Source organism: Rhamphochromis longiceps, linkage group LG11 (genome assembly GCF_057381845.1).
Source record: "Rhamphochromis longiceps isolate RC_006_pf linkage group LG11, R_longiceps_female_GT1.1, whole genome shotgun sequence".
Lineage (NCBI taxonomy): Eukaryota > Metazoa > Chordata > Actinopteri > Cichliformes > Cichlidae > Rhamphochromis > Rhamphochromis longiceps.
Window position 1 is genome coordinate 25,110,001 of NC_140567.1, and position 119,792 is coordinate 25,229,792.

At 40.3% G+C, this 119,792-nt stretch overlaps 11 protein-coding genes and 1 long non-coding RNA gene across 14 annotated transcripts in view; 9 read left to right on the forward strand and 3 right to left on the reverse strand.

Moving 5' to 3' along the window:
* Positions 1-8,423, forward strand: part of ncapd2 (non-SMC condensin I complex, subunit D2) — a 23,451-nt gene extending 15,028 nt beyond the window's left edge. The window contains exons 23-32 of the mRNA XM_085423228.1: positions 268-379; positions 510-633; positions 885-1,040; positions 3,969-4,146; positions 4,226-4,320; positions 4,934-5,014; positions 5,587-5,770; positions 6,343-6,511; positions 6,607-6,723; positions 8,113-8,423. Coding sequence (XP_085279354.1) covers positions 268-379; positions 510-633; positions 885-1,040; positions 3,969-4,146; positions 4,226-4,320; positions 4,934-5,014; positions 5,587-5,770; positions 6,343-6,511; positions 6,607-6,723; positions 8,113-8,195 — 1,299 coding nt within the window. The 3' untranslated portion in view covers positions 8,196-8,423. The remainder of the gene's footprint in view (positions 1-267; positions 380-509; positions 634-884; positions 1,041-3,968; positions 4,147-4,225; positions 4,321-4,933; positions 5,015-5,586; positions 5,771-6,342; positions 6,512-6,606; positions 6,724-8,112) is intronic.
* Positions 8,424-9,877: 1,454 nt separating this feature from the next.
* LOC146659270 (uncharacterized) lies at positions 9,878-10,696 on the reverse strand. The gene is made up of 3 exons (XR_014913789.1): positions 10,560-10,696; positions 10,356-10,458; positions 9,878-9,986 (listed from the first exon to the last, which is right to left on the reverse strand). It is a non-coding gene; the product is annotated as an uncharacterized LOC146659270 (long non-coding RNA).
* nppcl (natriuretic peptide C-like) lies at positions 9,915-14,395 on the forward strand. 2 transcript variants are annotated; one of them, XM_085423271.1, is made up of 3 exons: positions 9,915-10,035; positions 10,587-10,759; positions 10,995-14,395. In XM_085423271.1, exons 2-3 carry the CDS (start codon positions 10,661-10,663, stop codon positions 11,289-11,291), a joined length of 396 nt encoding a protein of 131 aa, XP_085279397.1. In that variant the 5' UTR covers positions 9,915-10,035; positions 10,587-10,660; the 3' UTR covers positions 11,292-14,395. The 2 variants fall into 2 exon arrangements, with proteins under 2 accessions (XP_085279397.1, XP_085279396.1); XM_085423270.1 differs by lacking the exon at positions 9,915-10,035 and having other exon boundaries at positions 10,536-10,759.
* A 1,538-nt stretch (positions 14,396-15,933) lies between these two features.
* On the forward strand, positions 15,934-20,141 carry gapdh (glyceraldehyde-3-phosphate dehydrogenase). Its single transcript, XM_085423260.1, has 12 exons — positions 15,934-16,050; positions 16,491-16,536; positions 17,640-17,739; positions 18,030-18,136; positions 18,221-18,311; positions 18,411-18,526; positions 18,741-18,822; positions 18,923-19,074; positions 19,178-19,256; positions 19,415-19,498; positions 19,586-19,683; positions 19,765-20,141. The coding sequence occupies exons 2-12, from the start codon at positions 16,514-16,516 to the stop codon at positions 19,832-19,834; spliced, it is 1,002 nt and encodes a 333-aa protein (XP_085279386.1). The 5' UTR covers positions 15,934-16,050; positions 16,491-16,513; the 3' UTR covers positions 19,835-20,141.
* A 1,998-nt stretch (positions 20,142-22,139) lies between these two features.
* On the forward strand, positions 22,140-38,203 carry iffo1b (intermediate filament family orphan 1b). Its single transcript, XM_085423238.1, has 9 exons — positions 22,140-23,638; positions 27,657-27,717; positions 29,053-29,148; positions 29,972-30,112; positions 30,213-30,397; positions 30,498-30,624; positions 32,941-33,033; positions 34,149-34,279; positions 34,853-38,203. The coding sequence occupies exons 1-9, from the start codon at positions 22,665-22,667 to the stop codon at positions 34,950-34,952; spliced, it is 1,908 nt and encodes a 635-aa protein (XP_085279364.1). The 5' UTR covers positions 22,140-22,664; the 3' UTR covers positions 34,953-38,203.
* A 12,920-nt stretch (positions 38,204-51,123) lies between these two features.
* LOC146659274 (uncharacterized) lies at positions 51,124-63,013 on the forward strand. Its single transcript, XM_085423259.1, has 11 exons — positions 51,124-51,225; positions 51,378-51,488; positions 51,634-51,685; positions 51,991-52,101; positions 52,265-52,408; positions 54,826-54,925; positions 55,106-55,140; positions 61,755-61,871; positions 62,120-62,142; positions 62,232-62,337; positions 62,548-63,013. Exons 2-11 carry the CDS (start codon positions 51,420-51,422, stop codon positions 62,817-62,819), a joined length of 1,029 nt encoding a protein of 342 aa, XP_085279385.1. The 5' UTR covers positions 51,124-51,225; positions 51,378-51,419; the 3' UTR covers positions 62,820-63,013.
* A 304-nt stretch (positions 63,014-63,317) lies between these two features.
* Positions 63,318-70,068, reverse strand: LOC146659275 (uncharacterized). The gene is made up of 7 exons (XM_085423266.1): positions 69,927-70,068; positions 69,710-69,835; positions 67,579-67,716; positions 66,087-66,221; positions 63,980-64,030; positions 63,792-63,896; positions 63,318-63,678 (listed from the first exon to the last, which is right to left on the reverse strand). Exons 1-7 carry the CDS (start codon positions 70,066-70,068, stop codon positions 63,575-63,577), a joined length of 801 nt encoding a protein of 266 aa, XP_085279392.1. The 3' UTR covers positions 63,318-63,574.
* Positions 70,069-74,786: 4,718 nt separating this feature from the next.
* tnfrsf1a (tumor necrosis factor receptor superfamily, member 1a) lies at positions 74,787-81,127 on the forward strand. Of its 2 annotated transcripts, none has more exons than XM_085423249.1 (10): positions 74,787-75,295; positions 76,426-76,627; positions 76,722-76,836; positions 76,945-77,070; positions 77,190-77,345; positions 77,439-77,517; positions 78,242-78,285; positions 78,501-78,688; positions 78,779-78,893; positions 79,000-81,127. In XM_085423249.1, exons 2-10 carry the CDS (start codon positions 76,559-76,561, stop codon positions 79,287-79,289), a joined length of 1,182 nt encoding a protein of 393 aa, XP_085279375.1. In that variant the 5' UTR covers positions 74,787-75,295; positions 76,426-76,558; the 3' UTR covers positions 79,290-81,127. The 2 variants fall into 2 exon arrangements, with proteins under 2 accessions (XP_085279375.1, XP_085279374.1); XM_085423248.1 differs by having other exon boundaries at positions 74,864-75,295; positions 78,776-78,893.
* Positions 81,128-81,653: 526 nt separating this feature from the next.
* plekhg6 (pleckstrin homology and RhoGEF domain containing G6) lies at positions 81,654-99,643 on the forward strand. The gene is made up of 15 exons (XM_085423229.1): positions 81,654-81,773; positions 86,213-86,417; positions 86,949-87,077; positions 87,375-87,512; positions 87,922-88,017; positions 88,125-88,175; positions 88,455-88,604; positions 90,544-90,654; positions 92,609-92,758; positions 92,882-93,016; positions 93,547-93,666; positions 93,778-93,910; positions 94,007-94,122; positions 95,569-97,037; positions 99,008-99,643. Exons 1-15 carry the CDS (start codon positions 81,754-81,756, stop codon positions 99,183-99,185), a joined length of 3,201 nt encoding a protein of 1,066 aa, XP_085279355.1. The 5' UTR covers positions 81,654-81,753; the 3' UTR covers positions 99,186-99,643.
* A 197-nt stretch (positions 99,644-99,840) lies between these two features.
* On the reverse strand, positions 99,841-102,200 carry lag3 (lymphocyte activating 3). The gene is made up of 8 exons (XM_085424185.1): positions 102,179-102,200; positions 101,960-102,089; positions 101,568-101,776; positions 101,129-101,383; positions 100,729-101,037; positions 100,394-100,642; positions 100,163-100,284; positions 99,841-100,043 (listed from the first exon to the last, which is right to left on the reverse strand). Exons 1-8 carry the CDS (start codon positions 102,198-102,200, stop codon positions 99,948-99,950), a joined length of 1,392 nt encoding a protein of 463 aa, XP_085280311.1. The 3' UTR covers positions 99,841-99,947.
* A 4,768-nt stretch (positions 102,201-106,968) lies between these two features.
* mrpl51 (mitochondrial ribosomal protein L51) lies at positions 106,969-112,202 on the forward strand. The gene is made up of 4 exons (XM_085423273.1): positions 106,969-107,145; positions 107,334-107,436; positions 111,307-111,414; positions 111,814-112,202. The coding sequence occupies exons 2-4, from the start codon at positions 107,346-107,348 to the stop codon at positions 112,008-112,010; spliced, it is 396 nt and encodes a 131-aa protein (XP_085279399.1). The 5' UTR covers positions 106,969-107,145; positions 107,334-107,345; the 3' UTR covers positions 112,011-112,202.
* A 1,576-nt stretch (positions 112,203-113,778) lies between these two features.
* Positions 113,779-118,784, forward strand: LOC146659280 (synaptobrevin-like). Its single transcript, XM_085423274.1, has 5 exons — positions 113,779-114,528; positions 115,547-115,694; positions 115,891-116,049; positions 116,459-116,510; positions 116,879-118,784. Coding segments are annotated over exons 1-5 (378 nt in total). The 5' UTR covers positions 113,779-114,526; the 3' UTR covers positions 116,896-118,784.
* The last annotated feature ends 1,008 nt before the right edge of the window (positions 118,785-119,792 follow it).

Sequence of the window (119,792 nt, forward strand, 5' to 3'; positions counted from 1 at the left end):
TAATAATGTGGGTAGAGATCATTTTTGTGAGAATCATATGAGGTGTGAAACACCCCATTTTATATGATCATGCACAGAACATGAAGCAGGAAAATTTGGTTCAGCAAGTTGAAAACCACAGTCATGATGCCCATGAGTTTGTCAAGCTAGCTAAGGCAAAGAAAGTCTGGTGGACTTCCTCTGTAGGACACCCCTCTGTAGTGGCTGCATTTTATATTATTCTGCATAAACCGTAATCTATTTTAATATGTAATGATTTCCTAACAGCAAACAGCCAATGAGAGCACTATGGAGGAGGAGCTTGGGTTGATTGGTGCCTCTGCTGAAGATACCGAGGCTGAACTCATCAGAAACATCTGTGAGACAGAATTACTGGCTGGTAAAGAACCCAACCTTTTTTCTTTTGTTTGTCTGCAGTCACACTAAACAACATTAACCCCTCAATTCATACTACAGTCTTTTTATAAATACCACACAAATACCCCACCTCCCTCCCCTCTGCTCTCTAGAGGAGAACCTGCTGAGTGCATTCCTTCCCCTGCTGGTGAGAGTCTGCGGCTCCCCAGGACGTTATTCCCACCCGCAGCTCACCACTGCTGCCTGTCTGGCACTCTCTCAGTACATGATGATTAGGTAAACACATTTCACTTTTCACTACATTTATGTAGTGGTAATACTGTTTGGTGATTAATTAGGTTTTTATGCTGACGGTTGAAGAAATGCTGTAATTCTGTGTTGAGGGGAATTTTTTTTTTTTTTTAAAGATTTAAAGAAAGATTTATTACTTCTTAGTGGCCCAAGCAGTTAGCAACTTTATTGCTAACTTAAACATTGAGACTTTAAATGCATTTCTTTCTTCTTTTTTTCCTGTATTTCTTAAAAAGCCCATCAGTGTGTGAAGAAAACATCCGTCTCATGTTTACTGTTCTGGAGCGCTCTACTCTCCCTGTGGTTAGGGCTAATGCCATAATAGCCCTGGGGGACCTCACTGTCCGTTTCCCAAATATTTTGGAGCCCTGGACACAAAATCTCTATGCCAGGTATGTAATTACATGTTCAGCTTGATCATCCCAGTAATGTGAAACAAATTTGTCACAGTAGCAGCTCATTCTTATCGCTCCCCCCATACTAATAAACTCTCTTCCAGTTAGGACTACATTATCATAATATCCGTAGATTTGTTTCCCACCCAAGATTATAAGTGGCAGCCTACGCTTGATGGCTCAGCTGAGTGGGAGTACTGTAAATGACGTTTCATCATTTCATGGCATACAACACCCCCCTCCACCCCTTATTTCCTTTGCTTGTAGTCTCGAGCCATCTTCATCCAGATCCCACCAACACGACATCTCGGTGTGCGGCGATTCTCAGCCACTGAAGTGTTGCCACTGTCACAATGCTCCACTGAGCCACATGATGGGAAAAGTTTACTCTTTCCATCACGACTTTTTAATGGTCGGGGGGAACAAACTTTCAGATGATCTATGTTAGCAAACTCTCATGTGTGCCTTGTATTCTGACCCTTACGGTTGCCATAGGAACCAAAAATTGCCTTGTGGCTTATATAAAACCCACCCCCACTCGTGAACTGGGATGGAACCTCGGACCACCTCTGACAACGGCCCCTTTAGACAAGGAACAGCTTAATTACTAGTATGTCATGGTTTGTGGCTGGAGCCAGTGAGTAGTGTGTTGTAATTATACAGAGTGGCTGTGTGAGCAGAAGGGAATAATTTTGAGAAAAGTCAAATGTTCTTCAACTTGTAGGTATGCTTTCATTTTAAAAAAGCATTGGCAGTCTATTTCTCCTGCACAAAGTTGCACTGTTGTTTTTTTTCTGTAGCCAACTTAGAAGCTGAAGTTCCTCTGTTTGATGAAGTGGGGTTTTAATTGTAATGCCTGATAATGCTCACATTTAGGTGGTTTGGACATGTAAAACATTCTGTTCTTTTTATAATGCGTCATTGCCCTCCTAGTGTTTTGTACCTGATAAGCATTTCATAGTATTCCCTAATTGTCTGCCTCACACCAACACCTCCACTGTTCTCGAGGCTGCTGCCCTGCTGGCGCCTCCTGATAAGCGCATTAAGAATTAATTACCCTGTTCATTGCTGTTGTAAGCCTCTGCATTGGCATGTGGAAGTACCATGCACATGTTTCTGATCGTCTGCCAGGAGTGCTGCTCTCTGCCATAAATGAGAAATGGCTAATGAGTTTCTTTTGCGCTGTGGTTTTGGGTGAGAGTAAATCTAAATTGGTTTCAGAGTGGTATCAGATTGCCATGCCACAGCCTGTCCAGTCCCATTATATTAAACTTTACTGAAACCAATGTTGTTTGGTTTCAGTAAAGTTATGGCTAATTATAAGTTGGTATGACAGGAGAGATGACAAATTCAAAGGTGGCCATACATTTTCGCCTCTGTCTATGTTTCTGCAAAACAAGCAATGTGGCTACACACAGTTACTCAGTGACTTGCCATTACTTTTTCATTCACATTGTCAGAAGATGAATCCAGCCTTTTTCTCCTCTAGCACCTCCAACAGATTCTTCAGTTAACCAGTACAGTATCTCAATGCCAACTTTTTGAAATTTGTCATTTTGTACACACATTCATTCTCCCCAGATGTTAGACAGTTTATGCTGAACAAATTGTCCATCATCATGCTGAAAATGATATTGTGTCCTATTGACATTAGCGGTGGTGGTAAAATTAATTCAGGTGTAGTGTTTTTCAACTCTGAACAATTCATGTGTCTATTCCTATACTTCGGAAGTCATTAGACCTAAAATCCTGGAATAAATGTAGTAAATTTAAACATGCCAGATTTTTTTTTTTTAGGCACTCTATCATCTACTAGAGCATAGGTGTCAAACTCTGGCCCGTGGGCCAAATTTGGCCCACAGCCTAATTACATTTGGCCCGTGAAGCCATGCCAAATTACTATTAGAGCTGGCCTACTGGTATTATACAGCTAATATATATATATTGTTTAGTATTAAGCTTTGCTTGTTCCATATTCAGTTTTTCAGCAAAACGTGTTTTAGTCCATAAGAAAAGATTCATTCTTATATCTGGAGGAATAAATATATTTCAATAAATATTAATGTTAGCCAGCGACTTTGTTCCAGTTTTGAATTTTGGCCCACTGTGTATTTGAGTTTGACACCCCTATACTAGAGTGTCTAAAACCTGGTCAGAAAGTAAAATGGTTACAGCACAATAATCTGACATAGTTAGTATCAACGGGAGCACTTGCTATAGTCTTACCCTTTGACCAGTGTTTTAAGTTGTATAGTTTTCTATCGTCCATGCTTTAGTCCTTAGTTTCTTTTGTTTTACATGCAATAGTCAAAATTTGAAGCAGTAGGTAACTGTGCTTCTAATCCTGCCACAAGGTACGAGACCCAGAAACACCACTCTGGGGTCCTTAGGGATGTCACAACCTGTTGTGTCCTCTAAAATTAAAAGAACATTATCCCAGAACAGTTTGACTGATTTTTCTGTTTCTTAACCTATTGCCAGTGTTGAAACCTGAGAGTTCCCTCAGCGCTAACTGTATTGTGTTAACTGCTAGTGATCAAAGGTGGCATATTTAATTATGATGGAAAGGTATCTTGGTTTCCTTACCTGCTAAATATCAGAATGATTTTTGTTTGTGTGTACGCCAGCATGTTGTTTGTGTTTAAGAGGACAACTATGGCAAAATGCAGCTTTGAAAATAAGCTATCATGGTTTGTAGAGTGCAACTTTTTTCAAAAGGGGATTACCAAAGAGTGGGCTGTAGGAAATAATTTACAGTAAATATCCACATCAGAAAATGAAATTTAAAAGATATCATTGAATTGGGCTTTGAAAATACACATTTCTCCCATTAATGGAAAATCGACGATCATTAGAAGATCAGATGATGCGTAACGAAGGAAATACTATGTATAATTATCATTATTTTTTTCCTTTATCTTTCAGGCTGAGTGATGAGGTTCCTTCAGTAAGGCAGACAGCTGTGACTGTTCTCACTCAGCTGGTGCTTAAGGATGTCCTCAAGGTCAAAGGTCAAGTCAGCGAAGTGGCTGTATTGCTAATTGACCCTGACTCGCACATTAACAGCCTGGCCCTGAACTTTTTCAATGAGCTTGCTACAAAGGTAGACCACATCCAGAAGGCTTGATGGAATCTGAGTGACGGGGAGTGTTTTTAACCATTTTCTTTGTGTTACCCATCAGGACAATGCGATATACAACCTGCTCCCAGACATCATCAGCCGCCTGTCCGACCCAGAGAGAGGCATGAGCTCAGAGGACTTCAACACTATTATGAAGTGAGATGCACAGCTGTGTACCATGTCGTGTTTTCGTTTTCTTACTGCATCAACTGTGAAGCAGACCACAGACTTGGGGCAAATGATGCAAATGACGCCTTGTTTAACCCCCAAGCAATCAAGCTATTTTGGCAACTGAAATGACTACTGTCATTAAGACCCCATTATCTTACACACAAGAATACTTACTACACTGTTCCTTAGTCTGGTTCCATCTATGACAAATATTCTGCAAATGTTCTAATGTAATTAATTAGGTTGTTTTTTTATTTTTATTTTTATATTTTTAATGACTGGATAAGAAACAAAAACACAAGTTGTGCAAACAATATTAATTTATTTAGCTAGTTTTTAAGCAAAATATTTAGTTTTCTGATATATCTGAAAAGTCAGAACAAGATGTAATACCTATATACCTTTTGGAAGAAGAGGTAGTTTAGCAAAGTCAAACACTTTTACAATATTAAAAATAAAACTTCAGTGGGACCTACAGTATAAATATACAGTATACACCACTCTCACTTGACTTTAAGAATTTTTTTTAGGAGAAATTCAACAACTGAATGTTCTTTCTTTTTTTAATAAATGTTATATTGTGTGTGTTTGTTTGCAGACAGCTGTTCTCCTACATCACTAAAGAAAGGCAGACCGAGTCTCTAGTAGAGAAACTGTGTCAGCGCTTTAGAACTGCAAAGTGAGTTCTCTTCCTCCATTTATTTCCCATCCTCACTTCTAACCTGGATCCTTTGTTTTGTTTTGTTTTTTCTTTACCATTTCCTTTATACTTTCTCGTTTGTCCTGCTTTATTTAATCGTGTGTGAAGCGGGGGTGGATGTGTGGGTAATTAGTGGGCGTTTTCACTGAGAGCGTTTGACAATTAATGCAAATTCACAGTTCACTTCACCTGTCACCTACACCGACATCTTCTTATTCACAGATTTTGTCATGGAAACTGTCTTCCTGTATAGTTGGGGACTGTAGACAGAACAATTGGCCTGGCCATGCTTGAGCTTCTGACTCATACTCCGTCCATTATCAAAGCTCAAATGAAGGGCATTTTATATTATACGTTGGCAAAATGAATTTGGATATAAGAAGGTTCTGGGAAAATGAGATTTGGTCTAAATGTCAGGGCAATGCAATGTTCATGAGGAATGAGCTTCTTTTTTTTTTTTTTTATTGAGTTTTAGAATTTCTGTGCACTTTGTTTTCTTAAGTCAGGTTTCCCCACAATTTCTCATCTTCAGATTTTCTTTCTCTCATCAGGACAGAGCGTCAGTGGTGTGACTTGGCCGTGTCTCTGTCTCTGCTCTCCATGTGTGAGCGCGGTTTCAAGAGGCTGCAGGAATGCTGGGAGTGTTACAGTGACAAGCTGACTGAACCGGGCGTCTACCAGCCTCTGCTCTCCATCACCGCCAAGCTCCGTCGTGGGGCTAAACCACAGTTTAAGGTATATTATTCCCTGTTTAAGTCAGTTCTGCAGTGACCACGCAGTCATGTGTAGCTCAGGTGGTAGAGCAGGCCAGCTACTAACCGGAGGGTTGGTGGTTCGATCCCAGTCTGCATGCCAAATATCCTTGGGCAAGATACTAACCCCATGTTGCTCTCCGATGCATCCATCAGATGTGAATGTTAGATAGGCACTAACAGCTTAGAAAAAGTGCTTCTGTGAATAGGTGTGATTGGGTGAATGAATTAGTTGTATAATGCGCTTTGAGTGCTCAGAGTAGAAAAGCGCTATATAAGAACCAGTCCATTTACCATTTTACCAGTCCACTGCACCTGTCTATGCACCCTTTGGACCAACTTCACAGAGCTATGACGGGAATGCTTATTAGCCATCTGTGTGATCCACACAGACGTGAGACTTAAAGTTGAACGGTGGATACTTTGTCTATTATCAAAAGCTTCTATTGTCTGTAAATGTCTGGAGAAGACTGGTGTGCTGAACGTTTAAGTGGTCAGTGAAAGATAAAATGCCAGTTCATTCCATCCCATGCTAATGTTAACTTTGTTTTCCAGGCTCAGGTAGATGAGTTTGAACAGCGTCTGACTGCAGTTCACACACGGGGGCTGGAGAATGTGGAAAGCCCAGAGATGGATGAGGAAAACCAGAAAGCAGGAGTGTCTGCTGAGAAGACAGTCACGCGAACACCTGCGCCCACCAGAGGCCGGCTGAAGTCAAAGGAAGGTCAGGAGTCAGCCTGCTTTGAAGAACCTTGTTGCAGAAATAGTCTGTTTCTCATTTTAGTTACACGATAAATTTTATGTTTATTTTTATTGCAGGTCAAGGAAAGCCTCCAGTTTCAAGATGTGATGACAGTTTTGTCACGCCTCGCAAATCTCGCAAGTCTAAGAAGCCTGCAATCACCTTCAGCAGTGATGAGGAGGAGGATGAAGAGGGTGAGTGAAGCCACTTCATTAAGTCACTATTACACTTAATTTGCAAACAGTTTTAATGGGTTTTGTAAGAAATTACTTTTTGCAGCGGGTCAGTTGCTTGGAATCAAAAATTATTATCCTTAAAGGGGACGTGTTGAGCTTTCCCCTCCTCTTAATTGTTTTTTTTTTTTTTTTTTTTTCAATCTTGTGTGTTGGATACTCACCTTATGTTTGCAAGGAGCAGCAAATAACAAAGTTAACTTACGCATCCTATTAAATAAGCTAAAACGCCTTATTTAAAAGGATGATGTGAGGGGCTCGGTAGAAGACCAATAAGGATAGTTTTGACCTGCGTCATGCAAAGCTACTCTCCCTCTCCAAGAATCAGAATCTGGAGCACACTCAGCCCCCTTTTAATATACATCTGCTGATTTATTTTGTCATCTAAATACATATTTTTAAGGCAATTCATTTTTTTTTCCTTATTAAATCCATTGAATTGTAACATGTCAGATAATAGCAAATAACAGTTGTCTGTTATTTAAGCAGAAACTTTGTCATCCAGTTCGCTGGATTTTAGTCAAGTGTTTAGTATGCTCTGTTTGTCACTGCAGTGTATTCAATTTGTCTCATTAACTTGTAAAACATGATTTATAGTACTGCATTGAATCTATGCGTTTGTCCTCTGGTGTGTCTGCTCTGCTCCGAGCTGCTTCATGTTGAATTAGAAGCTAATAAACAAAGATTTAATAGCTGATTGATAAAGTTATGTACAGAGAAAAAAGCACCAGTCAGACCTATGGCAGGTGTTGTGGTTAGGTGAGGTGTGTGTTGCTACAATGTGCAGTGGGATAAGCTGCACTGTAGAGTTGACATAGTGCTATAAATCAAGTGTTACAAATCAATAACATTCTTTGGATCAATACACCAGAGTTCAGAGTGCTTAGACCACTAGACTGAGATTGTGGAGCAGCAGCTGAGACGATTTAAGACCGTTGGACCTCCTTCGGTCTAAAAAGTGAGATGTGCATTGTTGCAGCACTAATCCAAGATCTGTGGATATCTTTGAAGGATTAAATTTTTTTTAAAAATTACACGACATGAAAAACTAACCACCATTTCCAGAGAACTGTTATCATCTCCAGTTATCTTATGCTTTCCGTGATTAATTAGACAAAGTGTTTCAGGTAAGATTATTTTTTAAGCCTTTGATTAGACTTGAGTTACTGAAACACTTCTGAGTTACAAAAATATATTTTAAAATAATTAGACTTGAATCTATTCCTGAATATTTCTTGTGCGGGTTTTTCAGCTGTTCTTATAGTGCATGGCTGTTCCCAGACATCGTCATTACTCGTCCCACTTCATTATGTTTCAATTTCCTTTTTTCTTTTTTTCCACCTCCATCAGATGCTGTGATGGCAGAGAGCGAGACCCCTAAAGTGACAACGCCCATCGCACGCACGTCCCGACGAGCTCGCCTCAGAAACTAACTTTGATTGTTCTCGTTTTGTTTTTTAAATCTTATTTCTGTGTATCTTTGGAAATACTTTTATCTGTAATGATATTTTATACTTGTTGGTTTTTATTTTATTTTTATTCTTTTAATATTGGTACTTGGCACCAATCTAAACTAGGCATGATAATGTGTAAAGACACAAAATCAAGTAGGCTTTTAATAAACCTGGTTCTGTTTTTCATTAAAAAAGAGAGAAAGAAACCTCCCTGTCTCAGTTTTATTCCTCTGCTCAAATGTGTGAAGGCTTGCGAGTCCGCTGGGTTATGTCGAGTAAATTTATGGCATCATTACAAACAGCTTTGAATGTCTGCTTGTATCATGTTTGGACAGCGGTGTTTAATGGGCTGCCACAGCTTGCCCAGACAGTATTACTACCCCACATGGTTCCCTACTTCACCTTCCTCAGCTCTCTTTTCCTTTCATATGTTGTTTTCAACAATTTCAGGTTTCAGTCTTTCTCTGATGACCACATTCCTCGCCAGTAAGCGTGTTTTGTTTTTTAGTTACAATTGCATTTTATTTTTTTCTCTTGTTCTGTCTGACACATTTGCTGTTGCCTAGTTGGCCGCCTCTGTTCTCCTGTAATCAATCTCTTTTGTAGGTCTCCCTCTGCTCTCTGCCTGGTGCTTTTCTCCATCCCTTTCTCTTCCTCCTACTCTCCCCTGCCTACTTTTCTTCCAGCGCTCCTCTCTCCACTGACATCACACACAGTAGTTTAACCCCCCTCCCCTCCTCCTCCCCCCTGCCTCATCACTAATCTCTCCTTTTCGCCTACTCCCTCTCCCACACATTGTCCTCCGAAAACATGAGAGGGGTGCGTTTTTCTGTATGTGCGATTTGATACGTTATGTAAAGACACTTACCAGCCGCAGGATGATAACAATGTGATTGCAAAAGCGGCTCAGTTTTTATCAGAGGACAAATTATGGTTTAAATGTATTCAGTGGGTGCTAAGTGTGCAAATAGAAGTAAATGTTTAGTTTTTAAACTTTAGTTGGTACTGTGCACAGATGAATTTCTTGTTTGTGAAAGATTAAGACTGAAACATCTGATCTGATCTCTGAGGGGGTTTATTTACTTGAAATAATCACAGGCTGCTGACCTTTAAGGTCAATGCATTGGATCGCGCAGCTCCTGATGGTGTTGTAATTTGTCGGCAGGGGGTCCGACAGCAGATGGCACTGACAGACTGTAACTAACCCAACAGAGAGGGGAGGTCAGTGCATGCTGGGAAAGACCACGGAGACAAAGGAAAGAGAGGGTGGCTAATATGCACAAAGAGTGTTGTCACCACATGGGAAAGGTATAATTCAGATTAAGTCGTGACTGAAATATGCAAAGCTTTATAGCCACTGGTCACTTTTGACAAGGCATCAGCTGAATGCAGCCCTCTGACCTCAGCTTAGGCTGAGGCCAGTTGGTTAACATGGTCCAAACTACACAGTCACCTTGGCAATGACAATGACTCTACAAGGCTATGACATCACTCCAAAGAAAAAATGAGGAGGAAGATGGTGTGGGGGTGGTGGTGCTTGGGGGCGGAGGGTGTCTCTGGCTCTACAAAACCTCTGCAGCATCCCAGCTGATGCCCCAGCATTCAGCCACTGCCAAAGGGACAGACGCAAGAGGAAGAAAATCATCCCTCCAATTCCATCAGTGAGCGAAGGCGAAGAATAGGAGGAGCCAGTTGAGTGAGATAGTGATGCTCCCAGCAGGTGCCAACAAGTGAGAGGTAGCTGAGCGACCGAAGGAGATGGAGAAGAGTCTGTAATAACAGAAGACACCAAGAGCTTTGAGAAAGAACCAAACAACAGGTGAGCGCTCTTAAATTTCCTCTTTCATAGTTGTGTTAGAATTAGCATATCCTAAAGAATGTAAAATAAAATCTTGCATTACATAAAAGAAAATCGCTACACAGTAACTCCAGACAGTGTTTTTTGATATCTGTAAAAATATAGAGAGAATTAACATTTTAGAAGCTCTTTATTCATAATTCTAATATTTCAATTTATTTATTTTTATTAATTTATTTTTAAAATTTAAGATGCTGCAAAAATGAAATGTTTTTCTTTCAAATAACAATTAAAAATGTCAATTTTATTTTCTAAGATTCATGAATTTGAGTTCTTTTGACCTCGATTTACTACCAGTTGCCTTCAGTTAGATGCCCCGTGCATACATTATATTTGCTGTGCATATTTTCCTTGCGTCACTTGTTACTGCGCAGCAATGTTTATCTGTGAACACACAATAAAAGATGTGTTTTAGACACTAAATTGTCAAATAAACAATCTGTGGAGTATTAGTGGAGATTCAGTATTTATATCAAAATATTTACATTGAATAATGAAAATTTTTTTTCCAGGATTTCATCAGTGTTTGAATCTTCTGAGCCGGTGTGATTGCAGTTATTCCTGCTCCTCATCCTCATCTGCTGCCATGCTGTGCCCTGTGCTGCTTTGTGCCGCTCTGCTCCTCCTGACTCCCCTGGAGATCACAGAGGCTCGTGCTTTGCATCCTTCTCCTGATGCTGTGCAGGTACAGGAGGAGATTGGAGTGGATGTGGAGGGCTGGATTTAAAAAAAAAAAAAAAAAATAGATTGAGGAGAATTCAGAGTGAATCAAGGAGAGTCCACAAAGGATGGGAGGCAGAACAGGAAAGAATAAGCAGAGAGAGAGTAATGAAATGTATCACTGATTGAATTATTGTCCCTTGTATACTCCCCGACAATTAAATTTCATCATCTTCTCCTTCTTTTTTTCCACTGTGCAGTTTGTGGAGCAATTTCTGGAACGCTACAATGACCTTCTGACCCTTGACGACCTGGAGAACATGCTCAACAGCCAAGCAGAGGAGCAGTCCACCCTCTCCTCCGGGTCCAAAGCTGCTGAATACCCCAAATGGGCTGATGCACAAACTCAGCCCGAGACCCCCTGGCTCCGTCTGCTGAAGGGCACCCTGGCCAACCAAAAGCGAGCAGAACCGGACCGGTCACGGAGGGGGTGGAATCGGGGATGCTTTGGCCTGAAATTGGATCGGATCGGGTCTATGAGTGGACTGGGCTGTTAGTGGAGACAGAGGAGGAAACTAAAGACTGCTTACATCCTTCTTAGATTATTAGGAAACACACATGCATAGGCATTCACCTGCAGAGAAGGATGTTTACATGCGTGTAGTATGGTGTAAACTTACAGTGCTGCTAATGTGGTTTCATCCAGTGTAGATCAGATGCTTCACAGTTTATTCCATATCTAAATGTTAACCTGAATATTAGAACATGTGTGCTGTGTTTACATCAAATGATCACCATCAATTTCCGGGCTTATTTTTCAAGTAATTTAGCATTTTCCGTACTTCTAGCTTTGTCTGCAACTCTGTAAACGTTTAGACCTTTTGTGGACAGGTGATTTTGTTTAAAAGCAGCCGTAATAGATGTGGATAGTCAAAAAATGATGGCATCAGAAATTTCTGCAATTTATTTTTGTTTACTTATGATTTGCATGAATAAATGGATTTGACATTTGTGGCGTTCTGGGGTTTTTTTTGTTGTTTTTTTTAACTTCAACCCCGCATAAAATCCAGTTCCTTCCTTGCATTAAAAAGCCCACATGGTTCATTCTGTATTCACACACGTCATCTCAATTTGTCCTTCAAAACAGAGCATCAAATTCTCATGACAGATATAATAACTCTTCTAAATTATTTTTTCTCATGACTGTTGGAGGAAGTTCATTTCTTCCCTCGTCGTTCTGGCAAAAGCGGTCAACATTTGAAGATCGGCTGCAGCGTCCAAAACTGTTTTTTTATTCTGGCATTACAACAAAGTTCCCAGGGAAGAAAAACAAATGCTAATTTTTTTCCCTATAAGCTTAAATAGAATTTGATTTAACATGCTTACAGAATTAGATGGCGTGAATGCATAAAATAATCTGTGTAGTAACAGAGTTGTAAAAATCGACATATTTTAGGGACTAACATACAGTAAGGATGTTCATTGTTAAGTATATCAAATCTAACAGTCGACACTATGACGTAATTTGCTGGTAATGCACAAACTTGTGAGGAGCTCATGTAGTACGCATTAAAAACATGTTAGGTTTTCACTGTGTCCTAAAATTCAAGATCCTTCAAACCAGCTGCAGATTTAGAGAAACTTGAAAATGTTTTATAATGACAAATCACTGCTTACTAACATCTGAAAATCATCAGAGCCTAAACAGCTGACTGAAAATTAATGGCCAGCATTTCTCTGGTTCCACCTGTTTTCTGTTTTTCACACATTGAGGGACTACAAATGTTTGAATCTTCAAAAGTCAATTTGAAGATGTTGATCAAGGCTCTCAAAAACTGAGAGAAATTGTTATGACCTTTTTATATTTTTTCACAATTTCCTAACATTTAAATAAATGTACATCTCTAAAAACATATTCTTCCTGCCACAGCCTTTCACTTACCCAGAAAACCTACAAGTGATTCTAATGGGTATATTTTCTTCTTTTGGCTGCCGTTCATCTGCCTCCATCGCACCCTATCCCACAGCATCCTCCTCTCTCACACCAACCTTCTGTCATCCCTAAACCACCTCTGAGGTCTCCCTCTTTTCCTCCTGCCTGGCAGCCCCCTCCTGAACATCCTTTGTCCAATACATCCACTGTCCCTCCTCTGCACATGTCCGAACCGTCTCAGCCTTGCTTCTCTAACTTTGTCTCCAAACTGCTCGACCTGAGCTGTCCCTCTGAAGCATTCATTTCTAATCCTGTTCATCTCCGTCACTCCCAACAAAAAAATCTCCATTACTATAAATGATTCTATTGATTATAATAAAGTAAAACACACCAGCTATGACTTTGGTGAATTAAGCATGAAGTGACACGGCGGTGTGGTGGTTAACACTGGGTCTGGGGCCTTTTTGTGTGGCGTTTGCATGTCCTTCTTGTGGCTGCATGGGTTCTCTGGGTACTCTGGCTTCCTCCCACAGTTTAAAAGACATGCATTTTAGGTTAACTGGTAACTCAAAATTGTGGGTGTGAATGTCTGTATCTCGTCATTAGCCCTGAGATAGACCGGAACTCTGTCCAAGGCGTACCACCTTTTGACCTATGACAACTGGATAAGCTCCGAGCCCCATTGTTTTTAAGAAACTGGATGTATGGGTGGATGATTTTTTCATAACATGGTGTTTTGCCAAAGATTTTCATTCAGGGAGGATGCCTGGAGAAAGCTTTAGTTGACTTATACTCACGTTTGAGGCCATTGTCTTACTGGAAATTCCAATAATTAACAGGCGTTAAAATTACTCCCTGAGAGAATGTCTCTTCTTGTAACTCGCCTGATATATAAAGCATAAACTATGGCAGCAACACAGATTTACCACTCCCAACAGCAGCAAAGCACCCGGACAACAGGGCAGAGCCATGTCTGTGCTTGACTGTTAGGATCGTGTTGTTCTAATTATAAATGGCTTTTATTCTACTGCAGGAATGCTCCTGATTTATGAGTACAAACTGGTCCCATAAGTCTCCTCACTTCAGAACCCTGCTAGCATACCCCAAACTCTAACCTTTGCTAAAAAAAAAGTTACATTTTTGTTGTATGTTCACTGTTCATCAGCCTTATACGTGGAATCTTACAGTCTGTATGGATACGTAAGTCTTGGCTGAATCCTCTTGTAGAAATTTGGTTTCTTTTTAGGGTTTAACGAAATAATTTTAAGACTGTCCCTTTTCTTTTTCATCTGAGCTTGACCTGGTGGCTGCTTGAACCACAACACAAGATGGCAGTATGAATTTCCTCTTGTTCATCTGCTCGTTGCCACACACAGCTGCTCTTTGGACTTTGCACTGTGCTTTAAGGAGACAAATTGTACAAACGTAGCTGAAGGCCTCTCCTCCCTGCAGACGTGCCTGCATGCTGATCACTGATGTGCAGTTGATACAGTTTGTTTCCCGCTGCTGATAAAATAAACTTGAACAAAAAAAGAGCCTGTTTACAGTAGATATTCTAGTTTAAAGTTCCTGTTCAAACACATTTCTCAGTTCTAGCTGAGTAATAACTCACATTTCTCTTAAGTAAAACAGTCCTTTCCACACTTGTTTTACTCCGTGGCTGTGTGGCTGCTGCCTGTCTACAGTGGGTCGAGTTATATATATATATATATATATATACATATATATCTATATATATATATATATATATATATATCTATATATATATATATATATATATATATATATATATATATATATATCTATATATATATTTTTATATATATATCATCTGTTGTAATATGAAAAGAACATGTGATCTGAGTGAGGCAGCATTTACAGTACAGACATGGCCCAAGTGTTGACTAGGCAGCTTGTGTCTAATCTTAGCTTGACCTTTACTTCCCCTCTTTGACCTTAAGCTGCAAAGCAGAGGCCAAGACTGGCATGCATGCACTCGGGGTGGTGGTAGTTCAGCTATGCCTGAACTGTTGGACAGAAGTCATAAAACAAACCATCACTGTCCAGCTGTGGTGCAGAACGACACGTCTGCAGGTCTGCTGCGGACCCTGTGGGCAGCTGAGTTGGAAAATAAAAGTTACTAAGTATTACAATTTTATTCAGTTAGACCTGCAAAGTGTTGCAAGTTCAAATGCTTCTCTGGTGACAAGATGCCATGCCAGGTTTGGATTCACTATCAGGAGTGCTGGCTGCTAAGGCCCAGTATAGTGGCAGGGGGTATTAGTGAGAGATTGGGACTGACTGGCCTTATGGTTTAAAGCAGGGGTGCCCAATCCCGGTCCTCGAGAGCTACCGTCCTGCAGCTTTTAGATGCATCCCTACTCCAACACAGCTGAATCAAATGGTTTGATTACCTCTTCAGCATGCCATCGTGTTTGGCAAAGGCCTGATAACAAGCCATTCATTTGATTCAGCTGTGTTGGAGTAGGGATGCATCTAAAAGCTGCAGGATAGTAGCTCTCGAGGACTGGGATTGGGCAGCCCTGGTTTAAAGTGACACCCTCATTATTTGGATTTATTTTTAATATATCTTGACCTCCTTTCTTTTCTGTGTCGACACTGTTGCCATAAAAAGACAAAAACGTACTTAAAAAAAACAGATAACAACAGTGAAAACAGTTAAGCACCGACAAAATAACCTGCCTCCCAATGACGCGTTTCAGCGGTTACCAAATAACCTGATAAAGCCAAAATTCAGCTGAGTAAATCTACCCCTGTGCACATGCGCGCTGTGATCATGTGCTCACGTTAGGTAACCAAAGTTCAACTTTTGACTTCTGCTGAAGGGATGGAGCAGCAGCAAAAGAAGAGTAGCAACAGAGCAAAGGGTCATGGTCTTTGGACAGTAAATGTCACAGCCATGAAGGAGAGATTTGATCCCTCGTTTGCTCCCTCTGTGTGTCTGTATTTACTGAGAAGGTCAGAGAGAGACCCCTCTCTTTTTTCAGTCCACTATCTGAGGACTCTAATATGTTGGTATCTATATCTGGTGCTTTTAAAAGTGGAAACACAAAGCAGGCCTGATGGCACAGGCTGCTGGAATAATGAAAAATGAGTTAAACATTTCCCAGATTCAGGCCTTTAATGCGCAGCAGAGCTTAGATCATAAGACCAGAGCTTTTTAAAAGTAAAGTTGCAGCGGCCACTCTGCATGTCTCTGTGCATCTGACGACCTTGACATTCAGAGGGGGCGGGGCGAGGAGTGGTCACCATTGATGGGGGCGTGGCTTCACACCTCGGTCAATCATAAAACACGCAGCTTAACTTTGCTCTTACCCACTCACATCCGGAGTCCCAAGACAGGCAGAGCCCCTTCACAAACGGTAAATACCTTCAAATAATTTATTGGCTTCAGGCTGCATGACTCAACGCGCTGATTTAGATCACCTGGAAAAATCTGCACGAGCTTAATTGTGCCCAATTTTAAAGCACACGTGGTCATAAAGTCAAAAGAAACTCACTTTACATCATCATTACCTTTGAAGTTTAGCAGGACAAGAGATTTTAACATGTTTATTAAGTCATTTATGCTTTTAGTTTTGCAAAGTCTGAAGTTTTTTCCTCGATGCAGATTAGCTTTGAGTTTTACTTGGACTGTGATCACAGATAGCTTATCAGTAGAATACTTTTCACATGTTGTTCTTGAAGTTGTCTTCACTTATCTTAACCTGCAGTCCAAGCAGCTATCATCAACTTAATGCTAATAAAGTACCTCATAAATTTCGCAATGCTACCTTTTCCCCCCTCTCATTTTTCCTTCCAGAGGACTAGACCAACCCAGGCAAAATGGTGAAAGTCGGTATCAATGGGTAAGAATGATCATACCCTTCACTTCCTCTAAATCTTTCTAATTAAACCAAATGAGCAACGCACACTGAGGTTCAGCTTTGGACTTTTCTTTGCGACTCCCACCACCACATCCCTCTCATCAGTGGGGAATTATTACCACGCCGCTGTCTTGGCTCAGGTTTCCACGCTTGTTAAAGTTTGTTTTACGAACTCCTGTATTAAAGAATGCAGGTATTATGCAAGATGCTATCCAAGTGTATGGAATAATGTGTGATTATTTAAACGAGGGCCCAGTCCAGTACACTGCAAGTCTGCAGTTCAGTGCACTTTAAGGATTAATGCATAACATTTCACATTATTCAGTATTGGGGAGCAGCTACATAAAACTTGTCTCAGGCTGGTCTTCTGTCCTGTCACTTTACTGGAGGGTCTATTTTTAAAATTAGCCTTCAAAAAGGGTTTTTTTTTCCCTTCTACAGCCTGCTGTGTTATTTAAATGGTGACAGCCGGCTGTTCTCATGTTCTTGTTGATCTTAAATAGCCAGTGCCTTTGACCTCGGGGTCATCAGCGAGTGAAAGGCGACCTATGTAACCTAAATGTCAATGAGCGCACGTGTTCTGACGCGGATCTACGCATTTGTTTTCAATAAATTGTCATCCACCCGCCTGTCTTCCTGGTCTCTTAGGACAGAGTGTATCTATGCGCCCGGAGTTTTGGACCTGTGGTTAAAAAGTAACCCTGCTGTTGTTCAAACAGTGCACTGCGTAACCAGGATTACCACATTGGAGGTTAATTTCGACTTTAGCCTCTCAGAGAGAAAAGCACACACACCCCTCAGCCCCTCCTCTTGAACCCTGGCCTTTCTACTGTGGTGTCAGGTCTTCTGGGGAGATCTCGCCCCACACAAAAGAAAAATCTAAACTGTTACAGGGAAGCCTCTGACTAAATATCAAACTCTGCTCTGATTTATTATTATTATTTTTAAATCTATTTTCGTATTTATCATCTTAACAAGTGCCTTCATTTCACCGAAACTCAAAGACGTGACTGTAGTCAGTTTAATGTGGTGTGATGTCTCCACCTACTGGCCAGAATGAGAAACGCCTCTTGTTCATTTTTCAGATTCGGCCGCATCGGTCGTCTGGTGACCCGTGCTGGTTTCCACTCCAAGAAGGTGGAGATTGTCGCTATCAATGACCCCTTCATCGACCTGGAGTACATGGTCAGTCAAGGAGGAAATGAAAGGAATATAAGGCGTTAGCTCGAACTCACCACAAGCTTTGTATGACTGAATGTTAGAATAACATAATTCTAGTAAAATTATTTGTCAAATACTTGTTGGATTTTTTTTCCTTCCATTTCCAGTAAGTATGAATTTGATCATTTTAGCAAACTGGGTAAATTAAATATAAAATGAGGGCTTTTGGAGCCAGGAACACACACTTCATTTATTCTCCCCCCCCACAGTTTTTGTGAAGCCTGTCTAAAAAGTTCTCCTTATCCCCTCTCTAGGTCTACATGTTCAAGTATGACTCCACCCACGGCCGCTACAAAGGCGAGGTGAAGGTTGAGGGAGACAAGCTGGTCATCGATGGACACAAAATCACAGTTTTCCACGAGTAAGTTGAGTTCGCCTGTCATATTTGTATAAGCTATTAATTTGTGTAATGGTTTCAGGGATAACCCCTATTTTCTTTCCTCAGGAGGGACCCCGCCAATATTAAATGGGGTGAGGCTGGTGCAGAGTATGTGGTGGAGTCCACTGGTGTGTTTACCACAATTGAGAAGGCCTCTGTAAGTGCTAAATCATGTAAAATGTGAATGCAGAAAAAGGTAGTATGCTATATGTGATGTGCAAAAAGAAAACTGAATGATTTCAATGCGATCCTGCAGACTCACTTGAAGGGTGGTGCCAAGAGAGTCATCATCTCTGCACCCAGCGCTGACGCTCCCATGTTTGTCATGGGTGTCAACCACGAGAAGTATGACAAGTCCCTCAAAGTTGTCAGGTAGGAATCTTTTTGGTATATTTGGAGATGAATGAGTTTTTGCTGCCAAAATCACAGATTTAGGAATATATTTTGAACACAATGAATAACAACTACACATCTGTTCTAATGAAAGCTGTGACAGTCTTTACTGATCTTGCATTTATAATTAATTTCATTCATTTAAAACATTTAATTTTAAAATTAAAACTTGACTGATGTTCTTTCTCCGTAGCAATGCTTCCTGCACAACCAACTGCCTGGCACCTCTGGCCAAGGTCATCAATGACAACTTTGGCATCATTGAGGGCCTGATGGTAGGAATTCATACACAGCACTTAAGCAGTTTTGAAGATATTATGTTTAAGCTACATTTTTAATTGTCCTCCTATTTTTATTTTTCTGTTTGTCTATTAGAGCACAGTTCACGCCATCACTGCCACCCAGAAGACTGTGGATGGTCCCTCTGGCAAGCTGTGGAGGGATGGCCGTGGCGCCAGCCAGAACATCATCCCCGCTTCTACTGGTGCTGCTAAAGCTGTCGGCAAAGTCATCCCTGAGCTCAATGGGTGAGTGCAAATAAAACACTACTCTAATGTACAATTTAAAACAATATTTTGCTTTGTAATGCTCCAGTACTCAAGTGAAACATTTTATTTATTTTTCCCCCAGCAAGCTGACTGGCATGGCCTTCCGTGTGCCCACCCCCAACGTGTCAGTGGTTGACCTGACAGTCCGTCTGGAGAAACCAGTGAGTATCACACGTGCAATTTACAAAATATTGATCTAAAAATTTCCTTTTTAAAATGGGTGGATGACTTTGATTTTAAATTCAGATTTACACATGTGGTTCACCGCTTGTGTTTTTTTTTCTTTAAAAATGCAAATATAACTGCTTTGCTTTTTCAGGCCAAATACGATGACATCAAGAAGGTTGTGAAGGCTGCCGCTGATGGACCCATGAAGGGCATTCTGGGATACACAGAGCACCAGGTACGCCCTAAACTTTGTCACTTCATGGCTACATTTTGTCTGTGGATCTCGTTGCTGATGTGCCACACTCTTCTCCCCGTCCTAAAGGTCGTGTCCACAGACTTCAACGGCGACTGCCATTCATCCATCTTTGATGCCGGCGCTGGCATCGCCCTCAACGACCACTTTGTCAAGCTGGTCACATGGTACGCCTTCAACACTGGTTACTTTCAATGTCTTTCTATTTATTGCCAGTGTTTCCTGCTAACCTCTCCCCTCTTCACCAGGTATGACAATGAGTTTGGATACAGCAACCGTGTCTGCGACCTGATGGCCCACATGGCTAGCAAGGAGTAAACTTGGCTGTCGCTGAACTGTCGCATAGCCCACATTCTTCTTAGTCCTGAGTTACAAATGTACAAAAAGGCATTGTATTCTCTGTGACTCTGGTTTCATCATGTAGCCATCCCCCATAATACGCCTGAGGAAAGGTCCCACATAGAGCAAAAGATTTAAATTAGAGACCAATGCTTTTCCTTTTTTTCTTCTCTATTTTTCAAATTCCCTGCTCTGTTCTTGGGTTTGGAGTAAAGGTGTGACTGTATTTGCTTGTCTGTAGTACTGAAGTACTGCAGTGGTGGAATAAAGTCCTTCGTTTGTGAGATTCAGTCTCCTGTTCCTCCTTTATATCTGAACAGAAATGTATGAAGGCTGATCTGGAGGAGTAGATTAGTTATTTACTGAAAGGAAAATGAGCTTAAGTGCTGTTCCTGATGAATTTCTGACAAGACATTAACATTTAAGTATATAAAGGTGAATTTGGTTTCATAATAACAGAATCTTTAGTTTTAAACAAAGTTTTGTTTTGTTTTTTTTTTTTTGTTTTTTGTCCATTACTGAAATCAAACTCTGGAACACAGAGGAGCTGCTGCGCAGCCCTGAGAGGATATCTGATGGGTTAAAAAACTGTGCAAAATGTTTGAAATAAAAGATGAGGCCAATGTTAGGACTGGTACTTAATGTACCTCAAATGGTGAGATCAGTGAATATGATGGGACACACAAACGGGTGCAGAAGTGGAGAGGATCACCAAAAATCCTCTAGGAGTTGAGGTGAGATCTGGTGACTGTGGAGGTCATAGTGTAACCTTATTCTTTTACACTTGCTAAAGCATCTGTATTCTGAAGAGAAACATGTGCACCATCACTACTCCTTGAATTAATTTTGTTTCAGTATGACAAAATGACTTGAAAGCACTCATATGAAGTGTGGATTGATTTATTTAAATAATTAAATAGTAGTTCTGCTGGAAGTCTGGCTCCTCTGGTGCCATCCTGGAGGATGGTAAGGCCTCAGAAAGCAGCTGCTGTGATGCCTTTTGGATTCACATGGAGGTGCTGACAATCCAGGATAAATCATTGAGGATGTGGACACCCAGACTCCACCTGTGCATCTCTGACATAGACCTGATCCTATTACAGTGGCATTAATAGCTCTGGATTGCCTTTTTTTTTTTTTTTTTTTTTCAAACCTCTTGTTTGTCAGTCTTTCACAAAACTGAGGAATGTGAGGAGAACCCGAGCCAAACAATGCACAATATAGCTATACTAACACATCATTCAGCTAAGATTATGAAGCTCTTTCCTGAAATCTGTCTCAGCAGGTCGGTGACACCTTCTCCTAACCTCAAACTAAACCCATCTATGATGGGGAACAAAATTCACAATTCTCTCGTTTTTAAAACCAAAGTTTGTCTACAGATCACAACTCAGTATGTCAGGAGAAATCACACTGTACTTTCTGTATGTAATAATAAAGTGTTTGATTGTGAACTGCAAATTTATTTTAATAAAAGCGATGGACAAGTGGTACGAAAATACAATGCAAAGTTAGCCCTGCCTGACCCTGTCTGCTCTCATGCACAAATATCTGAAAACCTCTGTGTTGCCCTCTGATTTGGATGACTTTAAAATTTATACTTTAAGATGTTAGAGTTACAGTGTGATACATGATGTTAAAGGATCTTTTAAGTTGTTCTGTTGCCATAAATTCTCAGTCTCACTGGTTGTCTGGAAGAAGCACCATGTAACTGATCCACCGAACTCCGGTTTCTGTTGTAAAAAAAAAAATTTAAAAAAAAATTTATTTAAAAATACAAAGCTTTTATATTTTTCCCCCTTCCCTGGTGTCTCCCCTGAAGCATAAAGCACCCCTGCATGTCAGTAAGTTTGTGTCTTTTGTCTCCTTTGCACCTCCCACCTGTCCTAAAGGGCCATCCTCCCCTCAGGGATGCCTGAGCTATTATTATTAACCCCTTATTAACCCCACAGTGCTCCACTCAGGTGATTTAGCTTTATGGTCACATTGAAAGATAGTGGGTTACACAGAGGAGGTGTTTTTATTTATTTTTTGCTACTATAGTGTGATAAGTAACATAAACACCAGTAATTTTAGGCATGTAACTGGCGAATTGGATAGCAGTCTTCTTGTTTAACTCTCCATCAGATTTAATAAGAATAAACAAACATGCTGAATTACTCTAAAAAAAATAAATAAATAAAAAACTGGACTAATTCTAACTTAAATTTAAATGACCGCAAAACAGTGAAAGCGTGATTTCCAGGTCTGACGTCACGGTTCAGTCCAGTTTCACTAAATCCTCTAATGTTTTTTGTTTGGAGCTGTGGCTAATGATTTCAAATGTGAACAAGAAAGCAAACAGTTAATAAAGGCTCCTCTATTCGCGTATTTACGGCAGACGGATCTTCCAATCCCGCAGTGCTCTCTCCTGCCTGCGGTCACAGCTTGTTGCCAGAACTTCAGTAACGCGGAGACGCCGGATTTCTTTCTTATTCATTCATGCTCTGCGGCTTTTTCTTCATTTATTTTACATTTATTATTGCAAAGCATCACGCTGAGGCGCACGTCCGGTGTTCTGTAGTCTTCTTCCAAATCCATCTGTCCTGATTTAGGCTGTTTTTTTTTTCTGTGGATCGTCAGAGAGCACTGATCCATCAGCCGACGTTAAGACCTTTGGGCTTTAAGGATAAGATTCTTATTTATAAACAGTTATATAACCAAGTGAACGGGGCCATAGGCGTTTTACGCACACGCCGTTCCTGGATGTCAGATATTATCTATATTATAACAATATTCTGTTGTAGCAAGCCAGTTCCTGTCCGTGTTCATGCCAGATCTGCAGCGATTCAGTTTTCCATACCATAGCATGAATCCTTTGTTGGGGGCCAACGCGCATCTCCAACAGCATCCGCAGCAGAACCAGGCGCCCGGACACCCGGACTCTCCCTCAGGTCTCCTTCCCGACGCTGTTTTCGGTGCACCGGACCCGGATTCCCTTCTGCTGGGTGAGCAGCCCGGCTCGGGGCCTGACTTCACCGCACCCTCTCAGTCTTCACCTTATCTCCATCACAGCAGCCACTATCAGCACCGCCCTGTGCCGCATCCCCCTGCTGCGATGGCTCTCAGAAACGACCTGGGCTCCAACATCAGCGTCCTCAAAACTCTCAACCTGCGCTTCAGATGCTTTTTGGCTAAAGTGCACGAATTAGAGCGCAGAAATAAGATTCTGGAGAAGCAGCTCCAGCAGGCGCTGGACGCCAACAAGGGCTGCAAAGGTGGATGCTGTGAGAACCAAGCGCACACCCAGGAGGTAAGCGTGCAGACGGGATTTGTCGGAACGATACAGCTTAGGCCCGGCTCCCTGCCCTTCCACAACACCAACAACTCGGCCAGGAGGCCTACGACACTGTTCACAACGCCTCTCGCGCCTGCCCTGCCACCTGCAGCCTCTGAAAACTCGAGTGCAACACAAACAAATGCCGCTTGCAACCCAGCCATCACCATCAGCCTATCCTCCCCCCGTGTGGACTCCCCGGGATCTGGCTCTAAAACGGGAACTAACAACAGCACAGGTCCGGGAGCCTCCACCAACCCTCCTCCACGGTTCCTTCCGGGCACAATCTGGTCTTACAACCACACCCGCAAGTTCGGCCCCGGTGCTGAGCGTCTGACCAGCCCAGGAGTATCCTGGGTGCACCCGGATGGAGTTGGTGTCCAGATTGACACCATCACCCCCGAGATAAGAGCCCTGTACAATGTCCTGGCTAAAGTGAAGAGGGAGAGAGATGAGTATAAACGCAGGTAAATGGACCAAACCTTTTATTGCAGTTCCTTCAGGGCTATTTAAAAAATAAATAAATCTTGTGATTGCTCTGTAGCTTTATTGAGTGTATGTAATGCTCTACTTTGGAGAAGTGAGCAGAACAGCTGCAGACCAGCTGTCTCCTGCTACACCACAGAGTCAGCACAAAAACTCTACATCGATCACTTCAAGCCTGGAACTGCATTCATCACATGACTAACCACAGAGGCAGGTGCTGCTGCTACAAATACACTAAAAAATATTAACACCTCAGGGGACAAACATGAAGTAGAATCGAGGTCAAAGCTTAGTGGTCGTCCTCTGTGCAGCCAAACATTTAGCTCAGTTTGTACACGTTTTATGGGTCAGATGCCAACATCAGTATCAGCTTTTAGAGTTACATATTAGCAAATATTATTTAAATAATACACATAAACACCCATTCTTTTATGTTTAAAGAGAAGATAATGTCTCATTGTTTATTATCTTTCCAAGAATGTGTTGTTGTAGATGTCCTTACACAAGTGCTGCAGACATTTATCTGAGTGTTTTTAAACTGTGGAGTCTGAGCTGGACAAACTGTGCGATGACACCATTTTCTAAAGAAAAAAAATGGCCCCATCTTTGTTTTTTTTGTCACATTATGTTCTGCAAGAAAATATTAGCAGGTTAGTATATTATTTGGATTTTATTAACATGTGGTCACTCATATGGAGAGCCATCATGTTTTATGCTGAAAGGCAGTAATGATTTTATCTAGAGAGAAGTTCAGAGAGGAAATGTGAAAATAGAATTCAGGATTGTATTTTTGGATATTATGTCGAGACTTATTACTTACAGCCTCATTTACCAACATTTAAGTGAACTAATTATTTATGGGAGATTTGGCTATGAGCCCCATTTCAAGTAAGAACCAATCTTTTATGTTGAACATTTACTGGTTGTAGCTTATCAACAATCAACTAAATATCTGAGGGTTTTGATGCAGAACAACAAGCATCAACTCTTATTCTGTGAAAGTGAGATGGATGAGTAGAAGAGGATTAACCGTTGCTGAGAATATGAGATCGTGTAATCCACAGTTGCTGCTGTGAGCTCATGCGACTTTATCTGATGACATCACCAGTTCAAATATGGATGCTTTGATCTCCATTTTAGAAAGACAGCTGTCTGTGTATGTGGCTAATCACTTAATCGCTAATATGGAACAATGTGATTGGTCTTTTCTCCAGAAAGCTTAGCAATAACATCTAAAACTGCATAAATCCTGTTGTAAATTTGAAGTTTGTCCGACAGCTTTGGTGGATTGTGTATTATTTGTAATTATTTGTTAACTCCAAAAAGGTCCTTTGCGCATTCATCATTAAATTCCCTCAGATTATATCCAATTGAGCAGCCATGCATTCTTCACAGCGGAGATCCTGAGCACAGTATAGTGGGCTCTTTGTGTATGAAGCACATTGACGACTTTAACAATCCAGAGAGTGTGAGACAGATGAGACGCTTGCTTTCTCTGTCTGTAGAGACACTAGTGTGCGTCATTTCCCAGCCTGCTGTCCAGACATATATACATTTTATTTGTGAATTGAGGGGTTTCACACACTTTGTCCCTCTCAAAGTCTTTTCCTCCCCTAATGAGTTGTTTTGAGGGGTCTCTGCAGCCCCCTTCAGTCAGGACAAATGAGGACGTCACAAAATGTTTCTTCATGCGAAACTTATTCTCTCAGATTCAGGCTATTACATAGCTTTTAAAATATTAATACCATTTTATAATGTAATGCTTGTTATCTTATTTTTTATTATATCTGTTTACCTTTACTGCAACCTAAAGCAGCTTGTGGTGTATTTTAATTTTCAGACTTACCCTCCTCTAGCTCTCTGCACTGTTCTTTTATTTTTTTCAAGGACAACTGTCTCTCCCCCCGTTAACCTCCTTCTGTCACTGCCAAAAAACCCCTCTCTCTGCCAACCACACGCTCTAGCTCATATTTTCTTTCTCTTTTAAAACCGACACAGTCGCACCTTTTCTTCCTTTCTCACACTCTCTTCCTTCCACTGCGCACCATCGTCCTCTCTACACTCCATACTGTATCTGCAATGCAGCATGCACTGCAAGATGTAACTGGTGGAGGGGGGCTTGGCTTGCAGAAGGAAGTGCCTCTCAGTTTTCTGTGCGCGCTCTCCTTACTGATCTAACAAGCACCTGCTATGACAACAACAACCCCTGTTTCATGACTCAGTTTATTTCAGATTTAGTATTCCCTGTAGGGATTCTTGTACTGCAGCATTCTGCATTTTAAACAGCTTTTTTATAAGAGGCTGCAGACTGCAGTGAGTGAAATTCCCCTTGTGGTATGAAATCACAGAAATTGTGATCACATACGCAGTAGTCTCTGCTCAGGCTTTTAAATGTGTTAAAGATCAGATTCACAGGCACAATGGTCTGAGATGCATCAGCGAGTTGGCCTGTGAGGGATCGGTGATTCACTCAGTCGAACACCTTTTTTATTATCTTTAATATAACTGCAGTAAACTGATTTTAGTGTGAGACTCAAACACTTATACTGAAATCTAGTTGTACTTTTTTGTGCAGATAAATGACAGCCTATCTACTTAATTTGAGCGCTCCAAGTCTCATTCACACAGTACTTTTATCTGTGCCTAAGCATTTTTATCAAATATTTACACCCACACTAACTTGGGGTTCAGTATCTTACCCAAGGATACTTCAAGACATGGACAGGAAGAGCTGAGGATCAATTTACTGACCTTCCTGGACCATGTCCACCTTTAAATCGGGGCGATCGTGGCTCAAGAGTTAGGAGTTCGCCTTGTAATCGGAAGGTTGCCGGTTCGAGCCCCGGCTTGGACAGTCTCGGTCGTTGTGTCCTTGGGCAAGACACTTCACCCGTTGCCTACTGGTGGTGGTCAGAGGGCCCGGTGGCGCCAGTGTCCGGCAGCCTCGCCTCTGTCAGTGCGCCCCAGGGTGGCTGCGGCTACAATGTAGCATGCCATCACCAGTGTGTGAATGGGTGAATGACTGGATATGTAAAGCGCTTTGGGGTCCTTAGGGACTAGTAAAGCGCTATATAAATACAGGCCATTTACCATTTAAAGAAAAAAAGATGTAATGTAAATTTTGATGATTTAGAAATTAAAAATTTGTTTATGGGACGGATTCCAGTGGAGATAGAAAATATTTTCAGGTTGTCTGTATCAGGACAACCATCCCATTCACTTATTATAAAATAACAATATTTCATACAGTAATTAAATTGGTGAAATTGATGAAGGGTCAAAGGTCAGCTTCACTGTAACAATGTAATACTCTGCAAAAACACTTTTCTGGCCATTAATCAACACCAAAACCAAGACGGTGACCATGTTTCACATTTAGTTTGAAACAAATTGGAGACTCCAAACAAACTGGAGACGCTAATACAGCTTTACTTACTTTTACTACATGTCTGGTCACACATATGCTAGTTATTTTAGGCATTTTGCCTGGAAACTGGGAAGACTGAGCAAAGGGCCTCAGGTCAGAGCTGAAGTCAGGCAACTGCATTTAACCCTGCAGCATGTGGTTGCCTTCTCAGCCTTTTATCTACACCAGCGCCTGTTAAAGTGTTACAGCACAGATTTAATTCCACTTTTAGGTAGGCGGTGCTCAGCAGTGAGTGCAGAGTAAATTGCTGCTGCTAAGCAACTTGTTATCCATCTCCTGTCGAAAGTGTGTTTTGTTTGGTTGATCCTTGATTGCTGAATTACTTGATGTAATGAATCATCAAGAATGTGATTGTTGCAGTTAGAGGTGCATTTTAAATGGACTTTTAGCCCCTTTAGCCTTTCAACTACCTGAATTATTGATTCACAGGAGCATTGTCTGCTTTTATAAATGTCAAGAGCTGATGAAGACCTAATTTATGTTTTGTTCTTTGTCTCTGATCTCTGTATCCGAGAAGACATGAACTAGAAGATTATTAATGTCTTTCTTAAACTTATCTCTGTGTCTCCTAGATGGGAAGAGGAATACACTATGAGGATGGATCTGCAACAGAAGATTGCAGACTTACAGGAGGTAACATTATGTACCCTTTTTTTTGTCTGTTCTTGTATTTCTCAAGATGGGGGAACATAAATCTGTTTATATAGTCCCACTGTGGGGACTGAAAGTCTCGATATTATAAATGATTATATGTTATTATGAAGGCAGAGGTTAGATTTTGGCAAGTACCCGCAATAGTTGCTGTCAGGCAGTCCTCAGAAAACTGATGTGAGTTCTCTGAAGTGACAGAATTAACAAACATTCACACACACACACGTCTTTAATACATATCCGTTCGCTTTAAATTTTTAATTCTATGCTGCATGACACGCTTTAGCTAAGGCTGCGCTGGCGTCTTTACAATAATGTTAAAGGTTAAATAGTTTCATGAAAGTGAGAGAAGTAGGGCGGATTAGTTTGGTTAAATATAGATTGTGCTGCAGCTGTTTGTTGATCTTGCCAAGCACATACCTCTTTCTCTGTGCTGGCAATGATTATTAGCTTCTTTAGCTGCTATCAATGAGTCATCCAATGCTAGTGCACTCTCTTTTAATTGATTAGCTTTTTTCCTGAAACCCCTTAACCATCCACTGCTAACAGTGCCAAAATGGATTTAAGGACATGAAAGTTGTATTTATATCTGCCTGTCGCCAACCATCAAATTGCAATTACTGTATTTCTTGCACTTGTGTCCTTATAAACACATTTCCCCACAATGAAACCATTCATTATGGCATAATTTAGTTTATATATAGCCAAAGTGAAATGCTGAAAAATTAAATGAATACTCAGTATGCTGTCTAACAGTTCTGGCTTGATTAGCATTAGTGTTTGATTGAAGTCTGCTTTTAGTCTACATGTAGACACATGTGATGAAGAGTAGCCGTGACATTCATCTTTTTTTGTGCAGTAACAGTTAAGAGCGAGAATATGAATACCACTGAGATGACAGATAAAGCCCCCAAAACGAATGCCTCCTACCCCCCAAATGTTGACTTCATGGCAAAGGTCTCATTCTAAGCCCAGTGGTTTCCTGTATATGTGTTTTTGAGCATGTGCCCCATTGCGAGGAATCTTTACCTGACCCAATTTGACAGGAAATACCACCGCACTTTAAGCCCACAAAAGGGTAAAAAAAATGCTTCTCGAGTATTGTAACTGCAGCACGTGTGAATAAATCAGCGGGGAGACTTTGAGGGTTACCATGATGTCAGACTCATTTAGAGCTTCCCAGAAGTGATTATGCATTTAGGATTTGAATGTGCTCTTTGCAGATAAAATCTTTTTGCACAATGTGACCCAAAAACTACAGTAAAGAGAGTTGTGGTTAAGTGCATTTGCTCATTATGACTTCTTTTGCGTGTGCAGGACCTGCAGGAGAGCGAAGGCTGCCAGGACGAGCTGGTTCGCAGGGTCCAGCATCTGAATACGGAGCTGGTTGTCTTCAAAGGGCTCCTGAGCAATGTAAGCTCATACATTCATATAATAATCACAAACAGTTTTAGCTCTTTACAGTAATCAGATGTCCCTCTGCATTCACTTGGTAGTTTGTCCTTATAAGCTGCTTTCACACTGAAGCCCTGAACTTTTTTTTAGACATCACCTGGATAAACGTGGCTGTGAGAACGCAAACATCCAACCCAACTCTTTAACCTGCCAACTCCATAGTGTAAAGTCTGCTGTCCAAATGCAACAATTTGTGCTGACGTGAGAGTACTGCAGGTTATAGTCCAGTGAATTCATAGCTAGCGAGTAGTCGTCATGGTTTCTGCATCCCGCACACTCTGCAGTACCTCCACGTAAACCAATCAGGAGATTTCCCGAGGAAGGATTCTCCAAGTCCATGTGTGAAACAGCTTGCTTTAGTTACAGCAGCGGTGCCCAACCTTGTAATTCTGTAACTTTATTAACAGCGTCCTACTGAAATGCGCCAACAACATTGAGAGTAACATCCTCTTCTCTGCCCCTTAATGCTCTCCGGTCGTTATGGTAATGCATAAATATTTCTTTCAAAATAAGACACACAACTACAACGCGGGAAAAGACCCAGGGAAACCGAGTTAACGATAAAAAACCCCCGAAAACCATAAATTTCACAACTGAGCCTCAACTCTCATGGTCTGGTACCAAACGACTGAGGATTGGTGACCCCTGAGTTTTCAGGGGTCTTATTTTCTATCTTTAGGGTGCTGTATAAGAAAATGGTGCTACTATTATGTCATAATCAGTCTTATTGGTACAGTTTTCCAGTGATGCTGAACAGTTCCCATATCCATCCTCTCTGTAGAATTTGTCAGATTTGGACAGCAAAATCCAGGAGAAAGCGATGAAGGTGGACATGGACATCTGCCGCAGGATCGACATCACTGCTCGCTTGTGCGATGTGGCCCAGCAGAGGAACTGTGAAGACGTCATCCAAATGTATCAGGTAAAACTGTTTAATCTCATCATCTCTGGTTCTTTTTTTATCTGCTTTTAGCAAGTGTCTACTTGTTAGTCTGATCCTCTAATCCCAAACTTTTCTGCAGGTTCCTAATAACCAACCATCGCTAAACTGCCGCCGTAAACAAACCCCTCTGTCCTTTAATGGGAGTGAGTGTGACGAGCCCGTCAGCACCTCCGAAAGTGACGGAGCAGTGGTTAAAGATGAGGAGCACTGTGGATCTGCTGCTAATCAGATCAATGAGGAGATGCAGAGGATGCTAAACCAGCTGTGAGTGGTCTGCAGATGTAATTACTGTAATCTGAGTCGTCTTTTCAGGCCATGTGCATTTGTATGTGTGCATTGATACTTTTTTTAAAAAAAATTTCAGGCGTGAATGTGAGTTTGAGGATGACTGTGACAGTCTAGCGTGGGAGGAGACTGAAGAGACGCTGCTGCTTTGGGAGGATTTCCCAGGATGCACTTTGCCTCCAGATCCCACCCACCCACCGGGAGAGGTAGGCAGCAGTCACACAAGTTTAAGACTGAGAGAACTCTCTGTGAAGATTTAAAGCTCAAAGTTGTTAGAAATATAGCTGTGGCTACCAGAGAGGAGCTAATTTATGAACATATAGAGGCTTCAAAAAAGCTGAAAAATTGAAAGATTTACCTTTAGCCATCGTTGTGGCATATTAAAAATACTAATTGCAAGGAATTATGACTGTCAGAAGTTACCCCATCATCACTGTTTTCTGCAAAACATTCACACAGCATAAACAAGCCTGTGTTTTACTGAAATCGACAGATATCTGTGGTCACCAGTTATAGACCTCACTTAGTAAGCTGACACATGCAGTCATGTGAGAAAGCACTTTTTCACAAGGCTCTATTCATTTCTGTGAAAAACTAAGTACACTGCCGCAGTGTTCCCAGAAGCTCAGAGCAAATTCACCCCAAGTGCTGACTGTGCAGTGCTCTGGCAGATTGCAACTACTTTTCAGACTCGACAGGCCACATTTAGCATATTAAATGTTCAAGTTCATGACAGTACCATTAAAAAAAGACTCAACAAGTATGGCTTGTTTGTAAGGGTTACCAGGAGAAAGCCTATTCTCTTTAACCATTGTAGCACAGCTTGGTTTTGCAAAGTTGAATCAGAACAAACCACAAGACTTCTGGAACAGTGGGGTGGGGGGTGACATGAACTTGTTTTGCAGCTATAGGAGCTGGGCACCTTGCAGTTACTGAGTCGACCATAAGCTCCTCTGCATACCAACGTATTCTAGAGTCAAATCTGGCCATCTGTCTGACAGCTGAAGCTTGGCCCAAACTGGGTCATCCAGCAGGACATGTACAGCAGCAAATCTGTAAAATCAAAGTCTAAAGGTGGCGCAATCAAAGTCCAGACCTCAACCAGACTCAGGTCTGGGATGTTAGACACTTGTGCATAAACAAGTGCCCTCAAACCTCAATAAACTGAAGCAACACTTTGAAGAAGAGTGGGCTAAAATTCCCCCAAAGGGACATGAGAGACAGAATGTCATATAGAAAACAATTACTTAAGGTTATTTGTGCTAAAGGTGGTCATCCAGTCTGCTCATTCACACGAGGTACTTTGTTTTTCACAGGGCTGTGCAGTTCTTTCTTTTTGTTTTTCACGTGACCGTAAATGTCGATCTTTCTGAAAGACGGAACAATTTTCATTACTATATGTTGGCATCTCATCATCCTTTCAGGTTTCAGTGAAATTGAGTTTCTGAATTGTCGTGCACCTGCAAAAGGTGCAGGGAAAACAAAAAAAAATGAAACACAGATAACATCACAAGACAACCCACTCACCCCACCTGCATTTCAGTCCGCCTGTGTAGCACCCGTGTACTGCAGGTGCCGACTAATTAACACGATTGGCAGCACCTGGGCCCAGTGTGCTCTACAAACGCCCTCAGAGCTCAGCTGCCAGCGTGGCTTTCCTCTCCAGAGACACTTCTGAGATTTTGGTTGTATCTTGGTTTGTTGCATGGCACGAGACAACATTGCATATGCCGTTTCCTCACTCACGCACTCTCTCACACTGCTGGCAATACTGAATACACATCCCATGGCTAGTTTAAGTTCTTTCTTTGGTTCTTTAGTTTAAAAATAAACTGTTTCTTTAATTGGCACATGTGTGCTTCTCTATTTTTGTCATTGTCGCAAAAACAGAGAGCATGGCTAATTACTAAATTCTCTCAGCTATGTCTCAGATGTTCATCCTGAGTGAATGCAGTTATAAAGAGACATCTGACATCTATTGTTACTTTAAAAAAAACGTTTCAGAATTTCAGCTTAAACACTGTTTAAGTCACTGCATAAAGGAGTTTTATAAAGTAGAAGAAGCGCACTGTAATTTCTAAGTGCACATGGTTTGATATTATTGCTTCAGATTTCAAAGAAGCTTTTGTTTGTGTGGTTATAAGTGGACTTTATCCAGAACAGTAGGCAGAGTGGAGTCCTTCAAAGCTCAGTCTGCTGCCCTTCGGTGCTCTGCTGTTGCCGGGCCAATTCAGGCAACAAAACAACACTCGCACAAATCCAGCCTGTATTTAGCGTACATGGTGTTTGTTTCCAAGAAATGCATGTAGGTATTTGTTTTCATTTACCAGCTGTGTGCGCTTTGAAAAGTCTGCTCTTTCTCCCGTGGGAAATAAGTCAGTGAAATGTGAGCTGATGGGAGCACTGCAACAGCTGTGCTTTGATGTTTCTATGTCTGCGGTGATGTCTGATGATGCACACGTTAAACTGATTATAACTACCTTTCATCGCATGTAAATTTCCATGTCCGTGTTTGTCTTCAGCAGGAGGACTGTCTGGAAAAGGTGATTAATGACACCGAATGTCTTTTCAAATCTCGAGAGAAGGAATACCAAGAGACCATTGACCAAATTGAGGTCAGACGCTTGCTCTGTACTTTTATATGTTAAATAACTTCCTTCATCCTACATGCTGGCAGTTTGTTCTTTCATTTTTGCTGCATGCATTATGTCTCCTGCACTGTTTTTTGTGTCTTGCATTCACAAGACAATATGATGTCTAAATAATGACATTAAGTGAAATACTATTACTATGCTTTGTTTTAAAGGGGCAGTAGCCTGCCTTGCTGAATTTAATCTTTAAAGTACTTTAAAGGCCTTTCTTTACATCTTTCATACATTTTAGATGAGTTTATGTAAGCCTGAGCAGTTTGGCTGCACATAGTCAGGGGGTTGTTCAAGAAAGCAGGTTTAACAAACTCTGAGTCTAACTCTAAACTTTGACAGATAGTTTCTCAGACATTGACTAAGCCTACTTCCAGGCTAGAAAAGAAAAATTAAATGAAGGGCTTCAGTGAAAACAGGTTGTAGTCGAGGACTAACTAAGCTCTGTCCTTGTCTTATAAACCAGCCATGGGTTTGTTTACTGTGAGAGAGGAAACGCTGGTCAGAGTATGTTTAGACTGAGCTTAAATGTGACTTACTATGTAATAAAGCTGTGATCCTTCCAATTTTTTACATTTGATTATTAAATTCCAGCTATAACTTGACAGAAACCACATCCGTCAAACTTTGCCTTTTTGACTATCGCACCGAAATCAGCGACTAAACCAAACAAGCTATCCACAAGGCTCTAAACACCATCAGTAACTTTAAGGAGTTGAGTGTGTGAAAATATTTAAACATGAATTGGTGCCAGAACACATTCAGAATGTCTGCAGTCTGAGTTTGAAAACTCACTTTAAACTGCAGGCTACAACTTCAGTTCAGTTGTAGCCTGAAGATTTTCACAATAACTAGTGACTGATTTTTGAATGAGCGATTATACAAGTGCTCATGTTAAACAAAAGAAATAGCAAACGTTCACGTAACGGGAGTCTGTTTGCAAAGGCATGCACTTATTTTTTCACATTTGTTTTGATATTCTCTGCATGGGTGAGGAAGTGAGACCGAGACTCTGTTAGATTGCTGTTGATTGCATGCGTATGTATTCTTGGAGTGATTTAGTCTAACTCTCAGTTTTCTGACTGTAGCTGGAATTGGCCACAGCTAAGAGCGACATGAACCGACACCTGCACGAGTACATGGAGATGTGCTCGATGAAGAGAGGCCTGGATGTTCAGATGGAGACCTGCAGGAGACTCATCACACAGAGCGAAGACAGGTACACACGCACATAAACACACACTTGATGTTGATTTTATTGATCTATTTAGCTTCCTTTAAAAAAAAACTATTCGAGCAGTTTCAGTGTATACAGCATATCTAATTTATATTGTATTTAAAATAAACATTTATTAAATGGGTTATAAAACATTACAGTATAGGTGTATTCAGCTTTAATTATGTGTATCTAGTAAAGTTATTATTATAATCCCCTTTTGTCAAAATGCATTATATTATTTCAACTTTCTTTATTTTGATTTGTTACCTGTTTATACACCTGATACACATGATAGACATGGTTATTACTTAGTTATGACTACACTATTTACTATATGTTTATTTAGCTTTAAATATAAATAAGCTTTATGCTTAACTGGCTGGACTTTATTACCTGAAAATCTATGCCAACTGTCTCCATTTACCTAAAAGCCGTAATATTTATCCATCTGAAAATATCGCACTTTATATCAAAACCTTTAATGAAAATTATAGCGAACCACCGAACCCACAGGTAGAGCGAGTTTAGTTTCTACTGGAAAAAATGATGCATTTCTCTTTCTGCCCCTCTCAGTCCGTCTGCTGTGCCTCCACCCGCTGAGGAGAGTGAAGCGAGAGAAAACGACAAGCCGTCGGTATCTCCACCTTCTTCCTCGAGCAATGGGAGAACATGACACATGCTCACTCCAGCGTTAACAGCGGCTGTGGTCACACGATCTCAAGTGCATCCATGACCACACCGATACAATGGGCGCTGACTACGTGACTACGGCAACACCATGTTTACGTACTTGTTTGACGAGTCATTTCTTTTTCTGGACACTTTGGAAAGTGAGATGGAACTGACTGAGCGAGGAAGTCTGTCATTGTGCTTCATTTTGTGACGATTCAGTAGGTTGAAGGACCTAGGGTCAGCTGACTGTAAGTGTGGTTACAGGAAGACATAGCATGACTTATTCATTCTACACAAACGGACACGAGCTAAAACAAGGATAATGTAAGCGTCATAAACTCCTCTCTGATCTGCTTTTATGGTCACTGAAGCTCTAAAAGTTAAAGTCACATTTACAGGAATATTTCCAGGAAACAATGAAGCTTCAGTCTTAAAATAATATAACACAGAATTTTTGAATTTGAATCTTTATCCACACATGTAGGTTTAATAAAAAGCCGCGAGAGAGCATTTTAGTGGCTTGCAGCTGCATTAACTGTTCACCATATCTCTTGTATAAACGATAATAGAATCACAGGCAAAGCAAACCTGAGGCAATAAATGAAAAGTTAAAGATACAGAAGAAAATCAGAAAAACGCAAACATTATGTGCATTTTTACTGGAGCAACAGAGTTGAGTCTTTGACTACCAACAGGCCTCCTTCCAATAAAGTGAGGTGTTTTCTGGATAACAAGGGAAATGTATGTAAAAACCTTAAAACTTCAAGTCATTTCAAAGTGATTTGAAAAAATAACTAAAATCCTGAGAAGTTGCTCTTCAGATCTGTGGTGTTTTGTGTTCCTAAGCCTTAAATCAGATGATATAAGAGTTGCTTTCTATTCTTCTCCTGAAGCCCTTGATCAAATATAACAGGAGTTAATTGGGAAAGTTGAATGTCACTCCTCTCACTCGGATGCCTCCAGTTCAGAAAGTGTACATGTGTTCGCTTTGAGGACCACATTGTTTGTGGGCCTCAAAATGGCAGTAATATGTTGGCTATAAGTTAAACTGTGGGCCTCCTGGCAGATTTTTCATCAGGATTTTTATGACAAATTCTTAAATATTTTGAAAAAACGTAAACATTTGTAGTAGTCGTCTGACCACTGAGCTGGTCGATTTGGTGCAAGAAGACTGTTTCTATAATGATGTGGGAGAAGATATGCATTGACAAAGAACAATTATACAGAATTTAGTCAAGGATAACATGGCAAAAGCAAACAGTCCAAACAATGAAATCAAGATTTTGGCCTCCGTAACCTGCGAGCTACATCTGTGACACAGCAGAGGCTGATTTGTTCCTTGATTCATTTGGCCACATTCGTTTACCCTAAATCTGTAAATAAACGGTCGAATTAGCTTATATTTCCTGTGCAGGTGCAGAAACTTTTAACAATAATACAACATAGTCACCGTAGTAAGTCGCATGTCTATATCATCATCGTTTTGGTGTCAGCCTTAAGCAGACCAAACCACCCTGCTGTTCACAGAGAGTTCACACATTGATCATCTTGACGATGTTGGAGCTCCAATCATTTCATATGAGTCACATCTGAAATCCCACAAACACCGTAGTCTGCTTTGAACTTTGTAGTTTTCGGGAAAGGTGAGGGAGCAATGACCACAGTGTTGGGAGGTTGTTTTTTAGTTTTGAACGTAACCGTAGTCTCTGTCTGTTGCACTTCAAAGACCAACTAAAGTACTGGATGATAGAGTCACTCAAGGGTCATGTAAGTGTTGTTAATAATCTTTATTTTTTTAGCAGTAATGCTTATTATTATAGATTACTCAAAGATACAGCCTTCACTCTAAAGCTGCATGGTTGAGCAGAATCACTTTGAGGATAGTGGAAAAACAAAAAGGCTGTCATGTAATAATGTAAGTTAGTCACCGAGTGCCAAAATAATATTTAGATTGTGAATCAACAGGAAATTGCTTAAAAAAAGACTAAACATAGCTGCTGAAGCTATTTCACCAAGGTGCTTGATGTATAGAAGTGAACCTACGTTTTGCACATAGAAAAGAAGAGCAAAGCAAAACTGTACCATAAGAAACAATCAGTAGTCTAACCTGAAAAACAAAATATGCTGACCTGCTGAAAATGGATGATTTGTTCTATTTAGTTTTCCTTTCCTTATGAAAAAAAATGTCGTTGGTGAACGCATCACATACCTCATTTTTACTTTAGTTATGTCTATTGGCATATTTAACCTACATGTTCCTTCGTAGGAAAACACATACAGCGCACAGCTGTCAGGTGGACGCCCCCTCCATCACAACTCTATTATCAGACACTGTTTTAAATGGTGTTGTTTCTTCTGTGTAGATGAACCAGGTGAAATAACTTGTTTCAGCAGTAGGGTGCAGTTTAGCTCATGCATGTGTTGCAGTTGTAATCAGCTGAGCGCCATTCTGAAAAGATCAGGCGTCGGGTGCATTGTTAAAGGCATAAAACACCGTCTCTCTTTGTACCGTTACACTTTAACGCACTGAGTGAATTTATGTGTATGCATGTGCCAGTGTGTATGTTTATGGGCCTTCTGTCTGACCAGCGAGTGTTTTTAAGAAGACTCTTACCGGGGTAGATGCACAACATTAAGAAGGATCAAACTGTAAAATCTCATATTGTCTCAAGCAGTTCAACGCCAACAAAATGACTTTTGTGTTTTCATGGTGACCACGTGAAAAATTCAGAATCTGATGATCATCTAGGTTTTCTTTCCCAGTTACGCTGTTTCTTTATGAGTGTATGCCAAGTAAAGTCAGTGTAAAAATATCTCAGTTCAGGAAGATGAACGGAAATGCAAATGCTTTTGTGAAATGATGGCTTTGATATTATATGCATAACAGAAATATAGCTTTGAATATATATTCGTGTTTAAAGAACAGAGCTGAATGAAGACTCCACGGTGGAAATGATGGCAGATGAGAGCAAAAGAGTTTTTGTTTTCTGTCTTCACACAACAGAAAAACTTATTTACCAAATTTTTTAAATAAAATTATTCCACAGAGTCAGAACTATTGATCTAAAATCCAAATGTGTGACTTTGCAGCTTTAAACATCAAGAAAAAGTAACTTTGGCTGGAAAAGGCTTCACTGCAGAGCTGCTGTATGTAATATGTCGAGAGACGCTGGATGAATGAATAAAAGATGCAACTGAGCAACAAGGCGTGCAGTTTTTTCCCTGTATTAAGTTCAACAGTTTTTTTCTAACAGTTATCTGAAGGCACTTTATACCAAGATAAAGACCCTGAAGCATTACAGATAAAAAAAAAATGAAAGAGAGAATCATCCAAATCTCGTTAAGTAACCACTTCATGAAATTTTGGAGAAAGACAAACTCTTTCTCTTTACTCTTCCTATCCATCTTAACATTAAACTCAAAACCTAAAAGAAGTGTTCCTCTGTTAACACCTTTATCCTTTATACTTGATTATCCTTATTTCAAATTTTACATTTTACATGGAAAAACAGGGATTTTTTCCAGGACTTCAATTTGGAAATATAAAGCGCTTAAAACACTTTAAAACCTACAAATATTTAACATGGAAAATGTTGCCATATTAATATATAATCAACTCAACAGTTGGCTTACAGCTAAATTAAACAGTAAAAGAAAAACAAATGTACTTAAATATGTTTGTGAAGGTTTCCAGACTTGATGCATAAATGTTAGTCAGTTTTAGCAGGCTGGTAGGGGTCGGAGTGTGGGAAGCAGCAATATGTAACCAGGTAAAGAAAGAATAACACAGATGTTCAGCAAGATGACAGAGAAAGATACAAAAAGACAAAAGGGTGGGGCACACTTTCAGGAAGTTAGCAAAAACAACAGAAGTTGAACAACAGGAACATGATACTGAAGGAAAAGATTTCCTTTTTTCTTTTAATTTTGACATTTATTGTTTTATTGTAATAACCTTTATTTGTGATATTAACTTGGTAGTTGCGTTAGCTTTTATAGATTTTGATCCTTGGCCTTTTCGCAGTAGTGTTCACATCTGTCCACAGAATGGGATTGGTGCAATACTCTGTGGCCCTCCTGATGTTATCCACACAGTTGGTGCTCAGCTTTCCCACAGTAAGACTTTTTTTCTTTAACCCAGTCGCCTTAATTATTGCATACACTTTTATCAAATAAGAAAAATAGTTGACATGAGTGAATGTGGCATGGATGATGAGTTAATGAGGACTTTTTCATTTTAGTGATTTATATCTATCTGTGTTGACAGCCACAGAACACCTACAACATTGGTGGGAGAGAGTGTAAATATTGTCCTGCAGGTAGGAAATGTGTGATAACTTGATGTGAGCTTCTATTAATATTTTTAAAATTCTGTTCATCAGTTTACATTTACTCAGAAATATGAATCTCGTTTAGGTACCGTGGTGTGAAGTATGGTTCTTTCTTGTCTGTGTGTTGTTTTGATTTTCTGCATTGATGAAAAATGACGCAGGCTGAGTTCGTGCAGTATGACCACATCCTTCACCGATACTCACTCCGAGTCAGCAAGTCTTTCCTCTTGTTTTTTCTGTTCTCACAGGTATGTATCAGAGTGATTGTACAACATGTGAACACTGTCCTGCTGGAAGTTACACAACTGACTTGAACTATGAAGATGAATGCCATCTCTGCTTTGGAGACTGCAACCCTAGTAAAGAAAGTTTTCATTTCCACCTTTAATGATTTCATCAGGATCGTGCTATACCCGTGATCTCTGGGTTTCTATAAAAAGCTGATAAACCATTAATAGTAACTCCACATGTACTGTGATGACTACTCCATATAATAATCTCTATTTCACTCTTTCTCAGAGTTGCATCTTAAAGTGGTTCAGAACTGCACCAGTACGTCTGATATTAAATGTGACTGCGAGGATGGTTTTAGATGCATCAGGTGGACCCATGACAAAAAGAACTGCTTGTCTTGTGAGAAGATGCCAGACCCAACCCCAACCAGTAAGTACCGAGAAGAACACTTTGAATTCTCATGTCAGATAAGCTCAAACCAACAGTGGGCAAAATGACCAGTGTCAAAGCAAACAACTTTACCGCAGCCATTAAAAAACAAAAGAAAAAAAATAGCTGACAGGATCTGTAATCTTAGCTCTGGCTCCCGTTATTATCAGATCATTCTGAGAACAGGTTCCTCTCAAGTTGCCATGAATATGCAAAACTTGTCTAATATGAACAGGTTTGAAAATATTCCTGGAAATCTTTATGCTCTCTAAAAAATGCAATGCCATCAAGCTGACATGAAAGTGTCACAAAGGAAATGCTTTTCTATGTTCTAGAGTACTCTTTATAATAATCTCTATTTCACTCTTTCTCAGAGTTTCATTTTAAAGTGGTTCAGAACTGCACCAGTACGTCTGATATGAAATGTGACTGCGAGGATGGTTTTAGATGCATCAGGTGGACCCAAGAGGGAAACTGAGTGTCTCGTGAGAAGATGCCAAACAACTAAAATACAAATGCTTTAGTGAAATCAGTGTATGATTCCTGCAATGTTGTAAGCATGAAAGTGTGTTTAAAGAGCTCAATGAAGTCTGTCCACAGTTACACACTAAAAAGAAAAAGCAAAAACTTTTGTTAAGCCACAGAAATCTGTTTGCTTTATTTAGCTTTTTAGGGGAAATGATGGCAGAGAAAAGGCAAAAGTGTTTTTGATTTCTGTCTTCCCACATCATGAAGCCCTACTTCAAAATATTTTTAGTTTAGAAAATTTCACCACACAATCTGATGACAATCGTGTACAACTCCAAATGTTTGACTTCACTGCTTTAAACATTAGGAAAAAGTAATTGTGGCCAAAAAGCGTCACTGCAGAGCGGCTGCATGCAATATGTCAAGAAAGCTGAATGAATAAAAGATGCAAATGAGCAAAAACAACACGCGCAGTTATTATTTGTAAAAACCAACATTTCCCTGTATTACAATCAGATGAGTTTTAAATATGGTCAAACACCAACAACAGTCATCTGGAGGCACTTTAATTCAAGATAAACACCTTACAAACACCTTTTATACTGAATGAGGAAATGAAGACGAAAGAAATGAAGAAATGAAGTTTGTTCAGTTTGTTGAAGAAAACCCATCACCCAGTAGGTTAGCTTCACACAGCTTGTTACTCCAGTGACTCATCTGAGTTTCTGTGGTTTCAGTAAACCTGCTTTTTCTTACACACTCAATAAATAACAATTTGAATGAACGTAATAAAATCATGGAAAGGATTCCCACGTGATTAGCATTACGCAATTTTGTTGGTCCAGCTTAAGGTACTTGAGCTGGACCAACTTAGTTGGTTCATCATCAATTCATCCAACTTTTGCAGTTGATTCCAACTTAAATCAATTGACTTACTGCTAATAGAAAAACATTTATTAATGTGGAAATCCGTTCCATGATTGTTTTAAGTTCATTTAAAGACTTATACTTTGGTGTGGTGAGCATTTCGCCAGTCTCACACAGCGAGACAGACAACCAGCACAGGTAATCAAGATTCACCATCATCAATTCACCTGACGCAGTGGTTCCCAAGCTTTTTTTGCTGGGCCCCCCTTGTTTTACAAGAAAAATGTTCGCGCCCTCCCCCCTTCTCGCGCGTGCACGCGCGCACGCACTAACACATCCTCCAACCACACACACCCAGCAGAGTGAAGCTGACCCCCCACCCACTTGAAACGTAAAGGCAAATAGGCGGAGCGGTTAGTGCTACGTTTTTCCGAGATATTAAACTTTATTTTATAGGTCATTCAAAGGTCACCATCCCCCCAGACTGCTCCAAAACGGGCCAAAATGGTCTACTTTTTTAGTGCTACGTTTGTGCTGATTTGTGCAGGTAAAATTAGCGTTTGTGCTGCTACAGTATCTGAGATATTAAAAGTTATATTTTTTGCTGATGACATCACCATCCCCCCAGACTGCTCCAAAACAAACCAAAATGGTCTACCTTTTTAGTGCTACGTTTGTGCAGATTTGTGCAGGTAAAATTAGCGTTTGTGCTGCTACGGTTTCCGAGATATTAAACTTTATTTTATAGGTCATTCAAAGGTCACCATCCCCCCAGACTGCTCCAAAACGGGCCAAAATGGTCTACTTTTTTAGTGCTACGTTTGTGCTGGTTTGTGCAGGTAAAATTAGCGTTTGTGCTGCTTCTGTTTTAAAGATATTAATGAAAATGTAAAGGTCAACCAGCCCCCCCACATTACCCAAATCCAACAAAAGTGGTATCAAACTTTTGTGCTACGTTTGTGCTGGTTTGTGCTGCAAAGATTTTCGTTTGTGCTGCTATCATTTTAAAGATATTAATAACAATTTCTAGAGGTCATCAGAGGTCAACCAGCCCCCCCACATTAATTAAATCAAACAAAATGGGTGTCAATCAACTGTGCTACGTTTGTGCTGGTTTGTGCTGCTAAAATTTTCGTTTGTGCTGCTTCTGTTTTAAAGATATTAATGAAAATGTAAAGGTCAAAAGGTCAACCAGCCCCCCCACATTACCCAAATCCAACAAAAGTGGTATCAAACGTTTGTGCTACGTTTGTGCTGGTTTGTGCTGCAGAAATTTTTGTTTGTGCCGTTATTATTTTAAAGATATTAACAAAAATTTCTAGAGGTCAACCAGCCCCCCCATATTAATGGAATCAAACAAAATGGATGTCAAACATTTGTGCTGGTTTGTGCTGCAAAAATGTTTGTTTGTGCTGCTAACATTTTAAAATGTTTAATAAAATAACGTCTTGATGCGTGCTTAATCATCCAGGTAAGTAAATCCCAAAAGGTTGATTCTGTTCATCTGGACATTTTCAGTTGGAGAAACGTTTCGTCACTCATCCAAGTGACTTCTTCAGTCTCAGCTGACTGCAGGTTTCCCCAACCTTATAAACACCCGTGAGTGAAGTTGCCCCCCCTACCTTCTTCAAATCGAACAAAATTGATGTCAAACATTTGTCCTGCAAATTATTTTGTTTGTGCAGGTTATGTTTCCCTAATTTTATAAACAGTACATGTACAGTGAGAGAGAGATGTTACATCTGTCTTCACTTGCATCCCAGTCATAGAAGCGTTGGAGGTCGTTCATAAGAGATTACAGGATCATCCCAACCTCAGCAACAGGACCACTCTCAGCACTGATCAGTTGTGTTTGCTTTTGGAACTGTCTTAATTCCACCTATTTTGCATAAGGGTCAGTACAGGCAGAAATCTAGGTGTGCCATGGGTTCCCACAGGCCCCTGGTCAAAGTCACCAAACCAGTTCGTAAGCAGGTACAGGTGTGGCCAGAAGGGTCCTCAGAGGCACTGCTTTTCCACCACAGGCCGCCACACACGACAACACCACAGACTTTCAGGAATATACAGAAACTGTCACTGCCTACATCCCAAAATGCATCGATGATGTCACAGAGACCAGGACTATCACTGTCTGGGCCAATCAGAAACCATGGCTCACAGGTCAGGTTTAAATGCTCCTAAAGTTGAAAAATGCAAGCCTTCAGAGCCGGGAATTAGGTGAGTCTAAGAACAGCAAGGGCAAACCTGTCACGTGGCATCAGCTACAGCAAAGCTTCAGCGACAGCAGAGATACTTGGAGGCAGTGGCAAGGAATACAAACCATCACAGACTACAAGCCCACTCTACAGACCGTGGTGACACAATCCCCAGACAGTGTGTGGAGATCCCTCCACCATCATTACTGAACCCAAGAAGTCATCTATCTCCTGCTTTAAGGACTACCGTCCTGTCAAACTCACCTCCATCATTATTAAGTTAAGTGCTTTGAACGGTTAGTCATGCATCAAATCAAATTATTGCTTTCCCCCAACCTGGATCCATTTCAGTTCGCATACCGGTCAAAACGCTCAACCGATGATGGAATTTCAACTGCCCCTCACTCAGCCCTCACACATCTGAACACTAGAGACTCATATGTCAGAGTGCTGTTCATAGACTTCAGTTCAGCATTCAACACCATCATTCCCCAGCAACTCATTCACAAACTGGATCTGCTGGGGATCAGCACCTTGCTGTATAACGGGCTGCTAGATTTCTTGACAGGAAGACAGCAGACAGTACGGGTCAACAGCAACACCTCCAGCCCAAGAACACGGAATACGGGGGCTACCCAAGGATGTGTGTTGAGCTCCCTTCTCTTCACTCTGCTGACCCACGACGAGATCTACTACAGGGGTGAAGTTAACCATCTGCCAGAGTGGTACAGCAACAACAACCTGTCCCTGAATGTGGAGAAGACCAACAGTGACTCTACTTCCTCTGCAAACTGAGAAGCACAAGAGATTCAACCCCCATTATGAGCACCTTTTACAGAGGCACAGTTGAGAGTATCCTCACCAGCTGCATCACTGGTGTGGTATGACTCCTGCATTGGGTTCTGCAGGAAAAAATGACAACGGGTAGTGAGAGCAGCCGAGAGCATTGTGGGGACCTCTCTTGCCTCCCTCCCCAGGAGATCTACTGCACCTGCCTCATCTGGAAGGTCGTCTCCATTACAGGTGACTCCACTCATCCCTTCAACAGCGTCTTCAGTTTGCTGCCATCAGGAAGGATACTGAAGAGCCTCCGGGGCAGAACCAGCAGACTGAGAGACAGCTTCGTCCATCGGGCTGTCAGGATGCTGACCATCTCTGGATCGAGAAGGGGGGCCCAAGGGTACATCTTTCGCCATCCTACAATGCTGTGATTGTAGCCATTCCCCACTTTCTGTGAATGGTACTCATGGCCATTGATCAATAGGCTTTGATTAGTTGTCATTGATCAATGGTCATAAGAATTTGCATACTAACAATCATGGAATTAACCCCCCGGCACATTGTTCATTCAGTGGCGCTAGTTTCCTTCACTATGCAAATGTACTGTTTATATGGTTGGGGAAACCTACAGTCAGCTGAGACTGAAGAAGTCACTTGGATGAGTGACGAAACGTTTCTCCAACTGAAAATGTCCAGATGAACAGAATCAACCTTTTGGGATTTACTTACCTGGATGATTAAGCACGCATCAAGACGTTATTTTATTAAACATTTTAAAATGTTAGCAGCACAAACAAACATTTTTGCAGCACAAACCAGCACAAACGTTTGACATCCATTTTGTTTGATTCCATTAATATGGGGGGGCTGGTTGACCTCTAGAAATTTTTGTTAATATCTTTAAAATAATAACGGCACAAACAAAAATTTCTGCAGCACAAACCAGCACAAACGTAGCACAAACGTTTGATACCACTTTTGTTGGATTTGGGTAATGTGGGGGGGCTGGTTGACCTTTACATTTTCATTAATATCTTTAAAACAGAAGCAGCACAAACGCTAATTTTACCTGCACAAACCAGCACAAACGTAGCACTAAAAAAGTAGACCATTTTGGCCCGTTTTGGAGCAGTCTGGGGGGATGGTGACCTTTGAATGACCTATAAAATAAAGTTTAATATCTCGGAAACCGTAGCAGCACAAACGCTAATTTTACCTGCACAAATCTGCACAAACGTAGCACTAACCGCTCCGCCTATTTGCCTTTACGTTTCAAGTGGGTGGGGGGTCAGCTTCACTCTGCTCACACACCCATATTTTGCTCCACTGCCGTTTATTTCACACCTCAAACATTTAGTAAACAATTAAGCAAATACAAGTAATCTGCAATAAATTACAGGTAGTAATAAAATAAACTACTAACTCTTACGCTGCGTCGCACCTACACGGGTATTTTTGAAAACGCAGCTGTTTCGTCCACACGTAAACGGCGTTTCGAATCACCGAAAACGGAGATTTTTTAAACTCCTTTTTTGCCTTTATGTGTGGACGAGGAATACAGAGTTGGTCACGCAATGTCAAAGGTATGTGCCTTTTTCACGTCACGCTGTGCACACGTTATTTTTTACATGAGATGAATTGCAGAATGGCAGATAGAGACAAAATACTGTTAATCTGACTATCTTCAGGTTTTACACATCTTACATATACACACGCAGTTACTGTCCCTCCATTTAGAAAGGCAGAGGCGTCAGGGTGTGATTATTTTATGTGTAGTTTTTATTTTTTTTTCATGTGTAATAATATTCAACATTGCTATCAATACATTTGTCAAAAAATGCCTCTCTGTGCAAAATGGGTTTAAAAACATAAACAACTGTGGGATACTGTTTGTCCTGATTAACATGAGAGCCCAGCGCTGCTCCCATGAAGGGAAAACCAATTCTGCAGGGGAGACCTACCTCGGCACTTGTGCAGGTGAAACCAAAGGGAAGATATCCTTCACCATATTTTCTAGTCTTTGGCTTAGAATGAAGTTGGTTTGGAAACATATTCAGCGATGCTTCATTTCCTGCTTTGTGTTTGTGGGCGCCCCGTGCTAGCGGTTTCCAAGCATTTTGTTTGTCCAAGCATTTTGTGGGGCCCGCCCCGCCCCACACTTTGGGAAGGTCTGACCTAACGGAAGCCAAAGCCAACAAAATTGTGCAAACTCCACGCAGAAAGGTGCCGGTCGGTGGATTCAAACTCAGGACTTTCCTGTTGTTAGGCAACAGTGCTAACAACTACATCATCATACACTCCATGCTTAAAAAATAGGAATACTATGATTGCAAAGCTTCATACAGAATTTTCATTATGTTTTATATCTCTGACAGGTTAAACCACAATAAATACTAGTTGGTTTCATAACCGCAGTGATTTGCCTGTTGTTTAAAATCCCGTGTGATCTTGTGATATCGCGAGTCCAGGCAACTAACCACTCTTGCTAGCACTTATCGCTTCATCTCAACAAGAATACGTTTAACGAGTGTTAAGTTGTTGAATTTAATGGAGATTGCATATGTTTTAATTACATTCACCACAGAAACATAAAATAATTTCTGTTCAAATTACAAGTCAGACTCTTGTAAATGTGATGACTACCCAATTTCACTTTTGGAGTGCAGGGGGCAGGACTTAATAAATGAACGCTAGTGGAATAATGTGTTAAGCAGGTATTTGTTCCACGAATTTGTTTAATTTGGAACAAATCTAATTGTGTTTACTGACTCTAGCTGGAAGTGGCCACAGCTAAAGGGACATGAATCCACCCCTGAACAAGTAGTACATGGAGATGTGCTCGATGAAGAGAGGCCCGGATGTTCAGATGGAGACTCATCACGCAGAGCAGAGACAGGCGCGCACACACTGGCTTGACATTATTCTTTATTTGTTCATCTATCCACTTTTCTTTGGTAACACTGGTAGTTACATTAAATATGTAATTTATAATTTATTTAAATAAAGAAACATTTCTTAAATGGGTAATAGGACATTACAGTGTACAACAGGTGTATGCATTTTTAATGAAGATTTATTAAAGTTATTAACTTTAAAAACATATTTTTATATAATTTTATCTTTTTTTCCCATGTATTTTCATTTATAACTTGTTTATACGGCTGATACAAATGACTAAATGTGCTTACAGGAAAGCATTGCGTGACTCATTCATTATACACAAACCTTTTTTTACTGCCTTGCATCTGCATTTATAGTTCACCTCCTCTCTGTATTTGAAATAAATTAATTACATACAAAGCAATCTTAACTCATAACTAATTAATTTACTAAGCAAAAGATAAAAGAAAAGCAGAAAACTCCAAATATTATGTGTCAGACTAACATCATACCACCTTCTGTACAGCGGTGCTGTTCAGAGAATATATACATATATGTCAGCTTATCAGTGAGAAATATAGAAAATGGATTTCTCCATACTGTAGAAAATTTTAGAAAGGTTGGGGCACCAGTAGTGTCACCTAGAACATTTCACATGAAACACATCTGAAATACCACGAACACTGGAGTGTTTGAGGTTTGTAGTTTTGAGGACCTCCGAGAAGGTGATGAAAACGAAGGAAGTACGTTTTTTTCTTTTTTCTGTTTTAAATTTAAAGTAGATTGTGAATCAACAGGAAATCGCTTAAAAAACTAAATATAGATGCTGAAGCTATTTCACCAAGGTATAGAATTGAACCTACGTTTTGCACATGGAAAAGAAGCGCAAAGCAAAACTGTACCATAAGAAACAATCAGCAGTATAACCTATAAAACAAAATATGCTGACCTACTCCAAATGGACTATTACATTTGTTCTATCTAGATTTCCTTTCCTTATGAAAAAAGTGTTGCCGGTGAACACATCACATACCTCATTTTTGAGCACCTTTAAACTCATGCATGTTTCTACACAGGAAGACATACAGCAGACAGCTGTCATGTGGACACCACCTCCATCACACCTCTATTATTATACAAGGCAAAAACTTTATTAATCTCGAGGGACTCATTGCAATAAGAATAGAAACATTAGCAGAAAAAGAAAAACTGTGTGGTGTCAGCAGAAATATATACAAAACACAACAAAATGAAGCTCAACCATCAAAGAGCTACGATCAGAATCTACAGATAATCCCAACAGCATAAAATATAAACATTAATGTGAATGTGCGTAGAAAGTGGCACAGTGTTAATAATAAAAGTAAAAAGGCCTGTAAAGGGAACAGTATTGTATTTTCTATATTCATTCTGCCTGTAGGCAATTGGACATGCATAATTTGGCTTGTCATTTAATATTACACTAATATATGTTGCTGTGGAACTAGGCAGCTCATGCTCTCCTTCAAGATATAATGCATTTTGGGGTCAACTTGAAATAAAGGCAGATGTGGAATGTACATGTGAGGTCAGAGGTCAAATGTGACATGATATTTTGACGCAAACTATAATGCGATATTCGGAATTCCCGTATACCAGGACCATAGTTTACTAAATGTTGGCAATAAAAAAAAAAGGTTTTGAAGGTTAAAGGCATTTTATCACAGTTTGACCTCATTTCACTTTTGAAGAAGAGGTCAGAGGTCCAAAGTAACGTTATATTTAGAATCCCCGTATATCATTCCCATTATGCCTATGTGATGTCACTAGTTGGAAATATCTCTATATAGTATTTGTATCGATTTGTAACCATATTTATCAGTTTTTAGAAAACACATCTTTTATCTTAAACCTTTTCAGTGCATCTGTCCTATTTTTTTTTTTTTGGGGGGGGGGGGGGGCCTCTAGCATAACTAAGCAATTTAAGAAGACTTTTACTAGTTCAGATGCACAGGAGAAGAATGAAACTCACTAACAGTCTAAAGCAGTTGCCTAAAATGACAAATGGAATGAGCTGTTTTTTGATGGAGACCACCAGTAAAATTGAGTCAGATATTTTTCCAGTAGTACTCTTTCTTTATGAGTGTGTGCTTAGAAAAGTCTATTTAAAATTTTCACTTCAGGAAGATCGACAACTGAAATGCAAATGCTTTGGTGAAATGACTGTATGATGGCTTTGATATTGCGTATGTAAATGAAATATAGTCTTGAATATATACTTTTCTTTCAAATCTAGAGATAAATCAAGATTCTCCAATTACAACCTGGAAAGAAACTAAAAAAAGACACTGATTAAGACAAAGTGAGACATTTGCTGTATTTGGATATCCAGTGGAAATGATGTCGTAAGGACAAAAAAACAAGCAAAAAAAACCCTGATAAAGACTTTGAGTTGATATGTGTTGAACTGTTTTGCTTGCTGAATTCCTCCAAGAATTAAGTTGGAAAAGCTTTAGAACCCTTTTAAAAAAAATTTGATTGATGAACAACAAGGACAAAAGTGTTTAGGTACATCAAGATAAATCACTTTGGGCTAAAAAGAGTCATTGCAGAAATGCTGTGTTTCATATGTCAATATGTTACTTGGCCACCAGCCAAGTGTGTAGTAACCACGCGTTGCCCATCTGGGTATTCCCATGTTTTGACATAGGTAGGGTAGTACATTCCTGTGGAAAACTTCAGATCTTCCAACATAGACTGGTATCCTGCTGACATGGAATTCCAAACCGCCTTTGCAGTGCACTCCAAATCTACACTCCTTTGTACAGGTGCAATGGGTAAGGATGACCAGTCAGAGTGACAATAAATGGGCTTTATAGCATTCCCCACAGTGCCAAATCACAACAGCAGTCGCCTCAAGGTGCTTTATATTGTAAGGTAGACCCTACAATAATGCATACAGAGAAAAACCCAACAATCATATGACCAAAGCAAAGCAAGCACTTTGGCAACAGTGGGAAGGAAAAACTCCCTTTTAACAGGAAGAAACCTCCGGCAGAACCAGGTTTAGGGAGGGGCGGGGCCATCTGCCACGCCCAGTTGTTGTGGGAGGAGGAAGACAGGACAAAAGGCACGCTGTGGACGAGAGCCAGAGATACTAACAATAGTTTATAGAAAGCAGTTGATAGAAATTGAACGATCCAACTTATTCCTCATGTCCAAACATTTAAAGACAGCATAGAGGAAAACAAAACTCCAACTGAGGGGAATGAAAGTGAGAAAGAAAAGCATTTTCTGTCCACCTTAGTATTAAACTTAAATGTGCTTCTTTTTCTTTTTCCTCTTCTTTTTGCTTGTCCCTTTAGGGGTCACCACAGCATAGCATCCGTCTCAAACTTGCTCTGTTCTTAACTTCTTCCTTCTCTGTCACACCAACACTCTGCACGTCCTTACTCTTGATATTTTCGCAGGTTTGAATTGGCTAAGATTTTATGTCAGATGCTCTTTCTCATACAACTTAAGTGGGGACAGGACATGAAGGTAACTGGGTTTTGAAAGAAGTCCTGTTACGTTCAACTAAACTACTTAAAGACTACAAGAACCCACTTGAAAAAGGTAAGTGTCAACATATCAATAGTTAGCAAACTCATCCATTACCTGGTCTAAAGCTGAGTTTAAACAGAATAAAAGAAATAAAATGTGCTTAAATATGATAAAAAAAGAAGGAGGCATTCAAATCTAAAATGAAGGGTAAAGCGTCACTTTCAAACAAACGATCTGCTCATCTGTTTTTTCAAATAAAGAGTTAGAATAGTTACTCTGGCTATTTATTCCTCATGAGGTGTCGCAGTTTATATGGAAAATGATTAGGCTTTAAGGCTTTGACGTGTAAATGTTAGTCAGTTTTAGCTGCCTGCTAGAGAACAGAGTGTGGGGGAAACAGGAAGACAGGAAGATATAACCAGGTAAGGAAACAATGACACAGAATCAGTAGCGTGAGTAAAACGACACACACACACACACACAGAGAGAGAGAGTAGAAAGAGTGAGGCACATCTTGAGGAAGTTAGCAAAACAACAGAAGTAGAACAAAAGGCACATCATACTGAAGGTAAAAATAATTGTTTTCTTTCTTTCTTTCTTTCTTTCTTTCTTTCTTTCTTTCTTTTACAATTATCGTTTTATTGTAATAGTCTTTATTTGTGATACTAACTTGGTAGTTGCGTTAGCTTTTATAGATTTTGATCCTTGTCCTTTTCGCAGTGGTGTTTGTAGACGATTGGCAGCTTTACATCTGTCCACAGAATGGGATTGGTGCAATACTCTGTGGCCCTCCTGATGTTATCCACACAGTTGGTGCTCAGCTTTCCCACAGTAAGACTTTGTAACCCATTCGCCTTAATTACTGCATACACTTTTATCAAATAAGACAAATAGTTGACATGAGTGAATGTGGCATGGATGATGAGTTAATGAGGACTTTTTCATTTTAGTGATTAATATCTATCTGTGTTGACAGCCAAAGAACACCTACAACATTGGTGGGAGAGAGTGTAAATATTGTCCTGCAGGTAGGAAATGTGTGATAACTTGATGTGAGCTTCTATTAATATTTTTAAAATTCTGCTGTCTGCTTGTCAGTTTAAACTTACTCAGAATTATTATTAAAAATGAATCTCTATTTTGTACAGTGGTGTGAAGTATGTTTTTTTCTGTCTATGCATTGTTTTTTTTTCTGCATTGATGAAAAATGACGCAGACTGAGCTTGTGCAGTATGACCACATCCTTCATTAATATGCATTCTGAGTGTGCAGGCTGTCTGCTCACACTGCTTGTCGTCAAGTTGTTTGCATTGGTTTCTTTCTGTTCTTACAGGTATGTATCAGAGTGATTGTACAACATGTGAACACTGTCCTGCTGGAAGTTACACAACTGACTTGAACTATGAAGATGAATGCCATCGCTGCTTTGGAGACTGCAACCCTAGTAAAGAAACTATGAGTCATTTCTACCTTTAATGATTTCATCAGGATCGTGCTATACCCGTGATCTCTGGTTTTCTATAAAGAGCTGATAAACCATTAATAGTAACTCCACATGTACTGAGATGAATAGTCTCTAAAATAATCTCTATTTCACTCTTTCTCAGAGTTTCATCTTAAAGTGGTTCAGAACTGCACCAGTACGTCTGATATGAAATGTGACTGCGAGGATGGTTTTAGATGCATCAGGTGGGCCCATGACAAAAAGAACTGCTTGTCTTGTGAGAAGATGCCAGACCCAACCCCAACCAGTAAGTACCGAGAAGAACACTTTGAATTCTCATGTCAGATAAGCTCAAACCAACAGTGGGCCTTATGGCAAACAAAACAACTTCTAAAGCTGAGAAAATGACCAGTGTCAAAGCAAACAACTTTACCGCAGCCATTAAAAAACAAAAGAAAAAAAATAGCTGACAGGATATGTAAACTTAGCTCTGGCTCCCGTTATTATCAGATCATTCTGAGAACAGGTTCCTCTCAAGTTGCCATGAATATGCAAAACTTGTCTAATATGAACAGGTTTGAAAATATTCCTGGAAATCTTTATGCTCTCTAAAAAATGCAATGCCATCAAGCTGACATGAAAGTGTCACAAAGGACACTTTTCTATGTTCTAAGTATATTTTATGAAGAACCAGCAGAAAATAATCATTCTAATCTGCAGCACTCCAACGCTCTGCACAGATTGGTAGATCATAGTTTTGCCTGCTTCTTGATTTATTCAAATTGCTTCCATAGCCTTGTCTTCTAAAAAAACCAAACAACCCAAAACCCTAACTAGCTGTATAATACTTGATCATTCTTGCAGAGTGCCAAACAGCAGGGCTGTGTTTGGCCCCGACAAAATGCAAGCGAGTTATTAAAAATAAATAGTGACATATTTTTAAACATGTCACTGCTGACCAAGTAGTATTTCTGGCACACCCACCACTGCAGAGCACGGTGTCACACTGCACACTGTACAGAGTAAATTTGATGGTCAAAGATGCAGCACATTTTAAATCAAAATTGTAGAATTTCAGTTTTACTTCAAAGAGGTTTCAAAAATTGTGTGTGTGTGTGTGTGTGTGTGTGTGTGTGTGTGTGTGTGTGTGTGTGTGTGTGTGTTTAGAGTTTACAGCCTGTTATCCAAGTAACAGAACAATTGACAGGCTAAGTCTGCTTCGTCGTTATTTCATGACAAATGAAAACAAACATGATATCCAGTCCAGTTCACCACCAACACCAAAATGCCTGAAAGACCACAGAACACAACTGAAGTACATGATGTATTATTTCCCTGATTAAGAAAAGCCCTTCAAAACATCTAACCAAGTCAAGAACACGCTTAAGAAGGCGGGCATATCATTATCAGCGGCTACAATCGAGACACGCCTTACCTCAAGAACAAGAAAGTCAAATTAGACTTTGCACAGCTGTGAAAAAAATCTTTGGACCAATGAAACCAAAATGAATCCGTACTAGAATCTTGAAAAAAGAAAAGCAGCTCATGATCTGAAGCATATGACATGATCTGTCAAACACGATGGGTTCAGTGTTTGGCATGAGCGTCTATGTTTGCCGGTCAAGCTAGGGCTGGTATTTATTAATCATGTGATGAAGTATACAGTGCTATACTGTCTGCTCAGATTCAGTCAAATGCTGCAAAACTGATTGGACTTCACTGCACAGCGCAGTTTCACTTAATTGTCAGGTCAGTCACCTGATGTCAGCCTAGAAGAACCTGCTTTTCACTTATTAAACACAAAACTGAATGCAGCAAACCCACAAACAAGCAGGAGCTGAAGGAGGCTGCAGTAAAGGCTTACCCGAGCATCTTAAAGGAGGAAACACAGGATTTGGTGATGTCCATGACTTCTAGACTTAGTCATTTTTCATCCAAGTATTAAAAACAGTTCTTATATTTAATGTTAGTTCTTTAGTTTGTTCAGTTAATTTTGAAACTCTGAACAGGGGGACTGAAAATGTCTGTATTTTTTTTAAAACCCCTGTGGGAAAAAACCCTGAAAGGCTGCCCTTCAGTCACGTCATGTTTGATTTAAAATCCACTGTTGTGGTGTGCAGATGCAAAACTGCAAAAACTGTTTCACTGTCCAACAAAATATCAAACTAACTGTGTAAAAGAGGATGGATCTGAAAAATGAAGCCAGTGTAGAAGTGGCTTAAATGTGGATTCTTTGTAACAGCCAGCAGGGGGCGACTCCCCTACAAGTAATAAACAAACGGGGTTAAACTAAAATGAATTTGTTTTCCCAGTGCACCCAGGTTATCAAGTTCTGAGGAACAGTTTTTGTTTGTCAGTGTGTGTGTGTGTGTGTGTGTGTGTGTGTGTGTGTGTGTGTGTCTGTCTGTGTGTGGTGTGGTGGTGTTGGTGGGGGGATTTCACGTTCTTAATGATAAAGGTAAAACAATGACAGGAAATAGGGAGAGAGAAAAACTGGAACTGTATGCAACAAATCCAACCTAGGACAATACAGTTCATGACCAGCGCCTTCACCCCTGTGCCAGCAGGACAGCCCAGGGGTCGCCTTTTACCCTTGTTTAATATGAAGTGGAAAAATGTACTTATCCACATTGTAAAGTAACTCAGGCAGGTCTGTGAGACTGTGTTTGAGGTTTTTTCTTCCTCTGAAGTCTGAAACCAATCCTGTGATGGTTTATTCTCTAGAAGCAGCAGCTACAGAGATCTCAGTCAGAGATAAACACACGCCTTTCTCAGTTTCCTCCGGACATACCAGCACTTCTCCCAAACCCTGCCAATCTCCAGGGTAAGCCTCAAATTTCCTTTGATACAGTAAATACTGAATACTTCACTGAATCTCTGTGTTACATGAAGCTGTCACAGATTTTGATACAAGTATTGTAGACTACCCTCATCACATGGGGAGGGGAGGGGGGGGGGGGGGGTCACACATTTGAAATACTTAACATTTTATTCCTTCACACAGGTGTCACCCAACGAAAGAGCCGAATCCCACGCCAGGTGAGACTTTATGACTGTGTATGTGGATGAAAGGGAGTGTTTGGAGAGTATTTACTGTTTTCATTTGAGCGGAAACTGAAAAGTTATGGGAGGTTATGTCAGTTAGAGCTGGTCCACCACATTATTTTAATTCATGCTCCTCCGAGGACTTTGTTGAGTACCAAAATGCCACCAGTGCCCTTTGCAAGACCTATTAGGTCCTACATAATTCAGCGAGGATGTTCACGGTGCCCTTGAGATAAACTGTATTTTTCATTATCACATTGGTTCTCCAGCTTTTTCTAATGTGCTTAGTTCACATGTTGGAAAAAGTTCATGCCATACAGAATGAACCGTAATTAAGCGTTAAGAATAAAAAGGTGAAGTTTAGTAAAATGTGTAGTAAATAAACTTGTTTTATGGTCTTTGATTGTTGAGCTGAATTCAATTCAATTCAATTTCAATTCAATTTTATTTATATAGCGCCAAATCACAACATAAGTCGCGTCAAGGCGCTTCATAGATACAGAGAAAAACCCAACAATCATATGACCCCCTATGAGCAAGCACTTTGGCAACAGTGGGAAGGAAAAACTCCCTTTTAACAGGAAGAAACCTCCGGCAGAACCAGGCTCAGGGAGGAGCGGCCATCTGCTGCGACCGGTTGGGGTGAGAGAAGGAAGACAGGATAAAGACATGCTGTGAAAGAGAGACAGAGGTTAATAACAGATATGATTCAATGCAGAGAGGTCTGTTAATACATAGTGAGTGAGAAAGGTGACTGGAAAGGAAAAACTCAATGCATCATGGGAATCCCCCGGCAGCCTATTGCAGCATAACTAAGGGAGGATTCAGGGTCACCTGGTCCAGCCCTAACTATATGCTTTAGCAAAAAGGAAAGTTTTAAGCCTAATCTTGAAAGTAGAGATAGTGTCTATCTCCCGAATCCAAACTGGAAGCTGGTTCCACAGAAGAGGGGCCTGAAAACTGAAGGCTCTGCCTCCCATTCTACTTTTAAATACTCTAGGAACTACAAGTAGGCCTGCAGAGCGAGAGCGAAGTGCTCTAATAGGGTGATACGGTACTACAAGGTCATTAAGATAAGATGGGGCCTGATTATTTAAGACCTTGTATGTGAGGAGCAGGATTTTGAATTCAATTCTGGATCTAACAGGAAGCCAATGAAGGGAAGCCAAAACAGGAGAAATATGCTCTCTCTTTCTGGTCCCTGTCAGGACTCTTGCTGCAGCATTTTGGATTAGCTGAAGGCTTTTCAGTGAGTTTTTTGGACATCCTGATAATAATGAATTACAGTAGGCAGCTAAACTTCTTTTAAGGTTCTTGTAGATGTTTCAGCTCTCAGTTTCCTTCAACTTCAGTGCTTAAAACATGGATGACTCAGACCCCCACATTGACGTTTATTTAAAAATATTTTCACCTGGTTGTCCATGTTCCAGCTGCAGTGTCACTGTGGCTTGTCAGCAGGGACTACCCCACAGTTTGAGAACCAACGCTCTAGTGTGATCATCAGGTGAAACTGCTACTTAGTCAAAATACCTTTATCATCAAATATCTACTGAACCGATACCATAATAAGAGCTGCAGTGTCATGAGTATTTTAGCATTTAGCTAAAGCCTGACTCTACCAAAGTGCAGCCTCACCAAACCACTAGTGACTGAAACTGTAAAAGCCACATTTGCACTGCAGGAACTTTCCCCAAGTCCAAGGACCCTTTGGAGAAACTCACATTACCAACACAGGGTCTGAAACAAAGAGGCAACAGACAAGTCTGTTTCATTAGTTGTACATTTATAAAATAAATTTTTATTGCAGAATGTGGCAGCAATAGAATAATAACACTACTGGTGTACTGTCAGTTGTCTATAAGGCTTTTTTATGCAGTTCTGTGCATCACTGGATACAAACTCTCCTGGGAAAGCTTACTCGTACAACCAAACAGAAGGATGATAGCACTCTTGTTTTCTCTGGTAGCTACTAGCAGCATATCTTTGAAACAATAGGTGTTACTCTAACAGGGAAGAGATAACTGTGTCCTATTGTCTGATAAAGGGCAAAAGGTCCGAGGGAGATTGATAGAAAGTGAAGGTTAGACGGAAACACAGGAGCGAACAACATTCACTTACTGGAGAGCTCCGGAAATCAGCTCTGAAAACAAAACAATGGGCTGTTTTAAAATGGGAAGTGGTCCAGACGAGGGTGGGGGCAGAAATGGTGTCTAAGTTGTCTATTGCCAGTTATGAACAATTCGAACTGCAGTTTTTGGCACTTTAAGTTGGGTTAATCTCGGGCCTGGAAATGCCAGAGTAAACTTGCTGAACCTAATTCTCAACAGCTCAAAAAGTGTCTCATGCTCTATTAAAGTTTGCTAGTTTTTCTTTACTCTTCAACATAAGTCAGTTTCATATTTTAATCAGGAGGCGTTTAGAACAATTTGATTTAAAAATATATTGTAGGGTGAATTCTTGACTTTTTGAATTTGGGTAAATGAACCTTATCCCCACTATGGAGATCAGATCTGCTCCTTGACTGCCATCCTACGGGGATTCGCACTCTCTTCAATATTATTGTTATACCATACACAAAAGTGTCAGAGCGGGTAAGAAAACAGGATTGTCTCAAAGTATGCAAATTAACTTATTGTGAGTAAGCTACAGGATAACGGGACTACCCAGTGCTCCACTGAATTAACCCTTTGAGGTCCACACCAAGAAAAAAGCAATGGAAATTGTTTTTGTTTGCATTTCTTATTGATTTCGGTGAGCAATAACCACAATCATTTTTTTTTCAATAGACCCTGTAGTTTTTAAAATATTGATCTCCACCAAATGGTTGAGATGTCACTTGGTAAAAGTATGAAATGTCATGCAAATACAAGTACATTAGATAATACAGTTGAAAAAATCAAATAAAGGGCCAAATTATGATTAAATTAATAACAAAACTATCCAGGGCATTGGATACAGTTTATTTCTAGTAGCATGCCAGTGAACATTGCTGTTTTCATTCCATCAAAGGAAAGTATTATATCAAACAACAAAATACATAGTTTTTTAATCTGCAAATGGGAGTAATGTACTACAGCACAAAATACTCACATTCAGGCCACTTCTGATTGAATACTAGTGTGCAAAATCATTTTTGTTTTTAAAAAATAAAAACAGTGCAAATCAAGTACATCTGCTTGTGGTTTCGGTCGTTGGGTGTAGCATTGATTCTGTGGTCTGGAAGAGCTGAATCATGGTTGTCCAACTCTAGATGCTGGCTTGTTAACTTGGTTCAGACACAGCCAGGTGGAAACCTTTTGAGAGCCATCGGTTTCTGGTCCAGTAGGGCACAGTCCCTCTTGTAGACCAGGTATTCAAGTCAAGAATGTATCCGAACAGTGGACTATGCCATCACCATAACTTGTAACTTATAACTTGTCTTATACAGGTGTAATAGCATATCAGGGCGATCGTGCCTCAAGAGTTGGCAGTTCGTCTTGTAATCAGAAGGTTGCCGGTTCGAGCCCCAGCTTGGACAGTCTTGGTCGTTGTGTCCTTGGGCAAGACACCTACCCCCTGCTGGTGTTGACCAGAGGGGCCAATGGTGCGATATGGCAGCCTCGCTTCTGTCAGTCTGCCCCAGGGCAGCTGTGGCTACAACTGTAGCTGCCTCCACCAGTGAGTGAATGTGAGAGTGAATGAATAGTGGAATTGTAAAGTGCTTTGAGGGTCTCGAAAAGCGCTATATAAATCCAATCCATTATTATTATTATTATTATTATTATTATTATTATTATTATTATTATTATTATTATTATTATTATCAGAAAGCTTAATTCCTCCCATATGCTAATTATATACAGGGATGAGTGATGGGCATGGAATGGTGATCTTTGCATTGGACTCTTTGCTCCACCGATGAAAGAGGCATGAACCCACAGGCATTGTTTAGAAGGTTGACACATTTCTTGTCAAACCATTTTATTGCAATCAGACCTTCATCAGACCTGTAATAACAGGCTCCATGGCCCTTCTTCATCAGGTCTTTGTCTGCCATCAGGGGAGCTCCACCGGTCATACAGTACCAATGCACCTGACACCCAAGGAGGTGTGCAAGTTCTGGACCAAGGTGAAACTCGTGAAGAGCTGAGGCTCTTTTATGGGTTTGCATAGTGTTTTTTTTTTTTTACAACCCTGGTCCTTAGAGGGAGCTTCTGCTCCTTTTCACTGAGGGGAGCATTGAAGAATGTAGAGCCCCTTTGATACAGCAGCAAGTTGTGGATGATGCCAGATGAACTTGCTTGGCAGAACAATTTAAAGCCCCACTCATCTGGTTTGTTGGCAATATACTGGTGGAGAGTGCCAGCCCTGTTGGCTTCTTATGAAACCATGACCTCAAACACACTGTGGTTGAAGGTGGATGGTATCACGAGTATCATGCCACAGGACCATGTGATTTTTAGCCATATAATTGTTTAGCGTCCATATAGTAGCCCAATTGTTCAACATGAAATTATAATTTTGACAACTTAGTAATATTAATTTACCAGCTACTCTAATTTGGTTAAAAGGTAATCAGTTGTGATATGTGTGATTTCCAAGTGTTATTCTTGATTTTTACAATTTTACTAATATTAACTCAGAAAGTTACAAAAATGATTTACTGAGGAAATTATTTCACCATATTCTTGCTGTGCTAACACTTACTGTGATTTATCAATAGCAATGAATAAACAAAATGGATCTAGTGGTCTGATTCTATGGCAAATAATCAATTTTAATAACATTTAGGTTATGTTATGTTAGCACCATAAAGGGTGCGAATGCTAACTGTTTGGTTGACCACTTTAAAAAAAAAAAAAAAAATTAAACATTTAATTTCACGTTTTTAATGCTGTCAAGTGACCTACATCTGTTTAGTAAGTCCTCTAACACTATCATATATCAAAAAATTATATCTTAGTTGAATCAAAAACACTCAAAATATGGTGGATGTTTTTTTGTTTCTGACCTTCTGGTTGGGAGAGGTATAAGAAGAGCCAACAGTTTCCATTCACAGTGTCTTCTGGTGGATTTTTTTGGCATTACAGATGTAAACCAATTGGTAGAAAAGACTCAACAAGGTAGGTCAATTTCAGTGAAAGTTAGATATAGGGCCCGAAAATGTGTACCAATTGGTTGAGCAGAACGCTAAAGGGTTAAGACAAAAGATGATCACTAATTTTATAAAATGCTCTAATGCACAAGTGGTCATATTGAATGCGTTCAGTTTTATAAATATCTTGGGACATCTGTTGACCCCAAACTGAACTTTGTGTGTGGAGTTTGCATGTCCACCCCCTGCCTGTGTGGGTCTTTTCTAAATTCATTGTAGGTGTGAATGTGAGTGTGAGTGGTTGTCCTCTCTCTGTGTTAGCCTTGCAAGACACTGTCAACCTGTCCAGGGTGTACGTGGTCTCTTACCCTGTGACAGCTGGGTTCACCCCCACCCTGAATCAGATAACCAGAAATAAATGGATGGATGGGATTTACTGAGTCTGTTTTGTCCTCTTGGTTACTGTCATGGTTTGGATATTTATCTGTGAAGAACAAAAACTCACTCTGATTCGTTAGCCACAAATGAACCCAGGATCCCTGTTGGCTACAAGACAGTTACTGTATAGCGATTGACAGGTTTTATTTTTTGTTTTGACGACATGCACTTTTTGTATTTTGACTTTCAGTTTCCATGTAGATAAAGGCCTCTGGTCCCAAAGTACAGAACAACAGTGCTTAAAAGCAGCTTTGTTCCAGCAGCCGTCACTCAGATGAACAAGCAGCTTTGTTATTCTACATTTATCCATCCAGCAATCGCTGTAGACCATGCCAACTACCGTAGCATGTGAGGCGGTGTACACCAAGCACAGGTTGCCAATTTGTTGCAAGGCTAATGCAGAGAGGGACAAAAAAAAGCATTCACACTCAGATTCACACCTATAGCCACCCTCAGTGTGTGCATGTTTTTTGGACTGTGGGAGGAAGCCGGAGTCAACCCACAAAGACACGGAGCAAACTCTACACAGAAAGGCCCCGGCCAGACGGTGGATTCAAACCCAGAACCTTTTGTCGTGAGGCAAAAGTGCTAATCGGGAATTTATTATTATTTTTCTTGTCTATCGTCCATTTTGAAAATGTGCATGTGAGGATGGATGACTTCCCTGCTGCACACTGAATCTACTTATGGGTACAGACAAAGCACTTTGATCCTGAACTCCACGGTCGAGGAGCCCAGGTTTCAAAAAGAAAACAGGGAAAATCCCGATAATCCTGGCTGGATTTTATAAAATGATTTTTAAATATTGAAAGAGTATCATTTAGGAAATTAAATACAGCTTTTTGACACTGCACATAAGTGTCATGTTCATGCAGCCAACAGTGTTAATCTAATTAATCATCTATGGAAAGAACTGGACTGAACTCTCAGCTGGGAGAAAGATAAGCAATCAAAAGCAACATTTTGCTTCTGTTAAATATAGAATGAAAAACTCTCTCTAGATTTTTATGTACAAAGCTGCTAACGCTTTTATGTGTTACACTGCAAAAGAGAGATTTCAGGCACAGCACTAATCATCCTTTTATTTCTCCTATAGGTCATGTCAACCATTACCTGGCAGCTATTTTCATTCCAGTGGGTGTCCTTGCAACTTTGGCCCTTCTCACCTTGTTCTGTGTCTGTCGTCCAAGAGATGAGACATATATAAGGCAAAGTAAGATGTTTACGTCCAGGAAGTGCTCATTTTCTGTCGCCTCTGTCAAACTCTGTGATTGAATCAGTTCTGAGAAACAATAAACGTTCAACAAGATCAGTGTGGAAATTACTGTGAATTTAGGGTTATCATGCCCTTTGCTGATATGCTCTTCACTGCTTTTGCTAAGTCATGTTGAGTCACCACTCATGAAATGTGAAAACACACCAGTTTCCTATTACTCATTATTCAATCTACTGTTTTTTCAGCTATTGCAAAGCTCTGGAATGAGGTACAAGTCTAATGAACTCTCATGTGTTTACATAGATTACATCCTTTTTCCTTTGTTTGCGCCAAATTCATGGTTGTGTTCTCCTGTAGGAAGGGCGAGGTGCTTCTCACAAGTCAAGGGAGCCAACTCATCAGTTCCCCAGAGACTCATTCAGTACAAAGCAGCAGCCCTCAACACCTTCAGCAGCCAATCTTGGTACAGCTGAGTAAAATGAAGACTTCTTATGTGAAATGCTTGACTCACTCGAGAAAAAATATGCTAGAAACAAAAAGATGCAGCTGTGATACCGTTATGAGTCCGAGTTGCACTTAGCTGTCCTGTTCTGTAGATTATAGGTTAATGTATCTCTGTAGCTTGCTAAAAACATCCTTTGATGCATTCTCTGCTCTTGTTTTCTCCCTGTAGGTCCAGTCCATGTGCACAATCCAGGCACAGTCATCTTTAGCTTGCTCAGTCAATTTACGGGTCAAGTCGGGCCAACGACCGAATGCGGGAAGACAGCTGAGAGAGCGAGGAGAGAGGAAGAGGATGAGAGAAACTGTCCAGTGTTTCATCCTGCATCTTCTCCCAGCATTCATCTCTCTGAGGAGGAGAGGAGTGGAGAGAATGACACCATTTTCTTCCCTTCCCAGGAGCAGGGGAAAGACTCCCACATGTCGAAAGAGGAGATCCTATGATGCATCTCAAAAAATTCAGAAGACTTGGATACAACAAACTTTGAAACCACAGATGAGTATGGATCATATTCGTCTTTCCTCAGCAAGCTGCGGATGCACTGACTTTGTTTCTGCAGCTTCTGGAAAACACTCACCTCAGAAATGTATTAAATCTCGGAAGAACAGCTGCAAAGTGGTCTTCTTTGTAAGTTATGATTTACGAACTCTTGTATATACTTTTAATAAGCTTCTTTGGCTCAGTGCAAAGAATGCCATCCAAGGTGTAGAAAGCTTTGTTAGGTAGTTATTAGGTAGTTTTAGTCAAATTTATTAAGTTTATTTTAAATGAAAAAGAAATAGAAGAAAAAATGTACACAGAACATCCACATGTGATATTGAAAAGCTGGCTACAAAAGCAGCTAATTATGTCTGCACATATATGTAGATATACATGAAATATGTTTAACTTTATGTACTATAGTACATACTTTCCTTTCACTGCCACAATGTCCCCTCTGTCTTATCAGTTCCAAGATTTTTACCCACCACAATTTTATACACTTCAAAGTCACAGATGCCAAAATGATCATCTGTCCTCTCAGGAAACAGCAACAGTTTCAAACTTTCCACCTTCTGGCATTCCACTGATCAGCACGGCGCGGAGTGCCTTTTAGCTCCATTTAAATGTCCAAAAGCAGTGACGAATGTTTTCCATCTGGGATGTGCCACCGAGTGTCTTGTTAGGTTCTCGCTCCTCCAAATTCCAGATCTGGTCTTTAACACATAGGTTGGTCACATTTCCCGCACACTTCCTGGACGGGCTTGGACACTTCTTCATCACATGCAGGTTGTGTGGCAGGTTTTTCAGCCAAGAAGTACCCTAAGCAGCAAGAAATGACGGGATGGTTTTAATAAGAATTTAAACATTTGGGGGTATTTATAACACAAAAGTTCTAAGAAAAATATTAAGTGATTTAAAAGAAATCTACTAACCGTGAGTGAACCTAATCCAGACTAAAAATGGCTTGATTTTTGTCACAAAAACCAGTGCAATTCCTGTACACAGGAGGGCAATTATCACCAGGAACCACACCGTATCTATAATAACACATGAGAGAGTTAGTTTCCATAATTTACATCAGTTCAATAATTTCACAGGCAACACAATTTGGCTACTTTACCTGCAATCGGTTTAGTGGCGAGCCTGGTGGTGGTAACATCAGGTGTCGCCACTAGAGGGAAACATAAAAAAAAGAGAACCTTATAAGCTCACTGCAGGCATTATTAGTTCGATGACAAGATGACACTATTGTGGCTTGGATTTGTCAGTGAGATCACTCTTTTGTCCCTAATGTTTAACTTATTTCATCATGTGTTTGTGTGTGTGTGTGTGTTTGAATGTGTGTGTCCTTTCTCCACGGTTACTACAGAAGAGGCAAACAGTTACAAGAACATGCAAATAGCTTCCAAGCATTATTAACAGCTCATTTGTTTGGATTATTTTTAGTCATGTAACAGTTTCAGCTGAATCAGAAACATTTTAGGGATTCTGACTATGACCTGTCCACATTACTGTATGTAGGCAGGATTACAGTACAGGAAAACACATGCTACAACTAGGGCCTCTACAGTGACATTTAAAAAAAGAGACACAACAGACTGTTTTGCTCACCTGCCCTCGTACAGAGCCCAGAGTGATAATAACACAGGACACGACATTAAGACTTTGAATCAGTTAACAGATTCATGTACTACACCCCTAAATCTGCCTGTCTTCTAGAACTTGTTATCATGGATTGCTACACTGTTACTGAGTTATGTTGTAGGGGGGATGGAGGCATGAAAGGAAATTTCCTTTAAGCACTGCGCAGAGCTTTGCCAGGAGGCTGTTGAGGTAGACAAGAGAAGTGCACAATTCTCACATTCTCACCTGTGTCTGTGCTCTCCTCTGTGGTTAGGTTTAGGCAACTCAAGCACTTCACATGAAGTTAGTAAATTCCCTAACCTTTGTGAAGTGCTGATGGTGCCAAAACGTAACCATAATTAAAAAAAAATCTGTTTAAGCTGTAAGTTGTAAACAACATTTCTTCATTGTGTTTCATGAAAAATGCGATCCGATAACAAATATTTTATTTTTTAATTTGTTGTTGTTTTAAACACTTTTAAACACTGATGTTATCACCTCAGAGTGCATACTTGTCCCTCGCAGACACAGTGGGTTTAAGGTGGATGACATCAGCGTTAAAGGCATCTAAACTCATTACTGGCAGACTGAAAGATGCTAAAAGGCCACATAGAGCTGACTGACCTCTGTAGGGTTGTGGGTGATGACTATCTATGATTGGGTTTCTCTAAGCAAGTCTTGACGTTAGTGCTGCTTTACAATATCCTGATGGTACTTTTGTGTTGATATCTTCTTTTCTTTGGGTTAAAATATGCACTCAAAAAATTAGTCTTTGCCCTCATAAACACAAAATGAAACTGAAGTATATCAAATCAAAGGTTTATTCATTTAATTCATTAATCGTGATTTTTTTTAGGGAGCTCAATGTAAGTTTCATTTGGCCAGATTCCATTAATTTGAACATTTTACGTTGTACTTACGTAACTGAATTTTTTCATGTAATCAGATTACTTAACGCCACCACTTTGGGCATGAATATTTTTTGAGTGTGAATGTTTCCTTGTTTGTAGGTACCCCACTGGATCCAGACAAACACGCTAGTAAATGCTCTTGTGCATACATGTAAATAAACAGTTTCTTTTAACAAACTTATTACTCTGAGCTACTTTCAGTCTTGTTTTCATAAAATAAGGCATTTGAACTCATGGGTTCTCAGGAGTATTTTTAAATAAAAAGAAGTTATATTCCCAGATGTAGTTAAATGAGTAACTTCTCATGAAAAATGAGCATTTGCTGCCCTTTTGTGGTTCAGCCTGTACACTCAGACAAGTTTGACGCCTAAATCATTTTGGTGTAAAAGATGAGTATATCTGTTATGTTATTGCTTTTCATGGTAGTGTTAAATTAGTCTCCGATCTTATGTCTTTGGGCAACGCATCTACAATGTTATTTTTTGTGCTTTTACACTGATAATCTGTAGCAAATTGTTAATGAAAGAATGCAAAACGACAAAGCTCCTTAATGAGAATGTGATGCTGCACGTGGCCCTCAAGTGTGTTATGGTTGAAACTATTCAAAACAAAACACTGCAATGAATAAATGATAACCACTGTGTCAACAATTGTTTCACATTTAGTTGATTGTGCCGAGAAGGGCTCACTTACCAGTAGTAGATGGAGGGACGGTGGGTTTGACTGTGGCTGGTATCAATACACACTCTTTACAGCACTTGTAGCCAGCCTTACATGTGCACACAGTGTTATGAGTCGGGTTGCAGTCTGTCTTGACCTCCACTTTTGCTGTGGAAAAACACGGTCATTGTTAAAAGTGATTTAAAGACGGATAAAGTTGAAAGTGTGTGCAAAGGATGTCTTTGTGATAAAACTGAAAATGTGAAATGACTCACAAAGCTAGGCACGACAGGTAAAGATTCTGGTTTGAAGTCATAAGACCGTTATATTATCACGTCTGGTGCTTCTTCTTTAGAGAATTTTAAACACTTTTTAAACACTGATGTTATCACCTCAGAGTGCATACTTGTCCCTCGCAGACACAGTGGGTTTAAGGTGGATGACATCAGCGTTAAGTGCATCTAAACTCATTACTGGCAGACTTTAAAAACTAGAAACAACGAGCTGAAAGATGCTAAAAGGCCACATAGAGCTGACTGACCTCTGTAGGGTTGTGGGTGATGACTATCTATGATTGGGTTTCTCTAAGCAAGTCTTGACGTTAGTGCTGCTTTACAATATCCTGATGGTACTTTTGTGTTGATATCTTCTTTTCTTTGGGTTAAAATATGCACTCAAAAAATTAGTCTTTGCCCTCATAAACACAAAATGAAACTGAAGTATATCAAATCAAAGGTTTATTCATTTAATTCATTAATTGTGATTTATTTTTTTTAGGGAGCTCAATGTAAGTTTCATTTGGCCAGATTCCATTAATTTGAACATTTTACGTTGTACTTACGTAACTGAATGTTTTCATGTAATCAGATTACTTAACGTCACCACTTTGGGCATGAATATTTTTTGAGTGTGAATGTTTCCTTGTTTGTAGGTACCCCACTGGATCCAGACAAACACGCTAGTAAATGCTCTTGTGCATACATGTAAATAAACAGTTTCTTTTAACAAACTTATTACTCTGAGCTACTTTCAGTCTTGTTTTCATAAAATAAGGCATTTGAACTCATGGGTTCTCAGGAGTATTTTTAAATAAAAAGAAGTTATATTCCCAGATGTAGTTAAATGAGTAACTTCTCATGAAAAATGAGCATTTGCTGCCCTTTTGTGGTTCAGCCTGTACACTCAGACAAGTTTGACGCCTAAATCATTTTGGTGTAAAAGATGAGTATATCTGTTATGTTATTGCTTTTCATGGTAGTGTTAAATTAGTCTCCGATCTTATGTCTTTGGGCAACGCATCTACAATGTTATTTTTTGTGCTTTTACACTGATAATCTGTAGCAAATTGTTAATGAAAGAATGCAAAACGACAAAGCTCCTTAATGAGAATGTGATGCTGCACGTGGCCCTCAAGTGTGTTATGGTTGAAACTATTCAAAACAAAACACTGCAATGAATAAATGATAACCACTGTGTCAACAATTGTTTCACATTTAGTTGACTGTGCCGAGAAGGGCTCACTTACCAGTAGTAGATGGAGGGACGGTGGGTTTGATTGTGGATACACACTCTTTACAGTCTTGGTCTTTGCACTTGTAGCCAGCCTTACATGTGCACACGGTGTTATGAGTCGCGCTGCATTCTGTCTTGACCTCCATGTTTGCTGTGGAAAAACACGGTCATTGTTAAAAGTGATTTAAAGACGGATAAAGTTGAAAGTGTGTGCAAAGGATGTCTTTGTGATAAAACTGAAAATGTGAAATGACTCACAAAACTAGGCACGACAGGTAAAGATTCTGGTTTGAAGTCATAAGACCGTTATATTATCACGTCTGGTGCTTCTTCTTTAGAGAATTTCAGTTTGATGAAACAAGGTCTTTCTTAAATGATGCTTTAGTGTGCACACCTCAATCTGATGTTACATATTAGCAATCAGCGAACTACTTATATGACTTCCAAAGAGTCACAGTCATCCCAAAACCAAACACACAAAGTGAAAATCGTAAACAGAAATCATTTTGTGGCATTTAGGGTTACAGAGGGACGTAGCACAACATGCAGAGTCTTAAAAGCTCACCAGCCAACAGCGGTCCACAAGCAGAATAAAAATATTTTCACTTTTTCCAGACAGATTACTATAAAATGAGCAGCTGAGGTCACAACACGAGGACTGTGGACATTTTAAAGCTGGCAGCGACTCTTACGTGTGTGCTCAGCACTGTTTTACTCTGCTGTCTTATAATAATGAATTAAAATGCAGTGAGAGCAGTAAGCAGCATAAACATACAGAGTAGTAAACAGAAGAGAACAGGTAACCAAGCATTTTGTTCCATGAAGCCCTCTGAGGTCCACACATCCAAACTCTTATCATCATCACCAACAAATCATTGGCACCAACAACACAGAAGCACTTTTTATATCACTGCTCTGCTATGCAAAGTTTTTGAGTGGGCTGAATTATTTCCATAGCCGTTAATTGGTATAAAGCCCCTTCTTGTGCTTTGAACGCCCACCTTCCTCTGCTGAAGAAATGTAAACAGTTGTTCTAATGTGCAGGTGTATAAACAATAAGTAGATGTTTGGTCGATGTTAAATGTCTATATGTATCTGGTTTGTAATTTGGAAAAAGGTATGTGAGCCCTTTGATTATGATATGTGTAAAAAAGGCTTCTTGGTTGACACACAAAAAAGTCAAATTCAGCTAAAATGCACATGTAGCCAAAATTGAGACCGAGAAACTCAAATTTGTCTCAGTTCTGTGTTTTCTCTTGTCTGTTTTCCACAGTGACATTTAAAAAAGGCACGACATGCTGTTTTGTTCACCTGTACCAGCACAAAGCCCTGAGTAATAATAACATAGGACATGACATTTCTGCTCTTTCCACTGTTTGCTGCTTTTTTGGTATTTTGCTCTTTTTTCCACTGACATGAAGATGGTCTGCTTTTTCAGCCTCCTCCTGTCTCGGTGGGCTGTGCCGCAGACCATGTCGAGATTACTGTGTAAACACAAACTTCTGCTGCAGAATCTCATCATATTAAACCCCAGTGCTGGCTCACAGTTGGTTTCACAGACCCCCTTCTCTTCCCCTTCTGTCTTTCATCTCCTTCTGACTGTATCCCCCCGTTGATACATGAAATGGGAAATCCCCTTGTGTAAGTTTTGTATATGCAAACTTCTCTGAAATCCTGAGTTGAGAAACAGCTAGCAGTCTGACTTTGTCAAAATTCTGTGGAGTCATTGGTCAAATGCAGTGGTCAGGTCGACAGAGAGTTAATGACTCACTCACACATCTCACATCAAGAGAGAGCATGATAGAGCTCACACACTAACACAAAATGTATAAGCAACCACATGTTTCACTATAACAAGGGGAGGGGGGGTCCTGAGTAGTATTTTTACTGTAATGCTTTGTCATTCTTCTATCTGCTTAAAAGATAACAGGTGCGCTCTAGCGGGAATATCTGTGTACAAGAGCTCGAATCAATGTGTCTGTAGAAAAACGTGTAAGTCGTAAAACCCACCACGTCATCATTCCTGCCACTAAAGCTCTTTGTGCTGTCAGTCTAAAAATTGCCTTAAAGTTTTCACACATTTCAAATCCTCACATGTACTGTAGCGCCTCCACGCCCAAAGCTAAAGATGTGAAGTTACTCACGTTTACTGCAGCTGTCACAAAATTCACAGTTCATCGCCGTGTTGTAGCCGGCTGTGTATTTCCCAGCTTCACAGGGTTCACATTTATGGTCACAGTTTTTCTGTGAGCGTCTGGCCATAAACTCACCTGGAATATATGAAACATCAGTTTGCAGTTAAAGCACTACTGTTGACATCACAGCCATGAACTTTAATGGGATGTGAGGAAGTTACTGTACCTGCAGGGCACTTTTCACAACAAAACGTAGGTGATATATATGGCCAGCTGTACTGTGTTGGACTGCAAGTGGGCTTTACAGGGTTAGAAGATAGCAAAGGTAGGAAGCACAGTAATGGTAAAATAAAACAGAGTGGCCGCATCTGGGAAGAAACATACAAGAAAAGAAGAGGAGGAGGAGGAAAAGGAGGGGAGTAAGCAGAGACAGGAGGAAAAGTATTACTATCATGATTCTGTCAAATGTATTCACATAACAATCCCAGCAGGCACTCAGTGAAACACACTAAAGATTAAAGATGATAAATATCATAACATCTTCCATTCTGAGAAAAAGAATTCGGTAGTCAGGCTGCCTAAATATGTTAGGACACACATTTTAAATTCTAAAAAAGCCTGTAACACACTGATGATAAAACACATACAAAATACAACACTAAGAGAGACCAGCTTTACATCCTAATGCAAACAGGTTACAAGGCTCTACTAAAACATTCAAAATGATAAAGTTATAGCTGAAAATACATGCTGTGAAAATCTTTACTTACTGTGGAGGAGAGGTTTTAGCAAGATGTCACTTGGGACCCTCTGAGCCTGAGACTGAGCAGGGGACGAGAAGTGTGTCAAGGGACTATTCATAAAATGTCAGAGATGACTCATCCTGAAAACCTTACATATTAACAGTCAACATCCTTGTCCCACTCTCTCTCTCTCCTGTCTTTTTGGAGACCACCTTGGCTGTGCACAGCAACATACCCCCGTCAGCCTCCACATTTTTCCATCATCCTATCTCTCTCGTTTCCTCCAAAATCTGCTTTTGCTGCGAGCACTCTGATGCTTTTTATTCTCTCGTTTTCTCTTTCACCTCTGCCACTCTCGCTCTCTCTCGCCTCTTCTTAGCACAGGATGATGAAGTCGTTTAATGTAAGGCATCGTTTACCTCATAGGTATCTTTTTACTCTTATAGAAAGGTGTTAATGAGAAAAATGTCATTCCAAGAAATTACTTTGTGATAATGAGAAGGCGTGTAATGTTATGAGGATTGAAAACATTGCAATGCCAATTGCATGCATAGGTCCCAAATTGCTCATTACAAAATTTTTTTTATCATTTCAAATATAAACATTTGGCTGACAAAAAACCAAAATGTTTCTGTAGAATAACGTGCAAGTTAAGAAACAGTTATGTTATTCTTTATCAACTCATATACACATTGGAGCAATTAAAGGATAATATGCGCGATTATTGGCTGTGTGTGTGCGTGCTTGTAATCCAACTGTGTTGTCAGTTGGATTACTCAGAAGGTAAGGACTGATTAATATAAAAATGTTACCAAAAGTGGAGCATGGGTGAACCTACAATTTTAAGTTTTGGAGTCAGATTTAGAGCCAGGATGACAGGCAGACTGAGGCGAACAAAAAGCGAGCTGTTTACTGCAGACTGATGTCAAGGTTGTACAAATGTGAATCATGAGGGACAAAGGAAACTGAAAACTATAACTACTGAAACCTAAGACTTGAAAGCACACTAAGGCCTTCAAACACCAGAAACACCAGAGGTCGGGACCACTGGGAGGGAGAACAGAAACATACACAGACAATATACACAGAAGGGTAATTAGGGAAAGTGGAGATAAGACACAGGTGAACTAAATCATACAGAAAACAAGGTACAAGAAGCAAAAATAAAGGAAACGCACAAGGAATTCTAACTCTCAAAGTAAAACGGGAAATGTGATAATTAAATAGGGAAGACATACACGTGAATGAATTTAATGCACAAGACTTGACATAGCAGAAAGGGAACACAGGAAGGATTACAATTACAATTACAAGGCAACTAGGAACCAAGAATGGGGCTAAATTTACTAAGAGTAAAAAAAACAAGAAATGATATAAAACATTAAACAAACCTAATAGAAAGTCAAAAAAAAAAAAACTTACACAATGGGCAAACTAGCTGAGTTTTTTTAAAGGCTGACATTTTGATATAGGACAAAATTGGGCACTTCACATCACAGCTTCACACACACTTCTGAAGTGGGATAACAAAAAAAAAAGTGAGGCATCATGTTTAAGATAGACTCTCAATATAATCACAATATTAAAAAAACGATCCGGATCCAGACATTCATCTGGATCCAGCAGCTCATTTGTTCATGGTGTGGACCTCATTGATATCCTTGTATGAAGTCTTAGACTGTCTTCTGTTAGTTTCATGCACACTTCAGTTTGTTATCTGAAGGTTGAGTGTATTTTTTCTGAATTAAAACAAAAGGTATATTTTCCAGACGGGGGTAAAACCGTGCTGTAAATGATAAGAATGATATGTTTCTAGTTAATTGCTTTATTATTGGTGTAACTGGTAGCGTAGGTGTGAGAACATTAATCAGCAAAAACTGACAAAATGCCATTAGTGTGTAGATAGCTGCCAGCCAGCGATAATTACTATACTTGACCTCAGTTTTCACAGAAACCAAGCCACAGCACGTGACCTCCTTTCAACAGTGAAACGGGGACTAGGTTTAAGGAAATAGGGGCAGCCTCAAGTGACAAGTGTGACTATAGCTGAGTAGCAACACTCAAACAGAATACAGAGATGACTGGATGAGAGATGACTGTGCAACAAGACCATGGCTGATCATGAACTGGTTACAGCAAAACTGGTCATGCTTATCTTGAGGTTTCAGTATCAGTATTGATGCTTGACCGTAAGAGTTGATACGTCTAAACAGAACTTCAAAAGTTCTTGTGCCAGGAACATGTTGACTCTTTTGTTATGAAGTAAACAGATAAACAACGCCACTTTTTAGTTGACAAAATCTGCATGCTGAGTCAGAGATGAGCCAGTCAGTCCTCACAGCTGGACTAGAAGACTGTGTGGGGGAATCAACAGTCTATTTGCATGTGCATTTTTGCAAAGACCTATGTATGCCAAACGGGTTAGTGTAAGTGACACTTTATGTGTGACACAGAGGAAGACTGGGTGAGAGGGAGGAGGAAGAGTGAAGAGATGAAGATGCTTTTTTTGTTGCTACCTATAAAGGAAGGATGTGGTTTTTCTGAGGAAGCACTTGTCTTGCTCTGCTGAATGAGCTCTTTAGTATACTGTAATAGCAAAGTCGCGTGAGGTAACGCTCTGCTGGCCTCTTTAATAAAGGACTGGTCTACTACAGGATGCTCTTTTAAAAATTATGGTGCCTATAAATATAGTTAAGTGATACTTGCCTTACAGCCTATGCTTAATCTCTGTAGTCAATTTCACAGTATGCAAAGACGTTTTTATCAGGTCCTTTCCAGAATAACTAATGATTTCAAAGTAATGGCTTAACCACTCAGCGTCCACTCAATTGGTGATTCGTTTAGGAGTAAAATGATACAAAGGTATTAAAGGTTCATCCCTTTATAGGACATTTTCAGATCTTTGGCACATTCAAGCAGAAGAGTCATAGACTGCAAGTGTGGAAAGAAAGTGAAAGACGTGCCCAGACCAGGTCCCTGACAGAAGCTGGGAAGAAGACACAACACGGGAGTAAAGGGAGAGCACGGGGATGTATTATCATTTATCGCACTGTAAATAAACGCGCCGTTAGCGTTTTGGGTCCTATTTTCCTCCACATCCCCACGGCTTGCCCTGGCAAACCGTGACAGAATCATCCCGCGTCGGTGGAGGCTGCACACTATTAAGTAGCTCCCTCCGCCGATGCTGATCCGCTGACGGTGTGTGGCATCTTCCTCGGGCGTGGCCAGCAATCTTCAGCCTGCAGCCCGGCCTCCTGGTTACAGCCACAACCACGCACACACCTCCCTATAAATACACACGGAAAAAAATAACAGTGAACACACACACAAAATATAAAAAGGTCCACAACTGCTCAGGGACCCTGGGTCCCTCAGAACGTTTTTTAACGTTTCAACGTTGTCTTTAATTAAAGAGTAGTTAATAAGCAACCCCGTTTACAAAAAGCAGCTGGCACACCTTAATAATGTAAACAACATGGCCTGCAGAGAGGTCAGTTAAACATCCATAGCAGATGGCAGCACCTGCCTGCAATGATGGTACTTGTGACACAAATGTGAAAGCTACATACATGATATGTAGTAATGTCCCCTCCCTTTCATCACTGTGCTGGCTTTTAAATTCCTCTTTATCCCCTGGGAGGCAATCTTTTACCTTTTCATTCATTAGATCACAGCTCAGGCCCCAAAACGCTTCTGGATCGTCTTTGGTTATGTTTTTTATCTGGGTCCGTCCTTTGGGAGGTTTACGGGCTTGCCCAGCTGTGAGCAGACGCACAGAAAGACCCAGAACCCGTTTGAGACATACATAAATACTGAGCCACCTACACCTACACGTTATTATTACAGCTGTTTGGCCACGCCATTAACTCTGCAGTTATTGAGTCAGCGGAGCGTTGGCGACTTTTCTGCACAGTGTGGCTCAGCACTCTGTAACTTCACTTGGTCTCGGCTTCATAGATAATTTCTGTGATTCCTTAATGGCGCCAAAAGATTAAGGGGTGTTGTTCAATATTTTGATATATACGATGCCCTCCCCCGCAATGACGAAGTGGAAATCGTTGCTGGAGAGAAGACTGTCTGGAATATCCTGCTTAGTCCGCTGCCACTACGATGGAGGACTGATGGATGGATGCCAGATTTTAGCACTCACACTGGTGCGTGGACGTGCAGCGGCTTGCAGTCCTTGCCACTTGTATACAGAGGTTTTCTGAATATGAAAACCTACAATGCAATGCTAGTATGAACTACTAGCCCACGCAGTCTTTCGCACCGAGGTGAACCCCTCCCTGTATTTGGGAAAGACTAAATCACCCTCTCTCCGAGATACTCTTTTTATCCGGTCAAGCTACTGGCCTATCGATGTTTAACTCTATGTTTTAGGTTGTGGATTGTTCCCTTAGATATCTGTGTATATATAGTCTAAAATTTAATTTAATATCTTTTTTTAATGTAGAAATTTCCAATTCATTTTTTTAAAAAGCTGAAAATGATCGTAGTGTGCTTTTATTTACAGATAGCTCCACATCCCAAGTGTTTTATGATTCTTGTTATTGTCCTTATTGAACTGAAGTTGACTTGTCTGCTGGTTTAACGGCTTTCCTACAGGTTTGTTGTGTTTTTGAACCTCAGGTGCAGTTTTGCCAGTTTGCCTGTGAAACTAATTCCTGTGAAACGTGCGCGTCACAGCATTTCCCGTTTGAGACCGCCTCCCCTCTTCAGAGACTGGGCAGCAGCAGTTCTGTCGCGCTGCTTTCTCTAAAATATATATGTGTACTTCAGTAACTGAAATGCCGATTTCCACGCAAGGAGCTGAGGTTAAGAAATATTCCTCAGAGTGACGGTGGTCGTCCAGGTAAGTGACAGTTAAATATCTAAGCAGTGTGTCTGTGGGAAGGAGCGATTCATATCAGACTGTGGTGGGCGTTTGTGTGGTGGGTAGTTAAATCGAAACCAGTGACAAGAAAAAAGTTAAATGAAAAGTGCAGGTTAAGTTCTCAAACACGTCAGTGTAATCTGTAAATACGTAAAAATAAGACACGTCGAGTTTTTGTGCGCTTAAAAACACTCGAAAAAGTTTCTAATCTCAGCCTTTGACCGCGACAGGGAAGCGAAGAGGGAAGCTGCCCAAACAAGTGGCGCAGATATGCGACCTTCGTTTACTGAGCACAAAATCAGTCTCTCTGTGAATTATTTCTTTAGGGATCACACTGTCTTCACAGTAGTCACACCCAAACTCGTCCTCTTTAAGGTGTTTAAATTCATTGAATTAAGGGCTTGTTAACGGGAGAAGATGCATAATGTGCAGTATTATGTGTAGGATTGTATAAAGCACCGCTCTGCTAATAGTCAGCTTTAATAAAAAATCCAGGCGAAAACATTTGCAGCCTCAGCCCCCGCACGCGTTACATATCCGTATACCTGTGGCGTTACATTTGTGAGATAAATGAGATAAATTATTACCTGTGCAGCGGCTTGGAGAGAGTTTCGTTTAATCTTCTCACCATGCTGGGAAAACCACTTCTGATAATTCAACCTCTACCACACATACCATTTCATCTAATCTATTTAAAATTTCTGTCCAATACAAGTCTATAAAAAATAATTTTTAATAATGCTCCACATCTCTATGCAAACTCCTTCTATGTTATCAGGAGTTGAGCAACCAAACTTGGCAGGTCTCGGGGTTCTTATCTATCATCAGATGTTATGATGTCATTTGGTTGCCTAGCATTCACCTACCAACTGGATTAAATAGCACATTTTTAGCATTTATGCAACCATAACACCTGATAAAAGCACAGTATGTCTTAATGTTATGACACAATACTGTAGCATATGAGTAGTTCTAAAGTGCACAAGCAAACATGGTAGCGGCTGACGCGATTAGAGCTTTAAAATGCATTCTGCTCTCTGCCAAAATCCTGCTTTATGATTTTTGTACTGTGCCTATTCCTAAAATCCTTTTTGTTAATTACCATTCAGCTGACCAGAGAACAGACCGCAATCCTACACAGCAGCCAAGGGGCCAGTGCGAGGATCGGGGGCTGATGGAGTGCAGCAGCTATGCTATGCAACTACACTTCCTCAAATTAGTGGACTTTGGGTCATTTTGATTATGGAGGCCCTTCGGCACAGAGGACAGAGGAGTAAAAAAGCCTCTTTTGGCACCTTACTTTGCCTGATGGTGAGAACACCTTAAAGGTCACTGCATGAAGAAATGAGAAATTCCCTTGTTGGGAACTTCTCTTTGGATATTCATTGTAAATTCTTTGTTTTAGTGCATGTTCATCACCACTTTGGCATCGTTACCAGAGTCACAGGAAGTTAATAAGAACTGTAAACCTGACGAGTTTCACACTGAAGATGGAATATGTTGCAACAAATGCAGTCCAGGTACTGTATGAGCCACTGTATGTCATATATATCCACAGTGACAAGCAAATAATCTGAGACATCATCAAGCTAACTTTTTGTTTTTACACGTAATTTTCCTGTTTTCAGGTTTTAAGCTTCAAGAAAAATGTCATGGTCCCAAAGAGAGATCAACCTGCACACAGTGTCCGGGAGGACAGTACTTAGAATTTATGAACTACTCCCCCAACTGCCTACCTTGCAGAACCTGCAAAGGTAGAGCAACTTTATCCTTTCCTGACTCAGTCTAACATGTTAGATTTAGAAGTATATCTTCAGCTTCAGGTTTGCCTTACTTGATTTTCTTTTGTGTGTGTGTGCGTTCCTTTCTGCAGCTTTAAAGAATGAAATCCAGGTGTCGCCATGTTTAGGAAACCAGAACACTAAGTGTCGATGTAAATATGGATATTACAAGATTAGAATTGACAGCGAAACCTTTGATTGTCGCAGATGTAAAACGTGCAAAGCCGATGAAGTGGAAATGCAGAAATGTAAGCCTTAACTTATTCCAGTACCCACTAAGTCATGGCCCATAATGCATTTCTTCATGTGAGTCTAAATAGAAACAATCTTGCTGTTCACAGGTACACCAGATAATAACACTGTGTGCAGATGTAAGGACAATTACTACAACGACAACGGCAAGTGCAAACTGTGCGAGAGGTGAGCATACGACTGTTGTATGTGAGCTTTGTGTGTGTGCGCATTGTTCCTATTTCACTGTTTGGGATTGTTTGTTTAAATGTTAACGGGGAAGTGTGTTTGTAGAATTGAAACTCTCAGCACATTTCTCAGTCTTTCCATTTGTTGGCAACAGAGAAGTTATGACACATGAAAACCTGAGATGTGAACAGTCACTGAACAAGTTCTCATTTGTTAAACACACGGTCTGTCTGTCCCACTCAGGGAGGAAGTAAATGTTTATAAGTCTTAGAAACACTCGAGTCAAGCCGATGTAGACAGATGTCTTATGTGGATGTCTTATACTTAAAAAAATAGAATTATGAATGTAAAAATCATGGCAACCCACATTTTGTGTTAGTTAATAATTTAGCATGTGGATAGGTACAGTGGTATTTATCATGGGAAAAAACCTGAGAGCCCAAGGGAACTTGCTGCCCGTACTTTCAACAATCCCGAGCTACATTCTTTCTAACAAATAAATGTAGCAATTAGTAGTGATTGTGACAGCTGATTAAGTGTTAATTCAACACTAATTACTTGCTTAGTGGTAACTTTGAAACAGTACTGAAAGTGTGAAAATGAAATTGCTTGAATTCATATGATGATGTAAAAAAGGCATCTTGGCTGTCATGTGAATCGTTTCCTCTTTAAGATGTGCTACTTCCTCGTCCGTGTTATGAAAAGTGTTCTCTCTTCTCCACAGTTGCTCTCCTCAGTGCAACCACTTGTGTTCAAAACCCACAATAGGTGAGCACCAACCAGGCCCTCTTTCTCACAAAAGAGTGAGCAAATAGAATAATCATAGATGTACTTAAGCATATTATAATATTATTAATAATTTTGTTGACTAAGACATAATGTATGTTTTTTCAATTCTCAACTCCAGTAAAACTTTACATTTTCTGTACATTTTCTTTTCTTATGTTTTAATATGGATCTATTTTTTTTCTGTAACTCTCTAGCTACTTCAAAAGAAAATACGCCCAATGAATCGGACTCTTTTGTCAGTATAATTGCTGGAGCTGGAGCTGGAATATTAGTGTTGATGGTGTCGGTGGTTTTAATGACGTACGTGATCACGAAACGACAAACCAAAAAAAGGCTACTACGGTCCTCCCAGCGATCTGACACTTCCCAGGAATCTTGTGAGGTACGTTGATTTAACTGCCGGTCGTTACTTTTCTCAGTTCGGTCTACAATCTGCAGACAATAAATAGGATCTGCTCTTGTTTTATAGCAGGTCTTGGTGAAGAGTGAGGAACATTTGGAGACCATTGTGACAGAGGTTCCTCAGACTTCTGTGGCCCAAGTGGAGACGTCCAAACTGCCTGACTGTGTCCCGCTGGAAATCAATCGTGAGTGTATAGCTCGTCATCAGAGGTCCAGTGTGCAAGCTTCAACAAAAAGTGCTCAGTTGTATCGCTTTTGCTCAATACCCCTATTCATTTCTCCCCCCAACAGTCTCTGAGCTGATCTATGCCGTCCTGGATCTGGTACCTGTGGTGCAGGTGAAGCAGCTGGTGCGTTGTCTTGGTGTGACTGATACAGAGATTGAACAAGCAGAGATGGATCACCGATCCTGCCGGGAGGCTCACTACCAGATGCTGCGGGTGTGGGCCTTACATTCAGGTGGAGGAGGACGAGGTGGAATGCTGCACAGGCCACTGTTCAATGAATTATTAGAAAAACTAAGAAATATGCACCTGGGGAAAGCAGCTGAGGAACTGGAGACAAAATATGGCATTCAGTAACTCTGTAAAACGTGCCAAGAGGAACAAAATGCTTATGAGCCCAAGTATTGCTGGCTTTAAGGACTCAATCGTGGATGCCAAACTGGCCTGGTGCTACAACAAAAGCAGCAGCTTTATTTCACAGTACACATATGAGACTGAAGACTTTGGGTCCTTCTTTGACAATCACACAGCGAGATGACGGGAAGAAACAACTAAGAACAAATGAACAAATGGCTGAAAGCGTCGCAGAAAACGTTTGCATTCAGATCATTTTCAAAGAGCTTTTTACAATGAGTAGTTTTTTACATTTTGAAAACCAGGATTATTTCTTTATTGCTGAGCAATATCTGAGAAGACTGATGCTACTCTCTTCACATTATATATAATCCTACAGCTATTTTGTACCTTTAAACCAAGCCAAGCTATACTCCCCAAAGCAAACTATATTTCCCAAAGACGCAGACATTCATTAACATGACCAGTGTTAAAGGCTAGTTGTTCCTCTGGCTCTAGAATGACAGTCCTACGCTGCACCAGTAGAGAAGTCCCAAGTTGGGCGTTGAGACAGTTTTGTGACCAAAAGTAGCCTCAGGAACAAATCTGACAACTTAAAAAACAAACAAACCCAAAATGAGCAATGTAAGTGTAGCGTGAGACAATGTGATGGTGCAATTGTAGAAATGCCAAAGCAGACAAATAGATTTTGAGGTAAAACATGCAAAAAGAAATGTTTGAGATTCCAAAAGAAGGTCTAGTTGAGTCATGCCAGGTAAATGTTGGCACGTACGATGGAAGAGTGGTGGAGAAATTGCACTCATTCGTTGTAGCGTAGGATTCAGGAGGCGTTATCACTGTGTGATCGGCATACCTCAAACTTAATATCCTGCTAAAGCTTTTTCCTGCTAAAATCTTGCAGTCTGAATGCACCTTAACCAATGTGTTATTTCTTTATTATCACTATGACAAGTCTCTTAAAATGGTTGATGCATTTTGTACCGTATGCATTTCTATGTAGTTTTTATTAACTTTTAGGGGAGTCAAATGTATCTACTTTACTAGTGTGTTTAACTTAAGCTACCCATTTTTTTTTATTGTAAATAGTTGCAATTAAAAAATAGTTACAAGTTAAACTTATTATTGCAAAACGTATTTCTTTCTAGAGGGAAGTGGTGTATTTAATCCCGGTACCGTTGAGTTAACAGGTAATGTTTTAATAGGACAGTGGTTCACAAACATTCTGTGGCATGCTTCAACTTAAAAATCAATTTATCAACCCCCCCCCCCACCCCCACCCCCACCTCCTTTCCCTTGCAAGAGCTCGTGCACGGTTTCTGTCACTCATTAACATCGATGAGGAAGGAACTTAAAAAAAGAGGGACAGAGATTCTAGTTGAATTTCAGTCATATGAAGGTCAGCACAGTAATACTGACAAGCTTTTTACCCCTTGATTGTGCATGTTCTTCCTCTGGTGCTGCACCCACACAGGGAGGCCCACCTTGCAGTTGAGGACCACTGAAATTGTATTGGAAACTTTGTGGTTCCTACTTACAGTAGGGCTGACTGCTGCCACATTCAATGATAAGCTTTCAATGAAACCCTATCATGCAAGCATTATTCATACTGCTATAGAAAAGAGGACACACCTGTTCCCAGTGTCTCTCAGCTGAGCGACTTTTATAATACAGTTGTTTCACCGTGCAGATTCACATAGCAATCAGTAACATTTGAATTGAAAAGTGTATTTTCAAATGGTTTTATACTTAAAACAAAAATATTTACCGACTGGATGATGATTGTCAATCAATGTTGCGCATCAATCAAATGTAAAACTCAAGTTTTAATAAATGTGTCATGTCTCTTTCTCTGTGTGTCTGAGTTACATGTGTGAAAAATGTAATTGTGCATATTTCACTGCAGGCACGCTGCCAGTCTGCATTCCAACGGGGCTTTAATCATTAACACGAAATGTTATCTTTCTGTGGCTTTAAATGGAAGGACGTTTTGCTTTAACCTAACCTGATAGTTTTATAAAAATTCTATTTCTTTAGCTACATTCCTTTGCCTAGACCTCTTCCCCATAACTCCCTGTGCATGCAATATAAAACACTGAATCTCGTCTCTGTATCCCTTATTGGTTTCTCATATAATGAATAGCTGAACGAACACGCACACACTCTGCTGCTGTTTTTAAACTTTCCTGGTTGTTCGGGGTGATCAATAATCCTGATTGACAAGAAACAACAAAACAGATCACCTTCAAAGAAGCAAGGCACCACCTCCGCTTCACTAAGCACCTTAACTGCGACACATTAACCAACCCTCAGTGCTGATTTGTTGACTGCAGAATCCAGTCGTTCCTGTCAGGCCAGTTGCAGAAGGAAGGGGTGCAGATGAAAAGAGTAGGGAGGGAGGGACAAGCAAGCTAGAAAGAAAGGAGGTGGAGAAAGCTAACAGAAACCAAAGATGACTCTGTGAAACAAAATGGATTCAGCCAAGTCCAGGTAAACTTTATGATTTTATCTGTTAAAACAGCTGTTGGTTAAAGGGTAGACACTTCTTTGAAGGAACAGTTTGTTTTATGTGTTGACCACAGCAAGGCCCTGACACGTCAGAGCTCATGTGTAGATTCACGGACTCTGATTTGATTTGTTGGCTTGCTGAAGTTATAAAATTACCAACATGCTTGTCTTTATTGACTAATCATCATGTTTTAAAGAAGATCCAGTGCTGTAATTCCGATATAATTATAATTCACTGATCACTGAGTTACAGTAGGATATAGGCAGTGATTGTAAACAAGTATGACATGGTGATGAAAGCACTTGAGTCAGTGCGCTGATGTTTGACAGTAGAGTGACAGCAGATGCGTGCGGTGTACTGAATCTGTTTGCTCGTGTGAGAATCTTTGCTTTTACGATACTTTCTCAGACTGTCCAAATGAGAGTAGGAATCCTAGTAAAAGTGTTAATGTAAAACACACCTGAAGCTTTAATCCTGGCAGTGTAACAATGACACCGCAGGCTACAGCTGTAAATGGTGCAGTGGGGAGTGGGGGCTTAAGCTACTGCAGGAAATGTTACAAGGTAGAAATAATGACAGATAAGTCCAGGTGTGACACCCTGACCCGCACAGCTGTGTAACGACACCTGGAGTCATTAAAAACTGCTGGTGTCCTGTTTTAATCAGTGCGATCAGCAGTCTGTTCAGACGGCTCACTGCTGGTATTCGCCGTGTCACTCTGATCCTTTAAAGTCAGAATGTGGGTCAGTATTAGAGCATCGCTCACTTCAGACAGGAGCTCACGTGTATTTGACTGGTTTTGTCATCTGGTCTTTTTTTTTTGTGACTGTCCTGCTTATTTAATCTTTTTTATTGGAAGTAAATACGTTTGTCATTAAATCTGCCATGTGTCTTAATAATAATAATAATACATTTTATTTATGAGCGCCTTTCAAGTCACCCAAGGACACTTTACAATAGGATAAAACATTTAGTAAAACAATGGCAGAATAAGAACAATAAAACAAAAGCACAAGATAAAATTAACAAACAGTGGATTCACAGTGAATATGCAGATTTGAACAGATGAGTTTTGAGTTGGGGGAGAGAACCAATGTTTCTTATTTCTGGGGGCAGAGAGTTCCACAGCCTGGGAGCAGAGCAGCTGAAAGCTCTGCTTCCCATGGTGGTGAGGCGGAAGGAAGGTACAGCAAGCTGGATAGAAGAAGAAGATCGAAGTGAACGGGCAGAACAGGTAGTGGTTAACAGGTCAGAAAGGTAAGGAGGAGCGAGGTTATGAATGGCCTTGAAGGTGACCAGAAGAAGTTTGAATATTATCTGGAATTTCACAGGGAGCCAGTGAAGTTCCCGAAGAACAGGGGTGATGTGCTGGTAGGAGGGGGTTCTGGTAGTAATGCGAGCAGCAGAGTTCTGAACCAGTTGAAGCTTATGGAGGGATTTTTGGGGGAGACCATGCAAAAGAGAACTGCAGTAGTCAATACGGGAGGTAACAAGACTGTGGACAAGAATGGACGTAGACTGGATGGAAAGAGAAGGAAGCAATCTGTAAATGTTATGTAGATGGAAGTAGGCAGAACGGGTGAGAATATTGATGTGAGATTTATAGGAAAGTGAACTGTCTAGGATGACACCAAGGCTCTTAACCTGAGGAGAAGGGAAAACTGTGGAGTTATCGATGGTGAGTGAGAAATGGTTCGCCTTCAAAAGGTTGGATTTGGTGCCAATAAGGAGGATCTCAGTTTTATCCTCATTGAGCTTTAGAAAATTAGAGGCAAACCAGGATTTTAACTCGGATAGACATTCTGAAAGGGAGGAAGGTGGGAGGGAGGAATCAGGTTTGCAAGAGAGATATAACTGGGTGTCATCAGCAAAACAGTGAAACTGAAGATCAAATTTGCGGAAAATTGTACCTAGAGGGAGGATGTATATTATGAAGAGAAGAGGGCCTAAAACTGAGCCTTGTGGTACACCAGAGGGGACAAGGAATAGACGAGAGTGGAATGATCTTAGTTGAATAAACTGGGAACGGTCGAGGAGATATGATTGAAACCAGGCGAGGGGTGTGTCAGAGATGCCGAGAGAGGAAAGTCTGCTTAGAAGGACAGAGTGAGAAATGGTGTTGAAGGCTGAGCTCAGATCTAAAAGGACGAGAATGGTGAGAAGACCAGAGTCAGCTCCGATTAGAAGATCGTTAGTGACTTTAAGTAAAGCAATTTCTGTACTGTGACATGAGCGAAAACCAGATTGAAATCTCTCGTAGATGTTATTATTAACCAGGTGTAAATGAAGTTGACCTGCAACCACTTTTTCGAGTATCTTAGAAATGAAGGGTAGATTGGAAATCGGACGGAGGTTGTTAAAGTTGTTAGGATCTAAAGAAGGGTTTTTCAGTATAGGAGTGACTGGAGCAGTCTTGAATAAGGAGGGAACGATACCAGTGGTGAGAGAAGAGTGAATGATAGCAGAGATGAGTGGGAGTAAAGAAGAGAGGCAGGATTTCACAAGCCCTGTGGGCATGGGGTCAAGATGACATGTGGCAGGCTTTGATTTACATATGAACTCGGAAATATCAGATAAATCTGGAAGATGAAAAGTGGAAAATGGCTCAAAAAGGAGAAGAGGTTCTGGAGAGGGCGCAGACACAACATTTGATCTGAGTTGCTGGTGGATGTTATTGATTTTCGTAGTCCAGAACAGCATCAAGGAGTTGCAGGTTTCAGAGGAATAGAAGTGCGGTGGTAAAGCGTTGGGGGGTTGAATTAGTTTGTTGAGAACTGAAAACAGAGTCCTTGCATTACTCTCATAAGAACTGATAATACCAGAGTAGAAGTTTTGTTTGGCCTTGCTGATGGAGTCTTTATACTGAAGTACGTGATATTTATAGATTTCTGAATCAACAGTTAAACCAGATTTCTTATATTTACGCTCTAGCTGCCGAGCTTTGGCCTTCAGAGCTCGGAGGTCAGAGGTAAACCAGGGAGCAGAGCGAGCGAAGGAAACAGAGTGGGTTTTTACAGGAGCCAGAGAATCAAGGACAGTGCGTAGACAATTATTATAATATAACAACAAATCATCAGGAGTAGAATAGAAGTCCGGAATCTGAACATTGTCCAAACTGGTAGCGAGAATGTCCATATCAATGTTCTTGATGTTGCGGAACGAGATGAGACGGGTTGGCTTGGTAGAAGAGCAGCAGAGAGTGAGGTTAGATGAAAGGAGGAAGTGGTCAGTTATGGGGATTTCAGTAGCAGAAAGATTCGAGGGAGTAAGACCAGAACAGCAGACCAAGTCCAGGGTGTGTCCTTTAGAGTGAGTGGGGAAGTTGATAAATTGCTTAAATTCAGAGCCTTCGAGACAGGAGGAAACGTCTCTGGTGAGCAGAAGGTCATTATTGTCCACGTGAACTTTGAAATCTCCCACCAAGATCACATTTGGGGAGAGAGATGAAAAATGGGTTAGTAAATTAGCAAAGTCACTGAGGAAGACAGGGTTAGGTTTGGGGGGGGGGGGGGGGGGGGAGGTATACAGTAGCTATGATGGTGGGAATGGGTCCAGTCAGCTCACATGCAAGGACCTCTAGAGAACTAAAGGAATCAACATTAACTGACAGGACTTTCAAGTGCTGGTGAAAAAAGATCGCGAGACCACCCCCACGACCTGAGCAGCGGGGTTTGGAAAAGTAAACAAACCCCAGAGGAGCAGATTCATTTAGCTGAGAAAAGTCATCAGGTTGTTGCCAGGTTTCAGTTAAGCAGAAAAAGTCAAACTTACGGTCAGATAGGAGGTCTTGGATGAGAGGTCCCTTACTCGTCAATGAACGAATGTTTAGAAGACCGAAGTTGAGTGGAGTATTTTCTTTTTTGCTAATCGCGGTGGGCGCCTTGGGCAGGTGGGCTAGAGATTGATGGTTGACAGCCCAATCAGGGTTCCTGCGAGGGCGGCGAGCAGCAGACCAGAACGACACTTAAATAAACTTAAATTGTTTAAGTTAAATTAAATCTTTAAATAAATGAACACAATTATAAGTTCTGACATGTATTGAGTTTTCTTAATTTTACGTATTTTTTTAAGACTATTTAAAATGAAACAAGGCTCTAAATGGCGTACCTTTTGCTGTGCATTTATGTTGGACTGTTAGCTGTTCATTTGGACTGATTGCTTACACTCAAACTGTGTCACTGATGGGAATCCTGAAAAGTATTTTTAAAGTGGGATTTGCCATGAATGATCTGGAGCTTGCCACTGAGTTTAATGATAATTCAGTTTATCATTATATCTAGGTTGTGAGTCTGATGTGCATTTACTCATTGGATTTAAAAAAAAGTCCTAATAAAAGTCCTGTGAAAGGACTGTTTTCTTTTTGAAGAAGTCATCACACACTTTATAATGGCACTGAGTAACTCTGTGTGCTCCTCTTTAGCCTTATCCCAAACGCACAGCATGTAAACAACGGAGGGGGGAGTGAATCACTAATGGAAGAAACGGTGCTGCAGACTGTGGATGGAGAGAGGCAGAGGGAGACGGAAACCAGAGAGCCTGATGTCGTTGACGGGAAAGCTGCAGACCTAAACATCCACCACAAGAGGGCAGCAGACAAACACAAGTACAGCACAATCGGCTATCAGGCAAGTGGAGTGGGACAGAATTGTAAGGATGGGGCAAGCCTACTGTTCTGGCACCAGTGGGGGTTTAATTAAGTAGATTTACTTGAGTACTTTAATTAAGGTAATTTTCTTGTATATGTTTATAGGCTGAAACCCATTATTCCTTTTTTGTTTTGCAGCTTATTGACTTATTCTGGACAACTTAGTATTTAAAACCAGTTGAAGTATTTTTCATACATTATACTGATTTTTATAGAGATCAGCACTTTATGCAACTTAAATATTAAAAATATGTCATTATGAAAATTATAAATTGGCACTTGAAGCACTCTTACTTTGACTATTTAAATGTTTTATTGATAAAAATCCCTGTACTTTCACTAAGATGTCAAAAACCTTGACTTGTAAAATACTTCTTCTGTACCGAAGTACCGTGCATTAAGTTTAGATTCAGTTCTAGGTGTGTTACACTGTTTCAGTTCATTTATTTTCATTGCAAACCTCTCTTGTGCATACATGCTCACATGTCCCGCTGCATTTTTGTGCTTCCAGAGGCGAACGAAGCAAAAGGTCGCGAATGACTTTGGAACTCTGAGTAAAGGAACTTCTGCAGGAGCCAAACCCAGAACTGCACTCAAACAAGTCCTGTTCAGCCAGGGAGTGTCTGACAAAGCGTCTGAGGTATTGTGCTGTGCTCATCAAACTACATACTGGTTTTCTAAGGAACAGATACAGACTTGCTGTAAAGGCAACCGCCCACTCAAACGCCCACTCAAACGCCCAAATTCACAGCAGCAGTGCAGTTCATTCTGTTCCACTGTCATACTTTTAGATGTACCTGTGGCCAAAACTAACATCTATTTCTATTAAGGAAGGACTGATTCAGTAGAGCGTCATATTTTCCCCTCATTTCCCTGCCTGATTATTTTCTTCTTCTTTGTTATTTATTTATTCTCATGGTTTATGACAACTTCCCAGGAGCGAAGTCAACTGGATGGGTTGAAGCAAGTCCTGGAGGCCTTCTCTCTGTCAGAGGATCTCAGGTGGCGATGGAACGAGGAAAGTCAGGGAACCACGCTGGAGACGAGCTGGACAGATATAGTGCAGTCTCATTCAGTACGGGCCCTATCGTTATATATATATTTCTTTTTCTTACTGCCAACAAATCAAATTAAAAGAACAAAACAGATCAATTCATTGGCCAAGGCCTGACATCCTGTAGTTTATTCTCATGTGGTCTAAATGAAGTCCACAAATTGTTTATTTCAGTAAACCATGCCATTGTACATGCTTCTTATGCACTGCCTTTTTAGGAAATAAAAGCACATTTTACTGGCAGGAACAATTGAGCTTGTGTCCCGTGTGAACTGTTGGCTGTGGGGGTGGCAAACAGTAATAGAGGAACTGATACTCTGTTGGCCTTATTCTGGCTGTGGGACTCGTTGATGGCAATAATCATTACACAATATGCACATTTGACATTCTTTCTGATGACCCTGACATTTCTTCTGCTTCCTCTTTTCAGACAATGTCAAAAATGCAGAGACACCAGCAGGAGGCGCTGTGGGAGTTTGTCTATACTGAACTCACCTTCATCAACAAGCTGCTTATTATAAAAGACGTAAGATGTCACTCTCTAGCTGCTTACAGTCAGTTACATTAAAGTTTCAGAGCGGAGAAAGGGAGTTTCAACAGGATGTATAACAAAGTTGTGTCTGCCTCCCACAGTTGGTTATTGCGGCTCTTGTCCAATTGCACCAAAAAGGATTTCTCCAGGAGGTCAGTGTGCAAAGCATGCATTATCATTTAAATACTAAAAACACAACAGTTTGCTGCACAGTCACTTCACCTGCAGGACTTATTTTCCGCTGTTCTGCTTACCACTGACATAGATTGATTAACAACGAGAACATCCGCTTAAGATGAGGCAAAATACAACTCGAGTGCAAGTGGAACATGTAGCACAACAACACATTTCCACTGAGAAGTCGGAAAATATAGCAAAGCAGGGGAGTTAAACACATGTTTTTATTTTTGTCGCACTTCCTGTTTTAAAAGGTGACCCCCGAGCAGCTTTTCTCCAACCTCCCCTCCATCCTCGAAGAACATCAGCAGTTCTGGCAGGAGGTGGTTTATCCGATGTTACAGGAAGCGCGAAAAACAGGCAAGCCCTTTGACCCCATGAGGTTAGACCCTGGATGTCTCCAGGTAAGTCCCCCCCCCCTCCCCTCCAGTCTGAATGATACTGTACGTGCAGACAGTTTATATTACCGGTCAGTTATAGAGTCTCCCCCCTTCATTTGCACCTCTTACATCATGCTTCACCTCTATGTGGGTACAGGTTTTGTTTCCACATGAGTTTGCTTTTCTGCACGTTGTTTTGGAACAAAACATCCACCAGATGTATGACATATAAGCACATTTACTCACGTACAATGAAGTAATACATAAAAGTAGTCCTGCAGGTGGAAACACTTGGGATATGTTTATATATTCTGCCATTTTTCTAGGCCTACTTGTATAAATTTATGTGCATATTGTTTTAGGACAAAGACACAGTTTTTGTGGTTTTGCCTCTGTACACCATCACAGTGGATTTTAAATGAAGCAGTTAAGATGCAATTGAAGAGCAGACTCTGAGCTTTAATTTATGGGTTTTGCAAAAACCTTGCATAAACTCTTTGGGGCATTACAGACATTTGTATACAAAGTCCTCCATTTTTACAAACTTGTAAAAATGCACACCTGACTGATGGACAGTTTTATGGCCAGCTGATATCTGTTGGCTTGTTCTTTCATGGCAAATGAACCAGACACAATTTTTGAAGTGCTGGGTTTTTGTTTTAAAGCTTTTCAAAGTAATTTTAAATATAAGGCCCAAAGTTGACAGTGCAAGTGAGGGAGGCTGTCACTGAAAACTCCACACAAACCTATCAGAGCGACAGTACAAACAGTAGACCGGAAAGACCACAGAAGAAAATGGCAAAGTGCATGATGACAGAATTATTTCCACAGTTAAGACAACAACTAACCGAGTCAAGAACATAGTATGAGGGTGGGGAGTTTGTGAAGTGGGTGGGGGGGTAAGTGAAGTGGGTGAGGGGGGATATCATTATAAAGATCTACGCCTTCTTGAACAATAAACAGGTTTATAACCAGATGCAAACCGCTGGTTATGCGCAAGAACAGGAAGGACAAATTAGACTGCTCCAGAAAGCATCGAAAGTCAAAGAGGTGTCGATGCAAGTGAGGGAGGTCATCACTGGACTGAAAAAGAAAAGAAAACCAAGACAGATAAATAAACCAATAAGTAAAGAAGGTACGGTCTTAAAAATAAAGACTATGTGAACCAGCTCAGCTCAACCAAAAGAAAGACCGAGGAAGATAACTAAAGTGCATGATGACAAGGTTATTATCTTATAATGCTCATTTTTATATTATTACTGTATATTATTATTAGTGAATTACTTCCATGATTAAGAAAAAACAACTTCACAACATCTAACCGAGTCAATAACACTTGTGGGGAGGTAGGTGTACTATTGTCACCGTCTACAATCAAGTGACGCCTTGATGAATTTAAATGCAGAGGGTTTACAGCAAGGTGCAAACCGCTGGGTATACTGAAGAACAAGGTAGCCAGATTAAACAGTACTCAGCATTCATCCATATGTTGTAAAACTGATCAGACTGCAAAAGGATGAGGACTAAAAAAAAGCAACCCGAGGGTTTCTCAAAGCAAAGAAATGGGATATTCTGAAATGGTCAAGTCAGTCACCAGGTCTCAACCTGAAACAGCAGCTTTTACAGTTACTGTAGATAAAACTAAACCAAGTATCCAAGTCTGCACTTCAATCACATGTTTATTATTTGAGTAATAATTCACTGCGGTGGTGTACAGAGGCAAAACTGCAAAGAAATGGTGTCTTTGTCCAACAAACTATGGGCGTAACTGTTCATGCAACAGGGAAATTTGAAGCTCTTCATGTGCGTCACAATGGAGCAAAGTGAAGTATCCAAGGGTTAAAAAGGCATATTTAACTAGATGGCGGCGTTAAAGCTAGCGCTAACCTCTGCATCGTTAATAATAATGATAAACATACTGATGTGACTTTATGGGGACTTATCCTTTTCTTTTTTCCCCCAGTTTCATAAACGCTTCTCTTCCTATCATGAATACTGCCTGAAGGAGGAAGACAATCTTGAATTCTCGCGCAGGCAGATGGAGAACAACCTACATTTCTCCACTTACGTCCAGGTACAGTGAAGCAGCAGTAACATCCATATACAGCCTGTGCATGCATTCTATACATCTGAAGATCAAAGAATTGCTCTCCCACACTAACCCAGTTATTATTTCAATGTAATTCATTTTAATGACTGACTAAAAGTTCAGTTGCTATTGGTTGTGTTTTGTGGTTTGTAATGTTTTCATAAGCTTGTGGGCGACTTCTTAGAGCTGCTTCCTGACGGGCACCAACGTCTTCTCCAAATGATTCAGCCTTAACAGCGGTGTGAAAGATATCTAGTTCACAAAGATTTGTGCAGAAGATTTATGGGAAAAGAGGCTGCAAGAAGAGTGTGACCTACAACACCTCTTACATATTTGGCTAACAGGCAAACGATCCTCACTTTGTCCCTGAGAGAAGAAGCGAAATCCTTGTGGGGATGGTCACGTCTGGTGTCGAAAAAATCAGAATCATCACAAACATCGCTGTGACGAGTCAGAAAGTACCTTTAGATGAACATAATCATATTTAAACTAAAACCAGTTCTATATTTGTAGATATTTCCAGCAGAATCAGCTAGTGCTACCTTGTGTTTAACAGTTAAAGCCTTCCTTTACCAAGAACTGGCGCTTACTGGGCAATGAGGGTGTGGCTGTTAAAACAAAAATAACTCATTTAAGGTTTTTTTCTTTTTCCAGTTATAGTTTCATTCAGAAGGTTTTAGAGGTGGTTCTGATATCAGTCACAGAGTCTTCTGGCAGTTCATTAATAAAATTATAGAGAAATCAGAGACTTCTGTGAATTGTCTTCACCTTCTTGTTTAATCACTGTGAAGTCGATGATTTTATCAAATATATAATTAGTGCATTCGTTAGATAAAGACAGGTTTTTTTTTTCAATTCTGTCTCTCCACATCACCACAGTGGGTTTTTAATCAAATGATCAATATGTGATTGAATTGACTTTCTTTGAATCTGCTCCTTCCATCGATTACTCGTGGTGGTACAGCAGGACTTGCTGTAATTCAAAGGGTTTAACAAAGTGTAGAAGCCATGGACATCATTAAATGCTGTTTCCCTGAGATGCTCTGCCAGGCCTTCAGTGAAGCAAAATTCAGTTGCTGCTGTTTGTGGTTTTCTTTTTTCCGCCTTCCGTTTTATCTTCAGTAACTGAAAAGCTGCTCTGTTTGATGTGACTGACTTGACCATTGCAGAACGTGTCGTGTCTTTGCCTTGAGAAACTCTTGGACTGCTTTTCCAGTTTGCTTCGGGTCACTATCCATTTGCACTGTGAAGCCCTGCCCGATCGGTTTTGTAGCATTCGGATAAGTCTGATATATGTAGCATATGTAGTTTTATGGAAAAATCTAATCTGTCCTTCCTGCTCTTAAGCGTACCCAGTGGTTTGCGCATTGTTGTAAATGTGCTATATTTGCACTCATGGAGGCGTCTGTTGATTGTAGATGTTGATAATGATGCAGCCACCTCCTTGACAATGTTTATGACCTGATTAGTTGCTTTGTTGTTGTTGGTCTTGTTTGTCTTAAACGTGGAAATAATTCTGTCACAATGTCTTGTGTGACATCTATTTCACTTTCCCTCACATCTCTTTGGGCCTCGTATTCAAAATTACTGGGAACTTTGAATCACTTGCAGATATTATGACTGCTTCATTGTGAAGAAATAACAACAGACCATGAAACAGTTTGTCACTCTGTCTAGATGCGTAAAGAAATTTTTTCTAAATTGCTGAATAATTAATTTTTTTTCTTGAACCCATTGAATTGAAGTTGAATGCCTGCTGTTTAGTCACGTAACATCCGCTGTTGTGCTGTACAGAGGCAAAACTACACAAATTCTGCATTATTACAATGAGTCTTGAACTTAACTGGATAGTTTTAAGAAACTTGGTTGTCAGGCTATCAGTTTTATTTTGAAAGCATCAAGTTGAGTTTATATTCTTGTGTTTTTTTGTCCTTTCCAGTGGGTAGAGAATCATCCTCAGGGCGATCGGATGCGTCTTGGAGACATGCAGGCCAAACCCCATCAGAGGATCACAAAGTATCCCCTGCTGCTCAAAGCTGTGCTCAAACACACTCAGGACCCTCCTGTGGAGCACACACTCAGAGGCATGGTGAGGATTAGATACCTTTAAATAAAATCCTTTTAAATTCACCACAGAATGTTTTTCCCTTTATAGATGCAATATGTGAGTCATTGCATCACACTGGCCTCCTTTGTCTGTTCCCCTGTACAGTTGTTCAGTGTAAATAATTTTTTGGAAGGTATCAATGACTACCTGCAACTAAAAGATGAGCAACACGCACTCAACATCTCTGCTCAGAGGTTGGATGGGTATGAGGTGGATGGACTAAATGAGGAAATCGACAGGGTAAAACACATCTTTGTCATCATTTTGTCACTTTTTTCTGTTCTTTGGAGTTATTTTGTAGCTTATGGATTGACCTTTCAACAAAAAATAAACAGACTTACTTCATTCTTAAGCCCAGAGGACATTCTGTGTTGAAAGTGTACTTTTGTTTTACTGCAATAAAGTCTACACAGTGCATTATACATAAAAAGTGCATTGATGTTTGTGTGGCTTGAAATCTGGAGAAGAGAAAAAGTTTAATTCAAAGATGCGAGAGCTTAGATGTCACATCTGTGTTTACCTTGTTTTGTGGATGTAAAGCACGAAGTGCTGTAATGACTAAGTTCTGTGGGCACTGAGTTTATTGTTATGGTTTTCTAAATGGTGGGATTCACACAAGAGTGGGTTACATATTGGTGAGATGCAGCAGGTCAGTGTTGAGTTTATAATCACTAGTGCGTGTAATGTAGTGAACAGGAAACTCAAAAAGATATTACCTCTATTCTTTTGAAATGCTTTTGATATTTACATGAGGTTGATTTCATTGACAGCATGTCCGAGAAGTCTGCAAGTTTGACCTAACGTGCCCCATCAAAGGTGTAGGTTCTGAAGTTGTACGCAAGCTGCTGCGTGAGGAGAGCTTGAAGGTTCGAGGCAGGAAAGACAGTAAAGTGAGCAAAAACTGTGCACTTAATTATTATGATTTTAATTTGCGTTCCTCAAAACTACTACAAATTACTTTGTATTTATTAATTTTTTCCCCTTTTCTTGGTATGATGTAGCTGGAGTTGGTGGCTCTGCTTTTCTCAGATGTGCTTCTACTCACCAAAGTCCAGAAGAAAACAGAGCGGCTGAAGGTGGTTCGACCTCCTCTGGCTCTCGACAGGATGTACTGCATACCACTGAAAGATGGCTGTGTGTAGCACTTTCTTTTAGACTAGAGTCGAGACACTTGGATGTAGCTTAATTATTATAAAAAGAACAATCTAACTGTCTGTCTGCTTCTCTCAGATTCATTTCTCCTTGTGGAGGTAGGTGAGCTTCAGAGTGCTATGAATGTCGTCATACTTGTCGCCAGCACCTCAGAGAATTGCTCCATATGGGTGTCCACCATCGACCAAGCGAAGGTATCAGAAAATAAAATAAAATATTAGAAATTTTGAAATCTTTGTAGTCTGGCTTAAACTTTATCTGTAAGAGCACCATACCCTTTGCTATGAGAATGACAGTGTCAGGTTTTGGTTTAGACCCCACATAGTTGACAGAACTTTAAAAGCATCTTCTTATTGCAGCCATTCAGTGTTACAGTGTTGCTATTTTAACACTGATATAAATAAGACACAAGCTCAGTGACCTATTTTCAGTCATGACTCTGGATAGTCATGTTTTGGAATCTTTTTTTAAATTCCTCCAGAAAAATATTTAATTCTGCCAGATTTCCAGAAGTGAGAGCAACTCCATCCCTGGCCTTGTTAGCAGAGAAACCCATATCATTTTTGGACACTACTCAGGCAGCCAGCTGTTTAAGGAAAACTAAACATGTCACTACTGGTCCAATTGGGGAGGGGACCAGAACAGCTCAGCTGCTGTACACTGGGGATAAAAGGAAGGATGGATAAAAGTTACTTTGTCGTCACCTGTTAGAACAGAAAGCTGCAAGAATGCATGCCTACTTTTTACTGTCCTGCTTTGCATAATTTTCCATCTTCTCAGTGGAAATGTATCATTGTGCACTTGAGTTATGTTTTGTCTCAGCTTAAGCGGATGTTCTTGTTGATACCCAGTCTATGTCAGTGGTATGTAGAGCAGTGGAAAAAGGCCGGCATGTGAAGTGACTGTGCAGCACATTGTTGTGTTTTTAATGCCTTCCAATATATTTTGAACTAAATCTGAGTTATCAGACTATCTGCAAAGTTGGCTCCAAAAATTAAAAATATGCATATATATAACAAAATTATTTTTTTTTCAGTTATGATTAGAGTCCGATCCTGAACCTCCTGAATTTGGCTTGTGTTGATGTGATATTTTCACTGATATATCCACGGATATTTTCATTTTTGTTGCACAACTTGTCATATTTGGTCTATCTAGCATTTGTTTTTTGATAAAAAAAAATTCATTTTAAGTCCTGCGAAAAACTTTACAAGACTGCCTGATTTTTTTGTACTGCCCCAAACGGGGAGATTTGTCCCAAACTGCAGATCCTGGTTAAATTTTATCTTGAGAAAGTCCAGTAAAAGAAATTAAGAATTTAAAATAGGCTTTTATTTTCAAAGGTGCCTTTTCAGTACCCGCCCACAATTCAATCCAGTTTCATAAAACATCTAAAACATAGTATTGACATAGTATTGCTAGTAGAACTTGGGGTACTTCATGTAAAAATGAATGGCAGATAGAATCTGTGGGCTGCATTTGCAAGCCATTTATTAATTTCATGTCGTAGCTCCTTCGTTAGAGCGTGACGGCAGTACTTTCAACATTTTGGTGGAAATGTGTGGAACCAGTAGGTGGTAAATGGGTGTTTTTATGTGTGAACCAGTTGAGTCACTTTTTTTCTTTGGATGGTTTGTTAGGAAACACTGAGGCAGTTGAGAGAGGCAGAGCACCACAGACAGGAGACAGAGACAAACCAGCAAAATGAAAACCCTGTTAAAGAAGCAAAGACAGACGATGTGGAGACAGAAGAACAACCTGTTGCACAGCCAGGAATGGAGACCTCGATGGACGAATCCACTGATGATACTTTTATCTCTAACTTGATAAATGGGTTGGCAGAGCCAGAACCGTATCAATCTCCAGATGAGATGACCACTAATAAAAGTGAGTTACCTTTTTGGTGCACAGAGCCCAATTACACTGAGGACAAAATCGGGCGCAAGAGGCGTTCACCGGCTTTCAGGGGACATGAATGGATAGAATTGGGAGTGAGACATGATCAAAGTGGAAACCAGGGGGAGGATGAAGACAGAATTGTTGAATCTCAGATGACAGAGGAGCAGAGCATGACTTTGAGACAGTCTTTCCCTCCTCTGGATTCTCTCACAAGTGCTGCACTGCTATTTAAACACAACACCGTAAGAAAATACAGTTTTTTACCAGGTGAACTCCCAGATGTTGACTACCCAACAAATGAAGATGACACTTTACAATCTAATTATCAACCGATAATAATGAAGGGACCTGAGTTTTTAAGACAGCAGACTCAACAAGAAATATTAACAAGAAAAGACTCAGATTCCCTCTCCGTGAACCAGGACGCAGGGAGAAATTCCAGTGGCAGTCTGTTTGGAGACACTAAGACACCTCAACAGGCGTGGGTCTCCAGAAATATAAAGTCTCCTGGGATACAACGGAGGAGACCAGTCAGCACAAATCCAGCCACTTTTCGCACATCTAAGGAGTTTTTTCAGAGTTTGGAACAAACTGGGGCTGCTTCAAACAACTACTCTTCCTCTAATTTTGGCTCAGACTACAACCCAAAGCTGAAAAGAAACTCTCTTCCTATCTACATGCCCTGCCAATCTGATCCACAGCAGACACTCAAACTGGGCACCCTGAAGTCAAACCCAGACACGTTTTGGAATGATAGAGTCTTTTCTGATCCCCAAGCCTTCTCTGAATCTGAGCTGCCTGACAGGAAGTTGGAAAACAAAAAGCCCAAAATAAAAACCCACAGAAGTTCTTCTGTTTCCAACATGAAACCAAAAGGAAAAGCCAAACTTCGCCCCAGTAGCTTACACACGCCACCCCAAACAGACGATGAACATTCCTCACGACTGGAGGGCCTTTTAGAAAGAGCGAAAGACAGAGACAGGGGGAGAGGAGGATTTAAAAAAGACAGAAATTTAAAAACAACAACTCTGAGGTCAAGATACCCTTCTCCTTCTCCCTCATTTTCTGCCACATCTTCGCCGTCACGCAGTGATGGAGACAGAGACACAGACTTGGAGGAAGTGGAAGTAGCAAGACCCAAGGCCCTCAGCGTGAGTCAAGGATGGAAGGAGCAGCTGGTAGATGGAGATGAAGATGAGCAGGGGAACAGGTCAGTATATGGCAGTGATAAGTTCCCTTTGTTTTCATTCTTATTCACATTTTATTTAAAAGGGACCTTTTATCCTCCTCCATTTTCTGTCATTTATCTAATCCCCGCAAATGAAAAGCTCAGGCTTTTGTTTCGCTCTAAATGTTCGTTTCAACCTACGAATGACGTCAAAGAGGGGCCATATCCCTAATATGGTCTTCTCAGGCACACTGCACTGACTGTAAGAGCGTGCACCCCACCCACCTGCTGTTCAGAAAACTTTTATTTTTTAGAGGCATTAATGAGAAGAAAGCTGGCTTATTTCAGCCTGAGGCTGGAACAAAGCCCATTACAAGATAAATTTTTGAACTGTGAATCATGCAAAGCTACTCTAGTAGAGTCCGAGAATAAACACAGAGCTGTAAACAAGCACTACCAGGACTACTGAACATTTAAAAACAAGTGATTACTGCCAGGCAAGTGATTTTCATCCTCTAAGAATAAAGACATAAGGAATACATGTAAAACAACAGCCCTGAACATTTACTGTCACACACAGACAACAATCAGAGAAAACATGCACCTATCATATCAACTCAAAAGATTTACATATTACATATTTTATCTTTAGATCGTTATGGGTATAAAAGCTTTCCTCAGAATAGCTAAGTTATCAAGATGAAACAGAGCAAATTGAGCCTTAAAAGCCACAGTTTTCCATAATGTTCAAAGAAGATTTGTTACATTAAAATTTCCATTGACATTTGAAGTCACTTGTGGTATTACAGTATTTGTATCTTCATAATGCTTTGCATTGCTGCTGATTTCTGCTGCATACTGCACTTACCACAGTAAAGACCACAGTGGGGTCGGGTGGGTTGCTTTCTCTCATGTGCCCCACATACTGACAGACTGAGTTGAAGCAAATAGTTTACGCTGTAGTGCAGATCAGACATTTAACTAAAAAAACTCACTGACTTAAAATAGTGGACAGAGTTAGCACGCATCACTTTTAAATATATCTTTAAGCCCATAAAGCTTCTAATCTTTAAATGAGTTTTCAGTGAGGTGTAGGCTGGTAACAAATAGACCGTTCTGTTACAGTGGAAATGTTACTGTCTCTAACCTCAATGTGCTATAAGCACGCTTAGGTTTTGATTAACATAATGAATAATAATGAAGCAAATTTCTTTCTCACAAAACACTGAGAAAAAAAAACATTTTTCTTGTTTTAAAGTTCGTTTTTTATGCCGGAGTCAGCAGCACTCCTAAAATATCTTTATTTACTTTTTTCTAAATTTAAATATTGTTCTTTTGGTTAGTAAAAAGTATGTATAATTCCTCAATTATTGTTGGAACATTCATTCTAATTTAGTGTTCTTACAATATTGAAAACTGTGGATCTTTATACATAACATTATACATAATGCTTATGCATTATACATTATAACAGGTATTATGTAACATATAATATCTATATAATATGTATTAATATATCATTCTACATGCTATAGAAAACAGAGATATAAGTACTGAAGTATAGAGTTACTTTTACTGTGTTTTTGTTTTTACTATTTTGAACTTCTTCTTCACTACGCCGTTAATTAAAATAGCCTCCTCTACATCAGTTTAGTAACATTAGTTGCAACTCTTCAGAGTCAAATTAGTAATATAAAATGTAATTTTAATCTTTTTATAGACTCAGTTAACACTTTAAGCCTGTGTTTACACAGCTTTACACTCGGAGCGATGTGCACCTTAAAGCATCAATAAATATGTTGTACTAAAAGCAACATAATGGTAAACATGGACATTCTGCATGTTTATCTTTAATGTTGTCACTGAAAGCACATTGCTTTATATATATGTGCTTATTAAAAATGCATCATCCGACTTGAGGTAGACTAAAAGCTCTTTAAGGGGTCACCTGATTGTGACCCGGTAAATGTTGAAAGAATGATGACCTTTGACCTTCTGTTTCCCCCTTTCAGTGTGTTTGCAGAAGGTGTAAATGTGGATTGGCCCGGCTGGTGCTTTGATGACGAAGAAGTTAATGATCATTTACGTCCTTCCACAAATGGTTTTCTGGAGGAAATCAACCAATCTTTGGCCTTGTGTGGTATCAGCGAACTGTCGGAGCAAGAAGATGGCGAGTGCAGCCAGGTGTAGCGTGAAAGCGGCATTGCAGCTGTAGCCACAGAGTGGTTTCAGCGCTAAACTGCCAGCCAGCTAGCTGAGGTCAGTCGCAGTGGGTTGGCTAAAAACTGTCGGAGCAAGAAGATGGATGTGGATCTTAATTTCAGAGCGATGAATTGACAAGGATGGTAGACTTTTTATAAAAAGTTGAAGCAACCTAAGGAGGGAAAGGAGATTTACAAAAGATACTTCTTTGCACAAATATTTTATTTGTAGCACATCGGTCCTCACTGTCTGAATTTTGGACCATTAATTATTCTGAAGTGAATGTAAAATAGCGATAAATGTAGTCAGTGTTTGGTTTATAGAGCTAGTGTTTGATGTAAATACTGAAACTTGTTTTCTAAGTTGCTGTGTATTTTATTTATACGAGCACCAATAGTTCTCTGCCACTGACCAACAATAATTCGACTGTGCATACGTGTAATAAACAAAAATCGATGTATTTCTGTTAAATGCTCTTTATTTGTCAAGCAGTTTGTTCTCAGTTTGTCATTTAAAAGCAAATGTAAATCGTCACACATACAACAGTTTAAAACATGCACAGCTGAAACACAGGATATAGTGCATTTCATTTTTGTTCGAATGAAACAGCATTGCTACAGTATCTGCTCTGAAAATATTTACAAAATCTGTGTAAACAAGAGTCTCTCAACATATTGCAGGCGGCAAGAGATTTTGCTTCAATTTAGTGCTCTGAAATTCTTCCAGCGAAGCCTCGAATTTTATGTGTCCTTAGATTTTCTCCCGGTTCCTTTCTCTCTCCTCCCGCTCGTTGGAGATGGTATGAACAATGGTCTCCAGGGCGGGATACTGAAAGATCCTTTTCCTCTGTGGGGAAGAGATGTACAGCGTTATTTGAGGTAATCTCTACAGATATAATCTGTGAATGCACGCTTTCATATTTATTCTATGCGATTTTTCAAAATTACAAATTTTGTTTTTTTTACCCTTTGGCGGTTCTTGTACATCTGAGCCACAATGAGGAGCAGAACAATGAGGAGAAAGCTGAGGCCGACCACTGTGGCGGTGTTATTTGATGCGCTTGAGGATTTCTGTCCGCTCAGACCACCTGCAAAAATATAAAATAAACATTTAAAAAAAGGTTTTAATGTTCTTTATAGTTAATATTTATTTTTTAGCACAGCAGAAGTAGAAAAACACCAAAAATGAGAACTTACTCATCAGATGAGTATTGTATGTCACATTCCCCAAAAGGCCATCTTGCCCATAGAAACTACATGTCCATTCGCCCCAGCTCTCCTCTGACCCGTCGGTAATGATTATATCCTTTCCCTTCTGGATGGACCCAACAACCGCGGTGCCATTTTCATCGTAGGTCACATGAGCCCACTCGTATTCGGTGACCTCGCTTGCATCGCTCAGCTGGCAGGTCAGCGTCGTTGAGTATTTTTGCTTTAAGCGGACGACTGAGAAAAGAAACAAGAGAAATGATTTTATATCAAAAATACAAGTGCATTGAATTTTCCCTCAAACTGAAAGATCACAAACTTACTTTTAGCAACAACGAGCTGCAAAGTCCGAGTCAACCTTTGCTCTCCTACATTCCCACTACATCTGTACTTTCCCTCGTCCTCATATGTGACCTCATTAATACGGATAGACCTATCCCAGCGAAGCCGATCAGGTGAGGACGAAGCCAAAGAAAGCAGTTGGAGATCGCGGGTGGATGGAGACACAGGATTGATTTTCTCCCAGCCTGCGCTCAAAGTTCTTAAACCAGAGGAAAACACACAGGGGAGAGTGACCGGAGACCCCACAGTAGCGTAAACCTTGGCGTTATCTTTGGGTGGTTGGATGATTCCTGTGCAGGAAAGAAAGAAAGAAAATTGTTAAGAGCACAAAATGCTTTATCCAACAGCTTCATAAATCAGTTGTCCAGCTTAATATTTCACCTTTCACATCCAGAGCTGCTGAAGCTTGGCCCTTTTCTCCTTTGTACGTCACGACGCAGGTCCAGGTTCCGCTCTCTTTCTCGGTGACTCTTAAAACCCTTGAAACTTTGTCGCCGTGCAAGCCGGTTTTAGCCTGAGGCAAATATGGATTGTTGTTTAACATCCACTCCACAGAGACGCCATGACGCCAAGGTTTCAAAGCACAAGACAGTTGAGTGTTGCTCCCAGAGAGGGGAGCCGGTGGAGAAAAGGACACTGTAAATGAAGAGAGTGAGATTTCTGTCAATTTACAGTAAATACTACATATTACAAATGTTTAATATTTATTTTATTGGTCACATTTTTATATCACAAATAAATATTACTTTTTTATATGGTAAAAAGCTCTGTGGTCTTTTGTAATTAGTGAGTGTAGGCGTGCTCAATTAGTGCTTCTTACCTTTAATAAGTCTGAGCATGACCTGCTTTTCAATCACTTGGTTTCTAAGGTCCACTTTACAGGAATAAAGTCCAACAACGTCCTCTGTCACGTTGTTTATCTGAATGCTGAATGTGCCACTATCAAGCTGGAGGTGGGGGCACTGCACACGTTGGGACCATCGAGAGCCGCGGTATTCCAGACCGCTCCGTTCCTTCCTCCAAATAGTGCTGTAGATGAAAGGGAATCACAACAATCCAGAGTCATCAACAAATAGATACAAGTCTTTTATTAGTGAATGAGGAAGGAGTTTGTTGTTGTTTAAGGGGTTAAAGCTGATTAATCTGCAGATGAAAAGTGAAAGAGAATAGCAAAAATGTAAAAAAAAAAAAAAAAGAGAAGTTTCATCTTACCCTTTCTCCTTATGACTCCAGACAATCGCAGGTGGACTGCTGATCAGTATTGCAGGGTATTTACAGGGTAGTACAACATCCGAGCCTTCTGCAGCAAATACTTCACTGTGTATCGCCTCACATCTGGAGCCTGTGTGAAGAAAAACATGAAATTAACTTCAATTTTTTTTAAAATTGCATTTTAGCGCAGATTTGCTTTTGAGTTGATCACACAGTTACCTGTTATAAGAATGGAAACCATCCCAAAGATAAAAAAATCCAACAAGTTTGTTTTGTTCATTTTGGTTTTGTATCCACAAACTCTTAAACTCTGCCTTTCTCTTCAAGCGCTGCCTTTTCTGGTATGTTTTTGCGATGTGGGTTGAAGAGGTTTATATATCAGCCCGTGGGAAGGTACCGAAGGCAGGGCGTCTGGTAGTTCCTCTGCTGATCATGTGACTTCAGCTACACGCCAAGCGTTCTTGCGGTCTTTCTTTGTCAGCCTGGAAACTATAAGACAGAGATGTAAACAGGGAGCCCCACTTCCTCCCACGGATTCTCTCTAATGTATTTCCTGTTTCTTTTGCGTCAATCACTCTGTAAAAGTATGTTCGATTATTGAATTTCTAAACCAACGAATACACAAGAAACATACAGTATGAAACCATGGACGGTAAGATATTCTGTATTTATACCTCTAAAAGTCACTTATGTTACACAAAGTTTGGGGACAAATAAACAATAATGTGTATATACAACATTTACTCCACAGCAAGTGTTTAGAATATCTTCAGCATCATTCACGGAAGCTCGAGTTGCTGTTTTGAAACCGAGATGGCAAAACTGCAACACCAAACTACTTGTCATGATCTCGTCACTGCCAGTTAGTTTTGTTTACAACCACTAGTTAGCTCCACTACTCACGATCATCATCATGATCATCATCATCTCCAGTTTGAGAATGAGGACATTTATGGTATCTTCTTGTGAAGGATATTCATGAAAGTGAATCATTCCCTCCATTCTCATTTTTTAGTGGCTCTCAGCTCAGTAGAAACGGGCCTACACTGCCAGACAAACACGTACCGTTTTAGCATATTCCATTCAATATCAAGATGAAATGCTCACAGGGAATACTGTCAGGTTAGAGGAAATACACCGATTACAGCTCTTCCCCTGAATCTCGTCAGAGGAGTTAGACACTTGTAGGAGATCATTAAGATAACGTAGAGGTGAGACGGTAAAGGGAATGTCTGCCTCACTGAATACTTCAGCCACCTGACAAGTGATGCTGCTAAACAGGGCTTGCTTTGACAAAGTGTGGTTTATATTTTTGTTCTGTTTGATGTCGTGTGTAAATACATTTAGATGTACCACACAAAGAATTGCTGCTGCGGGTGTGGTGTCAGTAAAATGTCAGTATAATAAATATATACTATCTGTTCGTTTTACCTTTAGAACTATTTCTATGTGTTGTTTTTCACTCTGCTGTATAGTTAAATAATTACACATTTTCTGTTTAATTATTCATTATTCAGCACGTCAGTACATGACAACAGACAATACAGAATACAGGCTAGGCTCACATTAAACAAAGAAAATATCACCAGGCATCAATCCACTTGTGTGTGAAGCTACCTGAATCTCCTTTTATTAACATCAAATACACTGTATTAAAGTACAGGCTAGATAGATAGATAGATAGATAGATAGATAGATAGATAGATAGATAGATAGATAGATAGATAGATAGATAGATAGATAGATAGATAGATAGATAGATAGATAGATAGATAGATAGATAGATAGATAGATAGATAGATAGATAGATGCGTGCATGCATAGAAAGAAAGAGAAACTCAGACAGTTACCCAGATATACCTGAGAACATGTGGGTGAAACCTCAGGGCTGTTTTTCTTCATCTTGGTAAGACATTTTCCTTGGTGAGAGCCATGTGACTTTTGTGTGACTGATATTGTAATCCTTTCATCTCATCCACACTGAACTTCCTTTGTCGGCCTTCAAATTGAAATCACTGTTTTGTTTATTTGATCTTGAGGCTTTGGTTTGAAAAACACCCTGAGAGAGCAGGGGGCACCTCTCAGCGTGTTACTCAGTGCTGTGAGGTGGTCTTTCCCTCAGCTGTCGTTTATTCATCTCCACCGTATCTGAATATGTGATGATGTTACCCTGAAGGAAAACACCCCTCACATGGAAACTACTGCTCTTTGAGCTTGAAGGGATGCAGACGAATATGCTAATAGAGATTACTTTGGAAAATAGTCAAATCAGACTCCTTCTGTACAAGTACGGCAGATGAGTAGTTTGTTCCCGTGTCAAGAACAATTATCTCTCCTCGTTGTCCATTTTCTAAACTCACAGCAGCATTTCACAACCTTTAGTAGAGAATGAATGTTTTCTGTTATTGTCGATAGTTCTGCGGTTTAATTTCAGTAACTGACTGAATTATAGCAGGGTCACATATTCTGTATTTGCTTATGCTGAAATATCTTTGCACTGGGTTTTACTGGCAGGAAGCAGAGTGCAGATAAAACATGCGGCTCTGCTGAGAAATTCTTTACATTTTCTTATGTCAGCATTTTATTTGCGCCGGCATTCAGAGCAACAGTGTAAGGGAACTTAACGCTGTACTGCGATGCAAAAACCGAGTGCGTGGCAAAATATTTTTCCAAAATTACACTTCGGGCTTGCTGAAAAATATCTGATTCGTGTTTTTTAAGCATTACCTCAACATATATACACAAACAAAGCTGCACTTTTTGACACTTTTTTAAAAATTGTTTTTGGGTTTTGTTTTGTTTTTTTGCACATTTAATCTAAATTGAAGTCAAAGTTAAATTAAGGTTGCATGTTTACAGTAAAGCAGTAAGCCTTCTCTGCACACAGTATTGCTCTGTGGTTATGCTAAATGTGAATGGAATCTAATGTTTGATGATGTTTTGTTTGGGCTAAATTTCCACATAGTGTCTGCCGCATTACCAATAATGAAATACAGACAAAGATCAACTGTGCTGGTCTTATTTCTTTGAAAAAGACAAATTATTCCATTCAGCTCTTTGCAACAGTAAGACTGAAAGTATCAGCATCTGTCACTGATGTCATCTGAGTGCGTATGCGTGTGTGAATGAGAGAGAGAAAAAGGCAAAATAGGCAAAAACAGCCTGAATGTTTGCAGCTGCAGGCTCAGCACCAAATCTCATCAATCAATTTGTGGTTTTTGCCAGTTTTTTAGGCACACCAACCAAATACCACAAATGCAGAATTCCTGCAGTATGTTTGTTAGTTTTTAACCAGACTGTAGATTGTGTTGCTGATGACATTTGTTGTGTTATATTGGGGTTTTTTTGTTTTCATTTACATAAATGAGAAAAACTAAATGATATTGAAATTTGCAATGGGCTACTCAGCCTGCATGGATTGTCTGATTTGCAATAGCACTTATGAGGTTTGCAATAAAATGTATTCTTTTTTCCCCCAGATGTTTTTCAGTGCAAGAATTCACCTGTCTTATTTTCTGCTTTTCAGTCCCTTTTTACCGTAAAGTCCAGTGTTGTACGAACTTATAGGAGGGCGGCTGAATGTGAACATCAGGACACATATATAATTATGTTGCACATAGACTTCACATGCAGATGTTTCATAACAAAACAGCAACAGTTTCCCAGCACAGAAGCCCCTCGGGGCTGAAAGCTAAACACACTTCTCTACTCCTTGTGCACCCACGATTTCACACCAACCCACTGCACTCAGCTTGCAGATGACACCACAGGGTTGCACGTAATTGTTATGAGGCTGTTTACAGGCATGATTTGCAAAGCGACTGATGTTGTTCCATCAATAACCTGGCGTTTAACACCTCCAAAACAAAACAGATGATCATCAGCTTCAGCAGACAGAAAGAGAATCCTGCTCCATTGAACAAAGGTGGAGACAATGTGGAAAATGTTCCAACTTTAAATTCCTCAGCACAAACAGGACTTTAAGAAAACCGTGCAGAGCTGTATCTTAAGCACAGTGAGGAGAAACAAGCTGACCAAACAGCTGCTGGTGTTATTCTACTCCACTATGGCATTTTGGTGTGAAACACCATCTTCACTGGAGATGACAAAAAGGCCGTTGACAGAAACAAAACATCAGAAAAGAAAACCACTGTCACTCAGCTAGAAGCACAGCTACAAGTCGTGCCACAAACAACAACAAGGACTCTTCTCATCCTGGCAACCACCTTTTCTTTCTGTTGCCACTTGGATGGTGCTAGAGATCAATAAAGGCCTGCATTAAACTGCACACTGCCGCCACGCACAGCATCCTTGTGCAATATCGCCAAGGACTTCACAGGTGATATTTGCGTGTGTGTTCATAAATTCATAAATGTGTATGGTGTGTGTGGATTTTAACTTATACCTGTCCTATTTTTCTAATTTCTATCCCGTTTATATATTTTTAAATTTTGTTAAAGCAAGGCTTTTTTTAGAAGTTGCTTGAAGTTTTTCTGCTTAATGTGTCTCACTTGTGCACGGCTCAGGAAGACGCTCGTTATCTGTAGAAACACAAATAAAGGCATTCAGTTTTATTCTGTTTTGTTCGAAAAGTAAATACAACAGATGTTAAACACATTTCACATAACTAAATCCTAGTGAGTGCCATTCTCTCCAACTTCTGATTTCTCCTCACCTGGCATTTAACTTTTAATTGAAAATTACTTTTAGATATATTAAAACATGTAATGCTCTGTAGACTCCTTTAAGAACAAGGCTTAGCCAGGCCTTCTATTGATGTTCTTTTGTTATTATTTGTATAACTGTTTTTTTTAATTCTCTATCACTTTTAACAGTTTTAATGTTTATTGTGATTATTCCCAGTTTTCTGTATAAAGCGCTTTAAATAAACTTAACTTACCTATTTACTCGGGTATCGACAGGCCTATCTCCCCCTACTGGGTAGAATTCGTAGTAAAAAGTTGCAAAGACAATAATAAAACTCTTCCTTTGCGCTTCTCTACAGACAACACGGTACTGCCGCGTTGAATTATGGGACACAGAGTAAAGATGGAAGCCGCCACACAGAGCATGTCGAAGCGTCAATAACAAACATTCTAAAGCGTTGCATGTTCGTAAGTGATCCTTAGCTGCGATATAAACAAAGGACTCGAGTGGCATAAGATTCTGAACACGCGTGGAAACAGGTAATGGTCGAAACACTGACTTCGATGTAATGTGCTAGCTGAAGCTAAAGCTAAGGGTCACCATAAAGATGGTTAAAGAAACTGATGCCGTGTTTAAAGAAGGAACAGTAAACTTTAAAAAATACTCTGAATTTTATGAGCGTTGACTTCAAGTTTCATCTAAATGATCTGTTAACAACTTCTGGCAGAAAACTGTGGACATGTCTCTGCTGGGAGGTCTGCTGAGAGCTGGGGCGTCCTACTGTCAGTCTGCTGGGACGCTGCTGCACACCGTCAGGACCATTTCTACAGGTGAGTTGTCTCACTGGTTCCAGTAGCAACTGGTAACCTGAACTCAGGAAGTAAAGCAAGTCGTCTATTACTCGGAAGATTTCTGGTTTGACCCCTGATTGCTTCGGCCAAAGTATCCTTGGAAATAAGACAGCATGCACTTGGCGCAGATTAAAACATGTTTGTACGAATGTCGGTGTGAATGTGACATTCTGCGTGTGCCTGCATGAATTTTCTTGATTTCAGTAACAAAAAACAAGTTAGACTCAAACTATCTTAGGGATGGGATCTCATGAAATCAAGCTTTCAAAGTTGTATAGGGATTTTAACTCTTTCCTCCTTGGACCCCTATTAGCCCTGTTTCTCTTTTCTGACCCGAGCGGTTTCTGTCATACAGTGGGGCAAAAAAGTATTTAGTCAGCCACCGATTGTGCAAGTTCCCCCACTTAAAATGATGACAGAGGTCAGTAATTTGCACCAGAGGTACACTGCAACTGTGAGAGACAGAATGTGAAAAAAAAATCCATGAATTCACATGGTAGGATTTGTAAAGAATTTATTCGTAAATCAGGGTGGAAAATAAGTATTTGGTCACCTCAAACAAGGAAAATCTCTGGCTCTCACAGACCTGTAACGTCTTCTGTAAGAAGCTTTTCTGTCCCCCACTCGATACCTGTATGAATGGCACCTGTTTGAACTCATCATCTCTATAAAAGACACCTGACACAGCCTCAAACAGTCAGACTCCAAACTCCGCCATGGCCAAGACCAAAGAGCTTTCGAAGGACACCAGGAAAAGTATTGTAGACCTGCACCAGACTGGGAAGAGTGAATCTACAATAGGCAAGCAGCTTGGTGTGAAAAAATCAACTGTGGGAGCAACCATCAGAAAATGGAAGACATACAAGACCACTGATAATCTCCCTCGATCTGGGGCTCCACGCAAGATCTCATCCCGTGGGGTCAAAATGATCATGAGAACGGTGAGCAAAGATCCCAGAACCACACGGGGGGACCTGGTGAATGACCTGCAGAGAGCTGGGACCAAAGTAACAAAGGTCACCATCAGTAACACACTACAATGGCAGGGAATCAAATCCTGCAGTGCCAGACGTGTTCCGCTGCTGAAGCCAGTGCATGTCCAGGCCCGTCTGAAGTTTGCCAGAGAGCACATGGATGATACAGCAGAGGATTGGGAGAATGTCATGTGGTCAGATGAAACCAAAGTAGAACTTTTTGGTATAAACTCAACTCGTCGTGTTTGGAGGAAGAAGAATACTGAGTTGCATCCCAAGAACACCATACCTACTGTGAAGCATGGGGGTGGAAACATCATGCTATGGGGCTGTTTTTCTGCCAAGGGGACAGGACGACTGATCCGTGTTAAGGACAGAATGAATGGGGCCATGTATCGTGAGATTTTAAGCCAAAACCTCCTTCCATCAGTGAGAACTTTGAAGATGAAACGAGGCTGGGTCTTCCAACATGAGAATGATCCAAAACACACCGCCCGGGCAACAAAGGAGTGGCTCCGTAAGAAGCATTTGAAAGTCCTGGAGTGGCCTAGCCAGTCTCCAGACCTCAACCCCATAGAAAATCTGTGGCGGGAGTTGAAAGTCCGTGTTGCTCGACAGCCCCAAAACATCACTGCTCTCGAGAAGATCTGCATGGAGGAATGGGTCAAAATACCAGCTACTGTGTGTGCAAACCTGGTAAAGACCTATAGTAAACGTTTGACCTCTGTTATTGCCAACAAAGGTTATGTTACAAAGTATTGAGTTGTATTTTTGTTATTGACCAAATACTTATTTTCCACCCTGATTTACGAATAAATTCTTTACAAATCCTACCATGTGGATTCATGGATTTTTTTTTTTCACATTCTGTCTCTCACAGTTGAAGTGTACCTCTGGTGCAAATTACTGACCTCTGTCATCATTTTAAGTGGGGGAACTTGCACAATCGGTGGCTGACTAAATACTTTTTTGCCCCACTGTATATAGGGCTTCCTGAACAAAATGACTAGATGTCCATCAGAAGTTAGTGGGGTTAATCTCTTCCTACGTGGTATTACTAGGGCTATTCATTAGAAAAACCTGGAACACATTTTAATGGTTGTTAAACTTAATCTTTTATTTTATGTGCGTATATATGGGATTCAAAACACATACAGGTGTGGGGGAAAGAGTTAAGATAGCTTGATAAATCAGAAAAAGGGGATTTTTGTCCAGTCAGTGCATAACCTCTCTAAATTTGATTTGAGTGGGAATTTCACTGTAATTTCACCCAAAAAAATGGGAGTAGGGGTTAAAAAGGGGAGGCATTTCTGTTGTTTGGGTTAAATTATGGTGACATGAATTGAACTTTTATTGTATTTATTTTTATTTTAAGGCATTTTAAGAGTTATAAGTTTGACAGATTTTTCTTTATATATTTTTCTCCAAATGCAGGGTAGTTTTAATGTAGGCTGGCCTCATTTAAGCACTGTTTTTGAGAGTAGTGCACAGACTGTGGATTTTATGTCACTCTTTACACTGTTAGTGTAATATGTGCCACTGTAAGGTAAAAAGTATGCACAGTTAGCATAAAATAAAAAAAGACCAGAAATTGTCCAATAGTCCAAAACTGCATATCTATCTATATCTATATATAAAAAAACATTTTCTCCACACCGAGTGTTTGTTGTTCAGAAATATCATCAGTGTCATTTACAGAAGCCTGAGTTGTTTCTTTGAAGCTGAGGCGGCAAAACTGCAACCCCAAGCCACCCTGTCATCACTCCGTCACTGCCAGTTAGTTGTGTTTACAACCTCTAGTTAACGGCACTACCTCTCATGATCATCAACATCATCATCAGTTGTGAGAAAGAGGACATTGAAGCTATGATGCTGATGCGTGCTGTGATGGATATTCATGAATCATTCCCTCCATTCTCACTTTTTAGTCGCTCTCAGCTCAGTAGAAATGGGCCTACACTGCCCGACAAACACATGGTGTGTTAGCATATTCCATTCAATATCATGATGAAATGTTCACCGGGAACAGTTGGACACTTGTAGGATATAATTAAGATAACTTAAAGATGAGCTAGTAAAAGGAATATCTGCTCTATCTGCCTGCTTCACTGAACATTCCACATTCCAACATGTTTTTATATGAGCATTTGTCGCATCTGATATTTTGTGTAGAAACATTTATGTGGACTCCAAAAAGACGACCTGCTTACTCTTTGCACTGCCTCATTTTATTTGTTCAAATAAAGTCACGCATGTTCGAATCATTTAAATGTCGTCCACAAGTCAGACCAGCACGATATGAACACGACCTTTTTAAAGCTCTAAGCAATTACACGTTACCAAATAAACAAGACAAAAAATTAGGTTCACATAGAAATTGAAGTCGTGAGCGACCTCTGCTGTCAAGAACAACAGTTATATTTTCCTCAACAAGAAACAGAACAAACTCAAACCACCCCGGACCTGCGGTGCACGAATCACACTTTTCCCATGAGTGTGTTTAAAAAGCTTCTCTGGTATCTATTGAGTCATTAGTAAACATCTGTTCCAATATGGCTACCTGGTAAAGTTATTCTTATAATTTTCTAGTAACCTGGATGTTAAATATTTTCAAATAATTTAATTGTCTGGGAGTAGAAGAAATGTTATGTGTTTATTTGTACTGTATGTATGGAGCCATATATATGCTGATTCATTGAGTCTGTGAACAACATGGTGCATAAAGTGTACATTAGCTTTTGTATTTGATACCTTTGATTTGAATCATTTAATGTGAATGAGCACATCGAGTAATCTGCAAATTGTTTAGAGAACAAAATAGACTATTTTCCCCAAATGTGAACAAGCACTTTGTGCTACTGTGTGCTGTTTTCAGGTACATGCTGTCAGATCAGGATGCACGCCATCCCTCAGCCGAAAAAGGTGGACAGATGGACTGAGAAGAGGAGCATGTATGGAGTTTATGATAACATAGGAATCTTGGGTGAGTATCCTCAGCATCCAAGAAAATTAAGAGGATGTACTGTACAACTGTTGGATGGTTAGTTTGCTGTTTCTAAGTCATAATGAGTAACTTAACTTGTCTTAAGGGCTGACTGTGTGTGTGTGTGTGTGTGTGTGTGTGTGTGTGTGCGCGTGTGCGCGTGTGCGTGTGTGCATACAGTCTTACAGTATTCTCAACATCTGCACAGTAAATTGGCAGGAGATGGTGTGATAAGATAAGCTGGGTATGAGCGTAGGTGAACAAATCTATGATGATCCGACATTTAATCTGATATGGTGCCTTGCTTTGCTGTTCATTTGACCAGTTTTGCCTCTCCCACAGCACACTTTTTTTTTCTTTCACATAAACTGTCTCTCTCTCTTCGTGCTCTTTCTACAGGGGACTTTAAAGCTCATCCTAAAGACCTAATTGTTGCCCCCTGCTGGCTGAAAGCTTTCAAAGGTAATGAACTGCAGCGGGCAATTAGAAAAAAGAAGATGGTGGGAGACAGAATGATGACTCAGGACAGGCACAACTTGGAAAAGAGGATACGCTTCCTCTATAGACGCTTCAACCGCACTGGCAAACATCGCTAATGCTGAACAAAGTGCAGAGCAGCCAAGAAGGACTGTGTCAGTCTGTTGGTGTGATTTCATGCTGTCACTGTGCTCTGTTTCCATTTTTCTAGGTTATTGTGTGTTTCAGACTGAATGTGCATTATTCATTTCTTATCAGTAACTGATTCAAAATAAATGCTACTAAAACCTGAAAATAAATTTTAAATGGACTGGAATTTGTGGCTTTTTATTCCTCGAGACCCAACGAACATTCAGATAAAGCTGAACTAGTCAGTCTGTAATTAAAAATGATATCATGGGATTACTTCGTGAAAATAGGCTCTAGTGCAAAAGTCAGAAAAAGCTTAGGATGAAATGACCTGTTGAAGTAACTGATAAATTCAGACGTTTAATACAAAAATCATTTGGAGGGTTTCTTGAGTTAGTTTGAGGTCTGAGAAACTTTCAGAGCTTTAACTTTTATCAAGTGAAGCGAGTAATAGTTTCACCTTGTAAAGGACCTTGAATGACTAGTCTTTGTGCTGTGTGAATACATTTGCCTCGCCTGTTGATCATCTCGTTATCGCAGTAAGCTGATGGGTAAGTTTGGGTCCTGATTGTACTATGATGTTACTTTGGCATGTGCCACCGAAGGTATTACATTGTTACAAACCAAGCTTTTAGCCAAGGTCCTCCACAATAGAAGTGTTAGTGTGCTCTGCAAACTTGCTCCCCAAACTCCCCCAAGCTAATCCAATACAGGTTTCACAGAAGCCACAGGACAGCCTCAGAGTTTCTGTGGGGTTGGTGTTTTTTTGTTTGTTCGTTTTTTAGGATCAAAATATTAGGCAGATGGTTTTAATGTTATGTCTGAAACAATGGAAATGCCTAAACATAATGCACATGATCTACCATTTCAAGGCTAATGGGACTCCATTGTCTGAGAAGAGTTTCAGTGAGACAGTGGACTCTGCATGCAGCAATTTTCTCCTACTCCAGAGCACTGCTGAGCTCGCTCATTGGTGTTCAACCATAAGAAGGCTTTTTCCCACACTCCAGTTCACTCCCAGGGTGTTTGATAGGGTGGAGGTGGAGGCTCAGTGCAGGTGAAGTTCCTCATGTGGGCACTTGTGTTAAAACAGGGAAAGCACTTCCCCAGTGTGCAAAAAAACATCTGTCTCCATAGTGTCATGGGACAAAAAGCAAATGTATTTGCAAAACAGATTACTTCTTAATTTTTCTCCATATACGTCATCAAATTTTGAATAAACTCTTCAAAGCTGTTCTTGCAGCTTAGACAAATGCAAGTTATTGTAAGGAACCTTGAAAAGGTCACATTTAGTCTCAATGAGACTAAATGTGACATCCTAAACAAGACCTTTTGGACATACTGCTTAACTGTAATTTTCTTTTTAACATCTGAAGAGCGTCACATTCTAGTATGTTTCACTTCATTGCTCTACTGACCTTTTTTATTTCCCGTGAGGCTTTTTCTAACTCCGCTCACTTTAATATGCATAAGATTTGATTCAAAATATAAGCATAGTAGAGGTAGGCTCAGATGTAGGACTCCATTAGTTTTCAAACGAAAGCCGTTGCAAAGGGAAATGGGATACAGGATCAGAAAGAGGAGGGAGCTGGGAGAATCCCAGGCCAGGGAGGAAACAGTCGAGTCAACACTCTGTAGGCATTCACGGTACCGCAGTGTCGTCCCGCCGCCCTATCCGACACAGAGCTGCAGTACTGCAAAGTGTGAGGGGAGAGAGAGGGAGGGAGGGAGGGAGGGGAGGGGGTGCCGCACTGTCGTTACGAGTCCAAGTGGTGAAGGCAGGAGCAGAGACGCATTATTGCAGTTGCCCACAGAGCCACTTTGCACGGACAAAACTCGCGTACCTCGCATACAGCGCGCAGTGAGAGAGAGAGTGAAGGAGGCAATCAGAGACAACCGATTTCTCTGTGACTGCACTTTCCCCCTTTATTGTTGTTATTATTATTATTATTTTATTTCAATCGCAGGTATTCTGTCAGTAGCTTTCAGAAGAGGCAACTCAACAACCAGCCAATCAGTGCTGCGTCTCAGGATCTAGGAGGGGAGCATCACTTGGAGGAGCCGGATGCAGCTCTGCAAGAATACAAACATCCGTGGATTTCTTTTGCATGGATTATAATTTGGAAGTACTTCCTTCCTGAGCTGGCATCGCTCCTTTTTCATTCCCTGCCCACTAATCTGGTCACACAGTGAATTATCACCCGACCTGTATACGTGTCTCAGTACTGCAGTACTTTTGGTGACGGCTTGCAGTATAAAAGCATCGCTAGAAGATCGGCTCCACTGCGCCAAGAGCCTCCGCCTCAGTTTACTGTCAGTGCGCCACTTCAGTCTGTTTACTAATTAAGCATCTGGACTTTCCTTTGCACACGTGCCTCCGCTTTTTCGTCTCTTCTGTCTTTTTGGGGTTTTTTTCTCTCTCGCTTTGTACTTCAGACCCTCCTGCCTCACAGCCAGTCACCCCTCCTCCGCTGCCCGTGAGTCAGTTCAAACAGCTGCATAGAAGATGTGAGTATTAATGCGGCTTTTCCATTGCGCTCTTAAAAAAATGAAAAGAAAAGAAAAAAAAAAACAACAAAAGCAGATATCTAATATGTGGTGGCGGAAGAACCCACATTGAAACGTGTTCATTTCTTTATTTTCTTCCACTGGCGGTCCGAAGTGAGATGATTTACTTTCAGCTTGAAGGGTTTTTGCTGACGCAAGCGAAAAATATTCCATCACTGCTTCGCTGAATTATGTATTCAGAGGTTGACTTCTGTCTCATACAAAGCCCGAGACGGGGCTGAATGAGTTGTTTTGGATGTTTTTGTGTCAGATTTAATAGAAAGCAGCGTGTTTTGTGGTGCTGGATGAGTTACAAGGTTTTTGTGGGACTTGGGGGTCATCATCTGTTTAATGCTGTAAAACGTGAATTTTTAAAGGAAACTGGGTTATCAGTAGCTTCCTTAATGCAGAATTTCTCTTAAAAATATTGTAAATTTTCATCCTGCAGGAGTTAGTTTATCATATATTAAACTGGCAGCTGCCTCTGCAGAGGTTTTTTGCTCAGGTTTAATTGTCCTTCCTCTCCCCTCCTGCTGGATTAACCGTTTCCTCAGTTCTGCCTCACCTTTTCTTTTCACTTCCAACCATCTCTCTGTAATCCATCATGAGCAACATCTGCCTTCTCTTTTTCTTCCTCCCCAAAACGTTCTCTCTCTTTACTCATCCACCGCCATCCTGTGGCCTACATAGCTTTTTTAAAAACCTCTCCCCCACTCTCTCTTATGCGCCCCTTTCTCACTGACCCATTAGTTCATCATTTCTTGCTAACATCTCTGCCTACGTTTGCGATTTGCAGGTTCCCTTCCTGCAAATTACACTCTTGACTCTTTCAAGCCTTTAGACAGGGCATTTTTCCTTCTCAGCATATTTCAAGTTTCTTTTCAGATTTTTATAAAAACCTATCCATTGTTGAATGTGAAATGTTCTGACTTCATCCAATTCTTTCTCTCACAAAACTCTCATTGTTGTGCTTGGTCAGGTCTGCCCCAGATGCTGCCCCACCAGCTGGAGCTCCTGGAGCTCCAGGTGCCCCTGGCGCAGATGGAGCCCCAGCTGGCGCACCTCCTGGCCCTCCCAATACCAGCAGCAACCGCAGGCTACAACAGACTCAGGCCCAAGTGGAAGAGGTGAGCTGTTCTGAGCTTCTGGGTCAGAATGCATTCTGTGTAGAAAGTCACTGATGTAAAATATGCATGAGCAACAAACTGCAGAAGAATTACCACTTACGAAAACGACATTCCCATCTATTTTCCTCCTTTACTACCCCCCCCCCCCCCCAAAAAAAAAAAAAAATGCTCTCTCATCCTTGCTGGATTGGTCTAGGTGGTGGATATCATGCGGGTGAATGTGGACAAGGTTTTGGAAAGGGACCAGAAGCTTTCAGAGCTGGATGACAGAGCGGACGCTCTCCAAGCTGGAGCCTCCCAGTTTGAAAGCTGCGCAGCCAAGCTAAAAAACAAGTACTGGTGGAAGAACTGCAAGGTGGGCGCATTACTGTGGCTCCTTTACACAGATTGGTAAAACAGAGAGAAACCTATGGTATCATCTGACTTAGAATGAACAAATTCCTATTAGTATGTGTTCTGGCATGCAGAGAGAATAGAGGACAACATAGGAATTTGTTAATGAGCTGCTGTAGAGCACTGAAGTGATACCTCAGGGGAAATGGGAGAAAGGCATCTGCTATTGTGGAGTTTTCACTCTAAACACTGAGGGGATTGTATAACTAAGCCACAACAAACACAAAGAGCCTTTTAAGTGTCATAATTGTTTTGTTTTGTGGTTCAGATTGGTTTCTATTCTGTTTGAACATAGTGAAACCCTAAAAACACAGCTTCGTGTATTCTTCTGTAAAAGGATGAAGTCTAAAATTTTCATCTCTTTTTTTCAGATGATGATCATGATGGGTATCATTGGAGTTATTGTGGTTGGAATCATATTCTGTAAGTAGTTTCATTCTGACACCGATGCAAAAATTTCCACAATTAACTGATTACTTTCAAAATGTAGATAATCATCATGCGTCGACTTCCCACTCAGCATGGCTATTTCCACTTGCACACGTGAGAAATTTAGAAATCACTAATACATCAGTGTTAGAACTGATACTGATGGGGTTTTTTATTAATGTAAAAAAACCCCATCAATATTATACATATAAGACAACACTAGCATAATATTATTTCGTCTTTAACAACCCCACATTCCTGCATAAGGAGAGGTCAGTGTGTCCTCTGCCCGTTTAGTTTTAATGACGTGTTGCCAGACCCATTAAACTAATTACTTCTTTCCCTCTCTCTTTAATTCACAGTATACTTCTTTCACTGAGCTCAGCTCATCAGTACAGATGAATATGGACTTGAGGATAATATGAGAGGGGAGAGGCAAAAAAAGAAACCCAAGCGCTGCTCCTCAATTTTGTCAGTCCTCTCCTTCCTCTCTTCACACAGTCTTCCATCAAACCATCTTGCACTTAAACATTACATTAGTGTTTATAGATGTCTCTGCTCTCTTCGTCCTCTTTCCCTCCCTTTCCTTGCTGCTTTCTTCCACTGTTTTGACTTGAACTCTTGCTCACTCTCCGCTGCCTCTGCACCTCATGTATTATTGAAGGACACAGCAGGCAGAGTCAAAAGAGGAAGGAAGGAAGAAAAGGAAAGAAGGTAGAGGGAGAACACGTGGGGCTAAGCACGCTGGTGGGGGGTGTACAGAAGAGTCTTTCTACACCGAGTACGCCAAAGCTTATTCATATGACGTTTTTTTGAGAGTTCAACATTTGTAAATTGATACTGACATGCATAACTAACACACATCTTCTGTCTGCTACTTCCACAGTTGCTACTTACTAACACAAGGTCATGTTAGATTAAGATTATGCTAGTTTCTGTTGTTTGTGCTTGTGTGTATCTGTGATCCAAAGCATTGTAGCTAAAAGCTTTCTTCCACTTTTACCTGGTAGGCTTTGATTGGTATTTTTTTCCCTTTCCTGTCTAACTTTCACTCACTTAAGTCTTTTTTTTCTGCAACCTCCAGTGATAACAAGAAAAGAGAAATGCAAAATAGGGAAAGAGACTGTGTGAGAGTTTAGGAAAGGAGGAAGTGATTCAGGGAAAGGTAGTAGGAGTACTGCAACACATTTCTACTGCATAAATAGGTAAAAATTTAAATCCGGACTGAAAAAGCAGAATGTTTATACCACAGGCATAGAGGTGGCATTTTAGTAATAATATGCACAGCAATTAAGTCACACGAGCAGGCACTTACAGACAATCTAACGAATACATGAACTAACTGCTTCAGTCCAGAGGAAGGCCTCTTAATTCTGATTTGCAGAGAGTCCCAGCCATAGACAGATGAATGTGTAGCGCCACATTTCAAACAGGTAGAGACATATAGTTATTTTGAGAGTTGTGCTGTCAAAGTGTTTAATTGTTGTTTAAGTTGTCCAGAAAGCAGGAAAAGAGGAAAGAGGATATGATTTTAGAAACCCTGAGCCACCTGGTCGTCCCACCGTCACTGCTGACTCACATAAAAGCACCCATCTGTCATCGACAGTATGATAACGGCCAGTGTGAAGCTTTTGTTTCTAACCTGCATGGCAAACGGTGTCCGTAGTTTTGCCTTTTTGTGTAACCTGTGTATCTGCCATTTCTGAACCTTACTGCCGACTGTACATTTTTTTTCTTAGTGGTTTAAAGGACCTATGTACAATGTCTTTCTGATCTGATAATTACTGCTTATGCAATGCAACAATGCTCAAGAGTTTGCCAACATTTTGTTAAGATCACTTGTGTTGGACAGTAAAATAATATCCAGAGACTGCAAACAAACTGCTACTGTAGTGAAAAATGAAAACTTAGTATTATTCGTGTTGTATGAGTAGAACTATAGTACACATCTGTCAGTTTACGCTCCTGAAAACAGGTTTATAAATTCTTTCAAGTTTTTTGAGGGGCTGTAGGATATGAAGTTTATTTTCCTTACTTTGGACTGATATTCAGGGTTGATAAAACGCAAAGGGCATTTATGCATAATTGTAGCGGTTAGCCAAAATTATCTAATGATACTGTGCAGTAATATTATTAGATAGTTAACATGGTTCATGAGAAGATGTTTTGTGATTTACTTGGAACTACTGGAAGAGATGCAACTGGATTTAGGAGAACAAATGCATGTTTACCACTTTTTGCTGATGCCAATAAAGAAATCATGAAGTGACTACATACTGACTTTGATTATATCCTTTGGTCGTGTTATAGCATCTAAAAAACTAAAAGACTATAATGAAAAGTTTTTTCCTCAACAAAATCAAAATTTTCATAATTTAATTTCTTTATATATTTGACATTAATTGTAATATTCTAAGCCTTTATCGTTTTACTTTTGATGTTTAGGTCTCAAAAATCAGAAATCCACTTTCACAAATTATTAGAATATTTCATTTAGAGTTTGAGTAAATTATTAGTCACACAGTATACTGTAAATAATATGCATCTTTTGTTCTAGTTCAATACACACAACCACAATCATGGGGAAGATTGCTGGCGTGATTGTTGTCCAGATGATGATCATGAGCAGCCTCTATACGGAGGGCAAGCCACAAGATGTCACTGCTGAAAAGGCTGGCTGTTCACACAGTGCTGTAAAGAAGCATCTTTATAGAAAATTGACTGCAAGGGAAAATTGTGGCAAAAGCGACAGAGGTGACTCCAGGTTTGAGAGGATTGTTAAGAAAGGTTGGTTCAAAAACCTGCAAGAGCTTCACAAGGAGTGGATGGAGGTCTCTGTCACCACACAGATGTCTTTAGGAAATGAGTTCCAATGTCAAAAGTGTCTTTTTGGTCTTCTGGTAAAAAGAGAAGAAATGGACTGTTGCTCCGAAGTCCTCTTGTCAGATGAAAGTCAATTTTCCAGTTCTTTAACACTTGCCTCACAGGATCTGGGTTCGAGTCCACTGTCTGACCAGGGATCTTCTGCGTGGAGTTTGCATGTTCTCTCTCTGTTTATGAGGATTCTCCCACGTGGCTCCCACGTGGCTCCCACAGTCCAAAGACATGTAATTATTGGGGTTAGGTTAATTTGGTGAGTCTAAATTGTCCATAGGTGTGAGTGTAAATGGCTGCCTGTCTTTCCGTGCTAGCCCTGTCCAGGCTGTACCCAACAACTATGGTAGCTGAATAGGCTCCAGCCTCCCCGGGATTCTGACAAGGATGAACAGAAGAGAA

Coding starts and splice junctions, on each gene's coding strand:
- nppcl (XM_085423270.1), top strand. CDS start 10,568: ATGAAAATTTTTTTTCCAGGATTTCATCAGTGTTTGAATCTTCTGAGC. Junction 10,760..10,994: donor CTTCTCCTGATGCTGTGCAG/GTACAGGAGGAG, acceptor TCCACTGTGCAG/TTTGTGGAGCAATTTCTGGA.
- gapdh (XM_085423260.1), top strand. CDS start 16,514: ATGGTGAAAGTCGGTATCAATGG. Junction 18,137..18,220: donor AAAATCACAGTTTTCCACGA/GTAAGTTGAGTT, acceptor TTCTTTCCTCAG/GAGGGACCCCGCCAATATTA. Junction 19,075..19,177: donor GTCATCCCTGAGCTCAATGG/GTGAGTGCAAAT, acceptor TTTTTCCCCCAG/CAAGCTGACTGGCATGGCCT.
- iffo1b (XM_085423238.1), top strand. CDS start 22,665: ATGCCAGATCTGCAGCGATTCAGTTTTCCATACCATAGCATGAATCCT. Junction 27,718..29,052: donor AGATTGCAGACTTACAGGAG/GTAACATTATGT, acceptor TTGCGTGTGCAG/GACCTGCAGGAGAGCGAAGG. Junction 30,625..32,940: donor CCACCCACCCACCGGGAGAG/GTAGGCAGCAGT, acceptor GTTTGTCTTCAG/CAGGAGGACTGTCTGGAAAA.
- LOC146659274 (XM_085423259.1), top strand. CDS start 51,420: ATGGGATTGGTGCAATACTCTGTGGCCCTCCTGATGTTATCCACACAG. Junction 62,143..62,231: donor TTGCAAAGCTCTGGAATGAG/GTACAAGTCTAA, acceptor GTTCTCCTGTAG/GAAGGGCGAGGTGCTTCTCA. Junction 62,338..62,547: donor ACCTTCAGCAGCCAATCTTG/GTACAGCTGAGT, acceptor TTCTCCCTGTAG/GTCCAGTCCATGTGCACAAT.
- LOC146659275 (XM_085423266.1), bottom strand. CDS start 70,068: ATGCGGCCACTCTGTTTTATTTTACCATTACTGTGCTTCCTACCTTTG. Junction 69,836..69,926: donor TTGTGAAAAGTGCCCTGCAG/GTACAGTAACTT, acceptor CATATATTCCAG/GTGAGTTTATGGCCAGACGC. Junction 66,222..67,578: donor CGTCCCTCCATCTACTACTG/GTAAGTGAGCCC, acceptor GTTTTTCCACAG/CAAAAGTGGAGGTCAAGACA.
- tnfrsf1a (XM_085423248.1), top strand. CDS start 76,559: ATGGAGGCCCTTCGGCACAGAGGACAGAGGAGTAAAAAAGCCTCTTTT. Junction 76,837..76,944: donor TTGCAACAAATGCAGTCCAG/GTACTGTATGAG, acceptor TCCTGTTTTCAG/GTTTTAAGCTTCAAGAAAAA. Junction 77,071..77,189: donor ACCTTGCAGAACCTGCAAAG/GTAGAGCAACTT, acceptor TCCTTTCTGCAG/CTTTAAAGAATGAAATCCAG.
- plekhg6 (XM_085423229.1), top strand. CDS start 81,754: ATGGATTCAGCCAAGTCCAG. Junction 88,018..88,124: donor AGCTGCTTATTATAAAAGAC/GTAAGATGTCAC, acceptor TGCCTCCCACAG/TTGGTTATTGCGGCTCTTGT. Junction 92,759..92,881: donor AGCACACACTCAGAGGCATG/GTGAGGATTAGA, acceptor TCCCCTGTACAG/TTGTTCAGTGTAAATAATTT.
- lag3 (XM_085424185.1), bottom strand. CDS start 102,200: ATGGTTTCCATTCTTATAACAG. Junction 101,038..101,128: donor AGCAGCTCTGGATGTGAAAG/GTGAAATATTAA, acceptor TTTCCTGCACAG/GAATCATCCAACCACCCAAA. Junction 100,044..100,162: donor TGTACAAGAACCGCCAAAGG/GTAAAAAAAACA, acceptor TCTTCCCCACAG/AGGAAAAGGATCTTTCAGTA.
- mrpl51 (XM_085423273.1), top strand. CDS start 107,346: ATGTCTCTGCTGGGAGGTCTGCTGAGAGCTGGGGCGTCCTACTGTCAG. Junction 107,437..111,306: donor CGTCAGGACCATTTCTACAG/GTGAGTTGTCTC, acceptor TGCTGTTTTCAG/GTACATGCTGTCAGATCAGG. Junction 111,415..111,813: donor TGATAACATAGGAATCTTGG/GTGAGTATCCTC, acceptor CTCTTTCTACAG/GGGACTTTAAAGCTCATCCT.
- LOC146659280 (XM_085423274.1), top strand. Junction 115,695..115,890: donor CTCAGGCCCAAGTGGAAGAG/GTGAGCTGTTCT, acceptor GGATTGGTCTAG/GTGGTGGATATCATGCGGGT. Junction 116,050..116,458: donor ACTGGTGGAAGAACTGCAAG/GTGGGCGCATTA, acceptor TCTTTTTTTCAG/ATGATGATCATGATGGGTAT.